Source organism: Hemiscyllium ocellatum, chromosome 7, assembly GCF_020745735.1.
Source record: "Hemiscyllium ocellatum isolate sHemOce1 chromosome 7, sHemOce1.pat.X.cur, whole genome shotgun sequence".
Lineage (NCBI taxonomy): Eukaryota > Metazoa > Chordata > Chondrichthyes > Orectolobiformes > Hemiscylliidae > Hemiscyllium > Hemiscyllium ocellatum.
The window spans coordinates 71,659,953-71,804,131 of NC_083407.1; the positions used below are offsets into that span (position 1 = coordinate 71,659,953).

The 144,179-nt window shown below is 39.8% G+C and overlaps 1 protein-coding gene across 1 annotated transcript; it reads right to left on the reverse strand.

Annotated features, from left to right (window-relative positions):
* Positions 1–7,267: 7,267 nt before the first annotated feature.
* Positions 7,268–111,953, reverse strand: cwc22 (CWC22 spliceosome associated protein homolog). Its single transcript, XM_060827333.1, has 21 exons — positions 111,769–111,953; positions 81,853–84,368; positions 74,842–75,032; positions 72,597–72,664; positions 70,319–70,435; positions 68,735–68,971; positions 64,028–64,156; positions 63,220–63,388; positions 63,044–63,097; positions 58,779–58,914; positions 58,487–58,693; positions 56,892–56,954; positions 56,391–56,507; positions 47,903–47,987; positions 33,290–33,350; positions 18,374–18,451; positions 17,936–18,088; positions 13,295–13,422; positions 11,190–11,291; positions 10,855–11,087; positions 7,268–8,206 (listed from the first exon to the last, which is right to left on the reverse strand). The coding sequence occupies exons 1-21, from the start codon at positions 111,777–111,779 to the stop codon at positions 7,614–7,616; spliced, it is 5,448 nt and encodes a 1,815-aa protein (XP_060683316.1). The 5' UTR covers positions 111,780–111,953; the 3' UTR covers positions 7,268–7,613.
* Positions 111,954–144,179: the final 32,226 nt, after the last annotated feature.

Here is a 144,179-nt window from a genome sequence, read left to right on the forward strand (position 1 = left end):
TTTCCAGAAATGTAAACACAACATTAATAAACAAAGTTGAAGCATGGTTACATAAATCTTTCTCAGTATGCAACTTAAGGTTACTACTTTGAACCAAATGAAGAAAATACTTGCGAAAACAAACCAGTCATTGCAACCTTTGATTATTGAATGGGCATTGGTCACATGTTGTTTTGTTCATCTGACAAAATTTACTCTTGGCAAGCAAGGAACATTGTTATCATGAACAAATGTAACAATACAGCAGAAGGATCAACATTAATTTCTCATTTGCTGGTCTAAAGGAGCTGTATGCTTTTATGCGTTTGCATGTGCTTACTCCAATGTATCACCAAAACATACAGTTCTCCTAAGCCAAATAGATCTTATAAAACATTTCAAATTTTAAGATACAAATTATTGCTATGACATATTTGTAGCATGGAATGGATGTTCAGTCTGATCATATACCACTCAATTTTCTGAAGTGTCACAATCAACTGCATGTTCGGAATTTAATATCCAATTAACAATTTACATCTGTTCAGCTCATGTACAGTGTGTTTCATCACCAAAAATATGCCAAGCAAGCTGGAAATATCTTAATTGCATGCCTTTTGTCGATGGCAACTTGTTCTACTTTTTTTTGATTTGTGCAATTGATCCGGCATCGGACTATGCACTTTCAGGAGATTTAGGCATATCATGACAGTTATATATCAGTATGGCCTGTCAACACATTTCAATAAGCCCAAAAACAGCTAGAACTTTCATCCAAGATGGCTCCACTTGGTATTTCCTGTACATAATGCAATCAAAATCAGGAACTCAACAGCGAATTGAACAATGTTACCATAGTTTAAGAAAAATAAAATATTCAGCATTTCATGAATATATCATTTTTGTACGACATCTTACATGTTTGGTCACACCAAATCAGAGTGGGACTGAGGATCGCTCTGTGAGGGGCTTACGTGAGTTCAATTTACCAAATGGCCTGCTTCTGTGATGTAAATAACTTTGACTTGGCATAATTACACTTGAACTAAGATTAGCTATGAAATTTCTGAAATATAGATATTGGTAAGGTAAGAAACCTAAAATGGCTTTCTGTTGAAAAAGGATAGCCAGGCACAGATTAAAGCATACAGCTCCTTTAATTAAAATATGCTACAGATTAACATGATCATATCAACATCATGATTAATGTTAACTATACAATTCTAACTGCTTGAATGCATACATTATTGCATACTAAGTAGATCAGGAATTTCTATTTAACTTATTACTGTATACATACTTAAATGAAGTGATTGCAAACATAATCTCTACAGATCAATCATACTTAAAAACAAAATCGATACATTCATGTTTCTGAATTACCTGAGATGATTAACTCAATCGAGAAATGCATGTTTTATTTAACAATCATAAACAAATCACTTCCAAGTTAAGAACTCTTTGGGAACAAAATGTGAAACATCTTTCCTTCTTCAAGTCACTGCAGAACTGACCATTGAAGCATCACCACACATACAGATAATTAACTTAAGCTTGTAAAATTTTAATTTGTTCAAAGAACTAGATGATGCTGTCTGCATTTCCAACATAAATCATAATGCACATTAAGACAGAGGTCTTTTCTATTTTCTATTTAACAGAAGTAAATACTTCCTATTTGATACATCACTGACACAGTAAGGCTTATCAGACATCCTGGCACTCAATAAATCCAGTGCTCTGTATAGACATAGTGGATTTCACTTGTTTGGGGGCAGAACTTTGGTACATATTAATGATTCACATTTTATTCAGGAAACAGTGTGAAATCAGCACTGTAGTAACCAAAGTATTTGAAAAAGGGTTCTATGCTTGTTTTGGTTCTTCTTTAAAGTAAACAGAAACATCGGTCGAGTGTGTGCCATGCAAGTTCAGATCGGTCTTTACCTGTTCCACAGCCATCCTTAAATGGTCTCCTTGAGGCAACAGAAAAAATACTTGAAAGTAATATTTCCTGCTTTTTTTAAAAAGTGGAGCTTAGAGGAAAAGGAATGTTCCTTAGCACAACTACATCAACTTTAGCTGCTGCAAGCCCATCTTCATCTCATCTGTGTTCATGTTCCCCATTTCTCTAGCAGGAAAAATAACATTTTTAAAAAAAACTATTAAGGACTATAGGTTTCACCACACACTATTTGGGTGATTTTTCTTCATACTGCTCGCTTTTTTGTTGTTGCTGCTCCTGACTCTGTAAGAAATCCTATGCCTCACTTCCAGTCAGCCTTATTTCTTTTCCCATCATCCTTGGTCCAATATTCTTGACCAGTTTTGCTTGCTTTCCTACCTGAGATGCAATCATGCTGCCCTCTAACTTCTCACTGCACTTCCTCTTGTCTCATTTAACAATATTCCAACTCCTGTTCAACAATCTCCCTTTGTCCCTCATCATCCTCTTCTTACGTCCCAATTGTTTTCACTGTTCTTCCCCCCGTCCAAAATCCTAACCTTCCAAATCTCTTTTCTCAGAATCTCAATTTCCTGGCCTATTCTTCAATCATCCTCTTGAATACCAGGCTATACTTGTTCAAGTTTTTCTCTCCTGTGCACAAACTGGCCCCAGCCACTTGAGTGGGGATCAGATAACTGTGGCACAAAGTTAAGGATATTTTTCTGGTGCAGAATTTAAAAGACGTTATTCACCCAGATTGTTGGAAGCAGTATTTGGAAAATGCAAGTAAAGCACACTTAGTCTAATTTGTTGGTGTATTTAACATCTTATACTCCTGATTTGAAACAAGCATGAACTTGATAAATTTACTGCAATGATACAAGCATGGAATTAATTTGGTAACATGGTTGGCCAGTTGCTGCTTTGACTTCACTGCATTTCTATGTTATGAAGATGTGGGTGTATTGTACCTTTAAGAGAATTAAAAGCTAGCAGTGACAGCACCAAGTGTTCTCAATAAGACATAATGCAAAATATGGTCCAGCTACTGGGGTAGTGCCTGGAGATAAAAATAGATTCAACTTAGATCATTCAGTTTAAATTATACACTAATTAAAAAAAACAAACTCCAAACAAGTTTGCATTTAGTATATTGGCAACCTTAAAAGCCAATGACACAATCCAATGTTTTGGGGATAAAAGACTGGGGAAAATTGAACAGTTGGGAGAACTGCCAAATCAATGATATCTGCAACTGCCCAGAGAATAGCTCTCTTAAAAGGTACCTTTAACCATCAGTAACCTGTAAAGCTGAATCCCCAAGAAGAACAAAAGAAGACAGGAACAAAGAAAAGAACCAAAGGTTGCCTGGTTTTGCTTTGCAAATCTTAATCAGGAGTTTTATCGGACTAGTATTGTTGAAGAGAAGGTAAAAGATAGGTAGAGGAAAGAGTTGTAAATAGGTGTTTGTTAATTATTTTCTGTTATAATTTAAGAAATAAAGTTGTTAATTTTTACTTTAAATAGTGCTTGGCCTCTTGAATTTTCATAGATTACTGCATGGGATAAAACGTTTCTGTGTTGCTGGTTTAAATTAAGCAGGACAGTTTACCCCGTGTTATAACATCTACTACGAGTATCTGAAACATCAAGAGTTAACAATGACATCATGAAGACTGTGCATACAGCTGTTCACAAGCCTCACTTCAATTGAGTTCTCAGTTGTATGTTCTCCATAGTCCTCTGAAGTGTCATTTGTGCTTTGATGCGACAAGGCTGGAAAGCCAATTGATGCCATTCAAACAATGGAGTGAGGGTAAAAACAGGCATTGATTAAGCAGAGAGCTGCATGTTCAAGGGTTTGAGAGAGAAAATTCAGATACAGATGAGTGGTAATTTGAGTTTTTGAGAAGGGTTCACAATGGCAGATTTAAGCAGGTACAGAAGACATTATCTGAAGTGAAAACTGTTAACATGAACTAACGTGGAAAGCTGGGATGTTAGCTATTTAATGTGAATATAGTTGAGGGAGGAGGAGGCAGGTCCCATTGGCAAGGTAAGCTTGTGGGGCAGGATGGTTAAGAAATAACAAAGAAAAACAAACAGAGTTCATGGCAACAAGGAACCAAATTTGGCCCAATGGGCCAAGAGAAATGAAGGAGTGGCAGAGGCACAGAAATCTCATAGTTTTAGTCTAATAAAGTAGTAGTTTATGGGATTCTCACTTTTCTTGTTAGAGGGGAGGGTGGTGAGGATAAGCCAGATGGGTTTAGCCAGGTTACATTGCATTCCTAAAAAAGATAAGAATTTTGGTAGAGGACAGCAGATTCAAATTGCAGAGTGAATAGGTGACTTGTGAAAAAGTACCAGATATGTGCGAAACAATGACCATTTCCAACAAATGAATAGTAAATTGCCTTGCCCTGGCCTGTAGAGGTAACCAATCATTGAATTCTTTACAATCACCACCGATCAAAGTTCAATGTGACCAGCCAAATTCAGATCTGGTCAGGTAGAAACTAATATTCTGCAAACTAATTATTTCTTAAGTGCTTCCTTCCTCAATGGCTCTCTACTGACAAGGAAGTTTGCAAAGAATGTGACTGGCTTATGTGTCACTTATGTAGGCAGGTGGAGCTTCATCACTGCTGAAGCAACTCAGTGTCATTCTGGATAAAGCAATCCCAGCCACAGAGTACAACCGACTTAGGCTGCAAAGTTCACGACAAGATTCATTGCAGCAATACACTCGATTCACTTCAATAGTATTTTGTTGAAAAGACATTTTGTTGCCACACAGTGTCCAACAATAGGATGGATCCTTCCAGTGTACAGCACTTGCCAGAGACAACTCAAAAGGTGATCAATTACATTGACAACCAATTTAAGATAAAAGCAGTAAGTGTTGGAGTAACTCAGATGGTCTAAAAAATTTGACAAGAGAAAAACAGAGTTAACAGTTCAAATCCAGTGTGACTCTTCTTTGGAGCTGGAGTTATCTGGAATGCCAATAAAGAGTCATATCAGATTCAAAACGTTAATTGTTTCTCTCTCCACACGTGCTGCCAGGCCTGCTCAACACTTTCTAATTTTAATTAAGATTTCCAGCAGAGGTTACCTCAAATTCTCAAGACACTAACCATTCTGACTTGGACATACACTGACATTCATTCATTAACAATGTACCTAGATCGTGTATTTCCCAAATACTACTGAGTGAGCACCATCACTATCAAGAGAACTTTTTCACACTATAGGCAGATGTAATAATTGTGACCTTACCATCATTACGCTCTTGCAGAGTATTATCTTTTAAAAATACTGTAGCACAAGGTCGGTAATAGACACTAGTTGACCACATTTAGATGATTTTAATAAAGTTATAAACTATTTTAAAAATGCTGAAGTGATTCTCAAAAAACTATTTAATATCATAACAACCAGATTTTATACATCTTTCACAGCTGTCAATTTGCACTTTCAGTCGAAATTAATTCAATAACATTGTGAGTTCATGTGAATTGCACACACTTTTTACCTCAAAGCAACCAGTATATTATGGCTTAAAACTTGGCCATTTAGGGCAAAAGTGAGAAAGTCATACGGCATGGTAACAGACCCTTTGGTCCAACTCGACCAAGCTTCCCAAACTAAACTCGCCCCACTTGCTTGTGTTTGGCCCATACTCCTCTAAACCTTTCATATTCATATCAAAATGTCTTTTACATTTGAAATTACCTGCATCGACCACTTTCACTGCCAGTTCGTACCAATATAAAACTCTCTCTTGGTGAAAACGTTGCTCCTTAGGTCTCTTGTAAATGTTTCTCCTCTCACCTTAAAAATATGTCCTCTAGTTTGGAATTTCCCCACAGGAGGGAAAAAAAACATTGCTATTCATCTTATCAATGCCCCTCTTCATTTTATAAACCTTTGCAAGGTCACCCCTCAACCTCCTAGACTCCAGTGAAAGAAGTCCCAAACTATCCATGTATCTCAAATCCTCTAGTCTGAGTAACATCTCTTCTGAACTCTCTACAATTTAATAATATCCTTTGCAGGCCGACCAGAACTGTACACAGTATTCCAAAACTGGCCTCACCAATATTCTGTACAATCTCAACATGATGTCCCAAATCCTACAATCAATTGCCTGAGCAATGAACACAAGTATGTTTAGTGGCTTCTTGACCATCCTGTCTACCTGCAATGCAAATTTCAAACAACTATGTACCTAAACCCCAGGTCTCTTTTTTTAAAAACACTACCCAGAGTGCTATCATTAAGTAAGTCCTGACCCTGCTTGTTTTACGAAGAATGCAATACCTTAAATTTATTCAAATTAATGCCCATCTGCCACTCCTCAGTCCATTGGTCCAACTGATCAAGATCCATTTGTGATCTCAGATCCTTCTTCACTGTCGACTGTACCAGCACCTTTGGTGACATTCACAAATTTACCAATCGTTCCTCCTAAACATATAAATTTATGAACACCATGAGGTGTCCTCAACATTTAGGTGGTACAGAGATTAACAATGCCGCTTCACAGCACAAAAGACCCGGGTTCAGTTCTACTCTCAGGCAACGGTGTGTGTGGAGTTTGCACATTTTCTGTGTCTGCATGAGCTTCCTCGGGGTGAGTCTCCCAGACTACAGATGTGCAGGTTAGGTGGACTGACCATAGAAATGCAGAGTTAGGGGATGGGTTGGTGTGGACTTGATTGGGCTGAATGGCCTCCTTTGACACAGCAGAGATTCTCTGATTCAGTTTTAAAATATCATCAGTAAATAGCAACATTTTGGTTTCCACAATACTGCTCAGAACACTAATTTTATGCATATAAAAGTAAAATCAAACTTTTTGGTGAAATTATAGACTAAGAAAAATTGCATTTTAAGGAAGTATTCTTAAGTATTGTTAATACCTTTAGTTTAAGCTATAGTGCAATGTTAATGCTTTGAACTGACTTATACTGACTTGACCAACCCACCCACAAATTTACAGCAGTCAATGCTAATCGTCATTAATTCACAAAAGGCACTTTAAAGTAATAATTTTAAAATCTAATATACATATTAACTGTGAGCAAAACAAATTCTATGCTGGATATAACCTTTTCTCAAATTCAAGCTTTGTGTACATAATTAACTTCACAGTATTTCCTTAAAATCAAAAGAAAACAATGCATCTACTTACCAAACTCAAAGATCTGTTTGACCTTACTCATTATTAGTAGAAAGAGATCTTACTAAAACCAAAACATAATACAAACTGAAGATATAGGTGCTTGATAAAATTCTTCACAGGTATGACATATCTGCACGATTTTTATTTCAATTGACAAACAAAACATTTACATGGAACAAGAGAATGTCAAATCCTCTATAAATGCATTATCAAAGATATCACTGTCCACAAAATAAATCTGCACATCTTTCAGATTGTCCAAAAGGAAAATTGTTTGAAGGGCATTTCCTCAGAATTTATTTGAAAGGCAGATTTTTTTTTTAATTACAAAATATGACAACTGGAAATAGCAGTTTGTAAAGTTCCAGTGGAAACTACGTACACATCAGCAGTTCTATGCAAGACGTGGTTCCTTCTCTTTTCGCTGTGGCATTGATACTTCCCCAAGAGCTCTGGCAATGCAGTTTTCCCAAATAACAGCATTGTAAATTCTGTTTAGTGTCTTCTTGGGGAACTTTCTCTGCACCTATCTTCATCCTTTCTATAATCCTTAGAGCGGTCAGAATATCTGCTTTCCTGACGGTCATGCTTTCCTGATCGTTTATCCACACCATTTTTTGGGCGGTCCTCCTCACTATTTCTTGATGTCATATCCTTGCGGCTTCTCTCTTTAGATTTTGACTTTTCTCTTCTTCGACTGTAGTGATCCTGGCTATCTTTACTCCTGGTGCTATTTCGGTCATTTTCAGAACGAGAATGGTTTCTTGTGTCTTTTCTGCTTTCAATACGTTTATCTGTGAAGTCTCTGTTCCTGTCACGACCCTTGTCCCGATCAGAACATGTCCGATCTCGTTCGTGTACCTCTTCTCGATCATGCCGAGTCGGTTCATCTCTTCTCTCTCTGGACTGTCTGTAAGTTCTGCCACTGTTTCTATCCATTTTGCTATCCTGCTCCTCACTGCTGCCACCATACCTGCTTTCTTGCTTTTTTCCAGATCGCTTCCTGTCACTTGGTTGTTTTCTACTATCTGCCTTTTCTTGCTCTTTCTTTTTATTCTGTACCTTCTTGCTCTTTGAATTTAAATCATCTGTTAAGAAAAAAAGTCATTAACTGTAAATGCATGTGTTTAATGTTTTTTGTTCGGCTACCTTATCACAAATAGATATATATAAATATAGATTTATACAAAACTCATTTCAAATTCAAATAGAAGTTAAATTATATAAATTGTCAATGCCAGATTAGGAGCTGTCATTTAGCATCCATGCGTTTGCCTGCTAATTTGAATTTCAACTTAACTGCTGATTGCAGTTGCAGTACTTTAATCACAATTTCAATTAGAACTTACAAACCCAAAGAAATAACTGAAGCATCATAATTCAACAAGCACCAACACTTTATTTTATTATGACAAAACTCTCTAAGTAACAAAACTGCTCTTCACATTGTAACGGACTATCAAAACAGACTATCAAGATGTGCGGGTCAGGTGAATTGGCCATGCTAAATTGCCCATAGTGTTAGGTAGGGGGTAAATGTAGGGGGATGGATGGGTTGCGCTTCGGCAGGTCGGTGTGGACTTGTTGGGCCAAAGGGCCTGTTTCCACACTGCAAGTAATCTTCATGTCTTAAAACAGTAAAAATGAAATTTACATCGTGGCCAGGGAGAAAAGAAAGAAATATGGTTCTCCAGAACAAGCAAGAAAAATGTGTTAAAATAGATTGAGTCGTTCAGTTCCATAACTCAGTTTTTTTGCATGATTCAAAATCTGAGATAAAATGCAATTGAGATGCAACAGTAACTTGCATATTATCAAGCTGCATTTGGGGAAGGACAAGTAAAATCACTTTCTACAAAATATTTTCCCAATGGCTCAGATTTATTAAGATAGTGGATATGAACAGTGGTTTCAACAGATTGCTTGCAGCTATTCAGGACTACTGTGGGAAAATGCATGAATTTACATTACTTTCTTCATCTCCTAAGTGCCTATTTAATCCCAAAATTTATCAGTATTTAATGAGTCTTCAATCCATTTTCTTCAATTCCAACCACACCAGAAGTAAATGGAACTCATCTGTTCAGAGTAATTTGCCCCTTGGGGCACATTTACATGCTTGATGCTTTTTATCATCTCTCAGATAAATTTGCAATATTACCTGTCTCTGCAAATGAAAAATATTAGCCAGAGAGCTAAAAACAAATTTAACTGTAATAACATGAAGTTCTTAGACTCTCCAATATCCATTTCAAAAATTCACAAGACAAATGAGAACATCAATTCAAAGGTACATTAGAAAATCAATTTAATTGAGCACACAGAAATAACAACAGTAAAGCAGTTCATCCATGCTCAGTTTGACAGGTTGCAAAAATCCAATTGCTATTAAGGATCTGTCTGTTCAGGTCAAGTCAAACAGATACATAGCTTGCACTTGTCCACAAAACAGCCACCTGTGCCTTAACTAAAGATACAAATTTTCCCTTTTTGCTCTTCACTACAATGGATCAGTTAAATTCAAGCTGTCACAATCTGTCTACCACAAAGTATATGAAGAGAATGAAAATACTAAATTTCCGATGGCATTAGTTCACTTTCAGATTTCTATTAAAATTACATTTATATACTTTCGAAAAGGTTAGAGCTGGAAACTGTTTGAATTACGCATGAATGCTATTCTCCATTAAACAGCACTTCATAAATGCCAACTTGTTCTTTTGACTCAGGTGGGAATGTTAACATATGTGCATTGTGCAAATAATCAATTTCCCAAGAGTTTATGAAACTCTGTCAACAAATTAAATTATATCCGATCTAAACAGAAAATATAAATGTTAAAACCTTTCATCACAACTGTGGAAATTACCTGCCAAACTCCGATTCTCAAGATACAGTATACTGTCAAACTGAATTGCAGGGCTAAACTATTCACTTAAGATCAAAAGCAGCATTTTACTCATGATTGCTGTTTGCACTTCATCTGTCTGATTGCACAAGAGAATGTTGGAGGTTTTCAGTTCACTGCACAAAAGTGAAACTACACAATAACTAAATAATTGATGATATTGATAAATAATAAGATGACCAAAATCATTCAGAGAATTCACCACAAATACTACTGGAATGGAAGCATGTAGCAAAAGGGAACACTGTGCCGGCAATAAATTTGTCTTTGCCCTCCCAGGTAAGGGAGGTTAAGTAACTGCTTTCACAAATTAGTGGTAGCAGTTTGAGGAACTTATCAGAAGACAACAGCTGCCGTGGAGTGATCCTTCAACAGACAGTCAATACTTTCAGCGAGAGGGAAAGGAAAGGGGAAAACCATGTGGTCCAGCCTGTGCCCTATAACTGTTCAGTTAGCACAAATGTCCAAGTTCCTGCACCTGAATTACAGTCTTTGCAAAACAACGTCCATTAGGTTTCAGCTCCAACACTGCTAAGACATGAAATGGCTCTTGAAACTGTCAGTATCTGAATACACCACACCTAAATTTAAGAATTTTTGGAAGCCACATTAGAAACCCAGTTCACCAAACATATCACATTTGGGAATATAGACTTGGGAAAACACATGGCTTTTGTGCAACATTTAGGCATAAATTTAACAGCAAAATGAGCAATGTTGGAGAAAGATTATTTGTATTTTTAAACAGTAAAGGGAAGCATGGATCAAATTCTTTTTGGAGAGGGTGTGTTGGGCAGTAGGACAAAAGCACAGTGAAAGAGTACAAACCTGAAACACTGCTGCTGCTGCTGGAAGATGAGGAGTCACTGTCGCTCGATGATCCAGAGCTGCTGTCACTGTCACTGCTGCTGCTACTGCTGCTGCTTTCAGATCCTGAATCAGTGGAAGAATCTGAATCAGACGAGGATGAGGATGAAGAAGAAGAATCTGATGATTCAACATCCTGCCGCTGGGTCATTATTATTTTTGGTGCATTTTTCAAGTGCTCTCGCAATTCATCTCTGAAGTAGATGCATAAAATGAATATTATTAGAGCCAAACACAAATTAAGTGAAATATTGGGTTTTAAAAAAATATAAATAGAATTAGGGAGGTATACATACGTTAATCCTCCAAGACCAATAGAGGTAAAAAAATTGATAGCAAATCGTGTATTGCGTGGATTATCCCTGGGAAAGAGACCTTCAAAGAAAGGCTGTAATGTCCTGCGAAAAGTATTTATTAATAAAAACTTAATTTAATCTTAATCATGAAATTATGTCAATCTTCTGTTTTTTGAATCTCACAATAATCAAATTATATATTTCAATTTTAAAAAAAGTAGATATATTCAAGTGTTAAACAACAAACTTCAGGAATTTATTGTTTTTGTCTTATGAAGTAACTTTCCCAATAGAGATGGAACTGTTTCATTTCAAACTTTACATAAATAAAATTTCAGATGTAAATTTGTTTCAATTCAATTCCATGTCTCTTGCAGATTGCCTTGGCAACATTTAAAAACATTCTGCACATGAAATGGTTTCTTTCAATTGTAACATTGTCATCCTTTAAACAGAGTTATGATCTATATTCTGTGTAAATCTATTTATTGCCATGATGTGGAGGAGCTGGTGCTGGACTGGGTGGACAAAGTTAAAAATTTCACACTAGGTTACAACTACCTGATGAAAGAGCAGCATTCCACAAGTTAGTGGTTCCAAATAAATCTGTTCGACTATAACCTCGTGTTGTGTGTAGCATATGATCCTTCTAAGGTTGACATACACATCTCAAAGGCAAGGTTGCTTGAGCATAATCCCTGTTTGTCCCCTGTTCTACAAATGACCAATTTCTACACTGCTGCATCCTCATTTTTTTTAACATTTTCATTCACAGGAAGTAGGCTTCACTGACTGAGCCAGTATTTACTGCTCATCCCTACTTGCCCTTCAGAGGGCAGTGGTGAGCTGCTTTCTTGAACTACCGCAGTTCATTTTTTCTAGGTAGACCCACAATTCCATTTGGAAGGAACTCTCAGAGATATTGAAGGACCTGTGCTGCCTACTGAGAACACTGGTTATGTCCGAAAATAAGCCCTTCAGAATGTAAATGGTGTACTTCAAAATACAGTAATTATGCAACTCTTGCGAGTTTGTCAAAGTATTCTAAGGGGCATTCAGGCTTGACTGACTCCACAGCAAATGTCAAAATCATTTGAACTCATGAGAGAAATAGTTGGATGAGTTCTGAAGTTGTCATATCAGACTCAAAACATTAACTCTGCTTTTCTCTCCACAGATGCGGGCAGACCTGTGAGATTCTTCAGCATTTTGTCTGTTTATTTCTAGCATTCACAGTATTTTGCTTTCATTTCAAGTCACTGCGCTTGCTGTTTACAATGGAGATTAGCTAAGGCACATAGGATTTCTTATCAGGGCCATCTGTGGAGTGGCTTAGCAGTTAACAGACTAATTCAAATTACTTGATATCAAAGAGAGACCACTTAGGTTTTAAAACCTCATTTGCCCATAACTTTCTAAACCAAAAACGAGTGAGTACCCGAATCAAGGCTACAAAGGATTTTCCTGCTTTCTTACGACTCTAAGAAAATACAATGTGGAATTCTCCTCTACTCGTGAGCTAAAGGTAGTGAGAGATTTGAGTTCAGGGAAGTTCAACCAAATTATTCAGAGTGGGACATTGACATGAATTCAAATTCAACCATTCATTCCTCTTGTCTTTCAGTAAAACAATAGTCGATCTGATTGTGGCCTTAACGCCACAGTTCACCGATCTGTTAACTCATCATTGTCTTGAAACTATTTAATCCCACACCTCCAATGCACTCTAAAGTGCAAGACTCTACTAAATTCCTAATCTTTATTGATAACTGCATGCCCTATATTTAATCTGTTCCACATAGAGAAAATATCACTTCAGCATCCACCCTGTCAAATCTCCTTAGTATCAAATAAATTTAATTCTTCTGAATTCCACTGAATATAGGACCAGCCTGTGCCAATCTTAAATTAGAACGAGGTTTCTAAATTCTGTTTCACAACTTGTTGACAGGCACACTTGCCAAATATATCTTAGTTATTACAAATTTATTTCTCAATAGAACGCAATCAATAACAAATATAAATTTTGGAACCAGATCACTTAATTGCTGTAGTTATTACAGTCTCACAAGAACAAACTATCATGCAATACAGTTTGCACTTACATGTCCTGTAGCCTTTGATTTAATTTGGGTAGCCCCATATATTCACAAAGTTCTTGAAAAAGAATCTTCACAAAGATTCTGCTGGAAGATGTTGTTGTTTCTTCACTTAAATGAATACAATCTAGTACCTACAAAAAAATAGGCAGGAAAACTGAACTGAGACTTTAACCTAAATGTTATGATACATTTACCGACTTGTTAAAAATTCCAACAGTACATCTTCCAGCAACATCATAAACTTGAGATATATAATGCACAAGGAGAATAATCACAAACAAGGGTCCAAAATACTTCAACATCATATTTCCAAAGTTATTCGAAAATACTTGCTCTTAACAAGTTAATGACAGGTAGGTAACCAGAATGTTGGCTGCTCATCTCCAAAGGACTGAGTGAGCCAAGATCCAAGTTCTGTAACTTTTAACTTTCAAAATGGGTAGATTAAAGTGCCACACTGAACTAACTTTGTGAAAGCTGCAAAACTTAAAAGCAGTCGGAGTTTCTCAGAAGTGAAAGTACTGTGCAACTTTTTTTTTGTTCCCCTTCACATTCAAATAAACATGAAAACCCGAAAAAGTAAAAGTGGCTTTCCATCAAATCCTCTTTCTGCAAACACATACAAGGAGAGTGGCATTAAATCAAATTAACGACACCCTCATTTTTTTTGGTCAGAGGTACAGAATATACAAGTTGATTATGAATTTACCTAAATCTTTAAGATTACAGTTTGAGTCATGCACAGTTTTGAGCTCCACATTGTAGAAATTTTACTGAGCCAATCATAGTACTGTGTAAATCACTGAGGCTACTGGGCATGGAGAAAATACAAATATTAAAGTAGTTCAGATTTTGGGATAATTTCAGTTAAACAGAGAAATTATGCCTGAAATTGCTTTGCGACAGGAAACAGAACACAAAAAGTGATGATTGGCAGTTAAGTAGTTTTGAGTGGGTGCCTCAGATTTAAATTTAAATACAAGAAATTTAATACAGAAGTAAGTTTAAGAAAGAAAATTATCAAATGCTCTGTTCAAATGACTGTCTGAAGTAGGTGTGATACTCATGTTTAAAAACAGGTCAGATACCTGGCTGATAAATGGGAGACAAAAGGGTTTGGATTACAGAGAGTACAATGGATGAGCATCACAGTGATACACTGAAACAGATTGGTTGTGCCAGTTTTCTGTTACAACTTCTACATATTTCAATACACCAAAGCTGAGATTCAACTGGATGTAGGTTTGCTCGCTGAGCTGGAAGGTTCGTTTTCAGATGTTTCATCACCATACGGGCTAGCATCATTAGCGAGCCTCTGGATGAAGCATATTTATGTGTTCAGGTTTTCTTGGGTTGGTCATGTCATTTTCTGTTCTTTTTTCTCAGGGGGTGGTAAATAGGATCCAAGTCAATTTGTTTGTTGACAAGAGTTCTGGTTGGGATGCCATGTTTCTAGGAATTCTCGTGCATGTCTCTGTTTGGCATGTCCTAGGTTCGATGTGTTGTCCCAGTCAAAGTGGAGTCCTTCCTCATCTGTATATAAGGATTCCAATGAGAGTAGGTCATGTCTTTTTATGGGCAGTTGATGTTAATGTATCCTGGTGGCTAGTTTTCTGTCTATTTGTCCAATGCAGTGTATGTTACAGTTCATGCAAGGTATTTTGTAAATTACATTGGTTTTGCTTGTTGTCTGTATAGGGTCTTTCAAGTTTATTAGCTGCTGTTTTAGTGCATTGGTGGGCTACCATGATACCAAGTCTGAGTAGTCTGGCAGTCATTTACGAGATGTATTTGATGTAGGGGAGAATGGTTGGGTTTTCTGGACGTGTTTTGTCTGCTTGTTGGGGTCTGTTGCTTAGAAATCTGCAGACTGTGTTTATTATACCCACGCTCACTGGAATCCTTACACACAGATGAGGAAGGACACCACTTTGACTGGGACAACTAGAACAAGCCAAACCGAGACACATACGAGAACTCCGAGAAGCATGGCATTCTAATTGGAACTCCATCAACAAATACATTGACTTGAATCTCATTTACCACCCAGAGGAAAAAGAATAGGAAATGACATCACCAACTCAAAGAAACCTAAACACATGAATAGAAAGCAGACCATGCCACCCAGAGGCTCACTGATGATATTACCTAGTACGATGACAAAATGCCTGAAAACGAACCTTCCACCTCAGCGAGCAAACCTACATCCAGAACCTCAATCTGAGCTACAAATCTTCTCAAAACTCACTGAGATTCAACAACATGTAATTCCTTTAGGAAAGTATTTCTACAATTTTGGACCAATTAAAACATTCAGCATAACAGCTATGAAGAAGACCACCCTGAGCCCGCTAACTACAGCTCGCTAGCTCCATCCAGCTCTTCCCCTGCTCCTGACTAATCCTTGAACTTACCTCTCAAACGTCAGTGCAAATAGACAGTTAAGGCATAAGCAATATATTAGCTGGTAGAAAATTTTGCTGTTGTATGCTCAACTGACATGTTTTAACATTGGCACTATTAAAACTTGCTGATTCATAAAATTTTTGTACAGCTCCTTTAATGTAACAATACATCACAAAGCAAAATTTGATGCTGTGCCAATTAAAGTGATTAGGGCAGACAATAACAAGTTTACTGAAAGAATAAGCTTTCAAGGAACATTTTAGAGGAAGCAAGAGTGTTAAAGTTGAAGAAATTTAGACAAAGAATTCCAGGGCTGACGGCTGAAGCAGCTTTCAGTCCAGTCAACAATGATGGATCAATTAAAATTGAGGTTGCCCAAGAGGCAAGAATTAAGAAAGCTCAGATAGCTGGGAGGCTTGTGGGCCCAGAGCAGCTTAGAGATAGGGAGGGGATGAGGCCAATGAAGGAGTTAAAAAGGAGTTAAAAAGGAGTTAAAAAGAAGAACAAGAATTTTAAAATCAATGTGCTACTTGGAAGAGACAACAGAAGTGATGGATCAACAGGAGTTGATGCAAGTATCAACATAAGTAAAGATTTAGAAAATGTCACATTTACGAATGATGTTATATTTATGCAGGATACTACACAATTCTTTTGTGAGGAACTAAATGCAGCTGAAACATGCATTCCTCAGTTGTGAATTATGTAAAAGTTACATCACTAAACTGGTCCAACCAGCTTTATTTAAATAGTAATAATTGAGTAACCATACCATCATCCCAATTATGCATTTCCCCCATGATAATTTCAGAGAAAGATCAAATTTTGAAACAGATGTGGTCCAACTCATCCATGCCAAACAGTTATCCCAATGTAATCTAGTCCCACTTGCCAGCACCTGGCCTATATCCCTCCAACGCCTACCTATTCATATACCCATCCATATGCCATTTAAATGTTGTAATTGTACCAGCCTCTACCACTTTCTCTGGCAGCTGTTCATTCCATTTATGCACCATCCACTGTGAGATAAATTTGCTCATTAGGTCTCTTCTATATCTTTCCCCTCTCACTCTAATTCTGGACTCCCCCACTATTCCACTTTAATGATTTATCCTATCTATGCCCCTCATGATTTTATAAACCTCTATAAGGAGGTCACCCCTCAGCCTCCGATGCTCTAGAGAAAACAGCTCCAGCCTATTCAGCCTCTCCCTATAGCTCAATTCCTCCAACCCTGGCAACATCCTTGCAGATCTCTTCTGAACTCTTGAAGTTTCACAACATCCTGCAGATAGGAGGGAGACCAGAATTGCATGCAATATTCCAAAAGTGGCCTAATCAATGTCCTGTACTCAATGCTTTGATCAACAAAGGAAAGCATACCAAATGTCTCCTTCACTATGCTATCTACCTGCGATGCTACTTTCAAGGAACTATGAACCTGCATTCCAAGGTCTCTTTATTCAGCAACACTCCTGAGAACCTTACCATTAAGTGTATAAGTCCTGCTCAAATTTGCTTTGCCAAACACAGCACCTTGCATTTATCTAAATTAAACTCCATCTGCCAGTCCTCAGCCCATTGGCCCATCTGATCAAGATTCCATTGTATTCTGAGGTAACCTTCTTCTCTGAACACTCCACCTTCAATTTTGGTGTCATCTGCAAACTTACTAAATATATATCTTATGCTCACATCACAATCATTTATATAAATGAGAAATAGTCGACTCAGCACCGATCCTTACGGCACTCCTCTGGTCACAGGTCACCAGTCTGAAAAACAACCATCCACCATCACCCTGTCTTCTACGTCCAAGCCAGTTCTGTATCCAAATGGCTAGTTTCCCTGTTCCATGAGAACTAACCTTCCTAACCAGTTTCCCATGGGGAAACTTGTCGAACGCCTTACTGAAAGTCCATATAGATCACATCTACCGCTCTGCCCTCATCAGTCCTTGGTTACTTCTTCAAAAACCCAATCAAGTTCGTGAGACATGATTTCCCACGCACAAACCCATGCTGACTTTCCCAAATGAGCCCTTGCCTTTCCAAATAAATGCACATCCTGTCCCTCAGGATTCCGTCCAACAACTAGAAATGGTAAAGGCTTTTCTGTCTGATTTAACCTGAAAGACTCATTGGGTTATTGTTGATAATTCTGGATAAGCATAAAAACATCAAGTTACAGGAAAAGAACGAGGTGCAATGTCTGTAATGGCTTACTCTGACTTACACTCCATGGCATTGAATCTGTATACAAGAGATGCGCAAACATCTTTGCTACATTGCGCAGTTTATTTGTTTCTAAGCGATGTATTGTTTCATATTGCTCCTTGAAGATTCCTTCAAATGCCTCCATATAGTCCTTCTTCAACATGCAAAAACGCTGCAAAGATAATGAAATGTAAAGAGAAATGTAGAGTGTTCAAAGTGACATTAACCAAAACCAATATATCAAAATCATATTCAAGGACAGATGTTTAAAATCATCAATGCTTAAGTATTAAAAGATGAAAGCACATTTTTAGACAAAAATTGCAGTTAGAATTCCTGAATACATACTTTTAATACTTTGGCCAGTTATGTGGCTAATAATTGAAGCTGAATATGAATACTGTTAATCAGCTCAAACTACAAATGACAATATAGAAGACTGCAATGAATGCCTCACCCCAGCCAAAAGACCAAAAAATTTTTCATATGTTCTCTGTTGCGCACAACAGTCTAGGATCATGTTGCATAATTCTTTCTGTGAAGAGAGAAAAGAAACAGGTTTAACCCTTTGCTTTTAAACAAATGAAATTAATCTGATAACCATCAAGTAAATAAGGAAAAAATGAAGGAAATGGTTAAACATAGTTTAAGAATGGTTGTGTGCAGTTAAAATGATAAGTTTATTTTACCCCATGAGTTTCATTTCAGACACTTTTGTGCTAAATCAATTAGTCAGGTGAATTACAAAGATCAAGCATGGTAAAAGGTTCTTTTTGTATATTACATTCAAGTTGTCCAAATTAATAATGAATCTGCCTCCATTTTACTTGCTCTCACTGTTCAAATGCAATGTCAGTTTAAAATGAGTTCATGCCTAGTATATTTCACATCTTAATATTTTAAAACTCTTAAAAAACAATGAAATACTATTTTTAAATCTCTTCACAAACAATAGCTTTCTTCATAACTATAGCTCATACAAGCTCTCGATGCCTTGTCTGTTTGTTCATGCCTATATTTTCACTTTCAGGGGATTAATCTGACTACATGATTTTGTGCAGATGTGTCTGATATGAAACTTGTATGGGATGAAAGAAATTTATCCCATGGTGCACATCCAGTACCCAGCTCTTTTAGTTATGCTGCATTCACAGTTTAATAGTCAGCATTTACCCAAGATTTGTAAAGGAGCCAGCTATATTTTAGTTATATAGAGCATTATCATCTCATTGAAAAGTGCCAAAGAGCAATTTAGTGCTTGGAAATATAGTCATTATTATCAAGACAAGGGAGGTAGTCAGTATACACAGGCAAGATCAAAGCCTGTGTGTCGTAGAATAGAAAATATTAAAATTCATGGTGATCTATTTTCATTAGGTGCTCATCACCATTATCTATCAGATGAAGAGTACTTTCCTGATTGGTGCATTGTGCCCTCAATGCCCTTTGTGGACAGAAGCTTGATTCTACAGATGTCAAACCAATAGAGTATTTAAAATTCCAGATGCAAGTTCCAATATGTAACTATGTCGATGCTTACAGTGGAGGATGTGTTAAGATTCAGCTGTCCTGGGCCTGGGCCTGGGCCTGAATCTGTTGCAGGTGGAAGGTTTGTGAATTAGTTCCAGTTCCCAATAAATTTCACTCAATTCTGGTCTTTCATTAGGAAATGATCAGCTTTAAATGTGATACTCTCCATAACTAAATAGTTGGTCGCCATTTACTGTCTGGAGTAACATCGAGAATAGTGACTCAATCTAGGTTATGAATGGCTATGGTTTCTGTATGTCCATCTCTGTGCAATGTGCCTTTGCAATGAAGGTCTGAAGACAGCTGCATTGGCTTTTGTCAAAGTTCATCCCGAGCACTCGGTGACACACAACTCTGTGCTCTACGGCCTGTTCCCTGGAACACACACACAGAGACAAACATTGCCGGGAGGACCATCAACTCAATTAAAAACACACTCTGGTCTGCTTGTTGGTCTTCCAGTGTAATGAGTTGACCTCAACTCAGCGTTGCAGACTGGCACATTCTAAGGTCCAGGACGATGTGATGAGAGATGCTCTAAAGCTTGGGGAAAGACCAATGTTTAAAGACTTTTTGGGAAAGTGTAATGAGAGTCCATTCAGTTATCAGACCCTTCCACTGCCTCAATGTACGTAAATACCATTCTGCCTGAGTAAGAAATACCCTTTGCAATTGCAGGGAATGTCAAATTGCAATGTTAGTTTCCCTTGATATGCGAAGACTGTATAGAACTGCTTTCGGACTGGTGAATGCAGATGAAGGATTCAAACTACTATGTATTAAGACACATATTCCATTTCATCTTGGCACAGAAAAAAACGTATATAACTACCCTCAGTATTTTATCTTATTGTGTACATTATTGAAAGACACATCTATTTAATACAAGCTGGAAGCTTTACTGTACTTCAATAATACGTGGATAAGACATGCTGCACAAAATCCCCAGCTTAAGTACTTTGGCCGATTGAGAGTTTTCTCTTGTAATGCCCAGTGACTAATCAGTGAACAAGTATAGAAAGTGTCAATTCACAAGAATGATCAAAAACTGCACTGATTAATTTCTCACCATTCATAAGATATTGGAGCTTGCTACAAGAAGATCTGAGTTAATGAATCTGTACCTTCCAACAATTATCGACAGTGCTATGATGAACCATGCTGACAATACCAATCTCACACGAAAATCACAAGACCATCTTTTTCTAAAGTCGAACTGCACAAAATCTGAATATTGCCACGTATTCATTTTAATGTTCACATGATGTGACAAAAATGATGCATTAAAGTTCTGAAAAGCTGAGTGTTGGCCTGTTCATGTGGATCTATGCAAGCTGGCAGCAACTTCCATTTTTATAATGCGAAGTGATTACCCATCATTTTTATTAAATGTAGTCACTTCCATCTACCTCATGCTCGATGTCCAAATTTTACGTATGTCTACTACAAAACACGATAAAGATTCAGCACACAGAAAACAACCAAGTGTACAGGAAGCCGTTCCTTAAAGGTGCGGCTGTATTCCTCAAAACCTTAATTTAAATTAAGCATTGATTCCCTTCAGGATCAAATTAAAAGTGAACTTTAGTTTCACAAGGCCTTCTTTAGCAGAAAAAGTTACCAGGTACAACATGGAAAAAATCTCTACTTTGAAATTTTCTACTTCCAGGTTCTCTTGTAGCTGTCTCTCAGGAGTGGAGGAAGTGGGTCATTGCTATTTGCTGTCATCACTCTGGGCTCCCTGTTGGGTCCCTCCCTGCATGGATTGCACTTCTTTTTAAAAATCATCCACAGTTGATCACGGAAAATGATCACAACACAACAAAAGTATGCCTTTGGTGAATAGCAGCCAAACGTATATTCTCTTTTGGTTGCGGCTTTTTAAATGTAATTCGTTCAGAATTCATTGCGATCATACCCCCTGTAATACTGATTTGTAAATTCTCTCTTTACAAAATATTTATATGCAAAAACTTGTTATTCACTGCATAACGTTAATGACTACTATTACAGGATAGTACCAGTACAGTCCGAGCTTGAGGCTTCAAAAATAAATGCAGAGGGGGGATGCCCTTACTTGAAAATAAGTCACTAAACCTCAGTAAAAACTCAAATGCAGCAACTGTCACATCCTGATATTGGTATGTTTTATTGGCAACACTGCACAAAATAACATGATCAAAACCTGGCTGAGAGATTGGCTTTGCCTGCATAGTTCATCAGTGGGTTTGTCCCACTTCTTTTGACACAGTCCTCCAACCGTGGAATTGGATATGCAGTCTTTGTCACGGCGTTGACTTTGTGATAGTCAACACAACCATTGGGTACCATCCTACTTTGGCACCATGACTATGGGTGAGCTCCAGTCATTGTAACTCACTTGGAATGTGCCTTCTTGGAGCATGAGCTCTATCTCCTTCTGAACTTGTGCCAACTTTAGAGAGTTATGCCTATAAGGATGTTGCTTAATCCCCATGTGATAGTGGTAACTCTTTCAGGTTATTTCAATTTTCTTGTGAAAGTCAACTCAATAATTTATCCCAATTTTTGACAATTTCCTCATTTCTCAAATCAAATTAGACAATGTCCAATTCAGAATCCTCTGAATTTGGTTTTTCCTTCTGCACTGTAATCATTGGCACCTTCCAGTCTTGCTTTCCTTCCCTATCAAAATATCTTTTGAACATATTCACATGACACACTCAGATTTCTTTCTGTCTGGAGTCCTCATCAAGTAGTTCACCTCACTATTTCCTCTCAATTTGATAAGGACCACCGAACCTTGCTTTTAAAGGCTCATTTGTTTCTGGAAGTAACACTAATACCTTATCCCCAAATACAAAATTGCAAATTTGTGATTTCTTAACCACTTCCTGTTTCATTGTATAATGTGATATTTTCAAATGCAGCCTCACCAACTCTCCAGCTCTATGTAGTCATTTTCTAAAATTTGACGTTGTCCAAATGGGTGGTCTCTGAATTCTGACTTAATAATTTATCCTTAAAATCAATTTTAACGGCTCTCTTACTTCATGCCCAAAAGTTAATTCAAATAGACTGAATTTGGTTGATTCATTTGGTGCATCTCTGATTGCAAGAAGTACAAACTGAACTCCCCTATCCCAATCATCTGGTTAATACTGACCATAAGTCCTCAACATGGTCTTTAGTGTTTGATGCACTCCTTACAATTCCGGATGGTACGCAGTCGATTTGAATTCTTTATTCCCAAGTTACCTATAACCTCCTTGAATAGGTCGGATGCAAAGTTTGATCCTTGATTTAACTGGATCTCTATTGGTAGTCCACATAGAGTTAAAAATTTAACTAATTCTTCGACAACCCATTTAGCTGTGATGTTGTGCAATGGAATTGCTTCTAGAAATCTAATGAATACATCCATGATTGTTAATAAATACTTATTCCAACTTTTTGTTCGAGTTGGACACCAACACAAACAATCAAGGCTCTTGTGAAGGGTTCCTCAACTGCTGGAATAGATATTAAACGAGCAGGTTTTACTATTGCCTGTAGTTTTCCGATTAGCTGATGTGTGTGACACGTCTGGCAAAATCCAACTATATCCTTGTGTAAACCAGACCAGTAAAAATGTCTTTGTATTTTAGCCTGTTTTCCTTACCCCTAAATGACCTCCAAGTGGTAGCTCATGCGCCATTTGCAGCACCTCTTTTCTATACCCTACTGGCAAAACAATTTGATGAATCTCTGCCCATTTCTCATGTGTGATGGCCTGAATTTCCTTATGAAGACCTCATTTGTTAAATAATAACACATAGGAATGCACTCACTCTCCTTTGTAAAAGCCCTTTGATATCTGTGTTAAGTTCTCATCTTTCTGCTACAATTCAATAAGCTTATCAGACCTAAAGATACTTTCATAGTTATCTAGTTGTTCCTGCTCTGCCCCTTATCTGATCTAAGCAAGTGTCAGATAATCCTATGTCAGCTTCCTTATCTGTGCCTTTTGATCTCTCTCGCTTCAGCTCTGATCTTGTGATTATACAATCTGGGAAAATTCCCAGATAAACATCCTTCATTTCTTCAGTTGCCTGTGTCTCCACTGGCTTTTCAAATAGAGTAGGCAGCACGCCTACTGGTGAATCAGCAATATCATTTGCAAGGCCAAACTGTCTTCCTGGAGCTGAGAGTTTGTCCAGTACTCGTAGTACAAATTCTTCACTCTTCTCTGGACTTATTGCTTCACTACACATAACTGAGCGCTTTTTGTCTCGTCATGAATTCCTGTTAGGAGTACCTTTTCTGGCAATAGTCCCTCAGAAGTACATATTTCCTCATCCTTCAGCATCAGGGACTGAGAGGATCCTGTGTCCTTTAATATTGTCACCTGTTTACCTGCTACTCCTGGTCTATATGAATAAACTTTACCCTTGCAGGTGTATTTTTTAAACAGATTTGGCACATCCTCCTTAATCAACCTCTGATCATCTTGTACGCTCTGAGGCAGTTGTCTAACTTCCCTTGTGCTTTTTGTTACTAGTCCATCAAAACTTCCAGGCTTCTCTGATCTTCCTACATCTGGCTTTCTCCTTGCCCACCAACACTATGATTTCATGTGGCCCACTTTATTACAATGAAAACACTGGAGCTTTTTAACTTCTTTGTTCCTCTCAAGGGTTTTTTTTTAACCCTGTGCTAAGTTATCCTTATGATCTTCACTGGGATCTACCTTTCTCTTTCTACGTGAGGATTTCTCATTGCCCACATTTCTATCCATCATGGACTGAAATTGATTCTGGAAGCCAAACTGTGTTTTATGGACCAGCTCATAATCATCAGCCACTTCAGCTGCTCACCTTGCCATTTTAACTCTCTGCTCTTCCATATGAGTTTGCACTACTTCAGGTAGGGAATGGCTGAATTCCTCCAAAATACTTAACTCTCTAAGACCATCTCTAAGGTTTGCTCAATTTTTAACGCTCTTATCTATCAAAATTATTCTGTTTGAGCCTTTCAAACTCAATGTAGGTCTGAGCTGGGTTCTGCCTTAAATTCCTGAAACATTGTCTATCGGTTTCTGGTCCAAGCTCATGTGCATTAAAATGGCTTTTCTCACCTGTCATATTCCTCACATACCTCCTCTGATAGGGATGTGAATATCTCACTCGCCCTACTTACAAGTTTCGCTCGGATCAACAAAACACACATTGCCATTGGCTACCGCATTTGTTTCGCCACCTTTTCAAATGAGATGAGCAAAAGTTTCCACATCCTTCTCATCGAATTCATGCAATGCTTGAACATAATTAAACAGTTTCTCACTAGGCTTCTGACTTCCAGGGGCTTGGTCATCCTCACTCTCTTCCTCTTCAGCCCTTCTAAGCTGACTTTCCTTTTTAAGCGCCAGTTTTTGAAGTTCAAAAGCTCTCTCTTTTTCTCTCTCTTCTTCCCTCTCTTCTGCTTTTAATCATAACTTAAACTGTTTCATTTCTGCTGCCCTTTCCTTATCCCTGGCCTCTAACTCGAGCTGCGTCATTTGCAATTGAATTCTTGCTATCTCTATACATTCTGATGGTTTTTCCAGCAAGTTGAAATGCTGGGCTTCTGCTGTAATTATCTCTCCTTTCCTCACAAAAGCAGACAGTTCCAGTTCCAGCTAGTCTGCTAATTCCCGCATCTTGGTCTTACTTACCTTTTGCAAAACTTCCAAAGTCACTGCATCCACTTCCAGAAAACCTTTGTGACTGGAAGAGCCATTACAATCTCAGGCTTTGTCTACCCAACCAAACCAACACCCAAAATAAAGACACTAGCGCCTACTACGCACTGTTTAAAATCCTGCAAAGAGCCCCCAATCTGTTCTGGACTCAGCCCAACCACCCAAAACATTCTTAAGGAAGCAGCCCAGACCATACCTGTGTAATTTGTTTCGGTAAGAGTACAGTGAAAATTATCCAGAGTAAATTAGTGAGGTTGACTCCCAGGTATTAAAACAGAAAAGCTTATTCACAAAATTACAAAATGAAACACCAACAGAATAAAGAATCCCTACAGAGCAGAGTCTATCCAAACAAGACTTAATTATGTTGTTCCGTCTATACACAACAGTCCCACTGAGCAAACTCCCTTAAAGCAGTGAGAAAAAAGAAACAGGTGCTTAAAGGTTGAAGCGAATAAGGGCAGAAAGAGAGAGCCTGTTTCTACACAGCTGAACTCCTAACTAGTTCTGGACTGAATTGCTTGGCTAGAGAGAGCTGACCCCTCCCCTTTTATTATACAGGTCACTTCTGAACCTTGACAAATTTGGTCTGAAGTCTCATCCGTTTACATATAGACAAAAAGGCTCCTCAATACCCTTCAATCTCTGTATCAAACCAGCCGAATTGGAGCCAGGAACAGTTTATTACCCCTCTGAAAAAACCAAGGACACAGTATCCTTGAGAAAAGGAACTGCTTTTGGGAGAAAAGGAACTGCTTTGTGACACTAGTGCACCAAAGAACACCCACACAGACAGGAGGAACATGTGCAAGTTCCAAACAGACAGTCATCCAAGGCTGAAATTGATCCCAGGTCCCTGGCGCTGTGAGGCAGCAGTGCTAACCACTGAGCCACAATGGCGCCCATTAATTATCTATGCAGAAATCGAATGTAAATGAACATCAAACTTTAAACCACCAAGACTTGACATGATGTGTGACCATGGCAGGTTGGACATCCAGTGCAAACCAGACAGGTTGTCATCACTGGAATGATCACGTCAGATGCAGTCCAAAGACTCAAGTCAACAAAGGCAAAGTAATTCAAAAGGCATCAAGACACACAATTACCTAGTCAAAATAGTCAATCTAATGAGCTGTATTTTATGCTCTCTTGCAGGCACACTGGATGCAGTGAGAGCTGTGCCATTACTTATCTCTGACCCATCCAGAATTAATGACCATGGACATAATGAGTCTCCAAGAAACAGCAGTGAGGACCATGTAACAAATTAAATATGCTGATTTTATTTATGTGGATAGTAGGGTTTAGGACAGGATCTCTCTTACAGACCTCTGGGCCCATCACAGATACCTCACAACACCCAACTGATCTTTTAGTCTGCCCCAGACCTAAAAGCCTGGCACCTCTCTTTATGCAGACCTCCCAGAATATTACAAGAAATAACAGATGATGATACATGCTGCAAAGGCTCTGACAACATTCCAGCACCAACACCATACGTTCATCTTCCAGCATCCTTAGTCAAGTATTCCAAGTAGAGCTAAAACACTGGCATCTATACCTAGTAATTTGGGGATTTGATGGTTGTCATGTTATTGCTGTTAAGGAAAGTTTGTTAGACTCCCTTATTGGAGACAGCCATCACTTCCTACTTGGGTGGCACGCATGTTCACTGTGGCAGGTTATCAGACCAAGCGTGTGAAAAATTGCCCAAGTTTGTCTTGTGGATGGTAGTTAAAAAGCCAAATAAACCCAAAGTATTAGAAATTTTCATCCACAAAGCCATAAGGCCACATTCACACCATAATTCACACTCCATTTGGATGTGAGAAGAAATAATTGGTTCCTCTCGTCACTGCAACCTTGGCCCAAAGATGCACTAAAGAGATTAACTCAAGAAGCAAAATGAAAATGGCAGTTCTTGACATCAAGGCAGGTTTGACCAGTGTGGCATTGTAAAGACTCTAGCAAAATGGAACTCAATGATTAATGAGCAGAAAACATTCTATAGCTGGAGTCATTCCAAGTCCAAAAGAAGATGACTGTGCTTACTGGATACCAGTCATCTCATGACATTCAGTCCTGCACAGAGTGATGCCCTTCCTACCCCAAGTAAAGAGGAAACTCAATTATCTGAACAACATTGACGGGAAGTATTCTTTTCAGATAATCAAATGTTTGGATAATCAAATGCCCAATAACACAGTTTAGCCAAGTGATCTTGTCCGTATACTCCGAAATTTAGATAATCAAATGCTGGATAATCAAGCTTCCTCTGCATCTTCAGATGCTTCATCAATGGCCTTCTCTACATCATAATGTCCGTGGTGGTGGTGGTGGTTGGAGCAGGGGGGGGGGGGGGGGGGGGGGGGGGGGTGAGAGAGAGAGATATTTACTCATGATTGCACAATGTGTACCTTTGAACTCATGAGCCTGAATCACATGCACCAACATTCAGGCTTGGTCTGATAACCTGCCACAGTGAACATGCGTGCCACCCAAGCAGGGAGTGATGGCTATCTCCAATAAGGGAGTCTAACAAACTTTCCTTAACAGCAATAACATGACAACCATCAAATCCCCAAATTACTAGAAATTGAAACTAGGCCAGCCAATAAATATTGTAGCAACAACAGGGGGCCTGCAGGTGGTAGTTCTGGGTTAAGCGCACACCTCTGGTTTTCTCAGTCTGCCTGGGATCTGCAAGGCACAAGCCAGGATCATAATGGAATACTCTCTACTTGTTTGCCGCAGTGTTGATCCAAAGCTGCTCAAAATCATTCAACACAAAGCTGCCAGCTTGATGCTGTTTCAATCTGTCATGGACCAGACGAGACTCCCTCCAAATACTTTAAGGAGCTAGCCTAGACCCTCGCTTTGTTTTTAATTTTACAGGTAGATGTGAAGAACATGTTCCAGATGAAATGCGTCTGGTCAAACTACTTGCCATTAAGCAAAACACACAATAGTTAAAAGACAAAGGAAAGAATTTTCAACAACTTAACTATTGGAAAACGTAACAGAATAATAGATAAACTACTGATTATGAATCAACTGTTCCAATGTCGTAACATCCCATAAATTCGCCCCTAACCAAAAATTCAGACAAATTCTTACATGCAGTTCTCCATGAAACATCAACAAGAGAGGCTTCAGAGAAAGGAGCAGCTATGAATCCTTGACTGAAGCTTCTAACCCTTCTGGGACCCATCAGAAAGCCTGATTCATGACAACTGGTTGATCCTCTTTCACTGTTACAACTATTGTAAATAAAAACCTAAAGGCCTCCTGAACTGTTGATTTTTGGCCATCTCCACTAGCCACTTCGACACCTCTGCCTTTACAACCTCTCTTCAAAAAAACTCAGGACAAAAATAACCTTTTTAGGGTGATGGTAACATCACAAATTAATTTAAGAATTAGAATTAGGTTTTATTGTCACATATACTCAGGTATAGTAGTACAGTGCAAAGTGTATGAACTTAAACCTTTACCCTCACCATCAACTGGTGCACAGTGGTAGTCATGCATACCACAATGCAATGCATGCTAACTTTCAAGAACTTATGAACAAAGACAACCATGTTTCTTTGGACATGAAAATTTTCCAAACTAATTTCTTATCTATTTCTTATCAAGAAATAGCCTGAATCACTGTTCCTTCTATAACATTCTATAAATGTTACAAAACATTTTTCAACTTGATATTTCAAATTGGATGCTCGTGCACACAGAGTCTTCTAAATCCCCTTGAAGCCTCACGTATCCTCCTCAAACCATTCATTCCCATCTAGTTTTGTATGATCTGAAAACTCAAGCACACCACCTTCATTGGTTCTAATAACATGTTCAAATATAGTATCTTGTTTATCAAGTATGATTTCTCCTTTATACATGTCCACTTTGACCCTGTCCAATCAGAAAATCATTTTCTAAATATCCAGTAATCACATCCTCTATAATAGATTCTCATTTTTTTTTCCTGCTTACTGGTATCAAGCTAACCTGTTTCATCTCTCTGCCCTTTCTGAAACAATGGGGTGACTTTTCTTAGCTTCCAAACTGCAAGTCTCACTGTGAAATGAATAGAATTTTGAAAGAATATTACTCACGCATTCACTGCCCTGCACCTCTTGTAACACTCTAGAGTGAAGATTATCAAATGCAATGGGTTTGTCAACTTTTCGTCCTCAATCTTTCCAATACTGCTTTTCTTCATTCCCATCAATTTTTGTCAGTTCCATGATCTCACGGGAACCTTGAATCTTAATTACTTAAGGAAGGTATTTTTCATGATGGTATGGGGAGTTCCTACTGCATTCAATGTTTCACAACAACACTAGTCTTCTGAATTATATGAAGAAAACGCCTACGTTTATATGAAATAATACAGATTGATATTTGCTATTTTAAGCTTTGAACAATTACTTTTATTATCCAGATGGCTAAGCATAGCATGTTGTCAGGAACAGCTGGTTGAACAATAGGGGCCTGTGCAAAGAAAGCTTCATGTATTCCTACAGATTTGTGCAGCTCAGTGCTTTACAACATAAACTTTCTCCAGCACAAAAAGGCTGTTGGTTTGTGGTCACAAAGTCCTAAGTATACTTCCAATACCAGATGAGCGACATAAACTGACAGATACTCAAGACTCCCAAATTTTCATCTTACATGTACAGCAGTAACATGAGTGAAACAATCAATTTCTTTTCTCCCTTTGCTGAGTTTGCTTTATATCTCACAGAACTGATTTTAGAAGACTGTGCACAATAACCAATCAACCTATAGAATGGTATCACATAGAAACCAAATTACACAATACTGTTCAAACTTCACAAAATGTCTGGTGATCATGTACGGTATATTTGCTACGGATTACAAAAAATAAGCCATATTACTGAAACAAAAGCACAACCTTTTGACGGCTTTATAACACTAACAACTAAGAGGCTGGAGAAAAATTACAAAACCATTTTGAAACCGAACTGTTCCGCAAACTTGCTGTTCAGACTGTCAAAGAGCAGTGACAATCTGTGAATTCTGTTAGTGTGCCTCAGATTAGATCAAATGAAAAGTTTTTCTAAAAATAACATCAAGTATGTGAATCGATGTATTCAAAGTCTCGAGGAATAGAATCAACAAATCTCTTCATACTGTAGACTGCACTGACTTTTGGCTTGTTTATCCTCTTGTCAGCTGCCATTTCTGAACTTTGGATCCAAACTTCCACGACACCTTGGACTTCTGCAATCTCTCCTTTTACACCCATGGTACCCTCTTCCTTTTGATTGTTTTAACATGTCTCCAACGAGGATGATTTTCTTCCATCACAGTGCAAGAAATTCTTGCAAGAATGCAACAATGTCTCAGTTTTCTTACAAAAGTTGCAGCGTAAAAGAAATAACAAGCCTTCTTCTGTGCTAATGAGCATTTGTTTGGGATAACACAGGGCAAGAAAAAATATTTCCGTCCAGCAAAGTTAAAATCCAACAACTATACACATTAGATCTTGCAACAACAGATGGAATAATTTCTTTATACTGGCAGAGTTGTAATGCAATTCCTTCAGTCAGCCCAAGAGAAAAACTGAAATAATAAATGGTGACCCACTTTGTTAACAGTAGAGATAACTGCAACAAATGGATTCCATTTTCAGTTTGCAATTATAGGTGTGTTAACCTGAAAGCATTTTTGAAACATACTGAACGCAGATTAAATAAATCTCCTTTGTGCCACATTAATTGGGAAAAATCGCACAAAATAACGGAATTAGTCCACTTCCATGTAGTTCAGGAAAATTCTTAAGTCAGACAGTTACATTTTTCTTTACAAGTTGCATTTGCAGTACAGTGATGCTGTTGAATGAAGTTTAATATCAAGTAATTTCAAGTGATATTAGGACAGATGAGACATTGAGGATAAGGTCACACAGGCCAATTTTACTCTGAGCATACAACTGGTTTTGGTGGAAAAAACAACATTGTGGATGGACAATAAGCCAGATTCGTAACAAGGCAGAAATCTCAGAGGGACACAGGACAGAACAAGATAGAGAGAAATACCACAACAGAAATTTTGAAAACAAGGATGTTGGATGAGGACCCAACATAAAATCAATGAGAATAGGAATGGCAGGTAAACAGAGGTTGACATGGGTTAAGACACAGGTACAAGTATTTTGCTTAATTACCCAGGGCCAAGGTGTGAAGTTATTGAAATTGATGAACCTACAGTAATAAAAATGAACATGATAAATTTTAGCCAGGAGTGATCGGATGCAATATCACCAAGATGGCAATGGAAGAAATCTGAAATTGGAAGCTCACACAGGGTTAAATAGAATATCAAATTTACGAAAGGCCTAATTCAGGGTTAAATAGTTATGAGGGAACAGAAATTGGAGGGGGAACTAAAGGTAAGAGTTTCAGCCTTCCTTACATTTTGTTTGAGGAAATGTTCACCATAGGGCAGCATGGTGGCTCAGTGGTTAGCACAGCTGCCTCACAGTACCAGGGTCCCAGGTTCAATTCCAGCCTTGGGTGATTTTCTGTATGGAGTTTGCAGTCTCCCGTGTCTGCGTGGGTTTCCTCCAGGTGCTCCGGTTTTCTCCCACAGTTCAAAGATGCGCAAGTCAGGTGAATTGACAATGCTAAATTGCCCAGGGTAAAATGCGCATTTGTCAGAGGGAAATGAGTCTGGGTGGGTTACTCTTCGGAGGGTCGGTGTGGACTAATTAAGCCGAAGGGCCTGTTTTCACACTATAGGGAATCTAATCTAATATAAGATACTAGTCAAAACTGTTTATTTTGCAAGATGAGTTGGAATCCTCGCTCTCAAGGTTTCAAGGGACAAATGCAACTTGACAACATTAGGGATGTCCAAAGAATTGGGAGACAAGTGAAGGTGAAAACCTTTTTACAATATTTAAGTTGATCAATAGGGTGTGGAAAAGGGCAAGTGCAGAAGGACAACCATCTGACACTTGGCAGAGCTATAAGCAATAGCTGCAAAATTATTTGGTACTGCAAAAGACAAGAAGGATTTTAATAAGGGATACAATGATTTTTAACTATGCTGTGAAGTTGAACCAAAAAAAATGAAATCAAAACAAACTAAGCTCATGAAATAAAGCACAGAACTGGAATGGTGATCAGAATAGTGAAATGCCCAGTGAAGCAATCAAAGCAGGAATCAATTGTTTTATGAGACTGTTGGACAATCGTTTGCTGTAAAATAGACATTCTTTCTTAGTTCTCACTTAGCAAATGTGGAACAAATAGTTTTTTTTTTAAAAGGTAAAACAAGTAATGCTAAAGGGAAATATGCTATCCTGTTAATTTCTGTTCAAGCAGACTTAGAATGACAGTATAAAAATTTAACATTGCGAAAACTCAAATTGTCAATGGATATAATACAAAATTCATCATGACAAATACAGGTAATGAAGATCATTTGTGACGCCATTGTTCAAATGGTTTCCAGTCTATTCAGATATCTGACAAATATGATAAAATTTGATTCCAAGTCATTTCTACATAACAAACAATGTGGGTCACAACACACCCTTACAGGACAGGGATGAAATGCTTTTTCCCCTGAAGGTTAGAGACTCCAGAACTCAAATTAAGGCGGTGGAGGAAGGGTTATTAAATATTCTTAAGGCAGAGGTTATGCTGTGGAATCAAAAGTTCGCATGACTAAATGGAAACGTGGAATTTAAAACAGTCAAGATCTTATTTAATGTCATGGCAGGCCCAAGTCACCAAACTGTCTGGGTACTGCTCCTGTTTTCTTAAGTTCAAAACAATAACCACAAAGACACACCATTATACACCCTTAACGTATACCCATCGTGATAAAACTCCTGAAACAAATTCCCTTCAGTAGATTTCCTGTTTATTATCATAATGTATTCAGAATTCTTGTTGCTTCCTGGTTTCACAATCTTCCCCACAATAAGATTATATGTTATGTTGCTGGAATAATTACATTTGCGATTGTTAATAGTATTACAGGAGTGAGAAAGCACCTGGGACATAACAGATCAGTTATGCTCCCTAAGGGTTCCAGCATCATTCAACTGTCTTATTTTCACCTGTACCGATACAAAGAAAATCGGAGCCCATGTAAATTAATACTTACAGTTTGACTTTCAGGAAATTCCATCTTCAATAATTTATGAGCACATTCTTCAAAGTCCAAACTGTAGAAATAAAGAAACAAGACATTCAACATAATTAAGCAAAGCCCAAAAATATAATCTGCTTAGACCTTTCATGCAAATAGAACTCATACCAACATCACAGATTTAGAGTAATACAAGCATTTAGCAAGTCACAACGCAACTATGTGAGGTTGGTAGTTTCCTTCCTGAAAGGATCAGAGTGAACCAGATGGTTTTTTCCAACAATGACAAGGGCTTCATGGTCATCATTAGACTCTTAATTCCAGACTTTTTTGACTTCAGATTCCACCATCTGCCCTGGTGGGATTTGAACCAGGTTCCCCTAATCTCTAGATTAACAGTCCAGTGAAAACACCACTAGGTTGTCACCTCCCTGATGCTCTCCCTGGTTGCCAAGTGACCTAACCTTACGAACCAGTCAACCATGTGAAACCATGTCAAAGGTCTCGCTAAAGCCCTCATCTATCTTCTTCGACACTTAAAGACTCAATCAAGTTTGAGAGACACAATTTCCACACACAAAGCCATGCTGACTATTTCTATTCAGCCTTTGCCTTTCCAAATGTATATAGATCCTGTCTCTTAGAATCCCCTCCCTAAATTTATCCATCACTAATGTTAGGCTCACCAGACTATAGTTCCCTGGCTTTTCTCTACAGCCTTTCTTAAATCATTACACAATATTAGTCACCTTTTTGGCACCTCACCTATGGCTGTCGATGATACAAATATCGCTGCTTAGGGCCCCAGCATTTCTTCCCAACCTTCCCACAATGCCCTGTGACAAACTTATAGGCATTGAATTAGAAGGTGTACAGCACAGAAACAGACCCTTGTTCCAACTCATCTGCGCTGACCAAGTATCCTCAACCACGCTGACCAGGTCTCTGCCATCAGCACTTGGCCCACTTACCTTTCAACCCTTCCTATTCATGTATCCATCCAGATGCCTTTTATATGTTGTAAATGTACCCAATTCCACCATATCCTCTAGCAGCTTGTTCCATTCTTGGGGATTTATCTACCTTTGATTAAAACATCCAGCACCTCCTCTTCTCGAACATGGACTCTCTTCAAGACATCACTATAAATTTCCATGAGTTCCCTAGCTTCCAGGTCTCTCTCCAAAGCAAGTATGGATGCGAGATGTTAGTTTAGGATCTTGCTCACCACCTGTGGCTCCACACACAGATGACATAGCTTATCTTTAAGGGGCCCTATTCTCTCCGGAGTTAACTCTTTTGCCCTTAACATACTTGTTGAATCTCTTTGGACTTTCCTTTACTTTATCAGCTAAAGCGATCTCAAAGACTTGTGCCTTTCAGACAGTGGACAGGATTTGGGGAATCACAAGTTATGTTACACGTTGCAGGAGTCCCATGCTCTAGCCTGTTCTATATACATCTTTGCATAGGCAGTCCAGTTCAGTTTCTGCTCAGTAGCAACGCCCAGGATGATTGTGGGGAACTCAATGATAGCAATATCACAATGTCAGGAGGCAATGGTTAAATAATCTCTTGTTTAAGATGGTCATTGCTCAGCATTTGCATAGCATAAATGTCAGTTGTCACTAGTCAGCTCAAACCCCGATGTTGTCAAGATCTTGTGGTATTTGGTCATATACACTCCAGCATCTGAGAAGGTGCGATTATCCGCAAACATTCCCACTTCTGACCTTATGAAGGCAGAAAGATCACTGATGAAGTTGTTGAAGATGGTTGGGCCTCAGACAGGACCTGAGGAACTCCTCCAAAGTAATGCTCTTTTCAACAAGGAACTAATTGTATGAATCAAGAGTGAAAAAGAACTTGGGAATGGATCATAATTACAATTTTCTGACTTTTTTCTATTATTAGTGCAAACGCTTTGATGAGCATCCAAATGAAAAAAACTGTACATTTTCAAATGTGCTTGAAACCCAATATCAAAAGGGAAGACAATTTTCACTCTCAATTTTGCTTCCTTCATGTTACAACCCAATCTCCATGCTGCCTCTAACAGAACTTCCGCCCACAATCTATTTTACCTTTCACCACTGAAGACAATATTTTTTGCTTGGCTACAGAAATGCGAAGTGTTTGTATAAATTTAAACATATTACATGTAGTACACAGTATAGATATTGCAATGTGCTAAGGGGATAACCTGGGTGAAGTATGAGGACTGAATCTGTGGACCTGCAATTTCTTGTGTTGCTTAAACATTGGAAGTCAACCAAACTCCAAGTTCGAACATGGATCCTTGGTGTACAAAACACATGGGAAAATGATCAACATGCTCATTTGTCACTGAATTCAGTAAAGGAACTATATTTTCTAAACTGGTTCCAAGGTCTTTGATTTTGATGCACTGAGACACTTCGCCTAAATTTTTCAATCCTCTCTTATCAGATGGAAAATTGTCTTCCTGTCATCTCAATGGCATGCAACAGTGGACTGCAAATTTAGTAAAAATCCAAGCATGGCCAAGTTAAGCAATTACTAATATAGTGATGACTATTTTGAAGAATTGTGAAGGTTATGAAAAAAAAGACAAAGACAATCACATTTGCAAAGCAACAGCAGCCTTTAAGATCAACAAAAAAGAGAAAATATTATCGACTAATAACATAGTTAATGCAAATTACTGTCCTCACAATTCTCTCTCAAATTTCCAAGAAGCTTAGAAAAATCATCTCTCACTGGATTTATCCACATGCTTCACCACTCCTTAGGAAACAGGACAATAGCTACACTGCTGGGGCTCACGCTTCACTCTTGCAACTCAAAGGCACTGTTAACTTTAAACTGCAGAGGCATTTACTTTCCTATCTGTATCGACATGCACTCACACTTAAAACCTCTTGAACTATGTTTATATGTCTACCATTGATATCACAGAAACTCTACAGTGCAAGAAGAGGTCATTTAAACAATCAAGTCTGCACCAACCCTCCAAACAGTATCCCACCCAGACCGGCTTCCCCAACCAATCTATGTACCCTGCACTCACTGCAATGTTTAAAGATTAAATGGGAATCTCACTCTGGACATTAATGTAATATTAAAGAGTTAAACTGCACTGTCTTTGGGTGGGGATGACAATCATGAAAGAATGCAGATGACCATCCATTGTAATTTACACTTCATTTAGGCAATCATTTGTTATTACTTCCCTGCTGTTGTCAAGTTAAACTATAATTCAATCTCAGGCATCCAGAAATGCTTTCTGACCAATGGTGTTTCGCAACTGCATTGTCTTCGGAGATCAAGAGTCAGGAAATAGTCTGCATAATGATTCCTCAGAATTAGGGCATGAGCATTTGCATCATCTCCGAGGACGATCTCATTCTGCCACTGTACCTGGGGTAACATGTGACTGAGAGTAACTGGGGGTTATCTTGAGAGGCATGTGACTGTGGGAGAGTGGCCAGAGCATCTGCAAACATGGCTAACTGACGTTCATAAAGGGGATGTTTTCTTTTTGTTCAATACCTCACTTTGACTCAACCTCGCACGCCTGTGAGACGGTCACCTAGCTTGTACAAGCTTTAATAAGCTTTAACTGTTTCAGAAGTTGGTGTGCACGAATTGCATCTCACGTGCAAAACCTTGGGAAAAGAACCTCACATGTGGGAGTAAGATTCCAACATACACAGAGCTTTCAGGTGGACTAAATAAGTGATCGCCTGAGTGTTGGTTGCATGACATGGATCGGCTAAGCTTCACCTTGATCTCTCTCGGTCTCTAAATATACCATTCAGTCGACCCCTTGTTGCCTGGGACTCGGTGGTGATGGAATCTTTGATGTAGCTCGCACACTTACACACCAATGAGTTGCTTTGTGCAAAGCTGGGTTTTTTGGGGTCCATCGTATTGACTCCTCTGTTTCCATTTCATGGATCATCACCAGGTGAACTGGCGGGTGGGGGGGGTGGGGTCTCTCTCTCTCTCAAATGTGCGTGCTTTTCCCTCATATTAAAATGAGAAGAATTCTGACCAGAAGCTCTTCAAATGAAAAAGCAAGAAATGCTGAAATTAAGGTTGTACTAATACTTAGATCAGAAAACGAAGTTTCACAACGTAAATTGTGCCATGCTGTAAGTGTTTGATAGTTAAATATATTCGTTTGTTAAAATCCCAGTTTGGAAAATCCTTTTAAGTAACTGTTTTGCCTTGCTTGAATTAGGATCTCAATGTGTTTTGTGGGTTCTGTCATGGGGCAGATTTTGTTTTTACGTTGAAATTGTACAACATGATTTTTAAAATGTGTTTTAAAATTAACCAACTTGTAACCTTAAAGCAAATTGATTCAGTACAATGAGCCCCTGATTTGTTTGAAATTCTACAATGCCTGTTTAACAAAAACACAGTTGGGTCAGTGGTCATGCTTTAGCCAAATGAGAGTACTGCATTAAAATATCTTTGCTGCTGTGTTTTTACTGCAGAGTGTCCACAAAAAGAAGAGAGCATTTTGAGTTTGATGTTTTGTCAAGATTCTAGAGAATGTTCAAAATTGAGGCTGAGCTGTTTAAATTCTGTTAATTCTTGTTAAGACTTCATTGGCCCACTTCATATTACAAAGTCAAAGAATGTTGATCTCTACCAAAGTTGCCGCTGTAATTCCGACTGTTTTATTTGGGAAGTTTCATTTGGAGAACATACTTAATATATTCAGCATTTGTTGAATATTAGAGATTTAAATCTGAAAGGAAACCAACTCTTCAATTGCTAAAGCACAGGAAAGATTTTGTTGGTTTCTTGCCGTTCTAGATTTTGGAAATACTTTTCCTGACAGCTTTCACATTAGCCAAGTATTAATTTGTTAAAGGAAAATAATTTTTTCAAGAACGTGAATGGAGTCCCCTGAAGGTTTGATTTTAGGACCACTGATTGTTGCTTATAATTGACTGAATTGTTGAGGCTGTATAATTTAGAAGTTTATGGATTGTTAAAAACCTAATAATGTCCAAAATAGTGAACAGAGCAACAGACTTCAAGACGATTAAGAATGTTGAAATAGGCAGACACAAATTAACGTAGTTAAATGTGTGACTGCCTTCATACTGATAACCACCTTGGCAAAGGAAGGAATGTGAGAGGAAATGCAAAGATACTCCCAACAGCTAAGATCATCTCAGGAGTTTCTCCATTCACAGGTAAAGCACACCTTTGAACCACCACACCCACCCCTCCACAACCTGATCCAATGATTGAAGCTAACAACAGTGAAGAGGAGGGTGGTACACTTTTTGTCAGTGGCCTTCCTATGGACATTAAGCCACGTGAGTTTTACCTTGTCTTTCAATCATTTAAGGGATATGAAGGTTCACTGAACAAGCTAACATCAAAACAGTCAGTTGGCTTTGGTACATTTAACAGCAGAGTGGGAGCAGAAGCAGCAAAGAATGTTGCGTTCACCTACGCTGCTGCAGGAACAGCTGCTGCATGCTCAGATACGCTGGTATCCTCCATTTGAAACAGTTCCGGAAGGATGGAAGTCAGGTTAGTTTCGTTAAATATTTAACTGCCTTTATCCAATTCAGATTTCTCCCTGGAGTGATGCAGAAGGACAGACTGAATTTTGTTTTCAGGTTGGACTTTACTGAAGGAGATTTTGGACAACTGGCTCATTTCTACTCGATTTGGAGGGAATGGAGTGGTCACTAAGGATTGTGAATATAAGCATTTTACTGATGAACTTTTCTTCCACATGGGAGGCTTCAGCAAATTCTATTTAGTGTGTGAACTCGTAATTTTCGTTATAATAATCATTGCATGTTGTGTATTAATAACTTGCTTAAGTCCTGGCAGTAACATTCTTATGAAAGGTAGTAGCCCCATCTAGGTAGTTATCATGGAATCATAAAAGGGAGGAATGTAATGTCAAAAGATGAAATGGGAATATCTCCCTAGACATTAACATAATATTACAGGGTTATATTGCACTGTCTTTGGGTGGGAATGACAATCATGAAAGAATGCAGATGACCATCCATTGTAATTTACACTTCGTTTAGACATTCATTTGCTATTACTATTCAGTTATTGTAAAGTTAAATTATAATTCAATCTCTTCTACCCAGAAATGCTTTGTATGTCACACCTGTATTGTCTTAGGAGATCACAGAGTCAGGGAATCGTCTGCATAACAATTCCCCGGATTAGTATAAGTATTATCTCTGAGGGTGATCTCATCTTGTCACTGTATCTGAGGTAACATGTGACTTGAGTAACGAGGGGTTGTCAAGTGGCATGTGACTGTGGGAATGGCTAGAGCATATACAAGCATGGTGAACTGATCTGTGTAAAGGGGATGTTTCCTTTGTTCAGGGACTGACTTTGACTCAACATCTCACGCAAGGGGGGGGGGTCAAAGGGGGTCACCTAGCTTGTACAAACTTTAATAAACATTAACTGTTTGCAGAGGTTAGTGCGTGTGAATTTCATCTCGTGCGTGAAACCTTGGGAAACGAACCTAACATAACCATGGCCAATCTACCTAACCTGCACATCCTTACACTGTGGGCAGAAAAAAAAAGCACTTGGCAGAAACCCACACAGAACATGCAAACTCCAGGGACAGTCGCCCAATGCTGGATCAAACCCAGGTCCCTGGTATTCATGCAGTATTTTTTTTTATTTTCTTTGTGTTTCGTGCATAATTCCACTGCTTGACTCAGGAAAACTTTGGAATTGGCTCTCAACTTGTGATCTGGCTTACTAATTTTAATACAAGTGCGATAGCAACACGATAAAAGAACAAAAATAATTTTGGATGGTCATCAAAAGAATGCGAAAAAGATGGAGCGCTGATGTCCACTTCACTAGCTCAAATTAACATGTCGAAGCAAGTACTTTGTCAGCATTTTGGTCTGCCGTATTGCTCTGCCTCTGTCTAACTTTGCATCAAAACCCCAATCATAATTCGCACTATTAGAATTGGAATATATCTTGATGTCTTCAACGTTTGACTTTCAAAACTTACTAACACTGAACTGAGTTGTACTTGCAGTTCAACACTTTACAATTGTCCAGTTGCATTTGGACAACGTATGTAATGTAATTTCTGTCATTCCAAGTGAAAGTAATAAAATAATAGCATAAGGAGTGAAGGCAGAAATAGAGGACAAGATTCTCCAAGGAGAAATTCAACACTAGCATAATATGAAATGCTGAATATTGCATGACAGACCATAAGACATGGGAACAGAAAGTAGGCCATTTATAAACACACTATGTGCAACAAGTTAACTCTTATTTTCATATTACACACTCTTCACACAAATACCTGAATGAGGCACATGGAAGGTAACGATGCCATCTTAAACTTCAGGTTACACAATGAAGTATGATCATCTTTTGTCAAACAATGGGATGGTTGAACAATATATTTAGCCTTTTGGTAACATTATGAAGTTCTTGTATCAGCTGATTGCATGTAACTGATTTCAATGAAGGAACAAATTCAACGTTCTGTATTAACTAGGCAGTCATTCAGAGACTGGCCAGCATCAGTAATTGTTGATAGACTCCAATCCAACTGGCAGGTGAAAGGCTTGTGCATCAGCCATCAATGGCAACAATCAGAATGATTGGATGCTTTCCTCTACAAACTCAAAAACTAAACAAGACACTATTGGCATGATTTACAGTAAATTAATTTGTTTACTCTACAGGACAATAACAAAAACAGATTTGCTTCTTCTTGATGATACCGATTCCAAACATTAATGACTTTGGCACCCCGCAGAGATCTCCAACATGTATCAATATCCTCGCCATCCATGTGTCAGCTCGAGTGACCCTTCTTCAAACTGGGTTCTGAAGAACAGTCACTGGACCCAAACGCTGGACTTCTCTTCCTCTCCACAGATGCTGCCAGACTTGCCTCATCAGCAATTTTTGTTTTTGTTTCAGATTACCAGCATCTGCAGTTCTTTGTGTTTTTTTTTCTACATCCGTGTTGTCTTATTGCGCAAGTTTGCAATTCAAATTACCCTGTTGACATGTTAACTTCTCTAAGTAATTAGATAATTAGTTACAGCGCAGTACAGGCCCTTTGACCCTTGATGATGTGCCAACCTGTGAAACTAATCTGATGCCCATCTAATCTACACCGTTCCATTATTATCCATATGTATGCCCAATGCCCATTTAAAAGCCCTTAACAATGGCAAGTCTACAATTCTTGCAGGAGGGTCGTTCCATGTCCCTACCATTCTCGAAGTAAAGAAATTACCGCTAACATCGGTCTTAAATCTATTAGCCCTCAAGTTAAGGCTATGTCCCCTTCATCATCTGTCCAAAAAAAGCTTTCACTGTCCACCCTATCTAACCCTCTGATTATCTTGTACGTCTCGATTAAGTCACCTCTCAAACCTTCTTCTCTCCAACAAAAATAGCATCAGTTCCCTGAGCCTTTCCTCCTAAGACTCTCCTTCCATACCAGGCAACATCCTGCTAAATCTCCTCCGAACCCTTTCCAAAGCTTTCACATCCTTTCTATAATGTAGTGACCAGGACTGTACACAATACTCCAGGTGCGGCCTTACCAAGACCAAGTGTCTTGGGCAGCTGAAGCATGACTTCGTGGCTCCAAAACACAGTCCACCCGCCAATAAACCATATGCCTTCTTAACAACCTGGGTGGTAACTTACAGGAATTTGTGCACCTGCACACTGAGAACTCTGTTCATCTACACTGCCAAGAACTTTACCATTAGCCCAGTACTTTGCATTCCTGTTACTTCTTCTGAAGTGAACTACCTCTCACTTTTCCTCATTAAGCTCCATTTGCCACCTCTCAGTCCAGCTCTGCATCTTATCTATGCCCCTCTGTAACCCACAACATCCTTTGACACTACCCACAATTCTGTCTAATTTAGTGTCATCCACAAATTTACTAACACGTCCTTATCCACCCATATCCAGATCATTTATAAAAATCACAAACAGCAGTGGCCCCAAAACAGATCCTTGTGGCACACCATTGGTAACTGAGCTCCAGGATGAATATTTCCCATCAACCAACACAGTCTTCTTTCAGCTAGCCAATTTCTAACCCAAACCGCTAGATCACCTTTAATGTCAAAACTCCGCTGTTTGTACAATAGCCGACTGCGGGGAACTTCATCAAACGTCTTATTGAAGTTCATATACACATCAACTGCTTTACCTTCATCCACATGTTTTGTCATCTGCTTGAAGAACTCTAAGGTTTGTGAGGCATGAGCTACCCTTCACAAAACCATGCTGACTATCCCTAATCAAATTATTCTTTTCCAGATGATTATAAATCCTATCTCTTGTAACTTTTTCCAACACCTTACCCACAACCAAAGTAAGGCTCACTGGCCCATATTTACCAGAGTTGCCCCAATTCCCCTTCTTAAACAAGGGAACAACATTTGCTATCCTTTACTCTTCTGGCACTACTCCTGTCGACAATGATGACAAAGATCGAAGCCAAACGCTCTGCAAACACCTCTCTGGCTTCCCAGAGAATCAGAGGATAAATCCCATCCAGCCCAAGGGTCTTATCTATTTTCAAATCTTCCAAAATGGCTGACACCTCCTTTTTGTCAACCGCAATCCCACCTAATCTAGTAGCCTGTATCAACGTATTCTCACCAACATTGCCCTTTTCCAATGTGAATACTAATGAAAAGTATTCATTAAGTGCTTCTCCTATGTCCTCAGATTCCACACACAACTTCCCATTACTGTCTTTGATTGGTCCTAATCTTACTCTAGTCATTCTTTTATTCCTGATACATCTACAGAAGGCCTTAGGGTTTTTCTGATCCAATCTGCCAACAACTTCACATGTCCCCTCCTGGCTCTTCTTAACCCTCTCTTTAGATTTTTTCTGGCTAACTTATAACTCTCAAGCCCCCTGAGTCTTCACGCTTCATCCTCACATAAATCTTCTTTCTCTTGACAAGAGCTTCAACTTCTTTAGTAAACCCTGGCTCCCGTCTCTCGACAACTACCTCCCTACCTGATCGGTATAAACTTATCAAGGACCCGCAGTAGTGTTGTTCCTTGAATAAGCTCCACATTTCAAGTCTACCCATCCCCTGCAGTTTCCTTCCCCATCTTAAATCTTGCCTAATCGCATCATAATGGCCTTCCCCCCCTCCCCCCACATTATACCTCTTTCGCTGCAGTATGTACCTATCCCTGCTCATTGCTATTGTAAACATAACCAAACTGTGGTCACTAATGCCAAATTGTTCACCTACTTTCAAATCTAACACCTGACCAGGTTCGTTCCCCGGTATCAAATCCAATGTGATATTGCCCCTTGTTGGCCTGTCTACATACTGGGTCAGAAAACCCTCCTGCACACATTGAACAAAAACTGACCCATCCAAACTACTTGAACTATTAGTATTCCCAGTCAATATTGGGAAAGTTAAAGCCCTCATAATAAATACCCTGTTAGTCTCCCTCTTATCGAGAATCATCTTTGCTATCCTTTCCTCTACAGCCCTGGAAACATTCAGAGGCCAAATCCAAACTCCCAACAGGGTGACTTCTCCTTTTCTGTTTCTAATCTCAGTGGATGAGTCCTCAAACGTTATCTCAGCTGCTGTAATATTACCACTGATTAACAATGCCGTCCTCCCCGCACCACCTTCTCTGTTCTTACTGAAACATCTAAATCCTGGAATATGCAACCACCATTCCTGTCCCTCCTCTAGCCATGTCTCTGAAATGGCCACAACATCAAGATCCTAGGTACCAACCCATGCTGCAAGTTCACCCACCTTATTCCAGATGCTCCTGGCATTGAAGCACACACATTTCAAACCAACATCCTGATTGCCGGTGCCCTCTCGCAACTTTGTAAACCTTTCTCTGACCTCACTACCCTTAACCTCCTCTACATTGGAAATACAATTCAGGTTCCATCCCCCTACTGCATCAGTTTAAACCCCCCTAAAGAGCATTAGCAAATTCCACCCCCCCCCCCCACCCTAAGATATTGGTATCCCTCTGGTTCAGGTGAAGACCATCCTGTTCGTAGAGTTCCCACCTTCCCCTATTCTCTTTACTTCACTTCCCGTTAAACCAACCAAGGCAAGTGAATTGAAGGGGCTTTCTGGAAGACAATTTGCATATAATTATTGACTTATGCTGCTACTTTCATTAAATACTGTTATAAACAAAGTCATGAAGCTATTCAATGCACTTAATCCCTAGGGGCTTACTGACCTTCAAATTTCATTAACTTTCTTGGAACCTATCCTGACACAGGAACTTAAGAGCTTGCAACCAAACACAATGTTCCAGTGCAACTCGTTTATTTGAACAATTAATCCCGTCATTATAAGATGTTTGAAATTCAATCTGAACAAATACAAAGGCAATTATTGTATAGCAGACAAAGTAATATCTAAGAAAGCTATTCATATGAACTTCCAAAATACATGAACGCTCCAAACAAGGTACTGCTGCTAAAATTGATACTACAAATTGAAATTTTTGTCCTTTAAGACCATACCTTTAAGAAACTGGTAAGACAATTAAACGATAGAGAAGCAATGAGAAGCAAGTACTTGAATTGGAAAGTAACAAGGATTCCCTTTAAGAAACTCCCTTGTGGCATTAAATGTTCATTATTCACTGCACTGACTTAAATAACACAAAACAGAGTCATATCCAAGTTTTGCAATGATACAAACATTGTTGAAGTACTAAGGAGACTGGATAGCAGCATAAACGTAGATGTTGAAGGATTCAGTAATTGAGCAAAACTATTACAAATAATAAGGCTATCCATATTGAAGGAAAAATGGGTTTGATCCCAGTATTATTTAAGTTGCTGAAAAGCTCAGAAGATTTAAATTAAGCTTTAAGTTAAGAGGAACCTCAATTATCCAAAGGACATGGGCGGGGAATATTTCATCCAGTTAGTTAAATTCCGGATAATTGAATGCCTGATAACATAGCTTAGCCAGGCAACGGGACCTTGCAACCTTGCTGGATAATCTGATATTCGGATAATCAAATGCTGGATAATCAAGGCTGCTCTGTCTTCAGGGAGCCATGTACATAGATCAGAAATAACAAAGCCAATGGAATTTTTAAAAAATAATAACATTAAAAACAAGGCAAGTTGCAGCTTGACTTTGCTTTTCTAGAATATACAAAGTTAAAGAGTGACTTGATTCACGTTTGTTTTTAAAGGGGTTTGAAGGATTTGAAAGGAGGAAGAACCTTGTCTATTTCTCAAGGATATGAGAAATAGAATCTTCGTAAGCCAGACTAAATATTGGCAACAGTTTTTTATGTAAGGAGTTGTAGAATTGTGGGATTGATTTTAAACCTTTGATCAAAATCTGGAAAATAGATATGGGCCAAGAAACATAGATCACACATCAAAGAAACACAAATCAGCCAGGATATCAATGAATTGCAGAACAAACTCACAGGGTTAAATGGCCTACTGTTGTTCCAGTATTTTTCATGATTCTTTCCTGAAGGAAAACCAACTCAATGAGATGTAGTCTTCGCATAAGTATTACATTCTCACTTCTCATTTAAAAGGCTATAGATTCAAAACCATCAGCACAGACTCTAATTCAGAACAAAATAGCTGCTCTGCTTCTCATGATGTATTCCCATCTGCCCTCTCAAGTAACATTAATGAATCCACAACATTCACATGAGAACTGGGAGCTCTCCTGCAATCTGGCCAACAAATGTGCTTTAACCACATTTTGCTGTGCAACCGCAAAATAACTTTTGGTTTGTGAAACAATTGGAACATCCAGTGGTTATGATATGCATGATCTGAGTCATATCTTTCATCAGCGTATTTGTGAAAACCATGTCTGAGCTCCATTTTATTCACAACTTCAGTCATGTCAAGCAGAAACTTGCTAACAAATGAAGTGTGAAAAGCACTTTGCTGTAACAAGGACAAAAACGTTGCCCAGGCTGTCCTAGCACATATCACAAGTCATCAAAGAAGCTTTGGGATAAACCACCCACAATAAATGACTGATGATCCACGAAATGGAGAAACTCAATAGTGAAAGATTATGAAAAAAAATCTCAAAGTCTCAACTACTTGAACAGTTCGAAAGTGCTCGCCCACATCAATTGTGAAAGACTATTAAATTATTTTATTGTTTCAATTAGAGGTGGGGTCAAAGTTAAGCTCACATACCTGGGCAAATGGAGACATGTGCAGCAAAAGCTGAAAACTATGGTAAAGTTAAATCTTTTATTCTGGAAGATTTACAAGAAACTGTGGGGCTCAGTATAGTGGGGTAACAGAAAATACACGTGGCTTACTTACTGAAGAGATCAAGTTGGTGCATACTTTCAGATAATTAGCTAATAATAATTACATCTAGGTCATACACTTAATGCTGTGAGTTGCGTTTAAAGGAGTGATATTGAAACACATCCTCTCAGAACGCGGGCGACACGGTTGCACAGTGGTTAGCACTGCTACCTCACAGCGCCAGAGACCCGGGTTCAATTCTCACCTCTGGCGACTGTGTGTAATGTTTGCACATTCTCCCCGTGTCTGCGTGGGTTTCCTCCGGATGCTCCGTTTTCCTCCCACAGTCCAAAGATGTACAGGTTAGGTGAATTGGTCATGCTAAATTGCCCATAGAGTTAGGTGCATTAGTTAGGGGGAATTGGTCTGGGTGGGTTACTCTTCGGAGGGTCAGTTTGGACTTGCTGGGCCAAAGGGCCTGTTTCCACACTGTCGGGAATCTAATCTAATCAGAACATGTTTTTGTGGTGCAGTGGATAGCATCTCTGCCATTTAGCCAGAAGCTCCAGGTTTGAGTCCCATCCTAGTCGGAACTGGATGGCAGTAAAAGATTATGCTCATAGCAGGCCAAACAGGTTCATTAAACTCATGACACATTTTTACATATAAATTAGATTGTTTCTCCTTCTATCAGATGTTTAAAAATAGATATTGGCATTTCTACTTTCTTTTAAACTCTCTGATTAAATTATTTAACAGTGAAACATGATGCAGAATTAGCAATGTACACAGAAAATTAATGCAGAATTTGTCACCGCTTGCCTTTTGTCCTATTAAGGTTTTCACCCAAGTTATCATCAGGTTGGATTATTTTTATCTCTATTTAGTTATTATGTTCAGTGTCATTTCGAATGTTTGAAGCAAAAAACGTTAATTACAGCAATGCCAAACACTGTGACAGTGTACCGGAGTTAAAGGTTTGACAGAGTTCAACAAAAAGATGAGTAAACTCATTGCATAAACCCTGGTATACATTTTTTGCCAAGGTAAATATTCTTGTCAAAACAAAACTAAATCATAACAACATTAGGAATTCTGTATTTTCTCTAGACATGCAGCTAGAAGTCATCAGCAGTGTCTAACTCAAATGTTAGAAATTGCCCATTTCATATTTCCTCGTATATATTCTAAAATCATTAAGCATGACACGGGTGTACAACAATATAGCAAGGGAAGACAGAGTTGAGATTATCAACATCTGTTTCGAACAGGTTTATTTTATAGGTGGATTGCACAAAACAGCAGTAATTTAAAGTTAGCATTTCAGAAGTCCTGAAAAATCTGCTTACCTTGATTGAATAGCAAGATAAATTGTACGACGAAATGAAACGAGATTTACTTCCGTCTTGTCATGTATAGTGAGTTTCTTTTCCCCTAAAAAAATGGAAATTTCAAACTCAATATCCAAGTTAGTCAACAAGCTAACCTCTTGATGAATTGCTTGGCCATTTTATGGATGAGACCAGAGCATAGCAACCGACAGTTTCTGTCTAACTGTATTATCAGACACTGATGGAAAGTGACTGTGAAAATACTCCACATGCACTGCACAATGCATCAAGAGTTTGATATGAACGCCTTGTAGCAAAATAATCACTGTGCAACGTTCTCCTTGATAAGCAAGCTATTTATGAAAATGTTGTGATAACAAGGCTTTAAATAATTATGCTTTTGGACTATGACTATGAATTATGATAAATTCAGAATACACTGTCTATCTGAAGTCTGTCTCTCAATAAATCAAGACCGTATGTTTAGTTTAGATCGAAAGAAGGCTTAAGAGACTGTCTTGCTGAGCAGGTAAAGGTATTCATGTTTGGAGATAAGCATAGCTGTGATCAAGTTAGCCCTGAGTACAGAGTCTCCCAAAGTCCCAAAAAGGCGTTGCTGGATTGATTCAAACATTTGTGTTTGAAATTAACCATTTACCTTTAGAATGAAAGGGAGTTGGGATCAAAGATACAGTTATCATTTGTCCCTGGATGCAAGGCTTGTTATGGGGAAACGGGTGAAAGGAGTTATTCTGAGATGAAATTACAGGTTTCCCTACAAATCAATGAATAAACTGAAATGCTTGTATTTGAGAGCAGAGAAAAGGTTGTCGGACTTTGCAAGGAATTGCAGCCAGGTGCGAGAAGACGTTGCTCTCGAAGCAAAGAAATGCAGCTTGCAGCCATTTAAAAACTTCAGGAAATTTGCCTCGGTATGGATACAGAATGAAGGATTTTTGGAACAAACTTCACTGCTGATTGTGGATTAAAGGAACTCTCCAAAAGCCAAGGAAAACATCTTATGATAAAGTATCAATACTGCAAAAAGGAGATACTATGGACTGTTTGCACTGAGGACTAATTCTGTGGAGTTGGCCATGTGTATTACAGAAGTACACAGAAATACACAAGTACAACTTTTACCCCTAGCTTCAAATGTAACTTACCTATTAAAAAAGGAAATGGTCTTTAGTTCAAAGAAGTTTTGCAGTCATTTGCTGAAGTAAAAACTTAAAGTTAAATTTTGCCATGTCATTGTTTCAGCTTTAAACTGAAGGTGCAAATTTCTTTTTAGGCATTGTCATTGTTGACAAAGGTTGTGACAAAACCAAACTGTTAGATGCAATATACAGACTAAAAGTTGTTTTTACTTTAGAATGGATGCTGCAACTGAAAAACAAACAGATCACACAATCCTTTGTATTACATGACGATCTCATCACACAATAGCAAAATTTGCAACATTATAGACTCTTATCTTTGAAGATTTTTCTCTGTATCAAACTTCACTCTAAATTCACCCAAATTGGAAAGATGGCCAAAGACATCAGCTCCAAAACTTGGAGCTTGGCAAGCAATCTGACTACTGTCCTCCACTGCACAGACTCCTGGCAATTCTCAAACTCTGCTTGAATATTTTAATGAAGTCCTCAATTCTCAGTTCACGTGCTACACAATTTTGCTCACTGCTTTATTAAAGCTAATTTAGATTTTCAAAAGCTTGTGTGCTCCAAAAATTTAAATTCTTGCAAACACAATTTAATAGCAACATCTTTTTTTTTAGATTACTTACAGCGTGGAAACAGGCCCTTCGGCCCAACAAGTCCACACCGACCCGCCGAAGCGCAATCCACCCATACCCCTACATTTACCCCTTACCTAACACTATGGGCAATTTAGCATGGCCAATTCACCTGACCCGCACATCTTTGTGACTGTGGGAGGAAACCGGAGCACCCGGAGGAAACCCACACAGACACGGGGAGAACGTGCAAACTCCACACAGTCAGTTGCCTGAGTCGGGAATTGAACCCAGGTCCCTGGCGCTGTGAGGCAGCAATGCTAACCACTGTGCCACCATGCCGCCCAAATCTTAATTTAAATTAATCCAAATCTTATGTTTGCCAGTAGATCTAAAATCTTAATGCATTAGAATAACATTGTTAGATAAAGAAACTGAATATGAGACTTGAAAGGGGCAAGTGAAAAGTGCAGGGTTAACAGCAAACTCAAAAACAGAAAACACAAATAAGCATATTTAACTAACATCAGACATTCAGAGGAGTAGATAATACAAAATTAATATAAAAAACTATGTAAGTTAGCTCACTGAGCTTGAAGGTTTGTTTTAGACATCTCGTCACCATACAAGGTAACATCATCAATGAGAATCTCTGGCGAAGTGCTGGTGGTATGTCCCGCCTCTCTATTTATAGGCTCTGGTTTCTTAAGGTGGGTGATGTCATTTCCAGTTTTTTTTCAAGGGAAGGGAGATAGGATCTAAATCGATGAGTTGATCGATGAGTGCAGGTTAGAATGCCATGCCTCTAAGAATTCTCGTGGGTGCCTTTTTTTCACCTGTCCGAGGATTTGTGTGTTGTCCCAGTCGAAGTGGTGTCCCTCTTTGTCATATGTATAGAAACTAGCAATAGTGGGTCATGTCTTTTGTGGCCAGTTGTTCAAGTATCCTGGTGGCAAGTTTCCCGCTAGTTTGTCCAATGTAGTCTTTTTCACAGCCCTTTCATGGTATGTTGTAACTTACATTAGTTTTGTTGGTAGGTTCATTCGTGGTAGGTGAATCCTTTAGGTTCATTCGTCGCTGTTTAAGTGTATTGGTAGGTTTGTGGGTTACCATGATGCCAAGGGGTGTAAGTAGTCTGTAAGTCATTTCTGATATGTCTTCGATGTAAGGTAATGTGGCTATAGTTTTTGGCTGCACTGTTTGGATTTGTTTGTGAGGAATCAATGGATTGCAGATACTGATACTTGCCAGCAGGTGGCAATAGACCAGACCCCACAACTCTAAAACAGAATCTCATCCTTTCTCACAGCATTTAACAAAAAAAATCAGGAGAATTAAACAGGACAGATTTGTAAAACATGAAACCAGATGGATCCAAAACACCAAGCTTCTATGGATTACCAAAAATGTACAAACCTGGTGCCCCCCTCAGACCCATAGTCTCCCTACTTGGTACACCAACATACAGACTAGCCAAAGAACTCCATCAAAAACTAAAACATCTAATGGAAGATTCATGCCACTCCATTCACTCCACCCAAGAATTCCTGAACCAAGACACCAAGAGAGAAGAGGATGAAGTAATGGTCTCAATTGACGTTACAACCTTTTTCATATCAATTAACATTGACCTGGCCAAAGGAACACTGACATCACGACAAGGAAAACCAGAACTACAAACACCAGACAGCACCAACTTCATCAGCAAAGACAACATCCCCAAGATACTGGACCTGTGCCTCACCACCCACTTCACATTCAATAACAAAACCTATAAACAAGTCAACAGAATATCTATGGGATCACCAATATCAGAGTTCATAGCGGAAGCAGTCATGGAGATACTGAACAAGCTGCCCTCCCATCTACCCAACCCAAATTTCGGGTCCACTACGTGGATGACACCTTTATCATCACAAAACGGAACAAATTAGAGGAAACAGACAACATCAACAACAAAATCCTGACAGGCATAAAATTCACAAAAGAGGAGGAGAATGACAACAGACTCCCATAAATGTGACAGTTAAATGTTTTGTTAACGGACAGCTTCAAACCAGCATATGCAGAAAAACAACAAACTCAGACCAAATACTAAGCAATCATCCCAACAACCACAAACAGGGCTGCATCAAGATATTATTTCAATGAGCTATATCACACTGCAGCACCCAAGAACTACAAAAAGCAGAAGAAAAATATCTATACACTGTTTTCAAGAAAAATGGATATCCAATAGACACAATCCGCCAATTCCTCAGAAACAAACCCAAACAGGCAGACACAATGCAACCAAAGACTATATTACCTTACATCAAAGGCATATCAGAAATGAGTTCCAGACTACTCAGACACCTTGGCATCATGGTAGCCCACAAGCCTACCAACACACTTAAACAGCAACAAATGAACCTAAAGGATCCATTAGATATTACCAGCAAACCTAACCTCATTTACAAGATATCCTGCAGGAACTGCAAAAAACACTATATTGGACAAATTAGTAGGAAACCTACCACTAGGATAAATGAACACCAACTGGCCACCAAAAGACATAACCCACTCTCACTAGTTTCTATACATACAGACAAAAAAGGACACCACTTTGACTGGGACAACACACACATCGGAGGACAGGCGAAATAAAGACACGCACGAGAATTCTTAGAAGCATGGCATTCTAACCAAAACTCCATCTATAAACATATGGATTTAGATTTAGATGCCAGTTATCTTCCCTTGAAAAAAGAACAGGAAATGTTCGTAATACCCACCTTAATACAGGGGAACCTCGATTATCCGAACATGATGGGCGGGCAGTATTTTGTTCGAATAATTGATTAAATGCCTTTCCTCCGGGGCTTGGAGTTTTTAAAGTCTGCTCCCCATTCAGGAGACTGCAGCAGCACACAGAGTGCAAGCACCACCACCTCCCCCCCACCCCCCCCCCCCCACCCCATCCAACATCCCCCCACCACACACACAACCCCTCTCCGGGGCAGCTGGACTGGACATCATCTTCAAGACTGCTGCTGCAGTTGCCTTTGTGGGATAGGTCTCCAAATAGCGCGCGTACACATGCAGCAATTTTCTGACAGGTTCCACATTTGCCCTGTACAGGACATGTTAGAGAGATTATGTGGAGAAGGGGGGTGTTTAGGGTTCACCCAGTGTAGACCACCAGGGAAAGTATAGGGAGAGAGAGAGAGTCGGGCAGTCAGTCATCTGGAGACAGTGCCTGTTTCATCAATGTAAACAAAAGACACGATCACTGTTGGAAATACGTCTTTGATGTCAAGTTTTCATCGGGTCCTCAAGATCTCCTCCGGATAATCCAATTTTCGGATAATTGGTATTTGGATAACCAAAGCTTTCTGTAAACCAAGACCTATAAAGAGAGAGGCAGGATATACCGCCAGCGCTTCACCGGAGACTCTCTCTGATGATGTTACCAATATGATCATGAAATATCTGAAAACAAACCTTCCAGCTCAGCGAGCTAACTTACATACTTGTCATCAACCTGAGCTGCAAATCTTCTCAAAAATCAATAGGAGAACATGTGCCTTGAAGTGCATAAAAAACCATTAAACATTAACTGTTCTTCCATTAATCTCAATAATTGGGACAAGTTCAGGAAGTCTGAAAAGCCGCCAATGTTATACCCTTATTCAAATAGGGAGAGAGATCAAAACAATTAATGCAACATCAGTTAGCTGAACATCCATTGTTGAGGAAAATATGAGAATATATGGCACATGATGCAATACAGTGCATTTAGAAATCCATAATATAGTCAAGCAGAGTTGGCATGGTTTCATGAGGTAATATGAGGATAGTTAAAGAGGAAACAGTCCATATTATATATTTGGATTTTCAAAGGCATTTCGTGAAATACTGCACAAAAGGTTACTTGACATAACAGCCCACGGTGTTGTGGATAGTGTATTAATACGGATGAAGAATTAACTAACATAAGACAGAGTTAGGAGACAGAGTGCATTTTCAGGATGGCAACCTCTAACTAGTGGACTGCCATAGGGATTAGTGCTGGGGCCGTAATTACTTACAATAAACACTAATAATTTGGATGAAAAAGGTGAATATACTACTGGCAAGTTTGTGGATGACAAAAATAGATGGAAAGGCAAGCAGGAAAGATGACACAGAGTCAACAGTGGGACATAGAGTAAGTGAGTGAGCAAAAACCTGGCATATGAAAAATAACATTAGAAAACATGGGTTATCCATTTTGGTAGCAAGAATAGAAATTAATATTATTTAAATACAAAAAGACTGCAGCAAACAAGAATTTGAGGAGCCCAGTGCCTCAATCAAACAAAGCAATTGTACATGTTTAGTGGATAATAGTAATGGAAAATGTCCCTCGTTAAACTCTCTATATCCCTCTCACAATATGCCTTTCCCCCTATTTTTGTGTTGTCTGCAATTCCGGCTACAGTACATCCACTTCCTTCCTCCAAGTGACTCATATACAGTGGGAAAGCAATGGCCCAGTGGTATTATCACAAGACTATTAATTCAGAAATTCAGTTCATATTCTGGGGATTCAGGTCCAAATTCTGCCATGGCGGATGGGGAAATTTGAATTCAGTCAAGAATCTGAAATTAAGGGTCTGACAGTGACCATGGAAGAAACCACTGTCAATCATCAGGAAAAACCCCACCTGACTCAGCAATGTCCTTAAGGGAAATAAATCTGCCATCCTTACCTGGTCTGGCCTACACATGACTTCAGACCCACAGCAGTGTTGTTGGCTCTTAACACCCCTCTGGGCAATAAGTGCTAGCCCAACCAACAGTGGAATTGGGACATCATGTTAAAGTTGTACAGGATATTGAAAGTGCCTCTACTGGATTGCTGCGTGCAGTTCCGGTTACCTTGTTGTAGGAAGGATATTACTAAACTGGAAAAGGTTTGGAGAAGGTTTACCACAGTTACTGGGAATGGAGGTTTGAATTATAAAAACAGGCTAGATAGGTTGGGACTCTCTTAACTGCAGCATACAAGGTTGAGGAGTGACCTGATGGAGGTTTTTAATAGAAGGGGCAGAGATAGGGTGAATTGCAAGGGTCACTTCCCTCAGGTGGGGAGAGGTTCAAACCTTGGGGCACATTTTAAAATAAGAGGACAAAGATTTGAAAAGGACATGAGGGGTAATTTTTTTGTTGCAGAGTGTGGTTTGTGTGTGAACTGTCATAGGAAAAGTTGGATACAGGTACAAATACAACATTTAAAAGGTATTTGATTAAATACATGAATAGAAACAGTTGAGGAATATGGGCCAAATGCAGACAAATGGGACGAGTTTAGTTTGGTAACATGGTTGGTGTGGACTAGTTGGACCTAAGGATCTGTTTCTACGTTGTATGACTCTGAGACTCATTGTCAGACAGCAGCTTTACGAAATGGGATCAACTGCAATGGTTGAGAAATCAACTTGAGAATTGTCAGCATATGTTAGTTGATTGACCCCATACTGACAGATATTGTCACTGAAGGGCAGCATAGCATTGAGGACAACATCCAACATAAAACAGTGCAGCATAGAAAAAGGCCCTTTGGCCCACTGTGTCTGTGCCGACCCATGATTTAATTCTAAACTAATGCCTTCTGCCTGCAAATGGCACATTTGTCTCTATTCCCTGCTTGTTTATGTCTCTACCAAAATGTCTGGTAAATACTCTTCTTGTATCTACTTCCACTCTCCCCTCTGACAATGCACTCCAAACACCAACCACCCTCCATGCCTTTAAAACGTGTTTTAAAAACCCTCCCCCCTCACCTTCACCTCTGTCCCCTCGTATGTCACGTTTTCAACCTTGGGAAATGACTCCAATAATACACCATATCCATCAGGTCGTTTCTCAACCTCTGACCCTCTATTGGAAACAGTCCAAGTTTGTCCAACCTTTCCTTATAGAGAAGACACTCCCATTCAGGCAACATCCTTGTAAACTTTTCCTGCACTTTCTACAAAGCCACCATATCCTTCCTATAGAGTAAGGTGACCAGAATGGCACACAGTACTCCAAATGTGGCCTAGGTCTTATACAGCTTCAACATGTCAATTTTTATACTCAATGCCTGACCTAAGAAGGTAAGCATGCCAGAAAGTGAACACCACAGATATAAGTAAGTAAACCTTAATTCTTTTATGTCAGAGATAAAGGCAACTATGCTCAAGGAAACTCAAGTTCCAATTAATAGTGCTCTAATCATAAAATATTGCTCCCCCAACTGCAACAGTGGCCACACTCTCAAGTACTTAATTTGTTACAAGGACCTCTGGGGTGTCCTATAGGCATGAAACAAATGGAAATCTGTGGTCCTTTTTCTCTTTTCTAGGATCAAATCTTGAATTCCCAACCTAACACCAATTTGGGAACATCACTCCTAATGCTGTAACAGTTCAAGGGCAAGACCCCATACCACTCACAAAGCAACGAGAGACGGGAAATAAATACAGCTTTGCCCGAACTAAATGTTTCGGGAACAGATTTGAATGACAAGAACATCATCTTCTGATTTAAAAAATACTACTTGGGGGGTTCCATAAAATCTGAACAATAAATATTTGATAATTCATAGAAGAGATTCTGTGATATTAAATGCCAAAACTACATGCATGTAAGTAAGGCTGTTGTCAAGCACAACAAATCTTAGAGATTTATAAATTTATAGTTTTAGGATACTAGAGCTAAAACCTGCAATTTTAAAATTAAGAGGGAAAAAGCACTCACCTTCTTCCTCATCTCCATCCTCATCATTGTCATTATCGCTATCATCAGCATCATCATCACCATCACCATCGTCTTCACCTCCAGAGGCAGAGTCACTGCTACCTTCATCAAGGATTTCTACATGGAAGACATTTATGATGACCGCACAGTTTTTAACAATAGAGCACAAAGCACATCACATTTTTTTCTTCTGTTCAAAAGCAATAAATCATTATTCCATACTGACTATGCTTAATATTTACAGAAATAACATTCAAAGAACTGGTGATCAATATTCAAGGAAAGAAGCAAGCATTTGGCATGACAAAGCAGAGTAAACCTTGAAACCAAATGTCAAAACGATCTATGTATGGCAACAGCTGGAGAAATGGCTGGATAAAAATTAATACACTTGTGCAACCTTGCTCTTAACATGCACCCCTATTCAAAGTCAAGAAGCAGTAGCTTTTACCTTATAGTTAGGTTTTAATCTTTCATTAAATCATGAATTACAAAACTCACCTCTTTTTAATTCTTTGTACTTTTGTTCATTATCAAGGAAATCTGAATCCATCTTGAAGACATCTATATTTGAAACAATTTTCAAAGTGAAATTCAGTTTTTCAAGCACCCACAAGTGAAGTAATTGTTATGATGCTGAATTAATTAAAGATTTAATTATCTAACAACAGAAATGACAAGTTTGTTAAGTAACTGCTGAGATCTTCTGGTCACTTTCAACAGTGACATTTGCTGTCAACCACTATTGAAACTGTGGCCTTTTCTTTGAACTTGAACATGAGGGGTTGCCTATTCTAGTTAAAGAATATATCCATAAACAAACAAACGCAGACATGAGGGCTTATGGTAAAGTGTCAGAGCATGGTCCTTTCGATGTCCACATCTCAAGAAATGTCCCCTTAAGATTCAGAAGGTTTGCAGTGTTATGGTGAGGATCAAACTTTTTTTTTTAAACTATTTTAACCTGGCAAAACAGTTTCACTGTTTATATGACTTTTATAATCATTAACTTATGCAAACATGAAGGAACCTTGACAAGAAGCAAAAAAATGTTTTGAATTTAATGAACAGTGAAGTGCATTTAGTCACTGAGTGCACAGTTTCTTTGATTTGCTTCCTAAGCAGATTCTAAATGGACACAGCTGAATTTGATGAGAAGAGAGATGTTGGCCAAGTCCAGATGATTAACAGATCGAGTCTTCTGCAGCAAATGTTTGGCAGAGTTTAGGGCATCTAGCACAAGTCTACAATCAGGACATCAGAGGCATCCAGGGAGGTTCAGGCAGTTTAACTGTGCTAACTGTAAATTCAAAGTTGCTAGTTAAATATGGACACAAATGTGGCTAAAACATTGTCTTGGTTCTGACACACAATGGTGACAAACATCTGAATGTTCATCATGACTTCCATCATAAAATGTGACCCATGTGTACTTCCGGTAGTTTTTTTAGTAAATTCACATGAAATCATTTACATCAAATCTGATTGAAGATTTGTAGCTCGGGTATCCGTTGTTGTGGTTCTGCTCGCCGAGCTGGGAGTTTTTGCTGCAAACGTTTCGTTCCCTGGCTAGGGAACATCATCAGTGCTGTTGGAGCCTCGTGTGAAGCGCTGCTTTGATGTTTCTTCCGGTATTTATATTGGTTTGTTCTTGCCGCTTCCGGGTGTCAGTTTCAGCTGCAGTGATGGATGAAGAACATCCATCAACAGACACATCGACCTGGACCCCACACACAAATCACTGCAGCTGAAACTGACACCCGGAAGCGGCAAGAACAAACCAATATAAATACCGGAAGAAACATCAAAGCAGCGCTTCACACGAGGCTCCAACAGCACTGATCATGTTCCCTAGCCAGGGAACGAAACGTTTGCAGCAAAAACTTCCAGCTCGGCGAGCAGAACCACAACATCATTTACATCATAATCCAATATAGCCACCACACCATTCCAAGAAATTCTTCTACATACTTTATTTCCATTGCAGAAAACTGAACTGAAGAAAATCAAGCACCAAGGAAAATCTTCCATGTATGCAATATAGTTGATTTTCAGCAGTTGACAAATTCTGTAATACGTTTTGTTCAAATACATACTTAGTGTATCTTCAGGATTGTATTCATCTTCTAAAGGAAGCATATGGGTAAACTGATCCTCTTCCTCAACTAGATCAAGACCTTCAGGGATAATGGGGTGATCCTTAAATCCATCCTTCCGAATTGCAAACATGACTTCAATCATATACTGGACACGTTTATCAATCTGAGATTCATGAAGGATATTGCGAAGACGTTCAAATATAGCTGCAAAAAGAATCACAAGTTGAGAAACAAGTAAAATTTGAGTTAATCATGTTAAAATGCTGCATGAGTTCAGCTACATAATTACCATTAATGCCTCGCGGAGAAACCTCTGTTAACTTCATTCCACACTCCTTCAGAAAAGCTATTGATACTTCAACGCTGTCATCGGTGGGCCGCTCAAGCAGCAATGTAAGCATTTCTAACGACAGCACTTCATGGGCCTAATTCAGGAGAAAGGAAATATTTTCATGGTCTGTTATTTTCAAACTTAGCCTTTATTTTTTAAAGTGACAACTGGTTTCTCTCATGAGAATCTTGAACAAAAGGAATCTTACGTGCCCCCTTCCCCCTTGAAATTCCACATCCTTCATGTTACATCATTACCGAGTTTGTCAACTTACATCACTTTTCCCCAAGGCCAAAACAGAATGGACTCAAATGTAGAATCTGCAGTAATGAGAGTTCAGTCTGCTGCTCTTCAAATGAAATATTGGAATGAAATCCTGTTTGCCTGTTCCAATATCACAAGCTTAATATCCTACACCACTACTCAAAGAAAATAAGTGGAACAGGAGGTTATCCAAAATTGTGTCAAGGAATTTTTTTGTGCTTGAGACAAAGAAAAATGGGGAATAGCAAATGGAAGAGGCACTGAATAATTAATTTGCCTTGGAAGTGACAGTTGAAAAGAAGGATGGACTGCCATAAGTTCTAAGGAAATTAGCAACGGATTGACAACAGAGACTGAATAAAATTAATACTAGTAAAATATCAATAATGAGGAAATTAAATTAAACAGTGACGAAACCAGAGGACCTGACAGTTTCCAGAGTATGTCAAAAGACATAGGGGAGCACATTATCGATTTCCTATCTATAATCTTTTAGAGTTCACTAAACAAAGAGTCGTGTTGATGCCTAATTGAAGGTAAAGTGGACAACACAAAATTAACCTGCCCATCAGAGTTACCAAATAGATTCAGTCCTTAGGAGGTCACCCACAGCCAGTCCTCATTTCAGTGCAGGCATCATTTGCACCCTGCTGGGAAACTAATTGCACTGCACAGAAACCACATGCACCAAACAGCCTTCACTTTACCCGGGTATAAATTTGAACAAGAGAAGTGTTGCCAGGGCCATCATACATGATATTAAGTCAGATCCTTACTGTTAGCTCTGGCACTGAGCCTACATTCATAGCTAGTCTGAGCTGAAAACTGCAGCTACTGAGTCGCTGGACTTGAGTTGGCTCCCGTAAGACACAGTAGTGTGTCAGTATTTGTGAGGATCAATGAAGGAAGAATGGCATCTCAATCCTGCTGCAAACAAGCGAACAAACTTGTTTCCGACAACATAATTCACCTGTTGGATTTTTGCTCGCTCACTTCAACTATCCATATCAGTCTGCAATCTTATGTCATCTTCATCAGCAGGTCTGCTAAATAGCCTCCATGGCAGAGGCTGTAACACAAGTGGGTCTTTTCGAGATTGACATGATTGCAAGAAGACAGCTCTAATTCACTTCTTTGAAGAGAATTAATAAAGGAAAATAAGTGTTCACTTTGCTACTGACACTCATATATCCCAAAGAGGAGAAAACATTCAGCAATATTTTTCTGAGCCATCTCCAACTGTTAGGTAGCACTGTATAGGAACACTAAGTTAGGCACAACATCTACAATCCAGTGAACCAAGGCGATTCACCAGCATGACAGAGAGTGAAGGAAGAACAGCCAAAATTCTCATATTTTCCTTGTCTTGGGTCCTCAAATAAAATTTTGACTTTCACTTTTGAGAAGGTGTGGTATGTTCGCAAAATCTCTGTTGTGGCAAAGTCAACTGAAAGATGACACACAGCACAGCACTAGAAACAAGGCTGCCCTCTCAGGTAGAGATTGCAAATGTCCAAATGTCCACGCAATAAAAACAATGAAATTCCTGATTTGCGATGTCAATTGAATGCTTTTAAGTGTTGTGCTTGGCTTAAACTTTCTTGTTGAAGTTGCCTTAAACTTGTGTAATGGAATGTTGGAAAGGAGTCATAAGCCAAAACACATTGCTCTCTTGCCATATCAAAGCAAACAGAATGGAAATTGCACACTTTGGGAGAAAAAATGCCTCACTAGTGTCGTCAGCATGGTGGACGTTCAAGATAAATGTTTTGATGAATTTCACACTATTTCTAGTCTTCGGATTACTCACTGACATGGAAAACACAGAGACATCTGTATACAGTCAATGGCTGCAATCCTGACAAGCAGATTCATCCTTTCATTTCTCAATCAAGGCAAAAGTGAAGTATTCTTTTGCTTCTTCTATAACCTCACAAATACCTCTGTTAACTAGGAAATGTGGCACACTGCAGGTCCTTAAGCTGGAAGCAACCATTTGTCTTGGAAAAAATATGCAGAGTTCTTCAGTGTTACTGGTACAGCTTTTCTCACTCTCATTTAAGGTTACTGGTCTTTGTAAAGGTGGTGACAAGTACATCACTACCTTCTTAATGGAAGTAAACCTGGAACTACAATTTGAAGATTATAGATTGTAAATGTTGTGCACACGCAAAGCTTCTTAAGCTAAGGCATTGAATGTAGACACTTCCAACTCTTCTCTGGACACTACCACCTCAACCTCCTTGTTTGCCAGTTCTCATGTTGCAGAGCAAGCAGCACCTCAAATAAATTCTCCTACGTAAAGCAATGCAATCCTCTTCTGCATTCACCATGAACTCTCAACTCCTGTCGTAAATCACAACAGACTCACCATGCTTCTTCCAACTTTACACAAGCACAACCAGAACAAAAGCTGCAACTTGTTAAGATCCCCTTAACTAGTTCCTCAACGTGGCCAGCTTTCTTTCTCATGTTCATTGCTATGCAAGTTGAAAGGAAAACACAGTTACTGCACAACTACTTTTTGCATGCACCAGCCTGTTGAGGTCATGATCTTGTCTCTTTCAACTTCTTTACCTGCATGCACATGATGCATGGGTCTGCCCATGCCAGTCACTTCATACCAGATAGGAAGCATCTGTCAGTGCTTAAATTCTGCAGGTTTGCCTGTGTAACACCTGTACAAATTAAATCTTCAGCCAAAATGTGATGTGAAAGCAAATACTGAGGATGCTGGACACCTGAACTAATCACAGGAAGTGTTGGAGAAACTCAGTAGATCTTGAAACAGCTGTGGAGAGAAAAACAAAGTTTTGAGTTCAGAACTGGAAAACTCTTTTTCATGTTGCACATAGAGGGATGAGGCAATTGGAACAGATTGTGTATGTGCTCACAGCAAAAGACAAAGGCAGTGATCACAGTGGTAATGCAGAAACAAATTTCTAAAATGTTCATTTTTGGCATTTTGAGCCAAAAGCTTGAAAACAAGTCACTGATTATTGCAGATTTTCAACAAATAATGTCAAACATGATATATAACAAAAAGGGATCATATCTTTGCAACCTACACTTGCACTGCAATATTATCAAGGTTCCACATACTGCTTAATAGGGAAGTTAAACACGAAGCAGTGTCAACAACAATCACCTGTCATATGCTTGATCAAGGGGTAGATTGATGAGTTCTGATCAGTACAACAAGGCCACAGTGTGCGTGTAAATTAAGCTGCTTGGCCAAGTTTCAGTGGCAATTTGAGACAGGGTGAAATGTGGGCTGGAAATTTTCTTCCAAAGAATGAGAGCAGAATTGAAAATATCAACTTCATGATCAAATGAGGAAATGAGACGGAAGACAGGTAATGACATTCCAATTACACTGATGTTTAGGTAGAGTGAAGGATGAAAGGACAATGAGGGAATACTGAAAAATATTGAGGGGAGGAATTTATGTGTGAGGCTTTAAGAAACACATAGATAGTATGAACAGGATGAAAGCAGAAACAATTGAAAAAGAGATAAACATATGGTGGTTCTACTTGGGATTGGAAATGGTATTTGAAATTTGAATCTGAACTGAACAAAATATATCAGTAATCTGAAATTGTGGACTCTGGCTTATCATTTGCCAGTTGAAAAAAAGCAAATTTTCTGCAAGTGTACAGTTTAAAAGCAAAATCATTCCATTTAGATGAAACTATTATTTTTGCTGATCTCCAAGAGAAAAAGTACCAATTGAATAGACGCACAAATCAGAATTCTACCAAATACTGACCTACAGGAAATAACGACTTTTCAATAATTTAGAAATCAAAGAAAACCACCAAAGCTCTTCTAAATATTTGCAAGTGCAGATAATCAAGGCACAGTGTGCAAGTAACCATGTAAACACAAATGGAACTAAACAGTCAATGATCTTTATATTAGTGCTGACAAAAGCAGGAATTCAAAGCTGTACTTACAACATTCTGATTAACGAGATGACCTACAAACTTGCAGGCTGAAAGGCACAGTTGCTGGAAAAAAGAAACAAGTGTCATTTTGGTAAACTATCTGAAAACAAGCAAATTTGTTAATGAAGCTTTAGTTACAGTAGCTTTATTTTAAAGCCTTGAAACCAGTAGCAACATTTGCTCACCTTGTCATTTCTGCGATAACCTTTGCGAAAATTAAGGATCAATCTCTTGAGAATTAGCTCCCCAATTTGAGGGAACTTTGAATTTATAATTGCCACAAGAGCAGCATAAACATGTGTAAATATAGGAGAAGCTGCCTGTGCCTGTATAACAAATCTAGAAACCAATCCCCTGTACGGAAAGAACAGATACATATGCATCAAGAGTGAATACATAATTACTTGAAGGGAGTGTATTTGAACGCAAATAGGGGAAACACAAAGTCTCATCTTTTTAGAATTGTAACTAAACTGTTCTCAACTTAATTCAGTATCATGCCTTGATGTTCTTCCACATTTAGCTATTTTATGGATTCCTTTAAATTTAAGTATATTTTATATATTCATCTATTTAGTGGATTTAATCATATTAATGAACACAAAAAATGCTCAAAAGTCAGGTTAGGTCAGCAGATCTTCAGATGACACAGAATACTAAATCTTCCTTTCACCAAAAAAAGATGCTTGACCGAATATTAAGACTTGCAGCTTCTCTGGTACTCTGCTTTTGTCATTAATATTTCAGAGATTTTGATCCATCAGAATCAGTACAAAAACAAAGACAGAAATTCCACTGCTGCTTATTTCTACAAGTTCAGTGAAAGCATTTGATTGGCTGCAAAAAGGAATCGCCCTTATTTGAATTTTTAGGCAAATTTGCACCTTCTCCAAATAATGTTACACTTTAAAAACACAAACTTTCACACCTATACTAACTCATAAGACATGTGATTGATCAAAAAATATGACAACAACATAGACACATACATACCTTCCCCGAACAATATTTTCTTGCAAAAGTTCATGTATAATATTAGCTATGTTTGAGACATTGACTTTATTGATGAGACCATTAATTGACTTCTTTAGAGCTTCCCAACTCATTCGCTGATATGCCAAACTGTAACACAAAAAGAGTAGTAAGTATGGCAACATTAAAACAAAGCATCTTAAAGCATTATTTTTGTTCATTCACAGGATGTGGGAATTGCTGGCCAGGCTAGTATTTATTGCCCCTCCCCAGTTACACTTGAGGTGGTGGCAATGAGCTGCAGTCCACCTGCTGTAGGTTGGCCCACAATGCCATGATGGAGCGAATTCCAGGATTCTTACCAGTGACAGTGAAGGAGCAATAATATTTCCGAATCTGGATGCTGAAGAGCTTGAAGGGGAACTTGAAGGTGGTGGTGTTCCCATATACCAACTGCCCTTATCCTTCCAGGTGGAAGCGGTCTTGGGTTGGAAGATGCTGTCTGAGGATCTTTGGTGAATTTCTGCACTGGATCCTGTCAGTAGTACATACTTACTGCTGCTACTGAGCATGAACGACGAAAGGACTAGATGCTTGGATGTAGTGCCAATCAAGCCAGCTGCTATGTCCTGAATGCTAGCAAGCTTGAGTGTTTTGGGGGCAGCACTCATGCAGGCAAGTGGGGAATATTATCTCAATCACCACCTACAAACCACAAGGTCAGGAAAGCTGGAGATTAGAGTCAAGAGTGTGGCACTGGAAAAGCACAGCAAGTCAGGCAGCATCCGAAGAGCAAGAAAAACCCACATTTTGGACAAAAGCCCTTCATCAGGAATGAATCATTCCTGTTGAAGGGTTTTTGCCCAAAATGTTGATTTTGCTGCTCCTGGGATGCTGCCTGACCTGCTGTGCTTTTTCAGCACCACACTCTTGACCCCTGTAGATGGTGGACAGGCTCTGGGGAGTCAGGAGATGCATTACTCATCAAATTATTCCTAGCCTCTGACCTGCTCTTGTAGCCACTACATTTATATGGTGAGTCCAATTGAGCTTCTGGTCAATGATAATATCCAGGATGTTGGCGTGGGGGATTCAGTGGTGGTGATACCACTGAATGTCAAGAGGTGGTGGTTATATTGTCTCTTATTGGTGAAGGTCATAATCTGGCATTTGCATGGTGCAATGTCAGTTGCCACTGATAGGGCCAAGCTTAAATATTGTCCCGGTCTTGTTGCATTTGGACACGGACTGCTTCAGTATCTGAGGAGTTGCAAATGGTGCAGTACATTGCATTTCCATTTCTGACCTGACAATGGAGGGAAGGTCATTGATGAGGCAGCTGAAGATGGCTGGGTCCAGGGCATTGCCCTGAGGAACTCCTGTAGAAATGTTCTAGAGCTGAGATGAATGACCTCCAACAACCACCATCATCTTCCAACATGTCAGGAATGACTCGAACCACCGGAGTTTGTCTCCCGGATTCCTGCCGATTCCAGTTTTGCCAGGGCTCCTTGTTGCCACACTCTGTTGAAAGTAGCAGCCAAGGGCTATCACTCTCACCTCACCTCTGGAATTCAGCGCTTTTATCCATGTTTGAACCAAAGCTGTAATGAGGTCAGGAGCTGAGTGACGCTGGTGGAACCTAAACTGGGCATCACTGAGTAGGTTGTTGCCGAGCAGGTGCTGCTTGATAGCACTGTTGATCACATCTTCCATCACTTTATTCATGATTGAGAGTAGACTGATGGGGCGGTAGTTGGCCGAGTTAAATTTGTCCTGCTTTTTATGTACAGGACATATCTAAGCAATTTTCCACATTGTCAGGTGGATGCCAATGTTGTAATTCTATTGGAACAGCGTAGCTTGGGAACTGCAACTTTTGGAGCACAGGTCTTTTGTGGTATCATTGGAATGTTGTCATGGCGCCTAGTCTTTGGAGTGTTGATTGTCTCCAACCGTTTCTTGTTATCACATGGAGTGACTTGAATTGGCTAAAAACTGGTATCTGTAATACTGAGGACAACTGGAGGAGGCCAAGTTGGACCATCCATTCAGCACTTGTGGCTGAGAATTGCTTGAAAGCTTTCAGCTTTATCCTTTGCACTGATGTGCTGGACTCTTCCATCTTGCGGATGGTGATATTTGAACAGCCTCCTCCTCCACTATTTCTCCAATTTTCCACCACCATTCACAACTGGATGTGGCAGGACTCCAAAGCTTGGATCTAATTTATTAGTTGCTTGATCGCTTAGCTGTGTCGGTCACTTGCTGCTTATGCTGCTTAGCATGCAAGTAGCCCTTTATGGTGGCTTCACCAAATTGACACCTCATCTTCAGGTATGGCTGGGTTTGATCCTGGCATGCCCTCCTGCACTCTCGATTGAACCAGGATTGATCCGCTGGGTTGATGGTAATGGTAGAGTGGGGGATATGCTAGGCAATGAGTTACAGATTCTGCCATTGTTGATGGTGCATAGCACCTGGTAGATGCCTAATCTTGAGTTTGTATATCTGTTCAAAGTCCAGTTGAGCTTCTGGTCAATGATAACATTCCCATTCAGCACGGTTAAAGTGCCGGATAACACAATAGAGGTTATTCTCAATGTGAAGGCAGGACTCACCCACAATGACTGCATTATGGTCATTCTGACCAATATGGTCATGGACAGATGCATCTGCAGCTAGCAAAATGGTAAGGATGACATCAAGTATGTTTGGTGCCACATATAGGCGAGACTGGGTAAGGGTTGCAGATTGCCTTCCTGAAAGGATATTAGTCAACATGCACACATACACATATACGTTTGTGGGGTGAATTTGTACTTGCAGAGTTACATTGTACTTTGCTCAAAAACTGCATGAATCAATGTAAGATTCTGTTAACTCACTTTTTAGATCAGAATCAGTTTAAACATTATGGCACAGACAGGGACACAGAGGGCTAACACCTTCAATATCTCAACATCTTATTGGCGCAGACACCAATTGTTACCGTTAACCTGAGGACGTAACGTTTTAAAAAGGTTTTGTGATTTACATATGAAAGAAGTGAAACTATCATGGTCATTCTAATGGATGAGAGACTTAACAAACAATCAAGGTATTTTTCAATGTATAGTTTCATCACACTGTAAACTTTTGCTATAAATTCTGTGTCTTAGAATTGTGCACTCCACAACCATCTGATGAAGGAGCGGCGCTCCGAAAGCTAGTACTTCCAATTAAACCTGTTGGACTATAACCTGGTGTTGTGTGATTTGTAACTCTGTACACCCCAGTCCAACACCGGCATCTCCAAATCACGTCAACCTGATGGGTTTTTCCAACAATTAACAGTGGTATTGTGATGATCCTCAGATTTTTAATTCCAGATTTTTTAAACTGAACTCAAATTCCATCATCTGCCATGGTAGAATTTTAACCAGGACCTTATGGGGGTCTCTGGATTAATAATCCAGTAAAAATACCACTAGGCCATCGAAAAATTGAAGCAACCAGGTTGAATAGGCATGCACAAAAAAGAATGGAGTATATTCAATATGAATAACTTCCAGATTAAGGCCTCATTGGCAAAGATTTAAAAGATGAGGTTGGGAAAAGAAACTAAGACAGCAACAACATAAAAGACAATTCCAGGTGAAAATATTAAATGGTAAAGAGGAAAAGATCTGACACTTTGTTCAGAAATGCATCGTTCAGAGATAAGTTGATTAAGTATTGAAGCTTTCCAAGTATAGAAAACGAGCTGTGGACATAATAGCATAGAACCCAGATAGGACAGAGTTCTCCAATCAGCAGAGATGTGGTGGAGCATAAACAATTTGAACTAGACAGCTTAATTAAGAGTTTCCACCAATAACTGCTTTCAACAACTTGCGAGGGCAAATACAGAACACTGTGGTGTGGACGTGGGAGGTATTGTCCTTAATTGAGTAGACAAGCCAGCAGCTCATCACCACCTTCTCAAGGGCAACTAGGAATGTGCAATAACATGCTGGCCAGCCAGTGACATCCATGTCCCAAGAGTGAATTGAAGAAAAGGTTTTTCTAATGTGGTTCAGGAGCAAAAGGAGACAAAAGTTTTAAAACTGATTATTCAATTAATTCCTTTATCGTTGGCCAGGGAATGATTCACCAATGACAGGAGTCAAGTTTGTTCTTCAAACTTCAATTGGCACAAAACTTAATTTTATTTTTATAAAACAAGAGACAGAACAAATCAAAATAATCAATATCCAAAGAACCACATTTTACCTATATTTCCAAACACTACTGTATATTAAATACATATAAAAGCCAGATTACAAAAGACTTGAAACACAGGCATTCTGTAATACGATTGTTATATTCTTGAGATCAGAGTTTAAAATCAATCCTGAACAGCTAATAAACAGAAACCTCTTGAACCTGTTCCAAATCAGTATCCAATCAGTATGAGGCAACAGCACAAAACAATCTCCATATTTGACACCAATTACCTCTTCAGCTTGTGCACTCTGACAGCAGAAGCAGAAATGTCAGGCAATGTAGGGCAAAAGATTAATGATATACACTATCAGCATCATGGAAGTGTGTTTTCCACTAAATCTATCATCTGATGCTAACAGTGCCAAACAGAACTGCAACACAACTTGGTGCAGTCATGTCTTTTGTCTGCAACAGTACCAAAATTATTCAATTTCAAAATTTAAGCCAAGTCCACATACGCATTTTCACTTTTCCACTTACCTGCTTTTGTCAGCAATTTGATCTTGCATCATTCGCAATCGTGCAGGAGGAATGTATGCTCCACCTGTCCTTGTCAAAATCGGATCTAAATCTGCCTTTTTCTTTTTCGTTGGTGGTTCAGATGAACTCTGAGCGGCAGATTCATCCTCATTTCTTGTGATAGGTGCTGGTGATTTTGGTCTCTTCCTGTGATCTGATTCAGAATCTTGACTCACTTTTTTATCTTTGTCTCTACCTCTGAAATAAGCAGTTATTATTGTGTCAGTTGTTAGAAGGTTTGTGAAAAAAAAATCATTATTGCTTAAAAGTATTTTAATAAAAGTAATATTAAGGAAAGATTAGGACCCAGTAAGAACTACAATTGTACTTTGTACGCGGAGCCAAAGGACATAGGCAGGTTCTAAGTTGAGACTATGTGTCAGTTTCACTCGTAAGAGCAATGAGGGAAGAGGACAGATTTGCTTGAAGAAATTAGCATAGACAGAGAGGAGGTTCCAAGTGGTCCAGCAGACTTGACAGTAAATAAATCTCCAGGGCTAGATGAAATGTAACTGAGGCTCTTGAGTGAGGCAAGGGTGGAAATTGCAGGGGAGCTGGCAATAATTTTCAATTCCTCTGGCCACAGCAGTATGGTACGATTAATCCAAAAGGGAGCAAGGGACAAACCATTAAACTATAGGCTAGTCAGTCTAACCTCCATATTGGGGAAGCTATTGCAAACAATTCTGAGGGACAGAATTAATCTACACTTGGAGAGGCAGGGATTAATCAAGAGTGGTCAGAGTTTTGTGAAAGGAAGGTCATGTCCGGCCAACTTGATTTAATTTTCAGAAGTAAACAGGTGTGTCGATGAGGGCAATGATTTTGACATAGCATACTTGGATTTCAGCAAGGATTTTGTTAAGGTCCTGCATAGAAAACTGATAATAAAGCTAACAGCTCAGGGAATCCAAGGAAATTTAGTGAATTGGATCCAGAGTTGGCCGAATGACAAGGAACAGAGGATGATGGTTGAGGGGGAATTTTATAACTGGAAGTCTGCTTCCAGTGCGGTTCTACAGGGATCATCAGTGGGGCCCCTGATATTTGTGATGTGTGTATAATTATAGGAAAGCTGATCACAAAGTTGGTGGGGTTGTAAATACCGTGGAGGATAGCCTTACGTTACAGCAGAATATAGATGGGCTGATCAGGAGCCAATGGAATTCAATTCAGCAAAATGTGAGGTGATGCATGAGTGCAGGATAAACAAGACAAGGAAATACAAGAAGAACCTTAAGACCCGGAGATGCATCAAGGATCAGAGGGACCTTGCTGTGCCTATAGGTAGCAAGACAAGTGGATAAAGTCCTGTGGTGGCATATGCTTTATTTGCCTTCATTGGCCAAATGATAAAGTGCACATCATCGATTTCCTTTACTGAATTCAAATTTCATTACTTGCCACGGTGGAATTCAAACCGATATTTCTACAGCATTAGCCTGGGGTTTTGGATGACTAGTCTACTGGCATTACTATTAAGCTGCCACCTCCCTTATGTTGACATTAATACCCAACATGGTATTTCAAAGCTGAATAACATACCTAGGTTGCATATTTTTGTCATTATATCTGCCATTACCAGATGGACCTTTGTCGCAGGCTGTCCTGTCTGGATAATCTCTTGGTGATCTTGACCTTGACTTTTTGGCACCTTTATGTCTGGAAATATAAAAGACAAAAATGTAAATACCATAACCTGTGTACGAAATTGTCTGGCATCACCTCTCTAATTGCCTTCATATTCTGAATATGTACCCTCTTGGTTCAATTGGTAGTGGTATGCTGAATCTCTCTTTTCTACTATTTAGCAACTGACTTGGCTCAAGTGATTTTTTTTTATTTTGACAAACTAGTTGTTCCAGTACTTCCACTGACTCAGTCTGATTGCTTGAAATAAATTCCATGGCTTGTTATTTTATTCATCCACAACTTTTAAAAAGCTTCCTATGCTTCTCACTAGAACAAGACAACACACAGGGTGCAGTTGAACCAAAATATGTTCCAATTTGAATATTATTTCCTTCAGCTTGTATGGCAATGTTTCAACTGTATAAATTTCCGTTTGCCATGTTGATTACTGCTCCATGAGCAATGCAAAGAATGATAATACGAAGTCATGATCACACTGAAAGGGGTGACTGGACAACAACTTGTGGGTTTAATCTCCTCAAACCCGAAATGCTTTTCATCATCGTTAACTTTGATTATCAGTCATAAATCTTGATGTTTCTGCCAGATTAGTATGCTTCCATTCACTTGAATGTTAAGGCATTTAAATGCTTTCAATAACTGTTACTGTGCACATGCTAACCAAAGAAGGGGTTCTCTGCCTTTGCCTGAAAACCACATCAAAGCCCAAGGTATGTTATTTAGCTTTGAACTACCATGATGGCTATTAATGTCAGCATATGAGAGGTGCTAGCACAATAGTAATGCCAGTAGACTAATTATCCAGAAGTTTTGGCAAGGAAGTTTTGAGATGAAATTATGATCCCAGCTGACAGTAGTAATATACAAATTTGATCCCAGACTTAAATGTGGCTTGACTGATCGTATATTTAATTTTTGCATTTGTTAGTGTGCCGTTCCTCACAAACATTTTTATGTAAGAGTGTCAAAGTTGTTTAACTTTTGTGTAAAGGAGAATGCATAAATATGTACCTTATACTTTGAAAGACCTTAACACAAATTGTGAAAACACAGTTTAAATCCGGAGCCAGATACTATCCTGTTTACAGATATTCAAAACATCACATCAAATTCTTTTAACATTTTTTAAAATCATTAGTTAACTGATGCTTTCCAGTTTCTTTCCCTGGAATGCCACTTCAGAGTCTCGTGACGTACACCTTTCAAAAGTCTGGCAGCTGAGGTTTTCTCAATTCGAACAATTTGAAGTCTTCTGTCCAAGCTCACATGGCTTGGAAACCCCAAAATAAAACATGAGAACTAGGGTGGCTGGTTCCTCTGAACTGAAATAATCTCCAGCTGCAAGAAAGAAACCTTCTGAAATGAATTCATCTCTTCTGAACTGAAGCCTTCTGTTAGAGTTAAAACTGAATTAATAGCATTAAATATGCTTATCCTGCAACTCACCCAGCAGTCTAAATATTTTACCCTTTAACAAGATAGGTGTCCTCTAAGCAGTGAACTGATATCACATGCCTTTAAAAATCATGTACTTAGGTAACTGCCCAAATTATTTTCTAATCACATCTAAAAAGAAATGAGAAACACTGGCACAGAACAGACAGCTACAACTATTTCAAAATCTAAATCTCAAAATATATAATTAAACACCTTTGATCACAATATGCATATCGGTCATGAGTTAAAAGTTGCCACATAAAATACTTTTAATATGACTCAGAACTGGAAAGATCCAATGCACCAGAAACTGATACATTACATACTTGTGTGAACCTTCAATATTCAGTTAAGCCTCATTTATCATGATGCATTATGCAATTGGACATTGAGAACTCAGCAGCATTAATAGCATTAATTTAAGGCAGGGAGTGGCTGTTCAACCTGATCTAAAAAACAAATTATCATGACATTAGCATCAAGCTATCAAGCTGATTCAATGGTTTAGGATCCCCCTGTTCCCCATTCCTCCCTGGACATAAATGGGAAACATGCAATAGCAGAAATAAATGAATACTCAAAAACAAAATTCTCACTAAACACAACACTGGCATTAACTTGTTGGGAAATCAAAAATTATAGATGGATTGTGAATGGAAATGTGAAAATTTGCAGTTAATAAATTGTTACTTCACAAGGGTAATCCTTGATAATATACAAAATCTAATTTTACCTGTACTCAGGGGAAGAGCTCCTTTGCCTTGGACTGTAGTTTTCTTGCCTCTCCTGGTTGGAGTTGAGCTGAAAAACAAGAAAAATTACCTGAAATACCAAATCTAACAAAGACAGAAATTTCAACGATCTTTTCTCAACATGTATTTCAAGAAGTACCAATTTCCTGTTTCTCACACAACTAACATAATTTTCTTGTTTATCCAAAAACAAATGTATATGCTTGCGTGCATGTTCAGACAAATGACAAAGGTACAGGTTCCAAGGAGAGCAGGGATGAAAGTTAGATGGAGAAGTAGCAATTTGTAATTCTTTACTGACACATCTATTATGATTGGGGGGGGGGGGGTGGAAAAACAGAATATTATATCCATGTTTTAGTGGTACTGGGCCACAGAAAAAGGCTACGTTTTTCAAACCATTTGCTGCACATGACAGCAAGATCTTAAGCCTCACACTTTATTCCAGCTTTCTGCTCGATGCAACACTACAGCTGAAAATTAATAACTCAGCACTGTCAAGATTATTGTAAATATGAAATCAGGTTATATTATTGCTCAGTCTTAATTACAAATTGACATTCCAGCATAGTACCACAGGTGTGTTGATGTGTGAGGTGTGTTGATGTGGGAGGTATCCTCCTTTCGGTGTTGCTTCAGTTCAAGATCTTGTGTACCTGCCTCTTTGGTTCAGGTACATGTTCAAGACCTCAAGCTTCTATTCTATTTGCACCCAACTACAATTATTCCACTGCTTTGATATCTAACTTCCACGACACTGCTGTGTAGAAGCTTCAAGTGTAGCCACCCAGTTTTCCCATATCAGTCAGCAAAAACTGTTCATCACTTTCAGAATGCTCATCAGATTTGGCGAGCAGTGGCACTGGGGCTGACATACAGCAAAAACATACATTTTACTGCATCTTAAACATACAAAAGTTACAAGGTGCTTTGCAGGAGCATAGTATCATACATGACATTGATCACTTTAAAACGTAATCTACATGTTTCTCTCCAAGCAACATAGAAGCCTGATTTTGTTCAAAAACCTGGAATCCATTCCGAGCAGAACTGTAAGAGTTTTCCTACTCCAGATGGACTGCAAGATTTAATGGCAATGGTCCCAACTCTCCTCCCAAATAACAAGCTAAAAACGAAAAATTCCGGCATTGCCAGTGATGCTTGCATTCATGAATTTTCAATGAGGGTTTCAACAGCAAATCAGCTGAAACAAGTGCAACATTGGGTACTATTACGGAAGAGGAAAGAAGTGATATTTGCAAGTTCAAATGGGATACTTCCATTACAAACAGCCTGGATTAAAATCAGAGTGATACAAGGGGAGCGACGAATAAATAACAAAGGAACAGAATTTGAAATGTGGAGCAAAATCAAAGACTTCAGCCTTCCCAATATTTAACTGGAAGATATATTTGATCACCTGCAACTGGACATGTTAAAACCAGACTGATAATTTGGCAACAATAAAAGTGTAGAGAGATAGAGCTGGGTTTCATTAGCAGACTTTCTAAACTTATCCCAAGCCTTTGGATGACACCATCCAAGGAAAGAAATAGGAGACCATCAATGATTCATCCTTGGGGAATAACAAAGTTCAGAATGGGGGAGTGTACAGCTAAGTCATTATTCAGGCTACAATTTGATAGCTAATAATGGAATCATATGAGAGCAACTCCACCTAGCTGGCTGACTGGAGAGGCAATGAAGGAGAATCATGGGTTCGACAATGCATTGAAAGCTGGAGAAGGGTCAGGGAGCATAACTTGCAAGGATGTAATTTGTGGCTTTGATAAGCCCTTCTTAATACTGCCACAGGACCAGAAAACATATTGGACAGATGCAACATAAAACTCCACAAAAATATGGCACAGATTTGGATTACACCTGAATAAAGAACTGTTAACAATTTTTCTGTGAATAGCTTCTTATCGGTCTGCTCATCAATGTTATTGCACACCTCTGGAACAGATGAGACCGGAACACAGGTGCCCATGCCCCAAGGTAGGGATGGTATCATTGCACCACACTATTTTACTGAAGATGGGTGACCAGGTCACCCAGAAGTTCGATCATCATTGCACTTAAGATGACCTTGGAGATGCACAAGTTGTGACATTTTAATTTCAATTAGTCAGTTTATAATAGGGATTAAGAAAATTGAGAAAGTCAACAGTTTTCAGGGCCTCGTAGCCTCACAAAATATTCAGATTGATTGACCAATCTTACCTGTATCTGTATAACGCTGCTTTTCATTTTTTGGACAGCTGTACCACTGCTAGCTGCACTCTCTTCGCTATCTGAGCTACCTGAAATCACCCCATCCTCTGCATTAATAGATGTCTTCAAATCACTCATGTCTTCTCTGGTAACATTGGTCTCTCCATCATCCTCAAGTGTGCTCTCAGCCATTTCTGTGCCTGACCAAAATTCCAAAAACAGTTACATTTTTTACACCACACTTTTGGTTAATTTGAATTAGAAGCAAAAAAAAGTTCATAACATCCAAGTATGAAATAATAAATGGTTCAAAGTAATTAGTTCATGTTCCCATAATTAGCCATAGAATCTGCAGAATTTAATTACATTTGCACCAAATTATGTTCAAATTACATGAAGAAACAGATATTTTGTACCATTAGTATTGCATGCTGTTACTTCACAAGGAGCGAGGCAGTGGATGACAAAAATGTTTCAACCAATTATATTTTGTTTTGAAATAAAGAAACCTCTTTTACCAAAAGTTTTGTTCTGACAGGTGTTAGAAACATGATATTTCACACAAAAAGACGTATTTACAAATGAAGGAATACACAGTTTGCCAAGAACACAAATGATGAAATATAACCCATGATTGCACAGGATCATTTGATATTATGCTGGGGTATAAACAAAATAGGAGAAGACAAATCAACAATATTGGATTTCAACACTGAAAAATACTGAAACTTTTTTTGAACTGAGAATTTGAAATATGGCTTCTTGTCTTTGAAGCTATCTTGCAGAAGCGTTCATCCATTTTTCTAACTGAATTCTCCAGTTTTCAATTCTCAAATTCAATTGATGAAGCATTTAAATACCATGAGCTTCTAAACTTGGCTGGTTTACTGATACATTATTCATATATTCATTCAATAACTAACCTAACTTGAAATCAAGAGGGAACAGGACACTGAGCCTTCAAGGAGGGAATATCTGCCTCCACTTAACCTTTTCTAAGTGAATGTGTCAAGATTAGGAATATAATGTTCAAAAACTGTTACAAATCTATCACATTTGAAGTTACATTTCTATAGTATTCAACTGCCACAGAGTTATTTTAAAACTTGTGTGAATTGGGAAACTGGTGGAGATGGTGTTTTAGGATACTTGACTACTATTTTATCATGAGTTATCATAAAATATCCACCATGCAGTTCAAATTTCAGAAGTGTAAATGCCAAAAATCACTGAATAAATGAATTTAGTACGTGTCAAATCTCAGATAAATTATCAATTCCAAATTACTTGGAGATTATATCCTGGAATTTTCAGTCAGCAGTGAAGCAAGGAAGGTTGTTGTTGAACCTTGAAGATCTAGGGAGTGGTGTTCCCTGATCCCAACTGTAGGTTAAATCATATGTCAATTCAAGGAGATGACTTGGTATGCAACAACAGTGCTGTCAGCAAGCTGGTAAGCACATCAGGTATTCACATATAGCTAAGCAGGAACTTTGCAGCGCATTAATATCCTTCTCTTGGATAATGAAAATAGTTACTGCAGTGAACTGAAAACTAAAATGAAGATAACTTCATAAAAACTGCACAGAGTCACCAAATTAGGAATGTTCGGTTATGAACTTTCTCAATGCTCTCTGATATAGGGGTATAATTTTAAAGATCTGACATACAAACATTTTATGTACTTAGAAATAGCAACTTTGTATAGTCTTGCATCGTGTTCCAACTTGCATATAAATTGATTCGTTAACAGAACCTGTTCACAGTCCGTGAACTGCCTGTATTCCTTTAAAAAAAATTGAGTGTATGGAGAAATTTGACATTCCACAAATATAAAGTTGGCTCTTCAGGCAGTGTAGTAGTTTCCAGGCAATTATGAAGTTTGGACACAGTGAAAAACTCATCTCCTTCAACATGGTTTTTAAACTGAGCCTAAGAGCATTAGCATGGAGGTTTTGGTCAAGATATGTTTGAAGCAACCTTTTCAGGGATATTAATACACACCACTGAAGTAGTGGGACTTGATACGGTCTTATGAAGGTTACAGGGTAAAAGGGGAAAAATGGGGTTGAAATACTTATCAGTCATTGTTGAATGGCACAGTAGACCCACTGGGCAAATGGCCTAACTCCTGCTCGTATGTCTTATGGTCTGAATCTAGGACTCTAGGCTCAGGCAGGAAGGACAGTGGTTCTGCTCAAGTATTTCTTAATTGAGGTGTTCAGACGTGCAGTTCTTGAACAGGTGGGACTTGAACCCAGGACTTCTGGTTCAGAGGTACGAAGGAATGTTTTGGTCAATTTAACTTATGTTCATTGATAGCAATTGAATGGTATTTTTGGCTAAGTCAAGAACCAATGAGCGGAACTTCTAGATTACTGTATGGTTATTCAGATGGTCACTCAATGGCAGAGTTCCAACGGTTTTGCTGTCTGCAAAAATCTGAGCCTTTATTTTTGAAATACCAAAACATTCAGCTGTCAACAATGTCAACTTTGAATAGATTGACTCATGTGATGCTGTCTCCAGACGTCCTTGTTAATCAATCACACAGCAAAAACCAGAGGTTTCAATAATCAAACCATTTTAATTTCCTTGTCTGATGCACCATAAATTGAGATAAATGCTGGCACAACTGAAGAGCTTGTCATGAGTATTTCATTCATGATCAACATGCCAACAAGAAAAAAAAGTTTGTATTTTGAATTCAACATTGGTTAGATACTTAAATAAAAATATTCTTTCAAGATAGAGGTGTGCAAGACATGCTGCAACAAAGTTGATATCACAGAATTCAGCTTGGACTGAGGCACTCTGAGTCTACCCCTACTTAGGGAAGAAAAAGAAGCAAAAAGACTTTCAAGCATAATAACAGAATTAAGGGATTACAAATACAGTAAATTTCTAATCAAAACGCAGCAGGAATTTGGGGAAAAGGCCTGTCTCCATGCTGTAGGAATCTATGACTCTAAGAATTCTCATGCAACCAACCAGTTCTTTGTTCTGGGAACTGATCATTTGTTTGCTTCTTCCTGTCTTTTGATCAAATCTCAGAGAATTTACTCAACTAGCACCACCTCTATTCCCTATATGTGCCAGATAAAGAGGAGTTTACTCTGCTGGGAAAGGCCAAATATGTTGGGAGTTTCTCTCTGGAAATGAGAAATTCAGTGTGACTTAAGAGGAGGCTGAGAAAAAGAGCGAGGGGTTTGAAAAGGCAGACATGGAAAAGTCAGGAGCGTCAAGTGTAAGAAGGTCATTATTAAATCCAACAGGCCATTTCAGAGAAATTGTTTACGGATAGATTGATTATGACGTGGAAAAAAACCTACAATGGTGAATTATATCAATGCATGTGAAGGACAAGTTCTTTACTGGAGTTTTTTCTGGAATCCATTAGGAGTAGCAAACGCCAGACACATGTCTCTGTCAATATTTAATGCTTCTTCCTGAGGATGAAAGATTCAATGAGAATGATGAGCCCTTTTTCATTTGACTGTTTATCAAGAGAAACAAACTTCATTCGTGGAATGACAACATACCAAGTGTCCAGAGATGTGTTGCAAATTTGAGGTTTTATAACATTGAAATGCTTTGGGACTGTTTTCAGTTGGGTTAAAATGACAGGGTAAAATGCGTCATAAGACTTGATTTAACAACATCCTTTAACAAATTTGGATGAAATAACTGTTAAGGTTTGAATGGAGGCAGAATTTCTCTTGCTGGTATGAGAACCTAAGCTACTCAAGGTTGACGGTTATGACAGCAGCACGTGGGTTTACAGCAATTAAACACATCTCCGAAGTCCAAGGAAGGCACTGAGCATGTTGGATTGTCAGGTTATTCCTTAAACTATCCACTGAAAAGATATGCACATCAACAGAGGTATAAGTCAAAATAATCATTAATCAACACGTCTACTTGTTACAAGGCCTCAGAGATGAAGGGCTTATGCCCGAAACGTTGAATCTCCTGTTCCTTGGATGCTGCCTGACCTGCTGCGCTTTAACCAGCAACACATTTTCAGACAAGGCCTCAGTGATCAGCTTTGAGAGAGGAAAGATTGAATATAAACCAGAAAACGTATCTTTCTTGAGGCTGTGCAAAAAAAATTTTAGGTAATCTGCCAGATTTTGGGAGAGACAGCAGATTAAGGTGGAAAGATTCATGTAACAGCAACACAAACAGGAGCTCACCCTTGGAAAGAACAAATTTGCTAGGATTTGAAACTTGGCTGGAGGAAGCTACCATGTTGCCAAACAGATCAAAGTAAACCCTTAGAAATAAGGAATCTCTGACTCGGTCCAAAAAAATCAAATGATGACTTGCAGGTCAGTATAAAATACAGGTATACTACACTAAAGTGTCAAGTGGGCTTTTGGCTTGTGTTAAAAGTGAAACTGGAAAATACTTTCCTTTCATTTTAAAAAGCAAATTGCATACAAAAACACAGTGTTTATCCATAATACTTCAGTCTGTCTGTACCTTGTCATGTCAGGCTCGGAGTTATCAACGGGAAAATGGAATTCTAAAGTACTGGTTTCGATCGAGATTATCACAAGTAGTTATCTGATAAAATAATTTTTATATGTCTTGAATTGAGATTCCAGTTCTGGTAAGCAATGATTATGTGGCTGTGATTTTGAGGGTCATAATTACCTCAAGTTAAATCTGTATCTTGATAAATTCCAAATGCAAACTTTTGGCCTCAGTTTTTATACAAAGTTTAACAGAAGCTAGAACATCACAAAGTTGGCTCTATGAGAGGAGTAGGATAAAGTGGGGACTGCAGATGCTGGAGATCAGAGCTGAAAATGTGTTGCTGGAAAAGCACAGCAGGTCAGGCAGCATCCAAGGAGCAGGAGAATCGATGTTTCGGGCATGAGCCCTTCTTCAGGAATGAGCAGAGTGTGCCAAGCAGGCTAGGATAAAAGGTAGGGAGGAGGGACTTGGGAGAGGGGCGTTGGAAATGCGATAGGTGGAAGGAGGTTAAGGTGAGGGTGATAGACCAGAGTGGGGGTGGGGGCGGAGAGGTCAGGAAGAGGATTGCAGGTTAGAAAGGTGGTGTTGAGTTTGAGGGTTGGGACTGAGACAAGGGGGGGGGGGGGGAGAACTGGAGAAATCTGAGTTCATCCCTTGTGGTTGGAGGGTTTCTAGGTGGAAGATGAGGCGCTCTTCCTCCAGCTGTCGTGTTGCTATGATCTGACGATGGAGGAGTCCAAGGGCCTACATGTCCTTGGTGGAGTGGGAGGGGAGTTGAAGTGTTGAGCCCCAGGGTGGTTGGGTTGGTTGGTCCGGGTGTCCCAGAGGTGTTCTATGAAACGTTCCGCAAGTAGGCGGCCTGCCTCCCCAATATAGAGGAGGCAACATCGTGTGCAGCGGATGCAGTAAATTGTGTGTGTGGAGGTGCAGGTGAATTTGTGGCGGATATGGAAGGATCCCTTGGGGCCTTGGAGGGAAGTGAGGGGGGAGGTGTGGGCGCAAGTTTTGCATTTCTTGCGGTTGCAGCGGAAGGTGCCGGGAGTGGAGGTTGGGTTGGTGGGTGTGTGTACCTGACAAGGCACCCGCATGGGCCCCAGCAATGCCTGCCTCTTCGTAGGATATGTGGAACAGTCCATCTTCTGCAGCTACTCTGGCACCACCCCCCACCTTTTCCTCCGCTACACTGATGACTGTATCGACGCTGCCTCGTGCTCCCACGAGGAGGTTGAACAGTTCATCCACTTTACCAACACCTTCCACCCCGACCTCAAATTTATCTGGACTGTCTCAGATTCGTTTTGATCTAGCAAAATAGAAGACTGAGTTTTTGCCCTGGAATCATCTTACAGTACAAGGTAGAATTGATATGCTTTTGCACTTCTTACTTGAAAAGCCTTAGCCAATTGAAAGTTAACACTTCGAACATGAACAATTATTTCCAGTCACAATATGAAAACCTGAACGGCACTAACTAAGCCAAAAATATATATAATGACTTGTTTCATAGAATGTCAATGTAAGATATAATGCTTCTATATTGTATAATGATAATGCTTTTGCTCCTAAAGTAAATGACGGCTCATTTATTCACATTGCACAATGTAGTTGCCCATTCATTTAGTTTGCCCAAATCAAACTACAACATCTCTGCACCACCCCTCCGACCTCACAGCTCACCCTCCTGCCCAGCTTCGTTTCATCTGCAAATTTGGAGATATTACATTTAATTCATCATCTAAATCATTTATATATATATAAAAAGGTCCCAGTATTGTTCTTTATGGTACCCCAATAGTCACTGCCTGCCATTCACAAAAAAACCCATTTATTCTTATTCTTTGATTGTTGTCTGCCTTCCAGTTTTCTATCCATTTCAATACACCACTCCTAATCCCATGCACATTAATGTTGCATACTGATCTCAGCTGTGAGGCATTGTCAAAAGTTTTGTGAAATTCCTAATAAGCCAAATCCATGGGCTCCCCTCATCAACTCTCAGATTTACAAATTCAAAGAACTCCAGCAGATTTGTCAAACATGAGATCCCTTTGGTAAATCCACGTTGACTCTGTCCAATCCTACCACTGTTTTCCAAGTGCTCAGCTACTAAATCTTTTATAAAAGACTTTTATAATAGCATTTACCTACTATTGATATCAGGCCAACTAGTCTATAATTTAAGCTTTTCTCCCTGCCTTTTTTTTCCCCCAATAGAGGTGTTACATTAACTACCCTACACTTCGTAATAACAGTTCCAGAGCTTCAGTCTAAGTCCAAAATAACTATAACAATGAAAACAAAATCAAATAGGTTTAACAGCGTTTAACATAAACATGTCTATTTGATACATACTGATAGTTAATTCGCTCTGCTGCTCTCATCTTTTGACAGTTTAAAATTAAAACAAATATGGATTCTCTCTCATATCTGTAATTTCAAATACAAACCCAAATTCAACCCGATTGTTCCCAAAGATCAATTATTACTTTGCCCACTAAGCTTCACATATTCAATTAGTCATTAAATAAGTCACTATACCTGACAAATTCCTTGCTCTTTTTCTTTCTTTTTCCTCAGGTTCCTGCTCTTGTGGTGAAGCTGTGTGAGAAGATTCTGCTGCCTCCGTCAAACCAGGAACAGGACTGTTACATTTAAATGTCATTTTGTGAGGAGGTTCCACTGGACTCTCAGATCCAGAGCCAGAACCAATCATTCCTTCAGAGGAAGATGATCTTTGCCTCTTTCTCTGAAGATTGGTTTGTTCCTTTCCATCTCCACTGTCCAAAATTGGACTCTGCTGTCTTTGACTGGATACGTGTGGACTCTGGATATTTGAATTTCCTACCTCAGAGCTCTCTGTGACTTGCAGGCTCTTGTCATCTGTTGAATCAGACAACAAAGTGCTGTCTGGTTCCTTATTTTCAGGGCTGACTTTCTGACAGCTCCTTTCATCTGTTCTTTCTGTATCTGACAGAGACTTTTTATTTTTTTGAGAACTGGGTGTAACTCTAGCTGGGGAAGATTGTGGGGTGCCTGAATCAGCTTTATCATCAGGTTTCTTTTCACTTGAAGAAACTTCATCAGCACTATGCATTTCTTTAGCAGATACCAAATTTCCATATATTGTATCACATGAATTTGGACACTGGGATTGCTCTTCTGAAGGGCTATGACTTCGAGATGGCATCTTGCCAGTACTATCTGGAAGACAAAGCACCCTTTTTTCATTTGAGGATTCTAAATCTTGAAACTGCTGCTCTTCTTTTCCATCTGGGCTTCCTCTCTCGTGATCTGCATTTGTGTGCAGAGGTATACTCTCAGAATTATCTTCTTTGTCATGCTGGTGCAGTAATACATGTTGTTCTAAATCAGACCCTTTATCATGATTATCCTCTTCACTGGATGTTGATGATGATGATGTGGATGATGATGATGATGAAGAGGAGCTTGTGGAAGATGAAGAAGAGGATGACGATGATGACGATGAACTGGATGATCTTCGTTTTGAGCTTTTAGAAGAATTTCTACTCCTATCTTTTTTACTATTCTCCAAATTAGGATCATGATGCTTTGATTCCTCATTACTGTTATCTACACACAAATCTTTCCCAGAACTTGTGGCAGAGCAGGGAAGAGTACTCTCCCTTGTGGAATGAACACTTTCAGGCCAATTTTCTTTCCCTGGGTCAGAATTTGGTTTTGGGTGGTCTTCTTTCTGCACTGTAAAAGTATTACTTTCTTCTCGACTATCTGGCTCAACTGTTCTGTTGTTTTTAAAATCAGTAATTACATTATGAGACGACCTGGGACTTTCAGACTCTGACTTTTGCAATTCTCTCACATTTGAACAAGGTGACCCATCCATTTTTTGTTGTTGCGCAAGAGGAGTACATTCACGCTCATTAGCTCGACTTCTTGAAGAGGGACTAGGAGATTTTTGCTTTGTACTTCCAGGGCTATTACTTCTGGAACCTGCTGTAACAGAGTGCACTGGAGTTTGTTGTTGTTTTTTACAACTTGATGATCGAGTGCTTGGTTCATGGCTGTCTGGACTTTGAGAAGTATTCCCACTTGCTTGTGTAACAATACATTCTTCTTTCCTTCTCCCCAAGTCAGATTCAATTAATTTACTATATTTCTGGGAGTCATGTCTGACATTTGAAGAATGTGAATCAGGACTTTTTGAACTTTTAAAATCCTCTTCGGGAGGGCTACGAGATGAACTATCCGATTTGCGACTTCTGCCATCTCTACACTTCTGTTTTGATTCAACACTAGAATGGAACCGTCTTGACCTCTGAGGGCTATAGTTTCTCGTTTGGCCTCGACGGGTACTTTCTTCTAGTTGTGAAGAACTCTTGTTACTTGTTGTACGAATGTCCTTCAATATTCTTTTGTCCCGACTCTCTGGACTTCTTCTGTAGCTATCAGATTTTTCTGATCTAGTAAATTTTGAAGTTGCACTCTCCTTCCTTGATGACCGATAAGGACTTCTGGAGCTGGACCTGTATTCCCTTCTTTGATGTCTGGGAGAAGGACTACTAGATTTTCTTCTGGGCCTTCTATTCCTATCATCCCCAATTTTGCTTCTTGAATCTGGACTGTATCTTCGTCTTACCTCCTGGGGACTATGGCTTCTTGAAGGTTCTTTCCAAGAACTTTCAGGAGAACGTCGCCTTTTGTCAATTTCTGGTCGTCTTTCCTTTGACCAACCCGACTGTTTGAGATTTGAACTTCTCTCTTCTCTGATGGTCGGCTTTTCATCCCTTCTTTCACGCTCCGATATTCTCGCTCGATGGTCCCCTTGTGAAAGAATTCTGTCCCTTCTCTCCAAGTGCCTTTCCTCTTTCCTTCGGCTGGAATTCCTTGGTGATCTACCTCTTTTGTCCTGAGGGCTTGAAGAAGAACTCCTGCTACTGCTATCACTACTGCTGCTACTACTACTACTACTGCTGCTGCTTCCACTTGAACTGCTTGAACTGCTGCTGGAAGAGCTGTTGCTGCTACCACTGCTGCTACTGGATGAGCTGGAATCACTGTCACTGCTGCTCTCCCTGGAGAAAGAAAAGAGAGCATTCCATAAAATACTAACAACAACACATGCAGAATACAAATCCTGACAAAAGTGAATTGGCCAAGCTAAATTGCCCGTAGTGTTAGGTAAGGGGTAAATGTAGGGGTATGGGTGGGTTGCGCTTCGGCGGGTCGGTGTGGACTTGTTGGGCCGAAGGGCCTGTTTCCACACTGTAAGTCTAATCTAAAAAGAAAATCTAATCTAAAACCAGGATTCTTCCAATCAACGTTTTGTTTTGGATGTAGTACAATAGCATTATATTCTGGTTAACTGAATCATGATCAAATGGATAATAAAGCTTGAATTAAGTGTCATACTCATAGCCTCAGTACTGAACTATTTCAATGCAAATATTTAATTTGTAGATTCACTGTAATGTGAAACATTTGTGAAATTCAGCACTTTACTACACAAAAACAGGTTTTCATCCCGATCTATCTTTATAGCTTTTGTCTTTGAGATTAAATTATTCACAATTTAACCAAAATTGAAGATAAGTGTGTGTTGAGGTACAGACTAACAAATGAATAGGTGTCCCACCCAAATTTATTTTATATACAATTTTCAAAGAGAGCAAACAGAATTCATTACATCAGTGAGAACATCATTATAACTCAACTTAGGATAACATACTGACCTAATCCAGTGCCCTCCAAATTTGAACTGAACATTGTGACTTGGTCGATAAGAACAGCAAAAGCAAATTCAAAGTATGTAATGTCTTTTACTCTGTGTATAAAAATACTTTACAAGAAAAATATATTTGTGTGCATGCTACACACAGTTGGACAGATTCCAGCCTCAAATTCAGGCATTGTCCTATAAATGAACCACTCAACATAACATAGTATACTCTAGTGGGCTGAAATAACTTGTGGGATCATAACATATGATTTAGTACCCATAACCCTACACTAGAGTGATTATGAGCTTCCTTTTGAACCATAAAATGCAAAGGTTGGCTTGTATTTGGATGTATGACACTGGACTGAACTACTATTACACAATGACAGCACATATGAACCATGAAAAATAGTTAAAGCAAACATTTGTGTCAGAATACCTTTTCTAGAGCATCGTTTCTTATATCAGCAATAAAACAATGATTTTGCTAAACAAGATTGTGCAACTTTGCTCAATGGCAGCATTTCTTGCCTTCTTCAAGACTGAGCTCTTATGTGAGCAAACACCATCGAAACTTCAGCATGTAATCTAGACTGACAAATTCAGGGCAGTACTGCAGGAACATTGCATTATCACAGACATCATGCTGCTGATAAAAGGATAAACTGAGGTACTGTCCACATATTCCGATGGATACAAAATATCCCATGGCACCACTGAAAACGTACAATGGATTCTCGTGTCCTGCTCTGACAAAAATCAGTTCAGTCGGACAATCCCAAAGCAGATTAAGTTAAAGCTTTGTCTATTCCTGATTGCAGCACTTTGCATTGTGCATCTGCCTTCAAGAAAATCAAGGAACTAACTAGACAAGTAATTGGTTTGCAGGAAAGCACTGCAGTCTTCAATATATTGAGAACTATCACATCACTACATAACGATATGTCCTAGTTTAAAAATGTATATATAATAACCTTAGTTTTTTTTTAAACTCAGAATAAAGCTTAGATGATAACATGAACTGAACCCATTCCTTTAATTTCTCCCAATACAACCGCTGCATGGCTTGGAAATCAAGTGTACGGACTGGGGAATGGCGATGGGAGGGAATCACTTTCTTCCAATGTTGGTTTCCTTGTTGGAACCAATACAACTGCTCACATGAAATATTGAACAGAACCAACCTGGCCACAAACTTACATAGACCTAAACAATTAAAATTATTTGTACATAAAGGAGGATCACTGTCATACTTTACTGATTACAACCGCACAGTGATGCCAATATTTGTAGATGCAAACAATGCATTGTGAACTTGCTTTTAGGTCCAAAGTGGTAACATAGCACCACCATCAGGTTCCAAGGAGACATGAAAACAGAAATAGAACAAGACGGATCCACAAGTGAATTTTTCACTTTCAGCACTGGAGACTGGTGGAACAAGTAAATGTGGAGAATGGAGGGAGTGATAACAGAACGTAGAGAAGTACAGCACAGAACAGGCCCTTCGGCCTTCGATATCACGCCAAGGATTAATCAGAATGTACTATAAGATAATCTAATTGACGCCCATCCCTCAATTCACTGCTGTCCATGAGCATGTCCAGCAGACGCTTAAACGTCCCTAATGACTCTGCTTCCACCACCACCGCTGGCAACGCATTCAATGCATTCACTACTCTGTGCGTAAAGAACCTACCTCTGACGTCTCCTCTATACCAGAGAGCTATGACCCCTCGCCCCAGTCGTTCCTGTCCTGGGGAGAAGTCTCTGGCTATTGACTCTATCCATGTCTCTCATTATCTTAGATACCTCGGTCAGGTCACCTCTCTTTCTCCTTCTCTCTCTCTCTCTCTCTCTCTCTCTCTCTCTCGAGAGAGAGAGAGAGAGAGAGAGAGAGAGAGAGAGAGAGAAAAGTCCAAGCTCAGTAAACCTCTCTTCAGAGGACAAACCCTCCAGTCCAGGCAGCATCTAAGTAAACCTTCTTTGCACCTTTTCCAAAGCCTCTGTATCTTTCCTATAGTAATGCAACCAGAACTGGACACAATATTCCAAGTGTGATCTCACTTGTAGAGCTGTAGCAAAACCGCACAGCTCTTAAACTCGATCTCCCTGTTAATGAAAGTCAAAACACTATGCTTTCTTAACAATCCCATCCACTTGGGTGGCAACTTGACGGGATCTATGCACTTGACCACCAAGGTGCCTCTGTTCCTCCACACTGCCAAGAATTCTGTCTTTAATCCTATACTCAGCATTCAAGTTCGACCTTCCAAAACGCATCACTTCATATTTATCCAGTTTGAACTCCACCTGCCATTTCTCAGCCCAGCTCTGCATCCTGTGTCACACTGCAGCATGCAACAGCCCTCAATACTATCAACGGCACCCTCCAATCTTTGTGTCATTTGCAAATTTACTAACCCACCCCGCAATCTCCTTATCCAAGTCATTTATAAAAACTACAAAGAGCAAAGGCCTAAAAACAGAGCCTTGCAGGACACCACTCAACATTGACCTCCAGGCAGAATACTTTGCATTTACAAGCACTCTTTGCCTTCTGTCAGCCAACCAATTCTGAATCCAGATAGCCCAATCTCCCTGTATCCCATACCTCCTGACTTTATGAGTGAGCCTACCATGGGAAACCTTATTAAATACCTTGCTGAAGTCCACATACACCACATCTACTGCGCGACCTTAGTCGACCTGTCTTGCCACCTCCTCGAAGAACTCAATATGATTAGTTAGCACAACCTGCCTCTCACAAAGCCACACTGACTGCGTTTAATCACACTATGCTTTTCCAAATAGTCAATCCTACCCCTCAGAATTCTTTGCAAAACCTTGCTGACCACAGATGTAAGACTGTGGACATCTTGAAGGAATGTCTTGAGAAACATGGCACCAACAGAGAAGGGACTGCATCTGAAGGAAGAGTGAAAATGAGTCATAAAGCTGTTATTGGGGCTCCTTAGTTGGGTGGATAAATGATACCGATGTTAAAGAAATGCCCAACTCCTGCAAGCTCAGGGCTCTTGTAGCACAGTAGTGGTTGTTTTATCGCTGGGCCAGAATGCCTAGGTTCAACTCCCATGCACTCCACTGGTGTATCATAACATTTCTGAACAAGTTGATTAAAAATATCCCTACGCTGCATGCTACGTTGCCTCCTTGATGTCAGGATAAAAGATATCACAGCTAAGGTTCAGAAACTTCTGCATGGGCAAAGAACTGAGGCAAAGGTTCTGACACACATCAGTGCTGATGACATATATTAGTAACATATGGTTTGATTTCAGGAACTTAAAAGTAAGTATGTCAAAAAGGTAATAGTCTCAGGATTACTCAAATCGTCATGTGCTATTCAAAGTAGAAGCGCAAAGTATGACCATATCAAATCATAATTCAAGGCATGATTTGAGATGTGAGCATGAAAGAAAGAATACATTGGGTGAGGGGTGGTGCAAGTTTTTGAGTATTGTGATCTTTCCCCTGGGGCAACAGGGACGCTTTCATCTCCACGGGGCTGGAACCCACGTCACCATTGGGAGATTCATTAATGCAGCTTGAGGGGGTTGAATTGCCTTGGGGTTGGGCGTGAACCTTGTGAAGCAGAAAACAGAAATAAAGTATATAAAGATGCAACAGCATTGAACAGTTGTCAACAAGGCACAATCATGTTAGACAGAAGGAGACCAATGAAGACAACGAAGAACACAAAGCAAGGTGAAGAATGTATCTAAGAGAGCACACAAAGTCTGGTCAATAACATTGATAAGTTACATGCATAAATCGCCTTGTGAGAATATGGTGCTGTAGCAATAGGGGACATGAGGGTTAAAAATGGTGAGGGTTAGGCACTTGGTATTCATGGATACAAGTGCCCAGAGAGGTTGGGGAAGGATGTCAGTATCAAATGAGTATTGCCAACACACCTCCCTTTTCTTTTCCTGACTTATCTTTTCTCAAAAGGGTTAAGGATGCCAGTCTACAGTTACAGGTCAGTCAGTTTAACGTCAACGATGGTACCAGGGTAGAGGGTCAACAAGCACTTCGAGTCATTGAGTCATAGAGATGTATAGCACATTTCTATGACTCAATGACCCCTCAATCCAACTCATCCATGCTTAACAGATGTCCTAACCTAATTTAGTCCCATTCGCCAGCACTTGGCCTATATTTCTCAGAATCCTTCCTATTCATATATCCATCCAGGTAGCTTTCAAATGTTGGAATTGTACCAGCCTCCACCACTTCCTTTGGCAACTCATTCCATACATGCACTACCCTTTGTGTGAAAAAGTTGCCCCTTCGTTCCCTTTTAAATCTTCCCAATATGGATTTGAAACAAATCGACATGTTAAAAAGGTAAGTTAACAAAATTGAGACTTGTGAAATCATATTTATTGGTTAAGGAAAGCAACCTTACTGACAGAAAACAGCAACCATGGTAGACATTTTGGAGCTCCACAAGATGCAGTGTCAGGATTACTGTTTTGCAGTGATCTAAGTCGTGGAATTTATATACAAGTAAGTATATATTTCAAAATATGATTTTTTTAAACTTTTGGCCAAGAAAAGTTCTCTTTTCTTGTTAAAACTCCTTGGAAGACCACCTCCTAATAAGAGGTCCTACTAAGGGATCCAATCTCTCCAATAATTACATAAGCTCGGATCATAACACATACATGTTTGACTTGTAAAGCAGATCACAAGAAAGGAAACTTGGAGGTGTAGCATATGCTAAGAAGGATAGCCATCAACTGCAAAAGGTTATAGTTTGGTTGGAAGAATGAGCAGATACAGGACAAATGAAACTTAATACAGTTAAGTGTTTGTGATGCATTTTGAAAGAAAATACAATGGAGGTAATTTTAACACAATTCTAGAGAGAGTCTGTTAGTACAAAAAACGTTTTCACGTACAAACCTCCTTTAAGATGGCAGGACATTCTAAGAGTGTGCAAGCAAAGTAGTCTCACTATGGATTTGTTAAGTAAAGGCATTAAGTCCAAAAGCAGAATGCTATGCTGAACTGTTAGAAAGTGCTGCTTGGGCCACAACTTTTGAATAATGCACCTAGCTCTGGTCACTGCACTTTCTGAAGTGTATTTACCAGAATAGTTCGAGCAATAACAGAATTTAGTTACAAAAGGTTATTCTACATGGAGATTTTTTTTGGAGCAAAAAAGATTTTGTGAAGATTAGCAAGTGTTTTCCAAGATTATAGCAAGTTCTTTTAAGATCACAGAAAAGTTGTTCAATTAGCTGATAGAAAAAGTCTAATAGACATATTGGTAAGAATGTTTTTTTTAAATGCAGCTGGTGGCAATGACATGCAACTTGCTACCTATCATAAGGTTAGTGGAAGCAGTAATTATTAATGATTTCAAAAGAAATTTGGATGGTCACCGGAGGAAAAATGGAGGAATTCAGGAATACAATCGAGGAATGGGACTGACTCAATTGCTGCACAGAGCGCTGATAACGTACACTATGTTGAAAAACACCTTCACGAAAATGCCTCTATGAAAAATTATTTTAATACAGCTAAAAGCTAAAACTACTTATCTGCACCTGCTTTTTGTTTAGGGTGTAATTGAAGTCAAGAACCTAATAAAAGCCAATTGCATATGCCCTTACATCCAAACTGCAAATCATAGTTGAGAAGTGAGCACCTGCAATACATAAACTTGATCTGATAATATTTGTATAAGGTGATTACAGAACCACCACCGTTAGGGAAAGTACCTAATCGTGCCACTTCTGCATTTTACCACAATATCGTGCCAATCTTGAAAAGACAATACCTTGCTAAGGTGATGTTTCAAACCAAATTATTGTAGATAATAATGCATGTGTCATATTAAATGAAATAAAAATGCACAGTCATTCTAACTCCAGTTTCTGTTCAAGGATTTGAATATTTAACTAATAAAGACATGAAAATGCAATGATGTTCCGTTCTCTGTGCTCATGTGGCACTTTTTCAATTCTTTTTTTCCCAATTCACGATCTTTCAGTTTCTGAATGAAGAACTGAAACACACAAATTTGAGATGGGGATTTCCAAATCAAGTGCATCATTCAGTGAGGACACAACACATTGTATCATAAAATATTATGAGCAACTTTCCTGTCTTAAAATGTCCCCAAACACTTCTAATCTGGTGCAGCTCTTTAAGCACTGCCTCATTTCTCCACGTTAGAACAGAGGCCAACAACCATGAAACCAATTAATAATCTATTTTTGCGCAAGTTGACAAACAGATAAATATTGTCACCACACCATGTAAACTGTTATTCTTCAAAGAGTGCTGCAGGATCTTTTATATCAAGTAGAGGAGCTGGCTAGATGTTCCATCCAAAAGACTACACACTGAACAGTGCTACATCTCTACAGTACTGCAGAACTGTGGAAACGTGCTCAAATCTTGAGTTGGAGTTTCAGCCCATGAGCTTATGCCTCAGGACTGCTTTCAAGTGAAGTACAGTCAACATACAAGGGGAAAATCATTTCTTACAAATCATGTCTCCATGTATGTCATCTTTCAGCCAACTGGAAAGGCCCTAACCAGAGTGAATTTAATTTGATTTCCAACAGATGGAATTTAAGATTGCAAAACTGATTGCAGTACAAACGTTTTTAATTCTAGATGACTCTTCATCAGAGCTGGAGTGAAGTGTGGAGGGGACAGCATTCATGTTATAAATGGGGGGGGGGGGGGGGGGGGAAGAAAGGGGGTCAGTGTCATGGTATAGGGTGCTGATGGAGAAAAGATGCCAAACATTCAAGTGATCAACCAAACTCGAAACATTAGCTTGCTCTCTCTCCATGGATGCTGTCTGACCCGCTGTGATCTCCAGCATGTGGTTTTCAGTAAAGTTTCCCGCATCTGCAGTAATTTGTTCTTAAATTCTGTGTGCTTTCAGAGCACTAAGTACAAGCCTTGGGTCAGTGCAAGCAGACTCAAACCCATGACTTGACTCCTGAGACAAGTCGCAGTCATGCCACTTGAACATAACTTAAACAATTTCTCACAGTCCTGCAAACTGTACTGGTAAAGATGTGTTCTTTTACATCACATGTTAAATAAACTCAAGTAGAATACTAGCTAAATTATAATGAAACTGCCCCAATTAGCCAGTTAGCCAAGATAACCCAAAGCTCAGTTTGTGGTGAAATTATCAGTTGTTCCTGTAAAAAGAACAGGAAATCCACTAAAGGATAAAAACCAAAAGAATTGCAGATGCTGGAAATCAGAAACAAAAACAGAAATTGCTGGAAAAGTTCAGCAGGTCTGGCAGCATCTGTGGAGAGAAATCAGAATTAACCTATTGGGTCCAGTGACCCTTCCTCAGAACGAAGATGGTAACTCTAGATTAACCAAACTCATGGATGCTCATCAGATGATCACTCACTCAATTTGGATAAAGGTTAGGGCACACCAGAGTGACAAAATCTTAGGCAGGCCAAAAATGACGCTGCACCATGGTCTCAACCACCATGAAAAGGTATGCACCAAAATGATACCTCTGATGTGTAAGAAACCATGTCTTAGCAATTCTCTTTAATGTTTAAGGATAATGGTGAAAAAGGAAGCAAAGAATGTTTAAGGTGTAGTGGTGAAAAGGGAAGCAAAGATTGTGTCACTATCATGGTGTGTCCCAAAATGGATAATACCAAGATGCCAGACTGCTTCTGTCCAAGTACTACCTGGCACTATCAGGTTAACAAAGCACTTTGGAGAGGTCAATCAGGAAAGTGGATAATATGAATCAATGGAAGAAAAGATAGATTATCTCCCCAACATGCAGATAGGATAACTTAGCAGGTCTGGCAGCCTTGGTGAAAAGAGAAACAGAGTAAACTTTTAGAGTGCAAAAGACTCTTCTTAAGAAATTCTCAATAAATGCCGCCACACCCGTGTTTCTCGAACATTTTCTACTTTTATTTCAGATTTTTAGTATTTTGCTTTTACTTGAAGGTTATCGCCCTGATAGCACTGAAGAATTCAAGAACGTTTGCCTGCTCACCTCCCTGCTTTCCGAAACAAGGCCTCAGAGATGCACTAGGCTTTTGCACTGCAGTATGAAAAGGCAGAAAATACATTTAACTGCATTCACAACATGGTGGATTGCCTAAAAACAGCATGCTAAGCAGAAAAAGCCAACAGCTTTTCCAGAGCTAATCCCAAACATTATTCAGAATCTTTTACTATACAAAGGCAATTCATTTTAAGATGCCAACAAGTTGAAAAATAAAGACACTTGTACATATTTACTGTGTGATTATGCTTTTATTTGGTTTTATTTTGATATAGGTTGCACTTGCAGGCTAGTCAGATCATGCAAGAACTTTTTTAGCTATCCCAAATCTCTGCTCAAAACCAATTTGAAAACTGACCCCTCCAATTTGGCTGATCACAATTTTGCTGTATCTCAAAGCCGACTAGCACACTGGCATACAAATTCACTTCTGTACAGACTGTTTATTACAAATGAAAATACACTTCAAATGTACATCACGTAAGAAGCCATTTTGGAGCTTCTGAAGGTGAAAATACTGTCAAAAGTATATCTATTTTGATGCACCTCAGTTACCAATTAAGTTAAAGAAAGTTGCGACATTGTCAAAATTCAGTAGAATTCCAACCTACAATAAGATATCAAGTATCCATTCACAAGGGAACTCAATCATCATTCAGACGTTAGAATTGCTTCCATGCAAAATGGTTTGACACTGCAAAACTGCACATCAGAGAGTAGCCAAGGCACAGAATTGAGAAGTTGAGGAATAGTTGAAGGTAATCAACACCCATCTCAACTACTGTATACCTTTGCAAATTATCTTATGCAAAATGCCTAGCAAAATTTTCCCCTCCAGCGACCATGCCTGAACAATGCTGTTTAACAACACAGCAGACTTCAAGTATATTCATGCATTTCAGTTGCTTTGCAATACAAAGCTAAACAATGACAAACATATGTCAGTAAACAGGGTGTTGCTGGAAAACACAGTAGGTCAGGCAGCATCTGAGGAGCAGGAGAATCGACATTTTGGGCATAAGCCTAATGACCATTCCTGTTGAAGGGTTTATGCCCAAAACGTCAATTCTCCTGCTCCTCAGATGCTACCTGACCTGCTGTGCTTTTACAGCAACACACTCTCAACTCTGACCTTCAGCATCTGCAGTCCTCACTCTCTCCTCCATATATCAGTAAGGAGCAAGACTGTTTAGAAGAAAAGCAAAAAACAGTTAAGTCTTTGTTGGAAAAGATCAAGGTGGAAGCAGTTTGCTGACAATGAAGAAATCATCGTACCAATTTGGAAAAAATCTTCTAAAAATGTAACTAAGATAAATTCTAATTTTGACAGCCTGGAGTCAAGTGCAGTTTCTAAAATCAACGTTTATATATTATCAACAGCATGTACATTGTCTTGCCATAACGATCGTACAATGATTCGCTGATTTTCTATTTTGCTGAGAGCAACTGAATTTTCAGTTATAAAGTTACCCAAAAACACAAGTTAGAAATTAAATTAGAGTTAGTTAAGATTTAAGATATTTCAGGAGGGCCTAAACAAGGCATGTAAACTGGAATAGATTGCTAATTTATAAAACATAACAGCGCAGTACAGGCCCTTTGGCCCTCAATGTTGCACCGAGCTGTGAACCCAATCTGTAGCCCATCTAATCCACGCTATTCCATTCTCGTCCACGTGCCTAACCAATGATCATTTAAATGCCCTTAAAGTTGGCCAGGCTGCTACTGTTGCAGGCCACAGATGTATCCTAAATGCCACTGTAGATGCAGGTACAGCCACAAAATTTAAAAGATATTTGGAAAGGCACATGAACAGCAAAGGTCCAGAGAGACATGGACAAGTTAGACCAATCTAGCCGGCATGGTAACTTACTTGCCATTGTTCATTTTACATACAGGAGTATAACAACCCCCTTTACCTATTTAATTCCAGCCAAAATAGAGATTTAACAAAGCAATCCGTTTTCGCAAATTCTCAGACTTGAATATTTGACCCAATTTTCAAGCACCTCGAGTCCTTCTAATAAGGCATTCATGAAAGGTAGCAAAACCAAAAGGAGTCAAATAATGCAATCTGCCCTGCAAAATGTACGACAGAAGCATCTGGTTGTTCTCATACTGCATTAGCAACAACATCATGATCGATCTCAAAGGCTGAGGAGAAATGAACAACATCTGAAACAATTCATAAGTTGCCTCAAAAATCAACATTTCTTTATTCCAAAAAAATCATGTACATCTATTGTCACTTGGTGTCTTTGAAAGCGGAGCATCAGCAGGATAACATCTTTGAAGTGGAATTCGGAACTGCCTCAGAAAGCACTGTCCAATGAGGTATTGAAAGAAACTTCGAATAAAGTTTCAAGGAGAAACAATATGTAGATAATGTACTTTTAGAAAAGGATAAAGGTTTAGAGAATGCTCGAATACTACCAATTTATCATAGGAGCACAGTGGTAGTATCCCTACCTGTAAGCCAGGAGACCCAGGCCCAGGTCCCACCTGTTCCAGAGCTGTGTAAAACATCTCTGAATAGCTGATAAGAACATAGCTGTTTAATAGTTACAGAATCTGTAACTATTAAATAAGTACAGAAGGCTTACAATTCTTTTGAAATTAAAAAAAAATCTGGAAAATGGAACAGGAAATTACTTTTTCTGAATAAGATGCTAGTTTTGAGGGGTCAGTTTAGAATTGTCAAGGAGCGCAAGTTAAATTAGGAAATACTTTCTTCAGTAGAAACTTGTTAACACATAAGACTTGCACATTCTGTATGTACACGCTACTATTTTAAAGTGAGCAACAGATCAATCATTTGAAGGAATGTGAAAACGTAGCTCTGAGAACAGTTCTGTATTGATCCAATTCAAAAACAGCACAGACACCGTCAACTAAATGGCCTCTTTTTGACCTACACATTTTTAAGATGCTCTTTTCCTAATCTTCTGCCCCAGAGTTCACAGATTAGTTGAATGCTTCTCAGCCTACTTAGTTCATTCCAAAAGGTATAATAAAATAGACATTTGTAGTACAGACTGAAATTGGCAGGTATGATAGGGGCATCACAGAGACATGATTGCAAGGTGATCAAGGCCGCAAACTAAATACCCAAGAACATGGGTCCTATCGAAAGGATTGGCAGATTGACGGGTGGTTGCCTTGTTAGAAAGAAATTATATCAAATCAAGAGCAAGATAGCATAAAATCTGTGTGGGTACAGGGGAGGAACCACACAGGAATAAAAAGACCATGATGAGAGTTATTTCCAGGCCTCCTTGCAGTAGTCTGCATGTGGAAAAGAAAATGTATCAGGAGACAGTAAAGGCATGCATTAAAATTCAATATGGCAGTAATCATGGGGAACTGAATATGCAGATGGACAGAGAAAATCAGGATGGTATTGGATCCCAAAGAAAATGAGTTTGTGCAATGTTGATGAGGGTTTTTTTGGTGTACCTTGCGCTGGAGCCCAATGGGGAACAGGCAATTCTGGATTTGGGATGTGTAACAAGGCAGTTGATGAGGGAGCTTCAGGTGAAAGAGATGGTATAACAACAAACTGCCTTTCAAACTGTTGATCTGGGTTCAATTTCTGTCAGGAAATAACGAAGGAATGAGGAGGATCAGTGGTGTTCCGCAGGCATCAGTGCTGGGACCCCTGTTGTTTGAAATATTTATGAATGATTTGGAGGAGAATGTAGGTGGCTTGATTAGGAAGTCTGCTGCCAACAGAAAGATTGGGGTGAACTATAGATAGTGAGCATGACTGCTAGAGAATACAGCAGGATAAAGATAGGCTGGAGACTTGGGCAGAAAAATGGTAGATGGTGTTTAATGTGGACAAATCCAAGTTGATGCATTTTGGAAGATCTAATGTGAGAAGGAAGTAAAGAAAATGATAGAAACTTTCGTCACATCAACAACAGAGTAATCTAGGTGGAAGATCCACAGATTCCTGAAAGTCACACTCCAAGTGGATAAGGTAATTAAGAAGGTACATAGCATGCTTGCCTTCATCGGTCAGAGCACAGAGTATAAAAGTTAGCAAGTCATGTTTCAGCTGTAAAAACTTTTGAACACATTTGGAATACTGTGTACAGTTCTGGTTGCCACACTATCAAAAGGATGTGGAGGCATTGGGGAGAAATAGTTGACTCGGATGTTACCTGGCTTGGAAGAGATTAGTTATGAGGAGAGATTGGACAAAGTTGATTTGATTTCACTCAAACATTCCAGGATGTGAGGCAACCTGACAGAGGTTTACAAAAATTATGGACAGGTATGGATAGAACGGATTGGAGTCTTTCTTCACAGGGTAGAAATGTCAATTACGAAGGAACATAGGTTGAAGGCAAAGGGGCTAAGTTTAAAGGACACAAGAGAGTTTTTTTTTAACATATGTGGTGGTCAGTGCCTGGAATGTGCTGCCAGATGTGGTGATGGAAGCAAATACAAGAGCAATGTTTATGAGGCATCATGACAAGATTTTTGACAAAGCAGTTAACAGTGGGATATGGACTGGGTAGAGGCAAATGGTTTTTAGTTTAGAAAGACGTTACAAGTATTGATGGGCTGAAGGGTCTGGTTCCTTGTTCTCCTTTTTCTTTGAACTCCAAAGGTTTGAAAAGGACAAGTTTGAATCAGATGCAACAGTATTGCACTCGAGTAAAGGTAACTATAAACACACGGGAAGAGCTGGCCAGTTGATTGGAAGGGGAGCTGAGAAGGGAAGATGGAGCAGCAATCACAGATGCTTCTGGGACAATCGAGGAGGCACAAAAGAAATTCATCCCAAGGAAGAAGACACACACTATTGGAAGGACTAGGCAACCATGGTTGACAAAAAAAAAAGTCAAGGAGAGCATAAAAGCAAAAGAAAAAGCATATCAAGCAGCGAAGATTACTGGAAAGAGAGGGGATTTCAAAGTCTTTGAAAACCAATGGGGAGCAACTGAAAAAGCAAGAGGTGGGACGATGATAAAATAGGAGGGTAGGCTGGCAAGTAATACGAAGAAAATTGCTGGACTTTTTTTGTTATATGAAAGGTAAGAGAGAGGCAAGAGTGTGCATCAGATCAATGGAAAATGAGGCTTGGGAAGTGGTAATGAGGAACAAATAAATGGCTTAGGAATGAATTGGTACTTTCCATCAGCCTACACGGTAGAAGACACCAGTAGTATACCAGAACTTCAAAAGAATCAGCTGTTAGAGATAAATGTAGTAGCCATCACTAATTTGGTGTGCTGGGGAAGCTGAAAAGTGTAAAATAGATACATCACCCTGACTCGATTCTGAAGGAAATATTGAGGAATTGTGAAGGCATCTTTCAGAAATCACTAGAGTTAGGAACAGTATCAGAAGACTGGAAAATGCCTAATGGAGAGAGGCAGATGCGAAATAGAGTCATTATTAAGGATAAGATTGCAAAGTATTTACAATTGCATGGTAAAACAGGGCTGAGTCAGCATGGCTTCATCAAGGGGTGGTCACAACTGACAAATCTGTAACTGACAAATTTGTTAGAATTCTTTGAGGAAGTAACAACTAAGTCAAGACAAAGGAGTGCCAATGGATATCAGTGGGATTTCCAGAAGGCCTTCAACAAGGTGCCACACAGGAGGCTGCGAAATAAGATGAGACCTCGGCAGGTACTGGCATGGATAGAGGCTGACTGATACAAGGTAGAGACTGGGGATACAGGAGTCTTTTTCAGGATGGCAGCTGGTGACGATCGGAATTCCGCAGGAGTCAGTCTTAGGACAACAACTATTTATCTGACACAAAAGGAACTGAGAGCATTGTTGCTAAGTTTGCAGATGACACAAAAATAGTGGAGGGACAGGTAGCGGTGAAAAAGTAGGGAGGCCGCAGAACGATTTGAACAGGCTCACAAAGTGTGGAAAGCAATAGCAGATGGAATACAATGTGGCCAAGTGTGAGGTTATGCACTTTAGGAAGGAGAACAGAAGCGTAGACTATTTTGTAAATGCAGAAAGGCTTCAGAAATCTGAAGCATCAACAACTTTGGAGTCCTCATTCAGGATCCTCTTAAGGTTAACATACAGGTTCAGTTGGTGGTTAGGATGGCAAATGCAATGTCGGCATTAATTTCGGGGCAGCTATAACACTAGAGCAGGGATATGTTGCTGAGGCTGTCCAAGAGTCTGGTCACACCACATTTGGAATATTGTGATTGGTTTCAGGCCTGTATGTAAGGAAGGGTGTGCTAGCTTTGGAGGGATTTGGAGCAGGTTCACAAGAATGATCCTGGGAATGAAGGACTTGATCATATCAGGAAAAAAACCATAAGAATGGCAGATGCTGGAAACCTGAAACAAAAACAGAAACAGACCGTTCTGAGGAAGGGTCACTTGACCTGAAATATCAACTCTGCTTTCTCTCCATAGATGCTGACAAGACTTGCTGGGATTTTCCAGCAACTTCTACTTTTGTTGGTCACATGACAAGTGGTTGAGGGTTCTGTGTCGGTACTCAATACAGTTTAGAGGGATAAGGAGGATCACATTGAAACTTGGAAAATATTGAGGGGCCTGGACAGAGTTGACACGGAGATGTTTCCACTCTCAAGAGAAGCTAGGACCCAAGGACACCGTCTCAGAGTGAAGGGACAACCCTTCGGAACTGAAATGAGGAAGAATTTCTTCAGCAAGATGTGTGATATTAAAGAGTTAACTTGCTCTGCTGACCTGCAGGAAATTGGATGTCCCGAGGCTAGGGTGGGATGCCTTGACTAACAGGTAAATTGTAAGAAATTATCTTATCATCTCCTATTATCCAGAGCCATTTACATAACCATTTCTTTGCCAATCAGAACTATTTACATTTTCATCCCCTATTCAGAAATCAATGAAAACATAATTGGAATTCTGACTACTCCTTGTAGTTAAAAAAACTACAATTCACAAAAGATCTGGCCATTAAGGGATGATTTGCATTTCACGGTTTGTGGAGGTGAGGTGGTCACTGCATTGTATCTTGAGTAGCATGTGATTGTGAGGGAGTGACTGGGGGTTGCCTTGTGAGCATTACTGACTGTGATGTAAAGATTTTATATAGAGGAAGGACTGTTCCTTTGCTTAAACAGCTTCCCTGGACATGCCTTGCAAGCATGGCGAAGTGTTCAAAATTTCTCCAAAGCTTGCATTGTACTGTGCTTAATAAATTTTGCTGGTTCACAAAAGTTGGTATGTTGCAATTGCATCAAGTGTCAGGGTCTCTGTGTTAAGTTCTTTTTTAACCCGAGGGTCGTGAATCTGGAACTCATTGCTACAGAAAGCTGTGGAGGTCAAGACATTAAGTATAATTAAGATATGGATAGTTCCTTGATTAGTACAAGGTTCAGGCATTACAGGGAGAAGGTAGGAGAATGAGGTTGAGAAATATAATCAGCCAGAATCAAATGGCAGAGCAGACTGGATGGGCTGAATGACCTACATCTGCTCCCATATCTTACAGTCTATCGATATACAGATGGTTTTTGTCCCTAATATTCAACTAATTTTCTTCAGGTTTGCCAATAACATTTTCACTATCCCAAAATTAGATTACTTACAGTGTGGAAACAGGCCCTTCGACCCAACAAGTCCACACTGACCCGCCGAGGCGTAACCCACCCAGACCCATTCCCCTACATTTACCCCTTCACCCAACACTACGGGCAATTTAGCATGGCCAATTCGCCTAACCTGCACATTTTTTGGATTGTGGGAGGAAACCGGAGCACCCGGAGGAAACCCACGCAGATACGGGGAGAATGTGCAAACTCCACACAGTCAGTCGCCTAAGGTGGGAATTGAACCCGGGTATCTAGCGCTGTGAGGCAACAGTGCTAACCACTGTGCCGCCCACAAAAAACACAAACAGAAGCAATCTGAGGTTTAGAAGGCATTAGAATGTAGACATGAAGTGTTACAACTCCAAGGATGTTATCAAATTATTTACTGTTCATAATGCTTCACTCACTTGGGGGTCCAAAGGATTGCCCAAACTTCTGAAATCACTCTAACCACTGGCATCTAAGCTTTACACCTCCACTTAAAATGCTCAGCATAAAATCAAATGAGGCTTTAATAACTTACAAGGTACCATCTCAAAAGAGAACAATTTTGCAAGTTAATGTAGAAATGACATATACGTTTTGTGCTCATCTGACACGAAGGTGAAGTTAATTCTGAATGCTGTGGTTTTGTTGCAAAAGAAATCTCATGCCCAGACAGACTTAATTTTGATATTCCAGTGCAAAACTGATGTACCTATTTGGAAATATGTTCACATCCAATCAACAGGTGCATCTTGTATTTCATTTCCATAGGCAACTGAGAGATACCTCAAAACATGCATAGAACAGCATGGTAAACATTGACTGATTCTTTTTAAAAAACAAATCACAATACTATTCAGCCAAGCAATCTGGCATTCAGCCTGGTCTACAACCTATAATACCAAGTAAAATGTTTTCATTGTTAGTCAAGCAAGGTAGATTGAAGCAAAAGATTCAATCAAGAATCCAATTTATTTAAATTTAAACATTCACCTAATAATTTAAACAAGCTTTTATTTGTTTGGCATGCCCCATCCAATCTTCGATTATCCAAGTTTAATATCATAAATGAGTCTAACAAATGCCATTGACAACAAAATTGCCTGAAAAGGTGAAAATTGCATATTAAAATTTTTTTGATGAAGTAGTAAACAGGATAAAAGGGGAATCTGATGTAATAATTTGGATTTCCAAAAGGCACTCATTAAAAGGTACAGCAAAACAGGCAAGAGCCCATGATGTTGTGGATAGTATTTTAATATGGATACAGAATTGGCTAACAGTAGAAGAGAGTTGGGATGCAACAGTAGTTTCAGGTCTCATGGAGTGCACAGATATCTACGCTGGAAGCACATTTATTTCTAAATATATTAATGACTTGATTTGGATGAGAAAAGTGAATGTACCAAAGCCAAATTTGAAGATTGCACAACAATAGGTGGGACAGCAAGAGGTGAGGATGGCACAAACAGTCTGCAGAAGCAGATTAACCTAAGTAAGCAAACGCTTGACAATAGAATATAATGTGGGAAAATGTACAGTTAAGTACTTTGGCATGAAGAAGAACTGAATATTACCTTATGCGGAACAAATTACAGAAAGGTACAGTGCAGAGGGATTTAAGAGTCCTTGTGTCTGAATCACAAGAAAATATCATCCAAGTTCGACAGGCAGCAGGGAAGGCAAATGAAATGTTGGCCTTTATTTCTCAGGGGATAGAATATAAAAGTAGGGAGGTGTTCACTTCGTTGATTCCAGGTAGGGATGGACTTTTGTATGATCAGAGGTTGAGCTTATACTTGTGGGAGTTTACAAGAACGAGAGTAGACCTTATTAAAATATAAGATTCTGAGGGGACTTGACAGATCAATGCTGAGAGGTTGTTTCCCTTTGTAGGAGTGTTGAGGATCAGATGGCATAACCTAGGACCAATAGGTCACCCATTTAAAACAGATGAGAAGGATTTTTTTAAAAAATTAAACCCCCCCGGGGGGCTGTCAGTCTGTGGAATTCTTTTTTTTATTTCAAAAATATACTTTATTCATAAAATATTTTGATGGTCTGTACAGTTGGTCATGCCATACATACGGAAACATTCCATTTCTTTGCAGAGAGAGATCAAAATTTATCATTTGTATATACAGGTCTGTACGTTTATCAATCCATATATTTAGCTGAGGCATCAGCAAAGCCCAAATGACTAAGTGCCCCCCTGTTCTTCTTAGACAGGCAGATGTTACACGGTGGTCTTTCCCCACCGCACCTTGGCGGCAGCTGCCCCAGGCTTCAGCGCATCCCTCAACACATAGTCCTGGACCTTGGATTGTGCCAGTCTGCAACACTCAGTCAGGGTCAACTCCTTCAGCTGGAACATCAACAGGTTTCAGACCACCCAGAGAGCATCCTTCACTGAGATGATGATCCTCCATACACAGTTGATGTTCGTCTCGGTGTACATTCCCGGAACAGCCGTAGAGCACGGAGTCTCGCGTCACGGTGCTGCTCGGGACGAACCTCGACAAACACCACTGCATTCCTCTCCAGACTTCTTCTGCATAGGCACATTCCAGGAGGTGTGTGACAGTCTCGTCCTCCCCGCAGCTGCTTCGAGGGCTGAGTGTCCGGGCGTGCATAAAGGATCTCACAGGCAGAGTCCTCACCACCAGCCAAGCCATGTCTTGGTGCTTGTTGGAAAGTTCTGGTGATGAGGCATTCTGCCAAATGGCTTTGATAGTCTGCTCAGGGAACCACTCGATAGGATCCGCCCTCTTTTTCCTGAAAGGTCTCAAGGACACTACGTGCTGACCACTTCCTTATGGACTTGTGGTCAAAGGTGTTTTTCTTCATAAACTTCTCCACGAAGGACAGGTGATACAGAACTGTCCAACTACTCGGAGCATTCCGCGGCAGCAAGGCCAGGCCCATCCTTCGCAACACCGGGGACAGGTAGAACCTCCATACGTAGTGACACTTGGCGTTTGCGTACCAGGGATCCATGCACAGCTTGATGCACAAAGGTGGCCATCAGGGCGAGGGTGGCATCAGGTGTGTTTTTTTCTCCCCGTTGCCCAGATCTTTATACATCGAGTCCCTTCAGACCTGGTCCATCTTTGATCTCCATATAAATTGGAAGATGGCCCGGGTGACTGCAGCGGCACAGGTTCTGAGAATAGGCCAGACTTGTGCCACGTTTAACAGCAATGACAATGACTCACACCTGATGACCAGGTTTTTTCCCCACGATGGAGAGCAACCATAGCTTCCATCTGCCCAGTTTCTGCCTCACTTTGCTGATACGCTCCTGCCCAAGACTTGGCACATGCTCCAGCACCCCCGAACCAAATACCCAGCATCTTCAGGTGGTTGGTCCTGATGGTGAAAGGGATTGAGGATTGGTTGGCCCAGTTCCTGAAGAGCATGGCCTCGCTCTTGCCTCGGTTTACCTTGGCCCCTGTGGCCCGTTCGAACTGGTCACATATGCACATGAGTCTGTGCACGGACAGTGGATCCGAGCAGAAAACTGCGACGTCAAGGAGGCCTTGACCTGCAGGTACCCGCTGCCAGGAACAGTCACCCCTCTCAAGCTTGCATCCTTCCTGATGGACTTGGCAAATGGCTCCATGCAGCACACAAACATGGCAGGAGAGAGAGGGCAGCCCTACCTGACTCCAGATCTGACTGAGAAGCTATCTGATTCCCACCCAATGATTGAGACTGCACTGACAATGTTGGTGTAGAGTAGTCTGATCCAATTGGAGGAGAAAGTGAGGACTGCAAATGTTGGAGATCAGAGCTGAAAATGTGTTGCTGGAAAAGCGCAGCAGGTCAGGCAGCATCCAAGGAGCAGGAGAGTCGACGTTTCGGGCATGAGCCCTTTCATTCCTGAAGAAGGCTCATGCCTGAAACATTGACTCTCCTGCTCCTTGGATGCTACCTGACCTGCTGCGCTTTTCCAGCGACACAGTTTGAGTCTGATTCAATTGCAGATTCCCTCCTCAAAGCCCATTTTGGAGAGAACATCTCTCATTTACCTGTGTGATAGCCTGGTCCAGGCTGATCAGGCAGGTGTCCAACCCTCTGTCCTGCACATGGGCAATTGTATCCCTGTGGAGTGTGAGACTCTCAGCGATCTTCCTGCCTGATACAGCACAGATTTGGTCAGGGTGAATCACCGACCCAAGAGCAGACCTGACCCGACCCAGTTAGCATTATCCTTTGACAGAATTTTGAAATCCGCATTCAATAGTGAGATTGGTCACCAATTTCTGAGTTCCTCACTCTCCCCCTTTCTCTTGTAGATGAAGGTGATGATGCCTTTCCTCATGGATTCACTCATGGTACCTGCCCGAAACATACTGACATACACCTCCAGCAGGTCCTGGGCAATCAAGTCCCACAGAGCAGAATAAAGCTCGACCGGTAAACCGTTGCTTCCGGGAGTTTTATTCTTTTCGGAGGACTTGGTCAGCTCGTCCAGAGATAGCGGCTGGTCCAGCCTCTCCCGTGTTCTGTTGTCTAAGACTTCCGTGATAGAGGACAGGAACGACTTGGAGGCCACGCTGTCGGTTGGCTTCGCGTCATACAGACTGGCATAGAAGAATTTGCTGATCCTCATAATATCAGCCTGAGATGACGTTATTGAGCCATCTTCCTTCAGGCTGCTGAGCACGGAGCTCTCTTTGTGCACCTTCTGGAAGAAATGTGAGCATGTCTCGTCCTGCTCCACTGAGCAGACCCTGGACCGGAAGATTATCTTGGAGGCCTCCGAGGCAAAGAGCGAGGCTTGCTGGCCCTTCCTTGAGGTCCTCCGTGACATCAACCCCCATTGTCTGCAGCAGGAGCAGGTTCTGCATACTTTCCTGGAGCTGGGACAGTCTGTGGAATCCTTTACCTCAGAGTCCTGTGGTTGCTTGGTCATTCAGTATATTCTGAGGCTGATACAAACATTTTTAATCAGGAAGAGAATCAGGGGTTATGGGTAAAAGGCTGAAAAGTGAAGTTCAGGATCATCAAATCAGAAATCATCTCATTGAATGTTGGAACAAACTCAAAAGAGCCAAATGGTCTCCTGCTGCTCTTGTGTCTTACGGCCTGGAGGCATTCCTCACTCAGTGCTGAACATTTTTAATGCTTTCTTTCTAAGGTGTAATCCACAACCTGCTTGTTTATACCTCTTCATTCACTTTTTCAAGGCATAGAGTTAAAAACTTTATGAACAACACTGAAAAAATTCAAATAAGAAAGCATACAGGATTCTAGGGGTCATAAATAGTGGGCATAGAGTACAAGATCAGGAATTTAGATTGAATACACACAAGACTTTGGTTGGTCTTCAGTGGAGTATGATGTAAAGTTCTGAGAATGATCTGAATGCATTGGAGTGTGTGAAGAAGGTGCTTACAAGAATGGTTCCAACAGTGAGACACTTCAATCATGAGAAAAGATTGGAGAAAGTGCGATTGTTTTTCCAGAGGGGGTTAAGAGGAGATTTGATATAAGTTATCACAAATCATGCGGGGTATGCACAAAATGAAGAGACACTTCTCACTCAAATGGAACAAGAACAGACAGCACAATTTGTAAATGTTATGCAAAAATGTAAAACACAAGGCAAGAAAATTATTTTCTCACACCAGCTGGAAGTGTGGTGGAGGCATTCAAGAGGGCGTTGGACGATTATTTAAATTGAAACTATCTGCAGGACGATGAGGAAAGTGCACCGAGTTTAAAATGCTCAGTCAGCCAGTGCAAACACAATGGGCCAAAAGGATCTCTTGCACTGTACCTATTCTATGATTTTGTGCTATTTCATTTCTATTTTCAAGACAGGATACCACCAAATTAAACAGAGGCATTTTTACATGTTGGTAAGATATGACAATACTATGGGTACTGAATTCTTTTATTGCCATTACATAAAGATATAGACAGGATTACGGCCAGAGAAGAGTAGCACTGCAAAACCCTCCAGACATTTTGTAGTCAATTCTGTCGAAGCTCCTTCCAGAACAGGGTCAACAGCCTTTTAATCTGATGAGCCCAAAATTATAACTATGGGTGCTGCAAGCGGAAAATACAGCATTTCAGAAGCAACATCTTGGAAAATTGCCCTGAGTGCCTTGTTGAATACATAACTTACAATAATAAACAAAACACATGGATTAAATTTGTGTATCAATAAAATTAAAAATTAAAATAAACCCAACTCTAAATCATGGCATTTTTGATTTCATTAATTACCATTGTCAATAAAGTCACTTGAAAACAAACTAAGTTCTGATGCAAGGAATTAAGGCAGTTTTTGACACTCATGATTTGAATATAGTATCTATCATCACATTCAAAATAATTCATCTCAGTTATATAAGAAACAATACTGGTTAATCACAAAATCATACTGCAAACCAAATGCATTATCTCTAATCATGATACAACTTACCCTCAAACTGGTTTACAACATAATAACTTTTTCATAAATAACTTGCAACTGAAATTGCAGCTTAAGGATTCGTCGGTCAGTCCCTGGGAAAATAAACCGCATTTCTTGAATATGTTCTTCAAATTTATTTATGTTGACATAATTCAAGTGGAAAAACTAGCCTCAAATTGTATCTTCAAGAACTGTACATGACACTGGAGCCACAAACTGCAGACTCCTCCTTTAGAATGAAATCTAAATCATTGATTTGAACAATTATCGGAAGTAGTGACAGAACTGAAAGCACTTCCAGCACTTGAAAAACTTCTGTTTATTCCTGCTCTTTGCCCTCGCCATTCTAAACGATTTTTAATCTTGTTTCCAATCCTCTCATCCCCCTTAAATACTGTTTGGCAATCCATGCTTGGTACTTGAATAACTTTTGTTCTCAAACAATTGTGGAACCCATGTTCCCAGTTTTGACATAAACCTAAGGTAAACATCACAAAAAAAGGCAAATTAAAATCCATCTGAATACAGTCAGACATTGATTTAGCATTTTGAGCTGATTAACAAATGTGCATATCAACACACAAGAAACCAGAGAGACATAGCTTCAAAATCTGAAAATTTCACAATAGCTCCTCCTACAGCACCTTCCAAACTTGCGATATTCACCAATGAGAAGGATAAGGGCAGCAGATGCATGGGAGCACCATCACTTCCAGGTTCTCCTCCTTGAAATGAAATTGATGATTCTTCACTATTGCTGGGTCAAAATCCTAATACTCTTTTCATCAGAGCACTGTCAGTGTAAAAATCCCCCAATGAAATACTATGATTTAGAATGACAGCTCAATACTACTATTTCCATGGGAATTAGGGATGGGCATAAAATGCTGGCCGAGCTAGTGATGCTCACTAACATACATTGTACAAATAGAAATTATCTGCAATGGTAATACAAATGCACTAGTGTCCAACAGTTTACAATCAAACTAAAAGCACAAGAAAACTCTTCCTGGATAGTGTGAAAACTAATTTCTTCTCATCCCTTTCAGAGATATTTATTTGTCAGTACATCCCAAAGTACTTCTCCGTCAATAAACTGTTTAGAAAGTTTAGATCACTTTTCAACAGAACATCTGGCAATCAATTTGCATACGTTAAGAGCCAAAAACAAAGGGCAATAATGCTTGTAAGATAGTCCGATTTTTAATCATGTTGGTTGACGAATTAATATTGTTCAAGACACTGGGAGAACATTCCTTTCTTCAAATAATGTCAGAGATCTTTTTGATTGATCCAAGAGGAGAGATGGAGCATCAGAATAAGATAGCACCCAAAAGACAGCATCACCAATGTCCTCGTGCCATTATTCATGCACTAACATGCCACCTGGGTCATGGGCTCAAATCTCTCAATTCTACATTCAACAATCAACCCAATGACACATAAAGCAAAGCTTAGCCTAACATAATTTCATTTGGAATATTTCACAAGAATGAGTTGAAAACTCAACTTCCCGGCAAAGACGACCAAGAATACATATTGAACATCTTTCAGGGGACATACCATCTGAAGCATAATTCAATTTCTGACTGCTGGGTTAGTCTTGAGATCAGACCAGCCAGTTGATCAGTTTCTGGTCACTGCACTGTTAGTGTGCCTGCCCCTCTGTAATCAATGGCCAGGTTTCCAGCCTTTCACCTCAAGCCAAATAGTCACCACTCTCATAGGTCTGGTGTTCCGAGTACAGCTCTTGGTCCTGTGAGGTTTCAGAAGCCTGATTGGTGGATAATTCAATGATATGCTTGAGGGCAATGACAAGTACACAGTCGCATAGCAGCCACAAAAATAGGGATATGCAAAGAGTGAATGATAAAAAATTGACTGGTTTACTGTAACAAACACCATGGGCTACTCACTACCAATCAATAAAATAATCACAGTTTTCAGAATCATATTTCATGTCTTAAAATCATTCAATAACTCTTTTAGAATACTGTAAATTCACATGCTAAGACTTGGCAGTGAGCATTGCAGACCACACTCCGAGGAAGAATTCATGGCCAAGTTAGAATACTTCATGTGGAATTGAAGACGACATTTGGTTACAAGTGGAAACTTTATTCGAGATTTTGAGGATGCAACTAGTGATATAGGTAAGTAGTGGACATATACCTGGATTTCCAAAGGCATTCAATAAAGTCTCACAAAAATAAAACAGGCAAGCTAAGTTGAACTGGGACAAAAATATGATCATGGATAGATGACTGATTCATGGGCAAGTAGTGAATGGAGATGAACAATATTCCTACACCATTGCACTGTATAAAGACAGCAATTTCAAGTTGCCAGGCTATGACTTGTGGAATGTTGCAGTGATCAGTATTGCGGTCTCAGCTATTACAATCTATATTCATCATTCAGCTGAAGATACAAACAGTAATGTATCTACGTTTGCTGATGACACTGAGCTAGTTGTAAATGTGAGCTCAAGGAGTTACAGAGCAGATAGATAGGTGTATACAGGTTGCTCAATAACTGAATAAATTTGCAGTTAGCGTGTAATGTCAAGAAATGAAGTTTCTTCCTTTGGTCAACCAAATAAAAAAGCAGAAATATTTTACAAAAACAAAAGGCAATAATGCTTGTAAGATAGTCCGATTTTTAATCATGTTGGTTGAGGAATTAATGTTGTTCAAGACACTGGGAGAACATTCTTTTCTTCAAATGATGTCAGATATCTTTTTGATTGACCCAAGAGGAGAGATGGGGCCTCAGAATAAAATCTCATCCAAAAGACAGTATCACCAATGTCCCCATGCCATAATTCATGCACTAACATGTTACCCGGGTCATGGGTTCAAAAGACTTTCACGCAGAGATTTGAGCATGCCCTTTACAAGGAATGCACCAAGTGAGCATAAAAATACAGCAAGCAATGAGAAAGGCAAATGGTAACTTAGCCTTCTTTAAACGAAGACAGTGTACAGGAATAACAAAATCTTACTAGAATTGTAAAGTACTTTGCTGAAACACAACTGGGATGCAATGTAGTTTCAATTTCCATGTCTAAGTTTTGACTAAAGGCAGTCAAGTGAAGGTTAACTAGATTGATCCCTGGGATGACAGGCTGAATGACCTTCTGTGCCTTTGGAATTTCAAAGAACAATAGGAGATCTCATCACAACAAAGATTCAGAACAAGCTTGACAAGTTTGCCACAAAGGTTGTCTCCACCAACTGGAGAAGCTAAATCACCGAGGTAGACTCTTAAGATAAGGTGAGAGTGAGTACTGCAGATGCTGGAGATTAAGAGTCAAGAGTGTGGTGCTAGAAAAGCACAGGTCAGGCAGCATCCGAGGAGCAGGAAAAATCAACATTTCAGGCAAAAGCCCTGATTCTTGATGCTTTTCAGCACCACACTCTTGACTCTTAAGATAAGGAGATGATCATTTAAGATGGAGATGAAAAACATTTTGACACAAAGACTTGTACATCTTGGAATTGTGCCATTGAGATCTGTGGATGATCAAATACTGACTACATGTCAGATTGGGATAAGCTAATTTTTGAACTGTCAGAAAACAAAGAAATCTGGTAACCAGGCAAAAGAGTTGAAGCCTAATATCAGCCACAATTGCAATGAGTTGATTAATGTAATAAACAACATATGATCTTATCCTGTTCTTATCTCCTGCAATCTTGTGGAGAGACAGATTTAATCTTCTGAAGAAAAGCTGGGGAAACAAATTACAATATCCCAACTGCCGAACAAGTTCAGGTAACAATGCACATTATATATTAAATCTAGAACCTGTTCAGAACACTTAAATGATGCCACTTCTTTTTATCCAGTTAAATTCACAACTAAATACACAAACATCAAAACAGGTATGTTTGTAATCAGCCAGATCTGATAAAATTGGTTCTCATTCAACATCTTGGACACTGCTAGTTAGAAACATGCAAAAACACAGATTGAAAAGTGTATTAACAGACATTCACTTACCACTAAATTTACTTCAGTATTTCCTGAAATATGTATTTTTAAAGCATGAATGAAATGAAATCAATAGTTTGTTCTACTACCCTGCTCGACATAAATAATTTCCAGCCACAAGTTACAGCAAACGATACTAACAATTTCACTGGAAAAGCTTTGCAAAGTCATTTCACCAAACTTAAATCGAATGAGTGGATTACCTCTAGAAAAGGAAAAAAGTCAAATAAAAAAGGTAAATCTAGGGAAAAAAATTAAATCTCAGAATGTCTTTGAAGGACAGGCGTGATCATGTTAACTTGAATGAATGTCAGAAACATATTTTATAAACACAAACTTTACAGAAGAAATAAAAGCGGTGCGACCCTCGAAGTTAGGGGCAGGGACTTGAAACCAGAGTTTTAAACCTATACCCAGATTGGAAATCACCAATATTTTTCAGAGACCAACATCAATCTGCGGACAACGACAGCGAAGGAAGACGAAGTGCGCTCGGGCCCTCAGCCTGAGTCAGGCCCCTGACTATCAGCAGCACACGGCTGGGGTCACACACAAACACACGCCGCTCTGCCTGGGCCCCGACCTCATCCTGCAGCGTGTCCACAGCAATTCACCGGCACATCGTGCCCGCTGCCCGGCTTCCTGGTCACCAGCAGCTCCAGGCATCGCGGCCTGCGACCGGACGCGACTGAAACCCGGCCGCAGAAGCAGGAACTCACCGTCTGGGCATTTTGGAGCGCAGGGCGGCTGCCCCCAACTTAGTGCGAGGCAGGGCACCGCGCCACAGTCCGCTTCCAAACGACTAAACTTTACCGCCACAGAGACCTAACTTTCACTTTGCCATATAGTGCTATGGTGTGCTGTGCTGTCCCACTGCAAGGAGACGGAGAGAGGCCGCGGCGCGCCGCCCACACACACACACACACACCAGGACAGCACAGTGCCACAGCTAGCGCCTCCCCCGGCCGGAGGACTGAAGCACAGCTCCACAGCTCCACAGTTCCCCAGCTCCACAGCACCCACTTGCACCAGGAAACAAGATCCACCAGAGACTGACTGAAAGGCTGAGCTTGTGGTCTCCTGTGTTGATGAGCGACTTGGCTTATCTACCGCGAACGCCGGTTCACAGCCTTCTCCTCACCCTCATCCAATACACCTTCCGCACACTCCTTTCCCTGGTAAAATCCCCGATGTATGATAAGGTGTTAGCTGCCCAAATATAAATAAATGAAATATTTTAAGTAAATGTCATTGCCCCAGCCTCAGACCAAACTTTCCACTACCATCTTCAAGGAGGGGGGGTAGCAAATACATGGCAAGACCAACATCTGTAAATGCCAGTCCTCAAACTGACTTGGAAATATTTTATTCTGCAATCGAGACAAAATCCTGGAACTCCATCGACCCAAATGGAATGCAGCTTCTCATCACTAGTAGTGGGCTGTAAATGCAGGCATATACTTTAGTTAAAATGCCACTGAATAGCAGCAAGGTTTTACCCAAAGAGGAGATACGTGCCTTCACAAACAAATAAACATGATTTGATCTTACAAAACCTTTCTTTCTATGGGCTTTATTATCAATCCATGTAATATTTTGTAAATTCCACTTTCGAAATAGAATCAGTCTGACTCAAGACTGGGATCCAGACAGACTCTGACCTCACATCTTTAATGCATTGTCTGAGCTGAGATGTCACGTCACGAGAAAGTTACTTCAAAGAAGTTCTGGGATTTACATATTAATGAACCAAAACCTGCAACCAATTCTAAAAGATGAAAGATTTAACAATCCAGGTTTGTTCAATGTATCATTTCAGTTGCGTGACACTGTAATCTTTTGCTATAAATTTTGTGTCTTATGATCTTATACTCCACAACCATCTGATGAAGGAGCAGCGCTCCTAAAGCTAGTGCTTCCAAATAAACCTTTTGGACTCTATGACTTTTAACTTTGTCTACCCTAGTCCAACATCAGCTCCTCCACATCATTATAAAATCATGAGGGGCGTGGATAGGGTAAATAGACAAGATCTTTTCCCAGAGATGGGGAGTCCAGAACTGGAGGGCAAAGGTTGAGATTGAGAGGGGAAAATTTATAAGGGTCCTAAGGGGCAACTTCTTCATGCAAAGAGTGGTACATGTATGGATTGAACTGCCAGATGAAGTTGTGGAGGCTGGTACAATTACAACATTTAAAAGGCATCTGGATGGATATACGAATAGGAAGGGTTTGGAGGGAAATGGGCCAAGTGCTGGAAAATGGGATGAGATTATGTTAGGATATCTGGTCTGCATGGAAGAGTTGGACCAAAGATTTGCTCAGATTCCCTACAACATGTAAATAGGCCCTTTGGCCCAACTAGTCCACACCAACCCTCCGAAGAGTAACCCACCCAGACCCATTTCCCTGTGACTAATGCATCTAACACTATGGGCAATTTAGCATGGCCAATTCACCTAACCTGCACATCTTTGGACTGTGGGAGGAAACTGGAGCAAACCCACATAGACAGGGAGAATGTGCAAACTCCACACAGTCACCCAAGGCTAGAATCAAACCTGGGACCCTGGTGCTGTGAGGCAGCACTGCTAACTACTGAGCCACCGTGCAACCCAAAAGGGTCTGTTTCCGTGCTGCATATCTCAATGATTATAAGTCCGTGTCGTTGTGCTCTTGTTTAAGTGAATGAATTTCTTTATACAGTTGGTTGAATGTCCTCTCACGGTCTTTATTCATAAATTTTATAGAGTAGTTAAAATCACAGGAGACTTGCCTGGACCAGCTCTCTGCCAGAGAAATACAGATATTCCTAATCCTCACAAATGTTTCCTCTTTGAGTTGCATGTGAAGTCACATTTAAATTCACCTCTGCAACACTCTCAAGCAGTACATTCCAGTGTTTAAAAATAAATGTTTTGGTTCTCCAGTCAAACTTGGGTCAGATGAGCGAATGGGGCCAGATTTCCTTTTCCTATTTGTGTGTCAGATGAGTTTTTATGACAATCAGCTATGGTTACTTGAGGCTAGGTTTCTATTTTTAAAAAGTCCAGATTAATTGAATCCAAATTTCACCATGTGAGATTCAAACTTCTGAACTAATTATCAAGATGGCGGCAGAGTAGTAGAGCTGCATATGGGTCTTGCCTGGGACTCATATGCTCCCACCTGCTTTCTTTCTTTTAATTTTCTTTTAACTTCCGCTCTTTTTATTTTTTTCTTTCCTTCTGTTTTCCTTTGGCGGATTGGATGACAGCATCATTGCAGCAGCCTCTCAGCGATTGGAGGCAGAGGCAGCAGCAGCAGCAGCAGCAGCAAGGATATCCCGGTGTTCGGGGCCAATGGCAGCTGTGGCAGAGCCTCTCCAGTAATCGCAGGTGGCAACAGAGGCAGCAGACTCCTCAAGGCGACAGAGCTGGCAAGGTGACATCTGCAGCTGAAGCTGGACTCTTGGTAGCTGCCTGGGCTGGCAGCAGAGCCAGGGTCCTAGTTGTAATAGGCCCAAAGCAGGGACTCCTGGTGCTGGAAAGGCAGCAGCTGCATGTTATGCCCAAAGCGTCATTAAGGCAGCAGTGGAGCTGGGGGCTCCTGGTTGTGAGTTCAGGGTAGGTTCAGCATGGGACTCAGCAGTAGCAAGGTTAACCCAGTGCTGAAGAGATACCTCTAAACAGTGGTCACTCTTAGGTGGGTGGGTCCAGCACAGACGAGGCGCTGGAGGACTCGCTTTCATTTATATCTTTTAACTCTTCTTATTCTTAAACTATTCAAAGTGACACCAGATTGTGGCGACAGTTGAAGCTTTTCACTGTATTTTGCTGTATTATTCACTGTAAAGTGCAAGTGACAATAATAAGTCATTCATTAGCCTAGGCTTGTACTGTATTAGACCAGTGACAGGGATGTTCGCTGATGACTGCACAATATCCAGCACCACTCAAAAATTGTCCAGGAGCTGTATTCATGCAGAGAACTCAAGAAGACTATTACAACACTCCGCTGATCTGCTGTTATCCATCCTCTGTCAACTTTAGTTCATCAAAAATTCTGTTTCCACTAAACAACAATCACCCATGATTCCTCTTCTCACTGATCTATACTTGCTGCTGGTGTAGCGATGTTTCCATTTTAAAATTCTCATTCTTGTATTCGAATCCACTTGTGGTTTACTAATCCCTATCTTTGTAATCTACTCCAACTGTACAAGCCTCAGAGATGTCTGCAGTCCTCCAAATCTCTAATCGTTTGCACATTCCCTCTTTTGATCAGTTCACCCAAGTGTGGCCTTGTTTTCAGTTGCTTGAGATTCTAGGCTGTAAAATTCAGTCTTAAAAGAACTTTCCACTTCTTTCTCTTCCACTAAGATGTTGCTTAAAATCTAACTCTTTGACTGAGACTTTTTATTCATTGTCCTAGTATCTGTTTCTGTATCAAGATTTGTTTGATAGCACTCCTGTGAAGTTTCTAAGAAGTTATATTGTATTAATCGTGTTATAGATATGCAAGTCGTTGATATTTGTAAAATATGACATTTGATTCTCTGGGTTTCTAACAATAATTGCATGCAACATTCAATCAAAAGCTACAAAAATCAAAATTATAATATAAAACTCGTTGTGAAGTTGTTTAAGAAAGAGTTGTGGGTAATTTGAGACATGAAGGGCTGATTTTAAGCAGGTTTAAATTGGAAGTGCTGATTTTGAGAATGGGTAAAGAATTGGAAAGGCAGCTGGGAATTAGTGAGGAAGTGCTTAGAAAAGTATTTGCTGTTGAAGGTGGAGTACAAAACCAGAGACCGAGAAATTTAAGTTTGAATGTTGGGAGAATGAGTCTTATTCCTGATGAAGGGCTTATGCTCGAAACGTCGAATTCTCTATTCCTGAGATGCTGCCTAACCTGCTGTGCTTTGACCAGCAACACATTTGCAGGAATGAGTCTGATGCCTATTCACTCACTTGAGACACCTTTCAACCTGCACCAAAAGTAATGGCTGTATCACCTACTTTGAGCTCAGAAAGTTTCAAGACAAATAATGGGATCCCCGTCATTTGGCTCCACCACCCTTATGAGGAATGGATCCTGACTGACTGCCTCAAGCAGGTTCTGGGCTGCTGTCAGAATCTGCCCTTGGCGTACAGTACTGGGACCCATTGAGTGAAGCCGATCCACTTTAGCTTGATAAGGCCTGCTGGCAGCCATAACAAATTTCCTGGCTTGTGTCAGCACTAAATGGAATGGCAACACAAGAATACTGTTGGACAGAAAAAGAATTCTAGCGTAACTCAGCAAATGTGGCAGCATCTGTGGCGCAAAAAGCAGAGTTAACATTTTGAGTCCAGTGACACTTGTCAGAATTGAACGCAACTGGAAAATAGTTGTATTCATGTTGATGATGGGGCTGGGGTTGGGGGAAGGAAGGTAGTATATGAAATCGATGAAGATGCTGCCCAGAGAGAAAAAAAAGCAGACAAAAGGGATTGCTAATGATCAGCTAGAAGACCTAGAAGCATGGCTAAGAAAGTGTGGATGCTAGGAATTTGTTTCCTTTAGGCAGGGATACTAGGACCCATGGGCACAGCCTTAGAATTAGAGGATGTCAATTTAGAACGGAAATGAGGAGACATTTCTTCAGCCAGAGAGTGGTGGGCCTGTGGAATTCAATGCCATAATGCGCAGTGGAGGCCGGGATGTTAAATGTCTTCAAGGCAGAGATTGATAAATTCTTGATCTCGCAAGGAATTAAGGGCTGGGGTGAGAGTCCAGGTAAGAGGCATTGAAATACACATCAGCCATGATTGAATGGCAGAGTGGGCCCAATGGGTTGGATGGCCATACTTCTACTCTTATGTCTTATGGTCTTATTCTCTTAAGAGAGATAAACACAGAATGGGTGCTAGCAGTAAATGTGAAGGGTTGAAAATGTGTTGTCTGGACTGGGAGCTGCCCACACAGACCAGGACCTAGGGTGTGGAGGAATGAACGTGGAAGAAGCTTTTCATGGTCTGATATTGTAAAACTCAATGTTGAATCCTGAGGGTTGTGAGGAACCTGAAGGAAGGTGAGGCGTTGTTCCTCCAGCTTACTGATGCACTGCAAGAGCCTTGACACAGAAATGTGACATCGGACCACATGGTGGTGTGTTGAAGTGGCAGGTAAGTAGAAGCTTGGGATCATTTTTCTGGACTAAACAGAAGTGTTCTGCAAAGTGGTCACCCAGTCTCTCCACGATAGAGGAGACCTCACTTTCAGCAGCGAATACAATGGACTAGATTGAATGAATTATTGGTAACTTACTGCATCACCTGGGAGATGTGTCTAGGCCCTTGGACTGTGATGAGGGAAAAACTAAATGGCCGGAGGAGGTAAAAAGTATTCCGAACCTTGTAGCTCTGGCTGAGGAGCAAGTGCAAACTGGCAAAGCAAGGTAATGCGATGCATGGCTACTGTGAGCATTTAGGAGTGGCTCAGTCAGTGAGTGCCATTATACCAAGTCTGGACCATGTAGATAGAGCATGATCCAGCCCATGAGCTGGGTGCATAAACCTGATTACAAAGTGTGCTTGCTGCAGCTTGACGATGATAGTTGGCAATGCAGCTTGCAATGTAGCATCAAAGTGTAGAAACTCTCTCAAACTGAATCAGTGATGCGCTATAAAGGTGATTAGAGGGTAGTACATGTCAGATGCCAATGGCTGTGGATGTAGAGAGCACATTGCTGGCACCCATGGAGAATATCCTGTGATGCTGGTGCCTGGCTTCCAACAGAAAGGTTGCTAAGATCAGGCAACAAGTTGATACTCATTCTAGTTTCTTTGTCAAGTTTGTTTGGCATGTTGGTAGCTTGAGTCACTGAATTTTAATGTTATTATGATGTTAAAAGGATGTTTAATTACCATTAATCTCCATTGATTGACATCTTGCTGCTGCTTAACAAGAATATTGCCATGCTACTTGTGAAAAGCATAATAGCTGGAGCAAGATATTAGCCACTTTGAGATGGGCCTCACTGTACTTGTCACCCAATCCTTTCACACATCTTGCCAAAGAAAGCAGACCAATGCCTCCACTTCCTCAGAAGGCTAAGGAAATTCGACATGTCCACAATGACTCGTACCGATTTTTATAGATGCATCATAGGAAACATCCTATCTGGATGCACCACAGCTTGGTGTGGCAACTGCTGTGCCCATACCATCACTAAAATCAGCTTGCTCCTGTTGACTCCATCTACACTTTCCGCTGTCTTGGGATAGCAGATAATCAAAGACTCCTCCCTCTCCAATTATACTCTCTTCCACCCTCTACCATTGGATAGAAGATACAAAAGTTTGAAACACATATCAACAGATTTAAGAATAGCTTCTTCCCTGCTGTTATCAGAATTATGAACAGACATTTCATATATTAGAATTGATCTTTCTTTGTATATTCTTTGTAGCTATAACACTATATTCTGCATTCTGGTCTATTACCCTATGCAATTTTGTAAGGTCTAATTTATCTGGTTAGCACACAAAACAATACTTTTAACTGTATCTTGGTACATGTGACAGCAATAAATCAAATCAAATCAAAATTACCTCTGTTGCTCAGATCCCAATGAGTTCTTTCTCTCTCCTTTCACTTCTATCAGTTTGATACACTTTTTGGGATTTATAGAATAAGACAGAAGTCTGCAGTAAGTGTGTGATCAGTACAGCATGTTCTGTCTTTTTCTTTCTTGGTCAGATGTATACACTCAGGAAGTGAGATTTGTTTGGCTATAAGTGTGCACAAACTTGGGATTCTTAACAAGTTAGGGAAATTATGGCATGCGTAATCTCAACGTTTATAATTTTGAATTTTTGATCCATGATAATGCCTTACGTTATAGATCAAATCATTAAATTCATGAAGGACTGCAGCAATTTTGCAGCAAATTTAAATTCATAACAAGATTAGTTTATATCCCATTTATATGATAATATGAACTAAGAAGCAATCTTTTTTTCTGAAAATGTCACTGTTCTACATACCTTATAACAAACATTGTCAGGCATTTATAGAAAATCTCTAGTATAGATGTACAGAAAAGGATTTGCATAATTTGAGAAATATCTTTTTTATACTGTATTTAAAGGATTAGCAGTCAATTAGAGGAAGTTATATCATCAAATGTGAATTGTTATATTAACATTGGATAAAATGCAACAATTTTATGTTGTGAGTATTCATAGCATGAACTCGTTTTTTCCTCCGACACATTTCATGATAATAGGCACTTATGATGTGATGTGATTGTTATGATTTCCAGCCTTCCCCAGATATTTCTTTTGGACTTAATCAAAGATTACTTCAATAAATGTGTTCTTACTTCCCGGAAAAACAACGTGTGACTTCATACATTACTTGGGAATGAGGAATTGCCCAGTGGTTGAACAGATTACATTGATAATGTTAATTTCTCACCATTGATGACAGAAGCTCTTTCCCTTTCCTATTTGTTTGGATCAGAGAAGAACAAACCATGCCATCTGAATTCAGACAATAATCAATTAATTGATTTATGAAATGTGGAAATTAAAGAAGTGCAAAAAAAATCAGTAAAGCAGATTTCAATGGTTTACATAATTAACTTTTAACTTTTCAATCAATAGGAAGATAGAAGTTATGGCAACAAAATATCTGATAATAAGGAACCAAGACTGGTGTCTAATCGACAAAACCTATTATTTTCTCCTCCGCAGCTTTTTGCCTCACTTATTAGTTTGTTTTTTTTTAAGAACTTGTGGAACTTGAGCATCACTGGATGGCAAGCATTTTTTTAAGAAGCACCGCTGGACCCAAAACATTAACTCTGATTTCTCTTCACAGATGCTACCAGCAATTTCTGTTTTCATTTCCAATTTCCTTTCTATTGTTCATATCTTATTGCCCTTGAGACGGTGGTGATCAGATGCCTTCTTGAACTGCTGTGTTCCATGTGCTATAAGTAGACCCACAATGCCCTTAGGGAGAGGGAATTCCAGGATTTGGATTCAATGACACTAAAGGAATAGTGATACATTTCCACGTCAGGATGCTGAGAGTTGATCATGAGAGAGGGGAACTTGGTGGTCTTCCCAAGTATCTGCTGCCATTGTCCTTCTTGGCAGAGAGGATGAGCAAACTTACCACAGCATCAGGGAACAGAGTGCCATTAAAGTGGTCAGAGAAAAGACAAGTCAGTGCAATAGATACTGTTCTCTGCAGAAAAGACTGAGAGTACTGATGAAAAAGCAAAAGAGAGTATTGATGGCTGTGTTGCCTGCCTGGTGCAAACGTTCACAACATCTCTTTTAGTTGGACAGGCACTTGGAATGGATGGGAAGCATCTAGTTGTCATAGTTGATGGAAGTAGAATGATATGGGTAGGATGAGGAAAGAGGTGCTGTTGACAGATTAGCTCAGGCTAAATTAAAAGCAGAACATTAAGACAATAATCTCCAGATTACTACTGGAGTCACATGTTGAGTATATTTGAGTAGAGTGGTAAATGCAAAGTTCAAATTTTGCTGTGGGAGAAATAGGTCTGATTCACAAGGCACTGGTACAAATACTGAGGAAAGAGACCTGTTCTGTTGTGATAGCTTCATTTGAATGATGTTGGGACCAGTATCCTGGCAAATGGCAGAATTAGATTGAAGATGGAGCTTTAAACTAATTACTGGGGTGGGTGGTGTTCTATTGAAAGGAAGTTTAAAATAAAATAAAAAGAAATGAGAGAGCAGAGGGGCAGAGTAGAGAAGAGGCAAATGATCATCAAGGTGTGACCGGGAGGCAAAGAAAATATATGCTGAAAAGTGCAGCAGAAATTTGAACCAGAGAACATAAAGATGGTAAACAAAAGTCAACGCTAAATGCTCAGTAGTTCTAGTAGATGAGTGGACAGCCGAAGTAGATATAATCAAATGACTGGATAGTTATTACAGTGACATAGTTGCAGGGTGCCCAAGACATGGAGCTCAATATTCAAGGATATGATAAAACAAAGAACTGCGGAGGCTGGTGATCTGAAACAAAAACAGGAATTGCAGTTTCAGTTCCATTCGCAACTCCTATGATTTTGAAGCTTTCCTTGTCTCCATGCAGGAAGATCTGAATGATGTTCAGATTTGGGCTGAGAAGTGACAAACTAAAACTTAGAAAATTGGAGCAGGTGTAAGCCCATCAGGTGTGGTCCACCATTCAATAACAACTACAGCTGATCATCCAATTCCTGTTCACACTTTCTCTGTATACCTTTTTATTCCTTTAACCCGAAGAATTACATCTAATTCCTTCTTGAAAACAGTTAACGTTTTGGCATCAATCACACTCTGTGGCAAAATGAGTGTTCTGAGCCACACAACTGACAGGTGATGACTATCTTTAACAAGAGGGAATCTAACCATCCACTCTTAAAATACACTGGCATTATCATTGCTGAATCCTCCACTATCAACTCCACTGGGAGTTACTATTGACCACAAACTTAACTAGACAACCCACATAAATACTATTGCTACAAGAGGAGGTCAGAGCCTAGGAATTCTGTGACAAGAAAGTCTCATCCAGAATTCTTAGTGTCTGTCCAACATCTTCAAAGGCATAAATTATGTTGATAATCAATTATTGTCCACTCATCTGGTGAGTGCTTTTCCAATAACATTCAAGCAGCTCAAAACAATCCAGAACAAAGCAGCGTCCTTGATCCACATTCCACCCACTATCTGAAACATTCAATGCCCATGCCACTGGCACAGTGGCAGCTGTGTATCCAAGATCCACTGCATCAACTCACTCAGTTGCGATTGACAGCACCCTTGATACTTACAAACTCTACTGCCTTAAAGATTGAGGGCAGCAGGTGCTTGGAAATACTACGATCTGCAATTTTCCCTCTAAGTCACACAATATTTCAATTTGGAACTTAGATCAACATTCTTTTACACTGGCTAGGTCAATAACCTGCAACTCCTTCCTTAACAGCACTGTGAATTTACCAAAAGCACATGAAGTGCACCCTTCAAGAGAAAACCACAAGACCGCCTTTTCAGCGCAGTTGGGGTTGGGGAACAGATGCTGGCCTTTTCAGAGACATTGATATAATAAAAAAAAGGATGTGGTGACATTTGTATCAGGCACAAGGGGATTGAGAGATGTACAAAGAAGACCGATTGGTCCTGACCTGCAGCTGGGAGATAGCAGGACCAAAATTTACTTGAGAGAACATGAACATTTGAGAACTAAGCATCTCACATCCTCTCTTCTGAAACATGCCGATATGGAGCTCTTTAAGTCCAGTTGTGCTGACTTGAACATTGTGCCTTTGTCTTGGCCAGTTACACCTTAGAAGCTCTGCAGTCATGCTCTCCCAGTCTTGGGATGACCCTCTTATTTTTTCTTTAGCAATTAAAAAGCATTCATTGTGAACCAATCAGTTTTAAAGGCCTCCTCCTCTTCCACAGTTTGGAAATGCAAGTTCCTCATAAAATTATTGATAATGGGAATCAGGGGATAACTCCCTGCTAGGTGGAGTCATACTGAGTACAAATGAAAATGGTGAGGGTTGTTGGAGGTTAATCACCTCAGAACATCTCTGCAGGATTTCCTCAGGGCAGTATCTGAGGATTACCATCTTCATCTGCTTCATCAATAACTTTCAATTAATCAGGGTTGTGAACGTTTGCTCACGTTGCACAATATTCATCTGCTCTCATGGCTCATCAGATACTGATACAATCCATGTCCAAAGGCAGCGAGACTTTGACAACACACAAGTTTGAGCTGATAAGAGGTAAGTCACATTTGAACAACCCAAGTGCCAGGCACTGATAATCTCCAACAGCACAGAATACAACCATCACACTTGATATTCACAATGATATCATCACTGTAGTCTCACCAACAACAGATTGGGGTTACCACCAACCAGAAACTGAACTGGATCAGCCAAATGAAGACTGTGGCTACTAGGTTAGAAATTCTGCAGAGACAAATAATCTTCTAACTCTTCATAGTAAGTCTATTGTCAGGAATGTGATAGAATATTCTCCATTTGCCTGGATGAATGCAGTTTCAATAATATTCAGGAAGCATCTTTCAGGATAAAGAAGCCACTTGATTGGACCATATTCACTACCTTCAACACTCAGTTCATTCACAACCAATGCACAGTGGCACCAGTATGTCCAACCCACAAAATGCATTGCAATAACTGACAGTGCCTTGCAAACCATTCACCTCAACCACCTGAAAGAATAAGTGCAGTAGCTAAATGAGAACACCACTACCTGTAGGTTCCTCTTTAAGCTTTGCATTATCCTGACTTGAAAATATATCATTGTTCCTTCACTGTAATAAGGTTAAAATACTGGAGCTCTCTCTTGAAAAACACTGTGGTGTACCTACACTCATTCATTCATTGGTGGTCTCTCGTAGATGAAGATGACTCTCTTCTACTCTCAGGGTGAATCTGTCAGTAGCTGGACAGACTAATGTAGAGTTGGGGCAGAAGGTGGTCCTGGGAAGGGGTGGGTGGGGCATTAGTATGGCAGCACAATCCTTTCACTGTTTTCACCTAGCTTTTGCTTTTTCCTAACAGCAAATGTCAAGGTTTCATGGACTTCTTGGATGCTTCTCCACCATTTTGAGCAGTCTAGGGTCAGTGATTCCCAGTGCCTGTGGGAATGCTGCACTTCACCAGTGAGGCCTTGAGAGTGTCACTGAAGCACTTCCTCTGTCCACCATTTCTCCTTACACCGAAGAAGCTGAGAGTAGAGCAGCTGCTTGTGGAGTCTCACGTCGGTCATGCAGACAACATGCCCAATCTGTTATAGTCAATCAAAGGCGGTCAGTGCTCGATGCTGGGGATCTTGACCTGGTTGAGAATACTGGTATTGGTGTGTCTTTCTTCCCAGCAGATGTATAGGAACATGGACGACAGTGTTTCAAGAGGGCAGCTCCTCCCAACTTCTCAAGGACAATCCAGGATCCGCAATAAATTCTTGCCAACTAACGAAAAAAAATTAACTGGAAACTGATGAGATCAGGACAAACATTTCAACTTAGTTCAATTAAATCATTAATTGGCAGTAATGTAGATTGCAATAAGTTGTGGTCATGAAAGGCTCTGTATAAAGTCTTTCACTATTCTTTTTTCCATTTTGTCTTCAAAAGGAAACAACAGCAAACAGATTGATGACTATTAGGCCCTTAAGTAAGAATAAAGAGGAAGCTTTCCCATTCCTCAATGTACAAGGGAGAAAATGAGAGGTGTAAAAGTTTGGAGGGGAGTTAACAAGTTCTAGTTGTTCATGAATGCAAGCATCAATATTAATTGTAAGATGAGAATGAACCCATTTAAAATGAATAATCTTTGTATGTTTCATTGAGAGAAAGCAGGAACTAATTGAATAGTTTGGTTGCTCCTATTCTAGTTCACCAGCTCAGTAAAGAACTTTAATCATTCGATTGGCAACTCATGTACACTCACAATATGCATAATGTAACAAAGGAGTATGTGACCAGGTGAAGCAGCACCCAATCTTTGAACAGGGGAAACTGTGAGGGGATAAGAAGGAATCAACTCCCTCAGTAATGATAGTGAAAAACTGGCCATCAATTGTGTACCCACTAATCCAAGGCCTCAATGGCCCAGCCTTTGAAAGGTTTAGAATTGCATGCTGTGTTATCTATGGAGACAAGCAAGAGGCTGGAAGAACAGAACAAGTCAGTCAACATCAGGAGGTTGAGAAGTTGACATTTCAGGTATAGCCCTTCTTCAGAAATGGAAGTGGAGATAGGAGGAGCTATAAAGGGAAGAAGGGAAGGGTTAAGGGTGGGGAAAAGGGCGAGTAGTGAGGTGGTGAATATAGGTGGTAGGTACGACTTGTTAAATTGTTAGGAGGAATGGATCCGGTTGGTAACTGGAAGGAGGGATCAGTCAGAGGGATTGAAGGCAGTTGGTGGGGCTGGAAAGGGAGTCAAGTGATGGGTGGGAAGGTTGTTTAAAATTGGAGAACTCAATGTTGACTGGGAGGGCAGGCTTGCCATTTCAGCTGGGCCTGTAGGGCAAGCCTAACCTCCCAGTCATCACCCATTTTAACTCCTCTTCCTACTTCCTCACTGACATGTCCATCCTCAGTTTCCTCTATTGCCACAGTGAATCAGACCCCAAATTGGCAGAACAACACCTCACCTTTGACCTGGGCAACCTACAGCCCGGACGACTCAACGTTAAGTTCTCCAATTTCAAAAAACATTCCCACCCATCTCCCAACTCCCTTTCCAGCCCTCCTTTCTCCCTTCCATCCCTCCAACTGACCTCTCCTTCCAGCTACCAACCAGATTCATTCTTTCTATCGATCCAGCAGGTTATACCTACCACCTGTATCACCACCACACCACTCCACCCCTCTCTCCACACATATTCCTCCTCCCCCACACCCCACTTCACTCACAGCTCCTCCTACCCCAACCTCCATTCCTGAAGAACAGTTATACCTGAAATGCCAACTTCTCCACCTCCTGATGCTGCCTGGCTCTTCCAGCCTTCTGTTTGTCTACCTTGCATTGCAGCATCTATAGTTTTTGGTCTCTAACTAGGTATTATCTGTGAAGGCACAGGTGACTGAGTCACTGTAGCAAACATTTGCCTCTGAATCAAAAGGTTATGGTTCAACTCCCATTCCAAACATGTGAGCACATATTCTTGGCTGGTTTGTTTGCCCACTCCAAAGGTAGTGATGCACAGTCAGTGTTACTGACTTTTGAATGAATGCTAAGCTTCGGTCCCCTTGCAAATTGACACAGATGATCCCAAGTTCTGGTTTAAAGGGACCTTGTATAAATGGCAGGTTTTCTGATTTTTATGTGTTGGAATTAGGAATTAGGAATTCATGACCTGCAACTGTACTGCAATGTAAAGAATATTTAGGGTAGGCAGAACATCCCTGTATAGGGAATAGTCCAGAGGGCTTCTGTGGCAATAAGATGGCACAGTAAGTTTCTAAGGATTTCTTCTAGAGTTGCAGCCATGACTGCTTCCACCCAAACCTTGCATGAACCTTTGAGAGCATCATAGCTCAAGGATTTCACAGCTTAATCAGAATTATTCAAACTGTTGTCACATAGGTTATTGACACAACTGCGTGGTACAAGTGAACTGCAATAATTCGGAATGGATGCCACATTTTTCTTAGAACAAAATCATTTACTCATAATGCAGGTCCCTCTGAGGCCAATGCGGGAAACAATGTTTGAGCTGGATATGGTAAGTGTGGGACAAGCAAGTGACCTGTCACCAAAAGCAAACCTTGAATAGACATTTGCTTTGTTAAGACAAGTGTCACCTCAGTCTTTAAAGGTTTAATGAAGTGTGTTCCAGAGACCAACCTCACAAAACCTCAATGTTGTTCCAGGTCACAGAGGAGTAAGTGTGCACACAAAATAAAATCAGATAGGTATGCAGGCAAGAAATTTTAATTCAACACAACGCAAGTGCGTTCAATAATTATGGAAATCTTTTCCTACTTCTGTGTTGAGGATAAATTTTATGCATACTTTCAGTTCTCTTTCACTTTGGTCGCAAAAATTTGGAAAAGCCCTTTGCTGAATGTGTGAAATGTATTATGTGTTTACTGGTTCACAGTGGATAGTGTAAATGCTCAACCACAGCTTTCTAGTTAATGTAAAAGGATTTACTCCTCTAATGCTGAAAGCATTTGTCAAAAATTGGCTGTACAATCACATATGCTGCTGGCAGCATTGATCTTTCACTACATCAATCCAGAATTCCTCAACCTGATCCAGGGATTGATGTTCTCTTTCCTTTGTTGTTGATGGGAAGTTCCTAAGTTATTGAACAACTCTGCAAAGTTATGGAATAAACTGCAAACTGCTAAAGTGCTAAAGGGCTGCAATGTCTGAATATGTTAGTCCAACTCCTGTTTTATGGAGCCAGAGGGAATTGGGACACAGCTCCAGCCAGAAGGAGGTGAAAACCTCCACGTAGTATGTAAAGGAAGAGGATCAGTTCAAGTGACATGTAGAAGTAGGAAGCTCAATCTTTTCAAATGAGTTATTGCTGAAATCTGCAACCTCCTGAGATTTGACTGCTGTACCAGTGCATAAGAGCACAGCTATCACAAACATTCTACAAACATAACCTTGTCAAATAAATTGATCTATTAGATTAGACATGATGAGCCTACCACAAATCCATAGTGGCTTCCCGTAATTAATCCATTTTTGTCCAGTCATTGTTATTTCACCAGCTTACTATTACTAAAATCTTCCGCTTGTATTCATCATTGTATTTCTTTTCAATTGCCATAATGTGCTTCTTGAGGTGGATGCACTTTAAAGGGAAACAATGTCTAACCCCAAGTTTCATTAAAGCCTTAGACAATAACATTATTATGGCCTTGATTTTGTACTTAGCAATACAATCCAACAAGATATTTATTTAGCACCTTTATAATTGAAAAGATTCCACAAACATCACAGGGACATTATAAAATGAATTATGCCCTTACGACACTTAAGGTGACCAATTGTTTCATTAAAAAGGCATATTTTAGGAATGCCTTAATGTTGTATAGAGTTGGAGAAGTTCACGTAGAGTATTACAGAGTTTCAGGCCCAGACAGCTGGGAATGCAACCAGAAGTGTCATCAAATGTGCTGGAGTTTCTGGGGTTGTTCCGGAATTTGGTTTTTGCCCCTTGTCCTCGACGTGTGGTCTTTGGGTACCATTTGTCCTGAATTCTTCAGACTGTGTGACAGGTCTCCTCTCCACTGTTCCGACTTAGCTAGTGTCTGCACTCTATATTATTGTGAACGTATAATGATGACCAGGCATGGTACACGTGCATAGACAGCCATGCGGGAGCACCAGTGTCTGGAACACCTATCCTCCTGATTCCAATTAGTAAATAGTTGGGGTTGGGGTAGTGAGAGGGCTGTGGGCTGTCAGTAAATCCAGGCACTCAGGCTAATGTGCAGCAAGGGGCAATGCTCTGATATTGCATTCTGTGATGATTGCCCGAGCCCAGAGTTTTGAGTCCAGCACAGATTCAGGAAGGTGTCTGGGAGGGTGGTTGGCTAGGGTGGGATCTGGAGACCAGAGGCAAAGGAGGGCCTGTAGAGGAGAAAGGTTGGGCCACGCAGGTGTTCAGGGAAAGGCAAATGGATTTTGGGATGGGACCTGGATTTCTACCTTGCAGTCTCATGGGAAAAGTGGGATGGTCCAGGAGGGGATCAGGAGTTCTGTGGAGGGGAAAGAGAATCCCTGATGGGAAGATGGGATCCAGGGAAATGGAGGGAGTACAAGGGGTTTTCTGGTGATGTCTGAGAGTGAGGTCTCACAAGGCCTGATCATTGAGCAGGGAGAGTGCTGGGTAATCTGGGCAGATTGCTCCCTTGCCTCCATCAGCATTTTTCCTCTCCCTTCAACTTTGTTAGTCAACCACCCCTGCCTGGACACTTTGGGTCTTGGCTGAACTATGCAGATATACAATACACTGTACTCTTGTCCTGTGATATAAACTGCTTGAAGTTACTTCAGCAGAAACAGAAATTCCAAAATAATGAAACTAAATTGTGCTTTTAAACATAAACACTCATTTGATATATTTCAGAACTAACAGCAATTCTTCAATGCTGTTATTCACTTTTATTTTCATTTACTGTAGGATCTAATTGGCCTGATTTAATCTCTTTGAAGTTGTAAAGTGATTTGAATCTGTTCCAACTGAACAGTCAAGCTCATTAAACATCCTTGAATCAGATGACATTATGGGCTGAAAATAACTGATTCCAAAGTTTAAACAGAACTTTGTGAATTTGAATTATGTGTGTTAGCACTACCCCAACGTGGAAACAAGTTTGGCCACACAATATGTTTATCTGTTCAGATAAGGGACATGATTCTGAATGTAGTTGGTTTGTAAGTTTTTTGTTTCTTGTGGCTGAGTTCATAAAACATCTGTAAGTGCTTAATCAAAGTGTTATCAAGCAAAATTTGACAGCAAGCTCTGGAGATAGAAATTAGGACAGAGGACTAAATGCTTTGTCAAAGAGTCAAGTTTTTAAACAGCAACTTAAAGTAGGAAAGAAGGTTCCAGATTTTGAATGAGGGAATTAGTGACCATCACTAAGGAAAGAAAGGTACCAAGGAAGATGAAAGGTTTAAATGTGGATACATCACCAGATCAGATGGACATCATCCCAGAGTTCTGTAGGAGATGGCTGAGATCATTGTAGCGGCAGCAATGATGATCTTTCAGGGATCACTGTAGTCAGGGAGGGTCCCAGAGGACTGGGAAATAGTAATGTAACACCCCTGTTCGAAGGGAGAGGAGCAGGGATGGGAAATTATAGGCTGGTTGGCCTGATCTCAGTTACTGCTAAGTTTTTATCGTCTATTATTCGGGATAAGATCGCAGAGTACTTGGAAGTGCATGGTAAAACAGGGCTGAGTCAGCACAGCTTCATCAAGGGGAGATCATGCCTGACAAATTTGTTTGAATTTTCTGAGGCAGTAACAAGCTAGTGAGACAAAGGATAGCCATTGGACATAATCTACTTAGATTTCCAGAAGGTCTTCAACAAGGTGTGGAACAGGAGATTGCTAATTAGGATGAGTGCTAATAGTGTTAGGGGCAAGGTACCGGTATGGAGAGAATTGGCTGATTGGGAGAGAGCCGAGAGTGGGGATAAAGAGGTCTTTTTCAGGACAACAGCCGATAACGAGTGGTGTTTCACAGGGACCACACCTATTCATGTTATACATTAATAATCTGGATGAAGGAACTGAGCATTGTTGCTAGATTTGCAGATGACACACAGAAAGGTGGAGGGTTGGATAAATATTGAGGAAGCAGAGACACTGCAGAAGGACTTAGATAAACAAAGAGAGTGTGCAAAGAAGTAGCAACTGCAATACAAGGTGGGAACTGTGAGGTTGTGCTCAATGGTAGGAAGAATAGAGGTATAGACTATTGTTGGAATGAGGAAAGGCTTCAGAAACTTGAAGCTTAAAGGGACAGGAGTTCGAGTTCAGAATTCTCTTAAAGTTAACATACAGGTTCATTTGGCAGTTAGGAAGGCAAATGCAATATTAGCATTCATTCCGAGACAACTAGAATACAAGAAGAGAGATGTACTGCTGAGACCAGACAAGACTCTGGTCAGACTATACTTGAAATATTGTGAGCAGCTTTTGGTCCTGTATCTAAGGAAGAATGATCCCAGGAATGAAATACTTGTATATGAGGAGCAGTTGAGGACTCTGGGTCTGTACTCGATCGAGTTTAGAAAGATGAGGGGAAAGATCTCTTGACACTTACAGAATACTGAGAGGCCTGGATAGAGTGGACATAGAGAAGATGCTTTGATGAATAGGAGAGACTGGGACACAAAGGCACAGCCTCAGAGTGGAGTAATGACCCTTTAGAACTGAGATGATGAGGAATTTCTTCAGTCAGAGGCTGGTGAATCTATGGAACTCCTTGTCACAGAAGGCTGTGGAGACCAAATCTCTGAGTGTGTTTAGACTGAGATAGATAGGTTCTTGTTTCGTCTGGGGATCAAGGGTTATGGGCAGAAGGCAGGAGAATGGGATTGAGAACACGTCAGCCATAGTGGAATGGTTGAACAGACCCAATGGGCCAAATGGACTAATTCTGCTTCTTTATCTCATAGTCTTATGGTCTTATGTATACCTGGGCGAGGTACTGAAGACTGCCAATGCCTGATGTCCCTTACCCTCAACATAAGTTTGGTCTTTCATGAGACAAAGAGAATGATTGTTTTTGGAAAAAGACAGTTGACCATAGTGTATGAGTTAGCTTGCTGTAATCATGTCACCTCTGCCTCTCCTGTAATTGCTTTAGTTTTAATTTATGGCAGCCATTCACATGATGGGAGAAGTATGAAGCTGAGATTGAGTGAATTTTCAGAGCCATGTACAGGAATCCGAGTTCTATAAACTGCCAGTAAAGAAGAATTAAAATTGTGGTCTGCAACGACACTGGATGAATCAGGGGACTGTGAATTTTCCACTCCTTGCTGCTGTGGAATTGAAAGGAGTAGTATGACAGAAATAGAATGTTTTTTTGTGCTCAATGGGAAACAATATGAGATTGCTAAGAATGGAATAAAACCATACAAGAGCAATGTATTTGAAAAAAAGAAGAAATATTTGTAGAAAAGCTAATGGAACAACCAAGACTCATGAGCAGGATTTCAATATTGTGGAGGCAACACAAAAGTCCACTGTGGGGAAAGCATTGTTCTAACAGGAAGAAAGTGAAAGACTTCTTGCATGCAACTGTTTGAAAGAAGAAAAGGAAGAAAGATGGCTGCAGGAGAGATGTCAGCTGGACTTAGACAAAACACATGTCGGATTTAAAGGAGAGAAATGGTTTGTGAATGTTAAAATGATAAGTACGGAAGGAAAGCACCACTTCATGCAACATCGTGAACTTCACAGACCTGAATGGAGGGGTACAAGATCGTGAGTTGCAATCGGAACCTTTGTAGGTACATTTGAGGCGACATGACGGAATGAAACTCAGCTCAACTGGAAAAATAAAGCTGAGAACTGAACGCAATGGGAAGAATGAAGATCCAGAAATGCATATGAACTAAAATCCTGCTAAAACAAGTCTGCTGGACTAAAGCTGGACTGGTAACCTTCTAACATGCCAGGAGAGATTTGTATTGTTTCACAGTTCTTGAGGACATTGATTGCCGAACAGGTCCAAGAAAATTACAATGTTTTCTTCCAGATCTTGGATGTCTCTCTCATGCATCGAAGAGTGTGGTGTTGGAAAAGCAAAGTTAGTCAGGCAGCATGAGAGAAAGAGTCAATGTTTCGAGTATAAGCTCCTCCTCAGGAAAGATGAAGAGCTTATGCTCAAAACATTAACTGTCCTGCTCCTCGGATGCTGCCTGACTGGCTGTGCTTTTCCAGCAGTACGCTCTTCGACTCTGATCTCCAACATCTGTAGTCCTCACTTTCTCGCTGTCTTTCTTGTGAACATCATCGCAAAGTCGATGGTCATGTGAGACTAACTTTTCTGAGGAGAGTTTCAACTGCCTTCAAGTTGAGCCTGAAAGATGGGTTAGAGGAATTGTAAGTCTGCTGAATCAGAGGGTCCTAACAATTGAAAGAAAGGTGAAAAATACGAAGGAATCATTTTCTGAGGAGCAGGCAACTGATGGTGATCAAGTAAAAACAGAAGAAGAAGCCATCACAGAACAGCAGAAGAAAAGGTATGATAAGGTAAAATAATGGGACAAAAAGAAAAAGATGCAATTGAAGTCCTTGAAATCAAGTATGCTGGTCATATTCTGACAGTAAAATGAGTTCACTTAGAAATGACATGTTTCAGAGGTGTTGCAAAGATGCAGCAACACGCAGACACAGGCGCTATGCAACAATTTGTTGGATTAATAAACTATCTAGCAAAGTTCTTGCCTACTTTGTCATCAGAATGTGAACATCTATACAAGCCATTGTTATTGATATCAAGTGCTATTGGGTCCCAAAACATGAATCAGTTTCTGTTCAAGCGTGATGTACTCAACAGGTAATCAATCCAGCAGAGATATTAATTCTAAAAGATGAGTATTTGGCTCTGATCTAGCACTCACGCGGAAGTGACATCTCCCAAGGACACCTTGGATATCACAAACACTGACAATAGAAACTCTCACAAAAGTAAAAAAAAGACATAAATTCATTTGAGATAATGGATGAATTGAGCATACAGAGACTGTTTAAAGTGGGAGAGATTAGAATTATCACCATTTTGTTCATGCGTAATTTTTTTCAACATGTGTATTGGGTAATATTTTCGTGTGTCTGTGTACATTTAAAATTTATCACAGAATGACACCCGAACAGAGTACCATTTATGCAGGCATGCACCCACATTGATCAGGCACAGTGGGAACACTGCTTCCTCCAGATTTTCATTCCCTTACTCACCCTTGAAATCTCCTTCTTCAAATGCACCTGAGAGCTGGCAAGGAGGCCTAAACTGCCCTGTTTTCAGTTCTCTCCAGTTGTTCCCTCTTGTGTCTTGTTTCACTCATAAGTGATTGCTATTTTTGCTAATTGAAGCTGTTTTCTTGAATGATTTATCTCTTTCAATGGTTCACTAAATTTCAATAATTCAGCAATACAGATTAGGAAGCCTATACTCAACATTGCATTAATTTGCTCTGAATGAGGATAGCAGTAAGGTGAATTAGTGTAGCAATGGGGAAATTATTCACTGACTTGATTCAGACTGGAAGTGTCCATGCATTTGAAATCATGTTGAAAACCTAGAACTTCTATCACTTAGAAAGGCAATGGCCCCAAATGAATTAGAACATGATCATTTGCAAGTTTGCCTTCAAGGCCACACACCATCCTGACATGAAATTATATCACCGGCACTGAGGCAATTAACTGGAAGTCTCTTCCCAGCAGCACTGAGAGTATACTTAGACCAGATGGACTGCAATGACTTAAGAAGGTATTATTCTCAAGGGCAATTAGGGGCAGTCAATTAATGCTGGCCTTGCCAGCAACACTCATATTCCAGGACTTAATGAAAAAGAAATTAGGTAATAACAAATCTGGTTCTGCTATTATCACCACCATTTACTAACTTGCTGGTAATCAATGTCAAGATTCACACTTGAAAGATGGCTATTTATGTCAGGTACCAACAGCAAAAGAGCAGAGAAAATTCATGAGCCAAAAACAGTTATATAATTGTTGCACTGAAGCAACCACATCAATCTTTTGTAACATCATACATTCTTGCTACTTAATAAAATGACTCCTTGGTGGCCAAGGAAAGCAGATGCCACTGAAAAGGCTTATCTCAGCATCCTAGCAGTTAATACTCACAAGTTCTGTTTACTTGAATCCCATGTGAGTAGATTTCTTTGAATCATTGCAATGCCGACACTCCACTGCAGAACATCAAAACAAGAATGTACATAAAACATAGAAACACTGGAATTTTACTCAGAATTTAGCAGATGATTTTTGGCTCAAAGTGGCAATGAAACAAACCATTATGCTGCCATATGACAACCCGACATTCTGTGCAGCCAGACATTCAGAAAGGAATTCCTTAATTTGCGGCATAAAATGAAGTGTGCATGCATATTTTATTTGCACACCTCGCACTCTCGATTTGGACTTAGTTCTTTCTCTTTCCTTATCAAATTGATTTCTATAATATCACACAAACTCACATATTGCTGTATGTTAAAATACCAGGGTTGTTGAGATATTGAAATAATTTCTACGACTTGTTTCAAAATTATTCAACATTAAAAAATATCTTTGACTATTGCAGAAACCCGACTGTCCTTAACACGGTTAAGCATGGAGAATGATGTGACAAAAAACTGGTGTAGGAGGATATTTGGGAGAACGTAAGGAAGATTTCAAATTGTAACAGGACACAGGCTAGGCAATTGAAGATACTCCACAGGGCTCATTTGGCACCAAAGCGGCTTGCGAAAGTTTAGACAGGAGCATCCCCAATCTGCTCCATTTATAAAATTTATGTTGGCACTCTTACTCATTGCTTGTGGTCATGCCATGAGCTTTGTAGGTATTAGGGTGCCATAGTGAGTGTTTTGAAAGGGATCATAGGAACTGAGGTTAAATTCAGTTGTCCCTCCTCTTGGTTTTGTCAAATCTTCCTTCTTTGGACGAGCATGGGCAGAAACTGTTTAATATTCTTTCATTTTGTGTGAGGAAGAACATTCTAATGAGCTGGGTGTCAGAGAATCCCCAGGACTCTTGGGCTAATGTAGATTAGTTATGGAGCACATCCCCCTGGACTTCCTTACGAGAATGGTGCACCAGAAAACAGAAATGTTTTATAGAACATGGTGGCTCTTTCTGGATTATATGGACGCAGACTTGTCGGCTATATTGGTCAGGGCCTTTATGTAGTCATGAGGGCTATGTCTGGTGGTCCAGGGGCCCCTGGGGAGGAAGAACACTGAACAAAATGGGTTTGCCTACTGATGCTCCCGGTGGTGGGGAGCTTTGGTGGGATTGCGCTGAGTGCAGTGACTTAACTAAATAGAATTTAATTTACCTTGGTTTAACTTGGTTTAATGTAGTTTCTTTTTAGTTATTTATTGAATTGTAGGTTTTGTAGCTTTCTTTTTCTCTCTCCTTAGTGGTTTGTGGAGTAGAGTAGCAGTTTGTTTACTGTTATTGTCATTATATTATAAGGTTGTTATACTATTTTGTGGTGATTTTGTAATTTTGTAAAAAAAATTAAAATCTTATCTCTCAATAAAAATATCTACAAAAACAGGCTTTGAATTTTTCTTAATTTAAGGTTTTGAGCAATGTAATCACTATAAGAATAATAATCCTAGTTACAAACACTAATTCCACCTCACAGTCTCATTTTATTGGGTCATTGCTTTTTCTAATGTCTCTGTGATACTCCTTGGAACACTTAGTTGTGTTACAAATGCTGTATGTCAAGTCAAGGGTTGTAATGCAAAGTTATTTTCAGGTTTATAGTTTTACAAAATGAATTTTTTTAACATCCTTATCCCTCATCTCCATGCCTTCAACTTCTAATATACATCTTCCATCCCGAGTGTATCACCTAACCCGGACAGTATGGCAATGGCTCAAATTTTATAATGGTCATGATTGTTAACATTTGCCGTAATTATTGACTACAAACTCTGGTGTTTGCAAATGAGGAATTAAACATCAATATCCAGAAGTTTTTTGGATGCATTGTTACAGATGGAAATCTAGAAATTGCTTGATTTTCAATCAAGGTTTGTTTCTCACATGATTAGTACCACTGTAAATCCTCCTGAAAAGCCAATACCTTGTGAATAAGGGCTTTATTAAGCTCTAATCAATCATGGAAAACCTACCTGAGCTTGAAAAACGACTTTATATATCAGACATGACAGCTATGTCTATTATACAATTCAAAATGAAATAGATTTTTTAAAATAACATTTTTAAAGTTTGTTGATGATATTATGACCCAATTAGGAAAGTTAGACGAAATCATTACCATATACTTTCATTTAAAGAGATAGGTGATTTTATCATTGATAAATACAAGGGACTGCAAATAGGTCATACAGGTTTCTGATGGAAATAAATAATTAGTTTCTGCAAAACTAAGTTAGAAAAACAAAAGAACGTCTTAAATACATCATACTTTAACATCTATAATTAACATTGGTAATTCATTTTTTGTTCTTTCATGGAATGTGTGATTGGTTGATATGACAAGCATTTGTTATCTATTCCCCGGTTGCCCTTAAACTGAATGGTTTTCCATGTCATTTCAGAGAAATTGACTCTGAATATGGAGCTGATAAGGACATCAATTTTCTTTCTCTTATTGACGTTCATGAACAAAGTGAGGGGGAGATCCAAGATGGCGGCGACCCCGTAGGTCTGAGTCTGCAGTGGTCTGCCTAAGACTCTGGCAAGGTGGGGCACCCACCTTCCCCTCACCTTTGAAACCATCCAAAATAGTTTTTGCCCAGCACTCTTAATCATTTTGCATGAAACTTTAACAGTTTAGCACTTTTTAAAAAATGACTAAGGGCAAAAACTCCCGCAGCTCAAAACAGATAGGGACCCCTCCCCCACTCCCTCCCTCCCGCAGCAGCAGGGATGCCCGCGGCCACCATGGGGTCTTGCCTGCAGAGGCAAGCCTGATCTCCGAGGTCATCAACCTCCAGGAGAAGATTGATATGTCCATCAAGGAGGCCCAGTCCACGTGTGAGTCGATCTTGGTCATATTTTTGCAGTATGACCGACAGATTTAAAAACTTGGGCAGCGTGTTGGAGGGGCAGAGCAACGAGCCGCGACCTCGGAGACTGCTGCTGAGTCATCTGTGGGTCAGGTCCGTGCTCTAGAGCCATGAGTCCGGACCCGAAGGAGCACATCAAACAACCTCAAAAATTAAGGTCAGAAAAAATTCGATTGCTGGGCCTTCCCAAATGGAGGAAGAAGACCAGCTTGTGGATTTCTTGGAACAATGGCTCCCACATGATTGAAGTTGGAGTTGGAGCTGGGCCGGGTGCTGGTGGAGCGGGCCCACCGGATTGCTGTACACAGGCCCGGGTCGGACCAGCGCACCACCTGGTTCTAGTCTGACTTCAATGTTATAAGGAAAAACAAATAATCCTAGAGGCCTCCAGAGTCATGATGTAGATGGGCTCCAAAATAATGCAGTTTCAGGACTTCCCTCCAGTCATAGTCTGCAAGAGGAGGGCATTTGACGAGGCGAAGAAGTGTTCGAGAGACTTAAATATTCAATACTCCATGCGATATCGGCAACGCTGTGCTTCAGCTATGGAGGATCCATATATAACTTTGGATCACCGGAGAAAGTAAAAGAATTCCTAGATGCTCTCAAATAGACAGCAGGAGTAGAACTGTGTGGATAACCACTTTATTTTGCCTTTCACCCCGCCCCCCCACCCCCCCCACCCCCCCTTTGTTGACCCTTCTTTCTTCCTTCATCTCTCTTTTACCCATCTTTCCCTGGGAGTGGGGTGGGGGCTTGTTCTTTATTCTTTCTTTGGTCTCCTTTTTAGAGCTCGTGAGGCTTATCTGATTTGTGGGGGAGGATTTTTTTGAGTGGCGTTTTCTTTCTTTTTTCTTATTTAGTTGCCTAATACTTGCTGGGATTGTAATTTTGTAACTTTGTATATTTCTATTTTGTATTGTTTTATTAAACGCATCCAGGTAATGATGTGGGGGGAGGGGTGTGTCACTCACTTTTAACTCCTGTTTTATTAGGCACAAATTTATTTCATCCATTTTGTAATGCCTGGGCTGAGGGCAGGGCCTTAGCTGGGAGAGATTATGGTGGGGTTATTGGTAGGTAGTAATGCCCTCTGGGAGCAAGGGAGAAAATCTCCTTTCAAATGTGTTTTGTGTTATTTTTATTTAGGAGTAGTTCTTAATTATGTTGATTTAATTGTTTTAAAATGTTTTTTTATATGTGAATTTTCAATGGTTTTTATTCAATGTCTTTTGGGTGGGGTTTTTCCTCCTGGGGGGTCTCGGACCTGCCTGGATGATCATGCTAGCCATTCGCTTCGGTGGTGCACCTGGAATGTCAAGGGGAGCCATTCACCAATCAAAAGGAAAAAGATATTTTCAAGTCTTAAAAAAGAAAGGATTGATGTAGCTATTTTACAGGAGACAAAACTACTTGATAAGGAACCCTCAAAACTACAACAGGGTGGGTTTGGCCAGGTGTTCTTTTCATCTTTCAGCTCAAAAAGTGGGGAGTAGCCATTCTTATTCAGAAGAATCTTCTTTTCCAAATGTTAAGCCAAATAAAAGATGAGTCTGGACGGTATATATTGATCAAAACCCTAATATACGGAGAGGAATACAGGATTTTGAATCTTTATTGTCCCCCAGCATACCGTTTTAAATTTGTAATGGAAGTGTTCCCTCAGTTAATGGCTTTCAGGATCCGCCATATAATTATAGGGGGAGATTTCAACTGTATTACTGACCCAGAGATGGATAGGATACCTAGGAGCACTGTGGGTATATCTCTGGGATCGAGGCAATTGGAGGATCTGAACAAGGAGCTAGGGCTAGTGGCTGTGTGGAGGTGCCTTTATCCCCAGGGTAGAGACTTTACTTTCTACTCTAACTTACACAAGTGCCAAACCAGAATTGATATGTTTTTTTGTCCCTTCGACCCTTTTGAATTCGGTACTGTCTTGTAAAATTGGTAATATAGCTATTCCTGATCATGCCGCAGTATATATAGAAGTCAAGACTAGGGATGACGGTATAGGCTCCTGACATTGGCTTATGGATCCTTTCTTACTAAAGGATAGCAAATTGATAAAGTATTTTTCGCAGGAATTCAAAACCTTCTGGATATCAACTCAGGTACGGCCAGTAACCCGTCGATGATGTGGGAGACCACTAAGGCATACGTGCGAGACTTGATTATCTCATATTCTGCAACCCGGAAAAGACAAAAGGGAGGGCAACAGTGCCTACTCGAGACTCGTTGAAGGCAGCTGAAATTGTGTATGTTGATAGGCCTTCCATTACTAAACTACAGAGGATCACAGCCCTTACAGCAGCCTTGAATACCACACTTAACCAAACAGCAAAGAGGGAAATATTATTTGCAAAGCAGAGATTATTTGAATACGGTGATAAGCCTGGCTGGTATCTAGTGTACCTTGCCAGAAAGGGAAAGGCTGTCCAAGCCATTAGAGAAAGTGCTGGTACCCTGACTTGTGATCGTAAAAAGATCAATACAGCCTTTAGGAAGTTCTGTTTTGAATTGTATAAGTTGCAGGACTGCGAGGATAGAACTGGGAAGATGGAGTCTTTCTTTAAAAATATGACCCTTCCGGGCCTAACCTCGGAGCAGGTATCGATCTTGAATGCTCCCTGACAACCCAGGAAGTACAGGACGCGGTTAGGTAGCTTCAGAGTGGCAAAGCACCTGGGCCAGGCAGATTCCAGGTTGAGTTCTATCAAGAATTTATCGGGGAGCTGGCCGGGCCACTCATAAATGTGTACAATTACTCACACAGCCAGGGCTGCCTCCCGCCTTCGTTGAGAGAAGCAAATATTTCTCTCATTCTTAAGAAGGGAAAGGCCCCAGAAGATTGCTCATCATGTAGACCCATATCCTTGTTAAATGTGCATCTTAAAATTCTTTCAAAAATGTTAGCATTAAGACTGAAGAGGGTTTTACCATTCATTATAAAAGACGACCAGGCGGGGTTTATCAAGAGTCGGAGGTCAACTAATAACATTAGAAGGGTCTTAAATATGATACAAGCCTGTCAACAGGGAACAATACCGGGTTTCGTTGTCTCCCTAGATGCAGAGAAGGCATTTGATCGGGTAGAATGGCCATATCTTTTTTATACGCTGAAATGGTTAAGTGTGGAGAGGTCTTTATTAAAAGGGTTTCAGTATTATATAATGATCCCAAAGCAGTGGTGAACACCAATGGTTTAAGTTCGGATAGCTTTAGCGTTGGCAGAGGCTGTCGCCAGGGACGTCCTCTCTCACCGATATTATTTATGCTAGTGATTGAACCACTAGCGGAAGCTATACAAACTGGCCCTAATATAACGGCTCCGAGGGTTGGATTGGGCAAGCACAAAATCACTCTGTGCGGATGATGTCCTCCTCTTCTTAAGTGATCCTTTGACATCCGTGCTCCGCTTAATTTAAGTGGTCAATCTATTCGGTATGTTCCCAGGTTACAAAATCAATTTTATGAAATCGGAGGCCATTCCTTAGGAGGCCTTGCCAGTGTATCCAATTTACAGGATGGATCTTGTTTTCCCTTCCGCTGGTCACTACAAGGTTTTCTGTACTTAGGTATTTTTATTACTCCAGTATTTGGTCAGCTGTATAAAGCCAATTTTGTGCAGTTATTAGAGAAAATAAGACAGGACCTTCAGCGTTGGGGAGATCTCCCAATATCCTGGCTAGGCAGAGTAGCCTAGTTAAGATGAATATTCTACTTCGTCTTCTATATCCTATGAGAATGCTCCCCCGATGCTGCTGAAGCTCTATGGCTGGCTCGGCTCCTTTATTTGGAATCATAAACTGCCCCATATCAAATTAGACAAGCTGTAGCTCTCACAAGCAAGGGGAGGATTGGGCTTTCCAGCCTTCAGGAGGTATCAGTTGAGCTCCATATTATCCTATATAGCTGATTGGGTCTCCTGTGATCTACAATCAATCTGGCTAGATATTGACACCTCCCAAGCAAAATGTCCCCTCATCAATCTGTTATTTATGGACAAGATGATTACGGACTATTGTAAAACCCTATTGTACTAAATACAATTGAAGCCTGGAGGATAATGCAGCAAGATGAGGACAACCTGCAAAAAACCTCCCCTTGTACTCCCAGAGTGGGAACATTGGGATTTCAGCCAGGGCTGACAGATGCTACATTTAAAACTTGGGAGTCCAAAGGTATCTCCTGTTTGGGAGACCTGTTCGATGGGAGGTTATGATGTCCTTTGAACAGGTGTGCTAGAAGTTTTGACTGCCTATCAAGGACCTCTTTCAGTATTTTCAAATATGAGACTTTATACAAAAGAAGACCACACTGATAGTCAATCCACACAAATCAGACAGGGAAAGGAGAGTGCTATGGCTGATGGGGTCACCCTTGGTGAGTACTCTTTATCATTCACTATACAATAAGGTCTTGAAGGACATGAAACGATTATATAAAACCTCGAATCAAGAATTAGCGTTGATAATCTCTTTAAAAATGTGGAAGGACGTCTAAGAAAATGCCCGAAAGATCTCTATTTGTAACAGAACTCAGCTACTCAATTAAAGATACTTCACAGGGCTCATATGGCACCTGAATGACTCATGAAGTTCAAGGCAGGAGTGAAATAGATGTTGGCCCTCTCATGCACTGTCTATGGACATGCCATAAGATCTACAGGTATTGAGATAGAGTAGCAAATGCCTTGACAGGGATTTTGGGTATGGAGATTGGATTGGATCTAATGTGCCAACTTTTGGGCTCTCCAAATTTTCCCTCCCTGGATGGATATGGGAGGAAATTATTTACTATCCCCTCCTTTTGTGTGACCAAAAGTATTTTAGTGAATTGGATATCCAAAAGCCCCCCAGGACTTTCAAACTGGCACAGGATAGTAATGGAATATATCCCCCTTGATGTCCTCATGAACATGGTGCACCAAAAAATGGAATTATTTTATAAAATACGGCAGCCCTTTTTGAACTGCATTGACACAAACATTTCAGCCATATTGTCTAAGGCTTTTGTTTAGCTGTGGTAATGGTTCTGTCTGGTTCAGGGGCCCTTGGGAGTAGGAATCCCGTTTAAATACAGGTTGTATGATGACTTGATGTGAATCTATTTTGAGCATGTACTTGGTTATTTAATTACTTTGTTGTTTACTGTTAGTAATGTATGATATCCTATTTTATGTTTTGGTTGTTTGTTGAATAGATTAGTAGATAGTTGTTTTTTATCTTTGTTTTATTTATTTAATTTTATATTGGTGCTGTTGTCATATTGTAAAGTGGAATACACTAGTTTGTATTATTTTTGTAATTTTGTGAAAAATCTTAAAAATTGTCTTTTTCAATAAACATACCATTGAAGAAAATGAATAAAGTGAGTTTTAACTACAGTTGATGATAGTCTCATGGTCACCATTTCTGTGACTCACTTTGATGTCAAACTCATCAAATAATAAATTTAGAACCTGGGCCTCTAGTCCAGTCATGTTATCCCTATGCCATTGTCCTATGGAGTAGACAGGTAGGAGGCAGGATGAACACAACAAACCAGGTAGCATTAGGAGGTGGTGAAGTCAATGAAGGACCTGAAGGAAGGTTACACCTGAAATGTTGACTTCTCCACCTCCTGATGTTGCCTGGCTTACTGTGTTCTTCCAGCCTCCTGCCTGACTACTTTGGATTCCAGCATCTGCAGATTTTTTGTCTCTAACTGTCCTAGTGGGTAACAGACAAACTATGGTTGAGCACTCCACAGAGCAATCAATTAGTAAAGGTGGTCAACTCAGATGTCATGGATTTCTCAGCAACCAGCCACCTAAAGTATAATAGTAACGATATAATGGGCCACAAAATCTTATTTTTCAAAGATTTCATTTTGAAGTTCTCGCTTTGAAACTCCATTAAAAGACATTCTGTCACAGTGAATGTTAAACTGTTCATGTTCTGATCGTTGACTCATCTTCCTTGGGACTGTGATTCTTGAGACTGCCATTTAGCATCTACTCAAAAACAGAATTCTGGGTTTTTTTTTGCAGACAAAGTTAATAAGTTACCATTGAAGTTTCCCTGAGCTCCAATCTTTCTGAGCATCACAAAGCAAATACTGTTTTTATATTAAAAAAATTCATTTGAGGATGTGGGTTTTGCTGGTCAGGTCAGCATTTGGTGTCCATTAGTTGTTGCCTTTAAGAAAATGGCGGTGAGCTGAATCACAGTGAAGGGATAGCAACATATTTCCAAATCAGATGGTGAGTCATTTGGAGAGGAGCTTACAGGCAGAGTTCCCATGTCCTTCTGGATGGTAGTGACCATGGGTTTGGAAGGTACTATTGAAGGAGTCTTTGTGAATTTCTGCAGTGCATCTTGTGGATACAACACACTGCTGCTACATTGTTGGAGGGAGTGAATGTTTTTGGATGTGGTGCCATGTCAATTTGTTTTGCATGGTTTGTTTTGTAAGATTTTAAACCAAAAGCTGCAATTAAACATAAGAAAACAAATTTGGTAACTATTCAGTTGCAAAACCAATTCGAGTCTTAAAGTTCATGCTCTTGACTCATATTTCTTTTACTGTTGCCTGAAAGCCTCTGTAATGCAAGTATTGTTAAAGTCTTTTTATTCACTTGTGGCATATGGGCATTGTTGGCTGGGCCAGAATTTAATGCCCATCCTTTGTTGCCCTCAAGAGGGTGATGGAGAGCTGCTTTCTTGAACTGTTGCAATCCATTTGGTGCAGATAGATCCACAATGTCATAATGGAAGGTGTTCCAGAATTTTGGCCTGTCAATATGAAAGAATGGCAATATATTTCCAAGTCAGGATGATGAATGGCTTAGAGGGAAGTTGCAGTTGTGGTATTTCAATTTTTTTGCTGCTAATGTACTTCTAGATGAAAGAGATCATGATGTGATGAAAGGAACTTTAGTGAAAATTTACAGTGCGTTTTGTAGGTGGTACACATTGTTGTTGCTCTGTATAGGAGCACAGAAAGTGCATTTTTGTGGATATGGTGCTAATCAAGTGAGCTTCTTTGTCCTGAATAATGTCAAGTTTTTTGATTATGATTCATCCAGGCAAGGGGAAGATATTACCACAGAGATAGCTACAGAGATCACAGATGCATAGGCTGTAATTTTCTGGAAAAATATCAGAGGATTGGAAACTGCCAATGTGAAAGCCCTATTCATAAAGGGAGGAAGGCAAAAGTGGGTGACTATCAGCCAATTTGCATCATATCTATTGTTGGAAAATGTTGGAATCAAATAAGAAGGAAGCAATAGCAGCACATTTGTATAA

Coding starts and splice junctions, on each gene's coding strand:
- cwc22 (XM_060827333.1), bottom strand. Junction 58,694..58,778: donor TTCTCCGCGAGGCATTAATG/GTAATTATGTAG, acceptor TTCTTTTTGCAG/CTATATTTGAACGTCTTCGC. Junction 18,089..18,373: donor TTTTTGGTCTTTTGGCTGGG/GTGAGGCATTCA, acceptor TTATCTTTGCAG/CGTTTTTGCATGTTGAAGAA.